This window comes from Maniola jurtina, chromosome 18 (genome assembly GCF_905333055.1).
Source record: "Maniola jurtina chromosome 18, ilManJurt1.1, whole genome shotgun sequence".
Lineage (NCBI taxonomy): Eukaryota > Metazoa > Arthropoda > Insecta > Lepidoptera > Nymphalidae > Maniola > Maniola jurtina.
The window spans coordinates 12181776-12312158 of NC_060046.1; the positions used below are offsets into that span (position 1 = coordinate 12181776).

Here is a 130383-nt window from a genome sequence, read left to right on the forward strand (position 1 = left end):
AAACTGTTACCAAAATTTAAAAAAGTCAACGCCATTTTGAAATTCTTTGTTAATGGACCGATTTCGTTCAAAATCGATATTTAGAGCTCCCTGGGATCACAAAATAAGAAACTGTTACCAAAATTTAAAAAAGTCGACGCCATTTTGAAATTCTTTGTTAATTGACCGATTTCGTTCAAAATCGATATTTAGAGCTCCCTGCGATCACAAAATAAGAAACTGTTACCAAAATTTAAAAAAGTCGACGCCATTTTGAAATTCTTTGTTAATTGACCGATTTCGTTCAAAATCGATATTTAGAGCTCCCTGCGATCACAAAATTAGAAACTGTTACCAAAATTTTAAAAAGTCGACGCCATTTTGAAATTCTTTGTTAATTGACCGATTTCGTTCAAAATTGATATTTAGAGCTCCCTGCGATCACAAAATAAGAAACTGTTACCAAAATTTAAAAAAGTCGACGCCATTTTGAAATTCTTTGTTAATTGACCGATTTCGTTCAAAATCGATATTTAGAGCTCCCTGGGATCACAAAATAAGAAACTGTTACCAAAATTTAAAAAAGTTGACGCCATTTTGAAATTCTTTATTAATTGACCGATTTTGTTCAAAATCGATATTTAGAGCTCCCTGGGATCACAAAATAGGAACCTGTAACCAAAATTTAAAAAAGTCAACGCCATTTTGAAATTCTTTGTTAATTGACCGATTTCGTTCAAAATCGATATTTAGAGCTCCCTGGGATCACAAAATAAGAAACTGTTACCAAAATTTAAAAAAGTTGACGCCATTTTGAAATTCTTTGTTAATTGACCGATTTTGTTCAAAATCGATATTTAGAGCTCCCTGGGATCACAAAATAGGAACCTGTAACCAAAATTTAAAAAAGTTGGCACCATTTATAATTCTTTCTAAATTGACTGATTTCGTTCAAAATCGATATTTAGATCTATCGATCGATATTTAAAGATCGATATTTAAACTAGGCAATCACAACAAAAACAAACTTTACCATCTTGTTGAACAAATAACTATTGTTAATTAAATTGTATCCTCCAGTGCCAGCCCTACCAAAATAGTTATAAATTTTGCTCGCTTCTTAGAAGCTTTGCCTCTGTTTGCTACTCTATGGTATAACACCATGTTAGTAAATCTTAGTATATTTTTAACCGACTTTAAAAAAAGGAAGAGGTTCTGAATTCGTTGGTATCTTTTTTTTTATGTATGTTCCCCGATTACTCAAAGACGCCTGGACCGATTTGGATTTTTTTTTGTTTGATAGGGTATACTTTGCAAGTGGTCCCATATAAATTTGGTAAAGATCTGATGAATATCTTTGAAGATGGAGAACAGAACTCCTCAATGGATAAGAGCAAATTCAATTTTTTTTTAATGTATGTTCACCGATTGCTCAAAGACGCCTGGACCGATTTGGAAATTATTTTTTTTTGAAAAGCTAGGTATACTTTGCAGGTGGTCCCATATAAATTTGATGAAGTTCTGATGAATATCTTCTGAGATGGAGAACAGAACTCCTCAATGGATAAGAGCAAATTGCTCGCGATCAGTGTAATTGCTTAGTAAACAGTAGGGTTTTAGCTGGGCATGGCATATTATTATAGTACAGTGGGGCCACTAAAAATTTTGAAATAAAAAATTTTCAAAATAAAAATAAAACCGACTTCAAAAACCACAATAACTTAAATTATTTTTTACTTTTTAGTGTTTGTGATTTTGAAGTCGGTTTTATTTTTCTTCTGAATTTTTTTAATATTTATTCTGGTATTCTTCTTTCTTGTATATGGATCCCTCTTGGGTATCCCCATTTCTCTCTGTCTTTGGTACTATCAAGCTAATTTTCTCTCGCGATTTGCACAATAGCATTAGACCAACGCGTCTTCGGTCTACCTACCTGTCCTTCTTTCATCTGTAAAAATCGATACAATATGACCATTTGCATTTCAGTTTTAGGGCATGTCTCAAGGTGTCTGTAGGCTTTGTCTTTTTTCTTATGTCTTCAATTCTCACTTTGAATATTTTTTGCTTAATTTATGCACCTTGCCATCGCCCTTTAGCAAGTCACTATTTCTTTTTATATTCTTTGTCTGGACCCATGTTTGGCTGGCATAGGTAAGGCATGGCAGGATGCATGTATCTATAACGGATCTTTTAAGATGTACTGGGTAAGCTCCTTTCATTCTTTCCTTTTGTGCCCAGTAAAACAAGCATACTCGGGCTACTTTGAGAACCCATTAGCAGCTAACAGCAAGGCCTGGACTCCAATTTTTATATGTGGAAGCTGTATTTCCTCGTTGCGTTTATGAGCAAATAAGAATAGTTAACTACTAAAAAAAATTTATAATTTGGCGCAAACCATCTAAACACCATGATGATTATTATTTCTGCGTTGTGAATATTACCAGAAGAAACAGCAAAAAAAATTGTTCCAAGCGGCTCTATTGTAACTTGCAGTCTGCAATTTGAACGATTCTGACTTCTGGTGATAAATCTGTACCTCAGCCCCAACCCAGTACCTCTAATCTACCATTCTACTCTTAACACATTCAGTAGCTGATGTTGCACTTCCAGCGACTTGGATGCAACAAGGGCGTTAAGTTTCATTTTCTCTGTAGTCATTTGGACTGTTTTCCAGAAAATTTAGGTGACTTTCAAACTAAGATAACTATACCAAAGGGGATAATATCATATGAAAGGGCTGTATTATACATTCTAAAACAGGTTTTATTTATTATTATTATGTAAAATAGTTTTTGATTTATCGCGCAAAATGTAGAAAAAAATATACAATAAGTCAAAAACTGAAAATCTGACATTTTTTTTAAAATTCCAAGCCGAAAATATACTTAAGAATTTATTAATAGGAATCGAGAGTTTATGCACTAGATAGAGTTCGTTCATTCACTGAAATTCCCAGTTCATTTACTGGCAATTTATCCTTTTGTTAAATAAAATAATTTATAATAATTAATACCACGCATTTTTTTGCGTTTTTGATATTTAAATAATTTAAGAGTGTATACCTACTGTGTATAGACACAGATAAAAAAAAATATAAAAATTATATATAGAACGATTCTCATAAATCTTAATTTTAGGTCAAAGTCAGGGTAGTCCTTATTCGTTCATTTACTGGATCTTTTACCCTCCTACGTCAAAATACTAAAAGTCCGCGTAAAGGAGATCATTCTAGCTCCATACATTTTTGGGCCTTTTCTGAAAGTGCCGGCCAACGAAAAAAAATGGTACGGATCGTTAGAACTAGCCATTTGGAGTAATAGTTAATATGGCAGAAAAGTTGTAGGATTGCTCTGAACCAAGTTATACAAGGTCGAAGATTCGTCATTTTCATACATTTTATTGATTTCTAAAAGTGCTGGGAAACATAAAATAATGTTAGATATTGCTAGAACTAATGATTTGAAGCAATTGTCATTATGATCCGGAGGCTGTGGGGCCATTATATGTCATGTTATACAAGTAATACAAAAAATTAATATACTTTGTATAATTAATTGCAACCGATTTTATGATTTTGTTACTGTTCTGATTGTTTTATACGAATTTGAATACACGTACAATTATTTTGACTCCCACGAAGTGCTGGATCAGCTGCAATGTGGACAAAATTCGTTTATACATACCTGGATTGTATGCGGCCTTGTAATAATACTAGGTAATCTCATCCAGCCACCTCCCAAACTTCTGCCACTGGGATATCTCCGGCGAGCTCTGTGATGAATGCACCATTTGGTTATAAGTACTGTTCACCATAGTAACTACGGGCTTGCTTCAGTCGATAGCTGCCCAAAGCAACCTACGTCGATTCTTCTGTGAATCTAGGAAAGTCATTGAACGGAGGATGTCGGCTTCCATAGCCTGGAAATGAGCTCTCCTTCTATTATAATTACATGTTGTTTGTGATAACAAGTTCTGCTGAACTGTTTTGCTCACTGGCCATCCATGGATTACGTCAAGAAAATCACGTGCATGCACGTTGTTGTCTATCAGAACATGATAGCCGTTCAGCAATGCTGACAAAATCCTAAAATAATCGATCATGTTACTTAATGTCCGGTTAAAAATCCTGAATAACCCTGAGTAAACAAAAATCTCTTCCAAAGCGGTCGTTAATCATTTACATTATCCAGTAGCAAATGGTAAAAAGGCTAGATTTATTGGCTTCGTCAGTAGTTAGCTGGGTTTTTACTGATGTTTGGTTACTGGCATTTGTGCCACATAACCGCACACCTCAAGAAAGAAAGATTACCTCAAGATTGTTTATGGTATCTCTAAAACCATGGACTAAGATAAAAATCTAGTAAAAATCTTCTATATCATTTAAGGTATCATTTAAAATCTAGGCATTGTAAGTTGCTGCAGCGTGTAGATTATTGTTCCATCGCAACAAATATAAAGGATTTTAGTGGTTTCGAAACTTGTGGTTAGGGTATGATTTTCACTGAAAAAAGTAATTAGTGCTTTTCTGAAGATATATGTACATGCTTGTGTCTGTCTGTATATGCCCTTTATAGATAGCCTTTCTTTCTTGAGGCATGCGGTTATGTGACACAAATGCTAGAAACAAAACATTTAAATGAAACCTAGCTAATTACTGACCAAACCAATAAATCTAAGCTTGTTACCATACCGCTGGATGGTGGAAGTGATGAACAATTGCTTTAAAAGAGATTTTCGTTTGCTCAGGATTGATCAGAGTGACCGGGCATTAAGTAACATGATCGATTATTTTAGGATTTTGTCAGCAATGCTGAACGGCTATCATGTTCTGGTAGACAACAACGTGCATGCACGTGATTTTCTTGACGTAATCCATGGACGGCAAGTGAGCAAAACAGTTCAGCAGAACTTGTTATCACAAACAATATGTAATTATAATAGAAGGAGAGCTCATTTCCAGGCTATGGAAGCCGACATCTTCCGTTCAATGACTTTCCTAGATTCACAGAAGAATCGACGCAGGTTGCTTTGGGCAGCTATCGACTGAAGCAAGCCCGTAGTTACTATGATAAACAGTTAAGTACTTATAACCAAATGGTGCATTCATCACAGAGCTCGCCGGAGATATCCCAGTGGCAGAAGTTTGGGAGGTGGCTGGATGAGATTACCTAGTATTATTACAAGGCCGCATACAATCCAGGTATGTATAAACGAATTTTGTCCACATTGCAGCTGATCCAGCACTTCGTGGGAGTCAAAATAATTGTACGTGTATTCAAATTCGTATAAAACAATCAGAACAGTAACAAAATCATAAAATCGGTTGCAATTAATTATACAAAGTATATTAATTTTTTGTATTACTTGTATAACATGACATATAATGGCCCCACAGCCTCCGGATCATAATGACAATTGCTTCAAATCATTAGTTCTAGCAATATCTAACATTATTTTATGTTTCCCAGCACTTTTAGAAATCAATAAAATGTATGAAAATGACGAATCTTCGACCTTGTATAACTTGGTTCAGAGCAATCCTACAACTTTTCTGCCATATTAACTATTACTCCAAATGGCTAGTTCTAACGATCCGTACCATTTTTTTTAGGCCCAAGGCCCAAAAATAATGATCTCCTTTCGCAGATTGAAATGTCTGCTTGATTAATTGTCAATAGAGGGTCATGACATGTCAAAATTGCTAGTTTGAAGGGGAAATCGTCAATGTCATTCGCATAGGTTTTCCTCTTAAAGGAACATCTTGCAAAAGAAAACGGATAGAACGATAGAACTATCCGTTTTCCTTTTAAAGCCTCATAGATGGCGCTCTTCATGTCCTTCTAAGGAAAGTTAGTTTCACTTGGTGTTTTTATTAGAACCTCACTCTGATTTTGATTATTTATTTTACAGCTATCCTTTTCCTACATCCTTGGAAAGGCACGAACAGCGCCATCTACGAACGTTTGGAACCTGGGAAAAATCCTCAACAAAAGTGTAGATTAAAACATAATAGTTAACCAATTTTGTATTTAATTATGATAGAAATTCACTTACCAAATCCCACCAAATTCCAATCCTACCTTACCTATCCTATTTGGCCTATCTACCAAAATTATAGGTGTACCCTCCTTGGAAGAATAATGTGTATGTATGTACCACTTATTCGATACGGGTATCACATCCCAGTGACACTGACAGTTAAAGTGTAGCCAGTGTTTAGACCTTCCCTTAATATTTGGGAAAAATAAAGTAAGTAGTTTGATTGTTTTCTTTTACAATAATTGAAGCAGCATTATTTACTTACTGCAGCTAAGATTGGAACAACATTATAACTCATGAGCTCAATCCTATTAATCCAATAATAATATTTTTTTTATTTAGTTAAGTATTCAGCAACAACTTTATCAAATAAGATTTAAATATGCAGGTTGGTTGCTAGAAGAAAGAAAAAGTAGTTATAGATATCATATTCTTATTATTAATATCGGATTACTAAATTATTACTTCACACTATTTTCAGAACTCAAACTTGGACTGAGGTAAAAAAAAAATCTACAATGGCAGCACTGCGAAGCACATGTCAGGTTTATGATGTCTAATGTCAATGTGGGACTTCGTCTGTGTTGGTGTTAGCTGGCGGGCGTGCTCTGGCTTTTTGGAGTATTTTTTTTGTTAAAACTGACTGGAAAGCGCTCCGAAAGGGGGTGCCGTGCGTATGTCGGCGAGCACCGGCACAGACGGGGTCCACACTTGTATAGTTTAACTAACTTGTTACAAATAACTACAAACTTGACATTGGCTAATCTTTGTAAAGCCAGACGAGAGAGAAAAAAAAAATGTCAATGTGACATTGACAATGCCATTAGTGTCAAAAAACGTCAACATTGGATGCTCTTTGGACGCATTTCACTGAATAATGAATATTTTGAGTTTTTAAAATCAATTTAATTAGAAAGTGAATAGGTACTTGCTCTCGAAATGTCGAGCACGACTTCCTACAACAATGATAAGGTGGTCCAGGGGGAAGTGGAGTACCCGGTCACTGATCCTGCATCAGGAGCGTTCTTCCAACCAGATTATAAGAAGTAAGTGCTCAAAAGTGGTCTTCCTTTTCCATCCTGGGTGGATGAGGAAGGCATAGGATCGTGTGTGGTGGCTAGCTCTCGGGTAGGCCTATATCTAGGTCCGTCGTGTCTGTCAAGAAAACCTATAGGGTACTTTCCATTGACCTAAAATCATGAAATTTGGTTGGTTGGTAGGTGGGTCTTAAAGCAGAAGTAAAGGAATAAATCTGAAAACCGTGAATTTCTGGTTACATCACAGAAAAAAAAATTAAAATGTTGTAATTTTCAAAGTAAGATTGCTATACCAGGTGGGGTATATATAATATGAAAGGGTTTTACCTGTACATTCTAAAACAGATTTTGATTTATTTTTATGCATAATAATTTTTGATTTATCGTGCAAAATGATGAAAAAATAACCGAGTACAGAACCCTGGGTGCGCGAGTACGACTCGCACTTGGCCGGTTTTTATTATTACAGTTACCTACAGATATTGTAAAACAATTAGTCCAAACTCAAGTATGATGTGGCCAACATATTGACTGTACAGAGTCCAAAAACATCTCAGGGGGCCTGTACCTGTGGACAACCGACATCTTGCAACTTCAGATTTGACTACTTATTTTGTAGGCACTATTATCTACTCACCTAACATACAGTGGATCACTCTAAAATAATATACTTTTTTAAGGAATGAAGATCTGAAGCTTATGCTGGATGGATCCAAGGACTCTTTGAAGCTGGAAGCTATGAAAAGAATTATTGGTGTGATTGCAAAAGGCAGAAACGCTTCTGATTTGTAAGTAAATATTTTTAACTAACTTCCAAATGGAGTGGTTTTCCTATGTATATTTATGTATACTATACATATTTCTGGACCGATTCATATTTTTTTATCAACAGAAAAAGTTTACAAGTTCCCATAATTTTTTTGGATCCAATTCATTAATCCTAATGCTGCAGACTTTGATACAAACTATTTAACTAATTTTCCAGAAATCTTTTCACACTAAGTTATAAAAGGAAGCTACTGTTAAAATTTCAAGTTTCTATCTCGACTGGTTTAGGCTGTGAGTGATCAGCCAGTCAGGGTATATTTTTATATGTATAGATGTTTATTATCTACAGATTTCCAGCGGTAGTCAAGAATGTGGTATCAAAAAACATAGAAGTCAAGAAGCTAGTCTATGTATATCTCGTCCGTTATGCTGAAGAGCAACAAGACCTTGCTCTGTTGTCTATTAGCACTTTCCAGAGAGCACTCAAGGTTTGACTTTTTTTTATAAATGTTATTTTTGGTCCCTTGAACCTACTCTTATCATTTGATAGCTTACTTTTTAACCAACTTCAAAAAGGGCTTCACACTTAGATTTATAGTTTCTTTTATTATGCTCGCTTGACTTCATACAAACATTACATGTGTAGAAACAAAAATTATCTTTTACTTTTTAGTGTTTGTGTATATTGAAGTTGGTTTTTTTTTGAAATTTTTTCCCCCAGAGAGCACTTATGGTCCTTCCACCCATCCGTCCATCTGTGTGTCTGTCAGTGGGCTGTATATCATGAACCGTAATAGGTAGAAAGCTGAAATTTTCACAGAATGTGTATTTCTATTGCTGCTATAGCAACAAGTAATTAGCATTTCAAAATAGACACCATGAAAATTAAAAAAAGTGTGATTTCTTGTATGATGGTACGGACTACGGACCCTTCATGTGCGAATCCGAACTTTTTGCGAGTATTTTGTGACAAAATTATTTGCAATGCAGGATCCAAACCAGCTGATTCGCGCGAGTGCATTGCGCGTGCTGTCGTCCATCCGCGTGCCAATGATCGTGCCCATAGTGATGCTGGCTATCCGCGACTCGGCCAGCGACATGAGCCCCTATGTGAGGAAGACCGCGGCGCATGCTATACCCAAGCTGTACAGGTAACTAACCGGGACTTCGTCTGTGATAGCGTTTGCTGGCGCGCGTGCTATGCTTGTTTGGAGTGTTTTTTTTTGTTAAGAGTGGCTGGTTTTTGTGTTAGTTGGTGTTTTTTGGTGGTTGAACTGTCTGGGAAGCGCTCTAAAGGGGCGCCGCGCGTATGTCGGCGGGCGCCGGCGCAGACGGAGTCCATACTTGTATAAATTCAATAACTTGAAAATATCACAAGCTTGACATTGGCTAATCAGAGTAAAGCCAGATTTAAAGAAAAAAAAAAAAAAAAAAAAAGGTAACTAACCATGTAGGAAATGGATGCATGCTCTTAAACTCATAGACAGAGAGCCAGCGCGTGCCAGACCGTCGTTAATTTATAAAAGCTGAAAGTGACTTTGCATATTATACTTGAAAAGAGCAACCGCCGAGTTTCTTGCCGGTTCTTCTCGGTAGGAACGGCATTCCGAACCAGTGGTAGATTATTTTGACGATTCAAAAGCACTTGTAAAAGTTTAATTGAATAAAAATATTTTGAATTTGAATTTATTGGTTCCAACACAGGGAGGAACGATCAGCGACTATGACGTTTTGATCATGGTGGCTTTGAGAGATAACAGATAATAAAGGTTAAAAAATTTCACATCAAAGTATTGTAATGTTGGAGGCCCAAACAAAGATTTGTAGGTGTATAGCGTGCTTTAATCATATTGATTACTTAATCTAAGGTGCGTAACATTACATAGGTGCTTCAAATGCCGTGGGTCACATACAGTATAAAGTGTATTTTTTTTTATATTTTCTTTGAAACGGGATTAGAAATCGCGGCATGCGTTTGCCAGACACTTAGTGTCGTGGCAACCCCCTGCCAGACGCACTTAAAGTTTAAAAGTTAAGGGTGTCTGGCAAGGGGTTGCCACAATAGGTACTAATTATCACAATTACATCATTTTATTACTGCATTCCAAGACCCTATTTACTAACATTAGTAAAGACATTTCAATTCAATAATAGAGATTCAGACTTCAATAATAGAATCGTTCAGACTCATCACACTAATATTATAAGGTGAAAGTTTGTATGTTTGTGTGTGTGTGTGTGTGTGTGTGTGTGTGTGTGTGTGTGTGTGTGTGTGTGTGTGTGTGTGTGTATGTGTGTATATGTTTGTTACTCCTTCACGCAAAAACTACTAGACGGATTTGGCTGAGGAATGGAGATAGATAATATCCTGGATTAGCACATAGACTACCTTTTATCCCGGAAAATCAAAGAGTTCCCACGGGATTTCAAAAAACCTAAATCCACGCGGGCGAAGTCGCGGGCATCGGCTAGTAAGCACATAAAATCAAAACTTTTTATCTATGTTACAGTCTAGATCCAGACCAGAAAGAAGAGCTAGTGGCAGTAATAGACAAGCTGCTCTCTGACAAGGCGCCGCTGGTGGTCGGCTCCGCCGCTATGGCCTTCAACGAAGTGTGTGGAGATCGTATGAGCCTCATTCACAGAAGTTACAGGTACGGCCGGCCTCAGAATTCGAGTAGCAATTCCGCGAAACTATTGCATCAAAACCTTCAAAAAACTTCAAATTATTCACAGAAAACTCGTTTTTTTGCCTCTTTTGAAAAGTGTCGAATATAATCCAAAATAAAATTTATATGAAAGAGTTCAATAAAAAATTTAGCTCTGATAAAATCTTTCCCAAATCAACTCCTGCAGGCTACAGCCTTGACTTGCACCATAAAAATGCAGAAAATTATGTTCATTCATACTTTTTTTGTGTGTATGTGTCTGTGTGTGTGTAAGTTTGTTACTCCTTCACGCAAAAACTACTGGACGGATTTGGCTGAAATTTGAAATGGAGATAGGTAATATCTTGGATTAGCACATAGGCTACTTTTTATCCCGGAAAATCAAGAAGTTCCACGGGATATTGAAAAACCTAAATCGCGGGCATCAGCTAGTGGAAAATGGTAAATTTCATACATTCTTTATAGGAAGCTGTGTGCTCTCTTGGCTGACGTGGACGAGTGGGGACAGTTGACTCTGCTCAACGTGCTCACGGTGTACGCCAAGACGTGCTTCCCCGATCCTAATACTGATGTAAGTGTGACAAAAAGCTGGAGGAGCTCCTTAGTGAATCCCTTTTTTTTTATTAGGCAACCAAAACAGATTACAATAATGATTCTAACCTAATTCTTAAATTACTACATTTATGACCTATGACCTTTGATACTTATGACCTTTGATACCTATGATACTTATGACCTTTGATAATAACACTAACAAATTCCTGAAAGACCGGCAACGCATCGGTGGTTCTCTGGTGCTGCGAATGTTCATGGGGTGCGTAATCACTTAACATTGGGTGACCACCTGCTCGTTTGCTCGCTATTTTTATTAAAAAAAAAAATTGTTTCTTACGTTAAAGAGCAATAGCTGAGTTTCTTTTCTAAGTAAAATCTCCTTTCTAAACTGCTGGTAGAGTCTCGCCATAATATTCATAAGTGACACAAGCTGCCCTATTACGAAAAAAATAAGTTCATTTAGTATGCTCTCTTCCTCTGGCTATGGCTTTATTTTCTTTTACCATCTTAACCTACTCCCATCTTCGTTGAGTTTAAAATTCCAGACGAAATTATCTTGCTTTCCAATCAAAAAGTAAATTTTACAGACAAAACCCTCAATGCAAGTCCACCAGCACCAAAATTCCCGATGCTAACTCTGGAATGAAATTTCTAAACAGCTTTCTTGTCCGGAGTACTATTTATTCCAATTGTATTGAGAGTTATTTGCTTCCAGAACTATTCAAGCGACAGTGACAAACCCTTCTACGATTCAGACAGTGATGGAAGTGATAAACGCGCGTCTAGCTCGCCCACTGTGGAACCCGACCTAAGGCTGCTACTGCGGGCCGCTAAGCCCTTACTGCAGAGCAGAAACGCGGGCGTCGTTATGGCTGTAGCACAATTATTCTTTCACTGTGGGCCCGGTAAGTGTGAACACAGCTTTAGTGATAGTAAACATGCATCTAATTGGACCTTAAGCTGTTTCTACGGGTTGCGAATCTCTTACTCCAGAAAGTTGCTCTGCGACGCTGGAACGCTTCGTCATTATGGCCGTAGCACTATTATAATTTCACTGTGGACCCTGTGAGTGTGATGCCAGTCCAACTCGCCTAGTTTGTAGCAGATCTTTAGTTGCTACTGCAGGCCGCTATAGCAGTACCTCGAGGAAGTAAGGCAGGCGTCATTATGGCCGTAGCACAATAATTATTCTTTCACTGTGGCGTTTTAATATATTTTCAACATTTAGTAAATTTAAAATAATCGAAAATGTATTAAAATATATTGAAACAAAATTATTTTGAACGTTATATGTTTTCCATCAAATCACAATAAATGACATTGTTGCAGCTCAAGAACTGCCGCCAGTGGCCAAAGCCCTGGTTCGCTTGTTGCGAGCCCCCGTCGAAGTGCAAAGCGTAGTACTGAACACCATTGCTTCAATCACTGTCAGCAGGCGGGTAAGAATCTAGAACTATCCCTAAATGTAAACAATAATAATATGCTTGAAAATCGCGAAATGCCACACGCCAATAGGGGTCAGAAAATATCTAGCAGTCCTACCGCTTAAGCTTAAGCTCTCTCCGTCACTTGTTTCATACAATCGTAGTTCCAATTTCATTTGAATATTAAGCAACCAAAGTCCATGAAATTTTGCAGAAATATTCTAGAAACTAATATTTATTATGTGTGTGGGTTTCCAGATTTCTGTTAAAATATTCGGTTTCAAAGTTACGCGGTCTTAAAAATTTTCATACAAATCTTTGAGCCCCTGTAATTTTAAAACTACATATTTTTAGAAAAATCTAAAACACCACAGACACAGATATTAGTTTCTAGAATATGTCTGCAAAATTTCATGGACTTTGGTTGCTTAATATTCAAATGAAATTGGAACTACGATTGTATGGAGCAACTGACGGAGAGAGCCCTGTTAACGGAAATTGTAACCTTAGTTAGCTTACAATTTCCGTTAACAGGGCTCTCTCCGGGCAGGTTAGAGTGATATTATACATTACTCGTTTTAAGGCAGCGAATTTTTTTTTATTAATTTCCATTTCATTTTACATTGATCTGCACAGCACGGCATTGCCAAGGTTTTTGTACCAAAAATTACTAAAACCGAAAAGAAAAAAGATAAAGCACCTCTATGAGAGATCTCCACCAGTATAACATAAGTTCAAGATCGACCTTATGACATGACATCAACTTTCATGAATAAAATACCAGGAGAGCATAGGGGCATAGGAGGTTAGCCTTACGCTCTATAGAAATTCCGATACAACACCTTTATGCATGAGAAAAGTGAAAATCAATTTTTCCTTTCAGTCGCTCTTCGAACCATTCCTAAAATCTTTCTTCGTGAGAAACTCAGACGCAACACATCTAAAACTCTTAAAACTGGAGATTCTAACTAACTTAGCGACTGAAGCAAGCGCGGCGGTCGTACTGAGAGAATACCAAACCTACGTGACATCGAGTGACAAGGCTTTCGTGGCAGCCACTATACAGGCGATAGGCCGACTGGCCGTGGCCATTCATACAGAAACTGAGACTTGCCTTAATGGGTTACTGCATCTGCTGTCCAGTAAAGATGGTGAGTTATCTTTAACTCTTTTACTTTCATAGTTAACTGCTATAGTCATCTCCTTATTCACTAAGGCAAACACGGCAGTCGTATTGAGAGAATACCTAACCTATGGGACATTTTGTGACAAGGTTTTCGTGGCATCTCTATCTCTTTTACTCTTATAGATATTTGTTATTTTTGTCTCTTTCATCCCAACATCGAGTAATAAGGCTTTGGTGGCAACCACTATACAGTCGATAGACAGAATGGCTGTGGCTGTTCATACTGAAACTGAGACCTGCCAATAGATTACTGCATAATCTGCTGTTTAGCAAAGATTGCTCTTTGTCTTTTTCTTTCATAGATGTTCGCTATTACTGTCTCTTTCGTTCTCAGAATACATAGACAATAGAATAGAATATGTTTTATTCATTGATCAGACACATAAACCTAATATACATTTACACAAGTTCGGTCTTAAAATCTAACTTAACTTAAATACCTAGTCTAAAATGTGTCGTGCCAATGAAAAGGTCCGAACTCAGCTTATTGTGGTTTCAAAATGTACATGAGAGTTTGTATTCTATCCATACTAATATTATAAATGTCTGTCTGTCTGTCTGTCTGCTACCTAATCACGGCCCAACAGTGTAACCAATTCTGATGAAATTTGGTACAGGGTTAGCTTATATCCCGGGGATGGACATAGGCTACCTTTGATCCCGGTAAAAGAGTTCCCGCGGGATTCCTAAAGATCCATCCACTTAACCGATTTGTGTGAAAGGTGCCGAAGTAGCTTGCGTCCCTGTAATCGAAACAGGCAACTTTTTATCCCGGAAAATCACACAGTTCCCACGGGATCTATAGAAATCTAAATCCACGCGGACGAAGTCGCGGGCATTGGGCAAAAACCCATTTTCCTTCATTCAGAATGGGTGGTATGTGAAGCGGTGGTGGTGGTGAAGAGAGTGGTAGGCGGCGGCGCCAGCTCCGCGCAGGCGGCCGTCTCCCGCGCCGCCAAGCTGCTGCGATCTGACAGGTAATTTAACATCACATCTTCTTAACCTATCTTACTTTGAAAATTGACAATACTAATTATTTGTTCACGAACACATTTCAATTTTTTCTGTGATGTAATCACATATTAACGGTTTTCAGATATTTTCTTTTACTTGTGATATTAGACCTACCTATCTGGCAAATTTCACGATTCTAAGTCAACGGGAAGTACTCTATAGGTTTTCTTGACAGACAGACAACAAAATGGTCCTATAAGGGTTCCGTTTTTCCTTTTGACGTACGGAACCCTAAAGATACTTGTCCTGTCACACAGGTTAGCGGGCAACGCGCGCGCGGCGGCTGTGTGGTTGGTGGCGGAGCACGGCGCCAAGCACCCGCGTGCGGCCGCCATATTGGCACACATGGCCGCCAACTTTGCTGAACAGGTGCGTCTTACTTAGTACCAAAGTTCATCATAAGTTGCTTAGGGAACTGGAAAATCATCCCTATGAACAAAGACTTGCAAAACTTGGACTCAGCACCCTTAAAAGCAGGCGCGAAAGAGGCGATCTAATTGAAACATACAAAATACTAAATAATTATATTATAATGTCCCAAACTTTGAGAGCATGTTTCCGAGAAAGAACAATACTAGACTAAAGGGACATGATATGAAGCTACAATATCAATTGTCATCGTCAAATCCATTAAAACACTTTCCAACCAAGATGTTCATATATGGGATAAATTGCCCAAGGATGTGGTTATGTCAAGTTCTGTTAACCAGTTCAAGAATAGATTGGACAAAAATTTGGAAAACTCGAACCACGTCTGATATAGACGCATCAGCGAAAGCTGCTCGGTCAATAAATAATCATCAGCCGATAGACGCTGGTCTCTGATAGGAATTCCACACGGGTTTGCGCCGCCTGAATCCAGCGGCCCCATGTGACTCACCTGATGTCGTCCGTCCACCTAATGGGGTGGGGGGGGTCTTACAACGCTGCGCTTTCCAGTGCGAGGTCGCCATTTCAGCACCTTGAGAGCCCTTGAAGTGAAGGAAATCCTTCACTACAGCTCCGCAACCGGCTAAGTTTTGGAATTATTTATGATAAATCACTTACGTAGTTAAAATTGCACAGCTTACAGTACCAACGCAATGTTTGTCGGCCTTTTATCGGTCGATCCATTGCTCAATTATTGGGCGATTGAAAGGCAACTCAACAAGCAAACACACTTTCGCGTTTATAATGTTAGATTGCATGCGTAAGAAGTTTCTCTTCTGTCAAGTGTTCCTCTCCTCAAGGCTTTTTTCTTTTAGGACGAGTTAGTGAAGCTCCAACTCCTATCCCTTGCTGTAAAGCTGTCCATAACCCAGCCGGACACAGTTCCTCTGTGCAAGTACGTGCTCTCGCTAGCACGGTACGACGCGAGCTACGACGTGCGCGACCGAGCACGCATGCTCCGCCGGTTCATTGACCCGCAGCAGAGCGGTTTGCTGAGCCAGTACGCGGCGCAGATATTCTGCCCCGACAAGCCGAAGCCGACGATACAGAGTAACTTCAAGGGTAAGTGACATTATCTAGTGTTGTTCAGTGTTCTATAATCGTGTCGTAGGGAATCTTATTTTGGGGCAGAGCTGCTAATATTCAGACTAATATTCAGAAAAAATCACTATGATTACAGAGTAATTTCAAGTAAAAGTAAAGTCAAAGTGAGTAATTTCAAAAAAAGTATGTATTATCTTCTAAATAAGGAAAAGGTGATTGATTGATTGATCTATCACATACAGCTCAAATTACTGGAAGTATTGGGCTGTTTGGCATGCAGATAGTTATTATGACATAGACATCCGCTTAGAAAAGATTTTTGAAGATTCAACCCCTAAGGGGGTGAATTAGGGATTTAAATTTTGTGTAGACCACGTGGACGAAGTCGCGGGCATGAGGTAGTACATGTATAATATGCCGAATTTCTTGCTGGTTCTTCTAGGTATTTCGAACCATTTGAAATGATAGATGCATTTGACGATTGAAAAATAATTGTTAAAGTTTATTTGAATAAAAAGTCTTTCAATTCTATTGCTCTTAGATCGCGACCAGTTCACAGTAGGGTCTCTATCGCAGTACATAGGGTCAGCCGCGGCGGGCTACCGGCCGCTGCCGCAGGCGCCGCGGGAGGCCGTGGGCGCGAGCTTGCGAGAGGCCACCGCTGCGCCCATCACCACACAAGTCTCTGATGACACGCAGGTGTGTTATCTATACTAATATTATAAAGAGGAAACCTTTGTATTTTTGTATGTTTGTATTGAATAGGCTCAAAAACTACTGGACCGATTTCAAAATTTCTTTTACCATTACTTAGAGGGATTCTTCTGAATCCGTATAGGCTATATTTTATCCCGGAAAATAGAAAAAATAAATGTCCACCCGTGCGAAGCCGGGGCGGGTCGCTAGTTGAATATAAAATACGTTTCATCCATTAACCAGCTCGGTGAAGGTCGTTGTATATGGGGATCTTAGACTATTATGTGTTATTTGCTGGCAGCCTTTGTTCACTACTACGCCCCCCGTCAATGTCATTCAAGTGCCAAAAGATCCTTGTCGTACTGTACAAAGACTCGGAGACCTCGCTTCTTTCGGCAAATGGCATATCTGTCTCTTTCTGCATCGTATCTCATTGCTGAGGGTCGTGACCCCTTTTCGTTAATCACAATGGTAGAAAATTCTCGCATAGCAAAAATGGCATACCAAAACAAAATATTTAATAACTAGTTACATTAGGGCGGCTGCAGGGGCTGCGAAAGGAAACACCAGTTCCTTATCCTACTTTTATTACTAAAAATATACATATTATAAACTAATTATTACATAAAATAATCCTAATTGCTCCGCCGATTTGTGGCGGAGGCTTCTAAAGCTAATTGTGATGTGTCCGTGCCCAGTCCTCGCGCATGGTGACCGTCAATTTCGCTGCGTCAGGCGTCAGGTTACGCGGCGACTGTGGGAACGGTTTTAGCAGGCACGTCTAGCGTTACGGCCTGACTATGCCTGCGTAACAAACTAACGTGTACTAAAATTGTTTGAACAGAAAAACAAGACCTTTTACTCGGAGCCGGATAGCGATGGATCAGCGTCCTCATCTTCAGGGTCGTCGGCGGCTTCCAGTAGCTCCGAGGAGTCGGACGAGTGAGTCCTTCAGCATCAGTTCTTGTAGAACTTACAAAAAAATTGAATGGAGATTTGACTAAAGTTGTTTAAAGTCTGTTCGGTTAGATACGGTAATATTTGTATAACCGCTGTTTATTTCTCATCAGGGAAGAAGAAACGAACAACGTTCAGGAACGCAAAAAAGAGGAGAAAACTAAAAAAAACAGCAATTATAAGTAAGTTTGTAAAGAAACAACGATTTAGTTATCTTGAACCATCAACAAATTGTAAATTATCTTCGAATAAAAAAAATCTATCATCAGGTCATCAAATTCTGGTTCCTCGGATTCAGAATCTGACAGTGAATCTTCTTCCGGCTCGGAGAGCGAGTCGGAGAATTCCGAGACCAGTGAAGAGAAGAAGGATACCAAGAAAGAGACTCCGAAGGTATGTATGCTCTAAAATGTCCCAATATCGTATACTAGAAAGTAGAAACAGGGATGATGTCTACTAGTCAAATCAGCGACTTTTTATCAAACGTCAAAACGCTCGCTTAGTATGGGAGCTTGTATGAAATACACAGATGTGACTGTGAGTGACACATTTGACGTAATTTGACGTACTTTTTTACTTAAATCTATAATTTAAAATGGTTGGCAAACTAAAAACTAGCAGCGAATGTCGATTTTACGAATTTTGGAAGAACCTCTATTTAACAATTATTGAGAAATAATTTATTTTTGACCTAGGTCATCCCCACTGTATGGATCTAGATCTTCTGAGGTGAACACATTTTATATATTATATCATAAATCTCCTTAGGAACCTCCACAAGCAGAAGTAAATGACAAGAAGAATGAAAAATCAAACTTGGAACTGCTTCTGGAGCTGGATGAAGTGGCCAGTTCTCTGCCCACCATGACGCCCACGTGTGGGGGCTTCCTGTCGCCGCCCACTGCCTTGCCGCCAGGAGTTGGGGATGGTGAGATTTCTCTCATAAGTAAACTGAAGAAGTGAAGTCCAGCTTGGAATTGCTTCTGGGGCTGGAAGAAGGAGCCAGCTTCCTGTCCACCATGACGGCGTGGGGACTCAGATTTTTACGTAACTACGGCAAAGCCAAAAGGAAGGGTTATGGTTTTAGCAGTCTATGTATGTAGGTTTGTATTTGTTGTGTCCACCGTAGCGCCTAAGCTACTGAGTTGATTTTGATGAATGAGGTAACAATCGATTAGTTATGATAGTCCAGGTGACATAGACCACATTTTATATGAAAAAATAGACCTGACGGATGTTATATCCAAGAAAGTGAGGGTCTCAAATTTTTTTTGTCGCTATCTATCGGCTGTTCGCGGGTAGTAGTCGGGTTTTAGTGCTGTTTAGCTTTATGATAGATGCTTTTAATGAAGTTGTTCCTTGGTCTCCCAGGTGACAGCATCACCCCCGTGGGCCCCTCGCTGGTGCCCTCGGCGCAGGTGGAGATGATCCCGCGCGTGATGTCCCGAGGGCTGGGCGCCACGCGGCAGTGGGGCCGCGCGCCCCACCTCTACTCGCACAAGATGTGCGCCATAGAGATCAGCTTCACCAACCACACGCCCGACGTGCTGGAGAACATACGCGTCAACAAGAAGGTGAGTCATAGAGACCCTCAGCTCAGCTGGACTTGCCTTCCTCCCCCCTCCTTTCCCTCCTCACAAGAACCGCAAGCGAGTATCTCGGAATCACTGGACGCAAGAGCCACGAGATAGGTCCTGACAAGAAACGGAATCTGTCGGTTAAGACGACGACGACGACCTAGTATGGCATTTGAGGTTTTAAAGGGAGCCGATTACAAAAACCAGTCGGTAAGCATTTTGTGCCATTATACAAAAAATAACAATTTTTTTTTGTCATGTAAGCACAAAGCCACGGTTTTCAGATTTTCCCCTTTACTTGTGCTATAAGATCTACCTACCTGCCAAATTTCATGATTCTAGGTCAACGGGAAGTACCCTATAGGTTTCTTGACAGACAGACAGACCACAAAGTGATCGTGTAAAATCGTTCCTTTTTTTACTTTTGAGGTACGGAACCCTTAAAATGAAGCCCCTTTTCAAAATAAACTGATTTTAAAATTACAATAAGGGTCTAATTTTTTAAGATGCTAAAATTGATATCAATTTTTGTTTCCAATTCGATTCGTTTCATTTAAAATTGGATGCACGTATCCATTTTTGCCCAATTTCCGTGATACATAATATAACTTTGACATATTTGTAGACTCTTACCGGCGCTCGGTCAATCCACGAGTTCGCGCCAATCCCACGGCTGGGCCCCGGCGCTACCGTGAGTGGGACTCTGGGCGTGGACTTCGCGGACTCTATACAACCCATCGAGTTTACTGTCATCAGCTCGTTAGGTAAGCTTCTTGTATTTATCTATTGTTTTTCAAAATAGCCATCGCATTAATTGTGGTTTCAGTTTCTACGTTAAAAACCGACCAAGTGCGAGTCAGACTCGCGCACCGAGGGTTCTGTACTTAGGTATTTTTTTCGACATTTTGACGATAAATGAAAAACTTAGAATACATAGAAATAAAAAATAAAAATAAAAATCTGTTTGAAAAGGTACAGGTAAAGCGCCCTTCATCAAATCACTATACAAACCATGCCCGTTAGGAATAGTGCCAAGAATACTGGTTGCATTTCTTGACAGCCAGACTGATTCTTTGCGCATAAAATGAGCCAGCCCTTTTGTAACCAGATGAGGCTAATTGCGGTAAAATGTCTCGTATTTTTTTAAAACTCAGCTATTTTTTTGATGTGAACAGGTGAGGTGTCAGTGTCCATCACCCCACCGGTGGGCGAGCTGATGCGATCTGTCACCATGTCTGAGAGCAAGTGGGATGCTGAGCAGAGGAAGCTGAGAGGCATGACAGAGGTAACGTTATATTGACTCCTAGCTATAAGTATATGTCTGGTGGCAGGCTTTGGCCGTAGCTACCACCCTACTCGCAAAGCCGTACCGCCAAGCGATTTAGCAATCCGGTACGATGCCGTGTGGAAACCAAAGTGGTATGGGTTTAATGAAAACTGCCATACCCCTTCTAGGTCAGCCCGCTTCCCTCTTAGATTGCATCATCACTTACCACCAGGTAAGATTGCAGTCAAGGGACAACTTATATTTGAATTAAAAAAAAAAGGTTACGGCTATACTCACGTATTTATTCGATATAAGCCCGACTAGTTTATTTATTTATTTATTTCACCAACAACTTCCATACAGATCAGACTATAAAATTTACAAAAATAACTTCAGTATGGTTGTCAATTATAGGTGCACTTTATAATAAAACTAATCTAACACTAACCTAAAGTAATACAATTTCTTAATATTTATATTTTTTGAAACAATAGAAAGTACATGTACAATTAGAATTAGTTTCGGGTATAAGCTAGTAATTACAATGGGAATTATTCAATTTTATAATTTTGCAATGGCAGTTTTGTAACAGAAGAATTCCACAATCAATTTTGGACTTGCCTATACACAAGTTTAAAAAAAACTATCAAAATATACTCCTGAAAAAAGCATATTATATAATCTATACTAATAAATAAAATTGGAGTGTCTGTCTGTAATTTCTAAATAACTACCACATATTAAGGTCATATGGTTATTTGAACGATACCATAACTGAATCACACGTTTTTAAAATTTTTGTCTGTCTGTCTGTCTGTTTGAAAAGGCTAATCTTCGGAACGGCTGAACCGATTTTAACGGGATTTTCACATACAATTACATACGTTCTTCTCGGTAGGAAAGGCATTCCGAACCAGTGGTAGATGCATTTAAAGATTCAGAAGTGCTTGTTATAGTCTAATTGAATAAAAAATATTTTTATTTATTTAATTACAGTGCAATAAACAAGCACCAAAACTAGAAGACGAATCGGCGATCTGCAAACGAGTGTTTGAAACCGCCAATGTAGCCTGCATCACTTCCACAGGGAACTTCCTTAGGTAGATACATTCTTTTTTTTATTTATAAAAAAGTTCCGAGTTTTTTCTGACTTGAGGCTTTTCCTTTTAATACCGTTAGTAAAAAAAGCAATTAAGTTATACTGCGATGTGTGCTTTAAGCGCAATACGTTAAGCAACACTTTCCAACAAAAAAATTCTGGCAGTCTGTCGCTATGATAATACTTCAATACAACTAATCTAAGTACCATGATACATGTATTAAAAATTAAACCTTTTTGGATTGTGTTAAGGAACTTTTTTTTTTAAAAGCTTATAATTTGCGGCAGTATATTTTCGTACCTCAAAAGGAAAAAAGAACCCTTATAGGATCTCTTTGTTGTCTGTCGTATCTGTGAACAAATCTTTAGGGTATTTTTCCGTTGACCTAGATTCATGTTTAGCGAGAACGTAGGTCATATAGCACAAATAAAGTAAAAAATCTGAAAACCGCGAATTTGTGCTTACATCACCAAAAAATATAAAAAAATTGTTATTTTTTGTACAATGTCACGGAACCTTTCGTGAGCGAGTGCGACTCGAAGTTGACCGGTTTTTTTTTTAAAATAAAACAACCACTTGTGGCTGGATATTTTTTTATTATCAAACGACCGTTTGTGGCCGTTTAGACACTTCCTTACTTTAATAAAAAAAATTGGTTGTCTGTAAAGTCGGTTTACTGACGATAGTTGAACGTGACAACAAAGGCCGATTGTGCTTCTTTGTCGCTCGTTCCGCGCTCTCGCTTGCACTTCAAGCCTTACATAGAACGCCTCAGAGCGAGGTAACGCCGCATGAGTCATGTTTTTTCGTGCGTGCAGCCGGCTCTATCGAATTATAAGACGTTGTCACGTCAAAAGGTTTGTAATGTTTGAATGATTCTCAGGTTCGCAGGGCGGATGCTGTCATCCCAAGATCTGGTGCTATTGTCTGTGAAGATTGAAGATGACTCGAGCACGGTTACTGCGAACTGTCCAAACATGGCCGTCGCGTCGTTACTAGCCAATCAGATCGCGCAGGCTTTCGCTAGAGAATAGATTTACTATGCATTCCAATTGAGAAAGATCATCGACAAAAGTATATTCATTCTTGTTTTATGTTAAATATGTATAATAAAGCAAAATAAAATTTTCGCTTGATATTGGCTGTTTTTATTCAAACAAAAATACATGAATTGTTTAAAAATTAGCTGAATAACGAAGAGAACCCGAATAATACAGGACATTACATTTCAAAAATGGCTGTGTTCTTTTTTAACCCTCGACCCAAAAAGAGGGGTGTTATAAGTTTGACGTGTGTATCTCTCTGTACCATCGTAGCTCCTGAACTAATGAACCGATTTTAATTTAGTTTTTTTTGTTTGAAAGGTGGCTTCATCGAGTGTTCTTAGCTATAATCCAAGAAAATCGGTTCAGCCGTTTGAAAGTTATCAGCTTTTTTCTAGTTACTGTAACCTTCACTTGTCGGGGGTGTTATAGATTTTTAATTTACACGTCTTGTAGTTGAAACGCATGACGTCATTATATAAATTGTTTAAAATTAGTAGAACAAAGAAATCTCGAATTTTAGCACATTTAGATTTGAACTGCTTTGAATTTAGATTTGCTGACTGACTGACTGATCTATCACCGCATGGCTCAAACTACTGTACGGATCGGGTTGAAAGGCATGCTAACAGCTATTATGACGTAGGCATCCGCTGAGAAAGGTTTTTCGAAAATTCAACCCCTGAAGGGGGTAAATAGGGGTCTGAAAGTGTATTCCACGCGGACGAAGACATCTTGTAGGGCGTCTTCGCTGGTGAAGTCGTAGTTCGAGCCCGTTGCAATTAGGTTATTACAATCCTTAAGCCTCAATAGCTCAACGGTTATAGGAGCGCACTGAGATCCGAAAGGTCGGTGGTTCAAACCCCACCCGTTGCACTTGTCGTACCCACTCCTGACACAAGCCTGACGCTTAGTTGGAGAGGAAAGGGGAATGTTAGTCATGATTAAAATGGCAAATATTCTTTAAAAAAAAAACTAAAAAAAGAAACTGAATTTTTTCTTTGACCCAGACTAAGGCGAAGCAAAGGGGTTGTGTGCAGTGACGTGCAGGTCATAGAGGCATACAAGCACTGCTTACCCAAATTGAATTGAAACAGCTATTGAGCTATTTCCAATTTGGGTAAGCAGTGCTTGTTTGTTTCTGGAAGTAATGTAATAGGTAAATAAAACTATATAATTAGTAAAAAGGAACTTTGTATAATAAAAAGTATAATAGTAGGTACATTCGATTTCGGATGACATAAGTATTTTCAACAAAAGACATTAAAATATGTGCACTGCACCTAATACATTTCATATAAAAATTATAATATTCATAAAATCACATAATTCTGTCAAAAAATTTGCATTTTGTTTATATTAACATCCCATTTTTTTATCAATATTACTTATATTGAAATTTTTAATCCTATGTACTAATAAAATATTATGTCTAACTTCATATCATATACTTTTGTCTCTTATAGATATTTACAGATCTCTTTAATACTGTCATTTTTAGGATTCCGTAACCGAAGGGTGCCAACAGCCTGTCCGTCTGTCAGCGGGCTGTAGCTCATGAAACGTAACAGGTAGAGCTTTATTCTATTGCCGCTACAACAAATAATAAAAATTTCAAAATGACTGCCATGAAATTAAAAAAGATGTGTCATTTCAAGTATGATGGTACGGAACCCTTCGTGTGTAAGCCCGACTCACACTTGGTCGTTTTTTTAAGTATTGTCCGCGGATGATAACTTTTCCAGCGCGATCGAACTTCGTAGAGCGACATCTAGTTTTGAATAAGTGAATGATGGTTGTCACTTGTAACACTTATGTTGGGGGTAATGCGGCTAAGTCAGCGGAACTGCGACCCTATCCCGTAGGGGTTGTTCACAAGTATGTGGGGTCGCTTGGGCTCCTTATACAGGTTTGCTGAGGCTCATCTCTTCTTAGGCATGCTGTCAAATAGAAATGGATTTAGGATCGATCAGTATAATCATATACACATCCGCAGCTATCTCCGCTACTGACGTCCAGAGGTATTTTTGCGTGACACTAACTGTACCAGATCTTGTGGAGTAAGTTGCTTCAAATCCAACTTTCTTTATATACGCCTGTGAATGAAACCTCTCCAGCGCGATCCAACTCCGTACAGCGCCATCTACATTGTAAGTTGTAACACTAATGTTGGGGGTAATGCGGCCAAGGCGGTGGCACCGCGACCCCTATACCGTAGGGGTTGTTCATGAGTATGCGGGGTCGCTTCGGCTCTTCGTGCAGGGTCTGATGCTGCGGAGGCATCGCGTGTAAATGCTGCTGAGGTGGAATAGGCTCCACTATCCGGTCCTTCTTCGACATCCTTTTTTTTGCGTTGGAACAGGATTCTGGCGCAACCCTGAAATAGATAAGAAATGCAGTGTGATTACTAGGTCAAAGGTAAGGTGTATGAAATATGAATCAGAATGAGAATCAGGATAGGTTAGGTCCCTAATTAGTACACAACTGATTTAAGAGTATGTAGGATAGGTTTAAGACTGGATAATGACACTCAAGATAGATGCCCGATTGATATAGGGCATTTGGGATAGATACTTGACTTACCAAGGTCATTCGGGATAGATACTTGTCTTACCAAGGTCATTCGGGATAGATACTTGTCTTACCAAGGTTATTATGGATAGATATTCAACTTACCAAGGTCATTCGGAATAGATACTTGATTGACCTAGGTCATTCAGGATAGATACTCCACTTACTAAGGTCATTTGGGATAAAACCTCAACTAATCTATGTCATTTTGGATAAGTGACCAACTGATCCAAGTCATAGGGGATAGGATTACATTTGTGCAAAGAAGACAACCAACCTGCGTTCATTCCACAAACGTTCGATCAGCGTACTTCTCGCCTGCAATCCACCAGCGTCTTCGTTATGCTTGCGCGGCACCGACGCATTTGCCACTCTTTGCTTCATAGCTTCTAGACGTTCTTCTGTTGGGTTCATTTGTACCACGGGCAAACCATGGGAGTTACATATGTTATGCAACACACAGCAAGCCACTATCATCATGGATACAGTTGATGGGTCAAATTGTTTGTTACACGTCGCTTGGAGGCATTTCCATCTTGATTTCAACTGTTTTATCGTCTCTATGACAGTGCTGTGTGCTTGTGCGTGCATGTTTGTGTAGTATTTCTCAGGGGAGAGGGGGGACTTCTTGGTGATTTTTGGTACTGGTGTCATTAGGTAGCTCTTTTGGAAGTAGTGGGGGCCACCTGCAATCAAAAATATTTGTAATTTAATCTTTGCTCTACTGTCCATTGCAGGCCATCCGCTCGTCCATCTGTCTGTCTGTCTGTGGGGTGTATCTCGTACTGTAATAGGTAAAAAGTTGAAATTTTTACAGAATATACATATCTATTGATGCTATAACAAAAAGTAATAAGAATTTCAAAATGGATGCTATGGAAATTTAAAAAAATTAAAAAGTGTTATTTCTTGTTTGATGGTACAGAACCCTTTGTGTACGAGTCCGACTCGCACTTGACCGGTTTTTTTTGAGTCACTGTGCAAAGTAAACAGTAGTAGTAAAAACTAGGAAAATAATAGTCTTACCAATAAGCCAGCACAGTTCCCGAGCATGGTTGAGGCTTTGGAGATCAATTTTAACAGCGTGCTGGTTGAGGATCGCGTCGTGTGAGAGGGAGCCACCGGGCTTTGCGTCCACGCTGAGTATGTTCATGAGACTGTCGCAAATCTGAGACCAAAACTTTAGTGATAAATACAGAGATAATAACTCTAGTAGCTATTAAAAGCGTGTGTGTCTGTTTATTTGTCTGTTACTTTTTCACGATCTATCCGGTTAACAGATTTTGACAAAATATGCTACATTTTATCCTAAATCAATCCCAAATCAAAGAAAAAACAAATTTATTCACTTTTCAGCGAAAAATCACTTGTGAAATCAATGTGAAGAAAAATTATATTTTATTTATTTATTAATCTTATAAGATAATCGCTTATGCTCGCGACTTTGTCCACGTGGACTACACAAATTTCAAACCCCTATTTTGCTCCCTTAGAGATTGAATTTTCAAAAATCCTTTCTTAGTAGATGACTAGGTCATAATAGCTATCTGCATGCCATTATTCAAAATTAGCAATCATGCCCATAGCTAGTAAGTAATTTGTACTCACAATCTGCACTTTCTTGGAGTGATATGACTTGTTGAAGTGTTTCTTCTGGTCGTCATCTGGCCGGGCGATTGGCACGTGCATGCAGTCCACACAACCCACCACGTTGGGGATGCCATACTTCATGTAGAACCTGCAAATTATAGTGTCTTCGTTTTTCTCCATGTCTTATTTCACATAGCTCTGGATTTCTTTCTCATCAATTGATCACATAATCTATACCAATAACAAAATACATGGTTTTTATTTTTTATAATGATCCAAACATAGAACCTTGCAGGAAAATATGGAGAATTCATTAATAAAAAAAATTTAACTTAAAAGGTTACTTCAAAAATGGCGTTTTGCTTTACATGGACAATAAAAGCCTCGATAGCTCAACGGTTGAGGAGCGGACTGAATTCCGAAAGGTCGGCGGTTCAAACCCCACCCGTTGGACTATTGTCGTACCCACTCCTGGCACAAGCTTTACGCTTAATTGGAGGGGAAAGGGGAGTATTAGTCATGATTAGCATGGCTGATATTCTTTTTTAAAAAAAAAAAAATATATATATAAAAAAACGGTCAAGTACGAGTTAGACTCGCACAAAGGGTTCCAAAATAATGTAAAATTGTACAACAATATTTTTTTTGTGATGTTATCACAAATTCACAACTTTTGAATTTTATCCTTTTCAAAATTCAAAACATTCAGACAGGTAGATAGATTTTCAATGAAGTAATCCTATTTAGGGTTCCATTTTCCTCTGGAGATACAGAACCCTAAAAATAAGGCTGAATAAATGAAATCCTGGTTGTTATACTGTTTAATTACCCATTCTTAATAACCTCCCGCTCACTCCTCAAATGAGGGAAATGTATGTACTTCTTCACAATGGTGGGATCGTTCATTGCCTCCGTGACCTGGCTCACCGCGGTGGACACAAAGTACTGTGTTATACTTGGATCTGTCTTCCCACCAATGGACTTCTGGTATTTACCTGTGGCGTAGAAAGAGAGAGCTGCTAACACCTGTGAATAAGAAAGCACCTGTCATCACATTGATGGCCCACTACTAAGTACAGGTCTCCACTCATAATGGGAAGGACTCAGGTTATAGTTCACAACCACGGCATGGATGGTAAGTAATCAATATATATTTTTTTGTATCTTATAATACTGCTTTTGTGACCTAGTTAGTTTGTGACCGAGATACTGCACCACATATCTAGTCAATTGCACCCAAGTTATGTTAGTAAGTTAGTAACTAGATGGGTGACCGACTTTGCAGTTTCATATTAGGTCATTTTGGTTACTCTATGCTTCAGAGTCTGAAGCATAGAGTAACCAAAATGACCTAATATGAAACTGCAAATTCAGAGAGCACATTGAGGTTCCTCAAAGCTTTTTAAATATATGCATAGTAGTACAGAGATATGAACTATGATGAATTTATGGCATAGTACAAAAAAATAATAGACAAACACAAGTAGACTTAAGAAAAATAAATAGGTTATCAACAATACAAAATAATTAACAAGTAAGTCAAAATCAACAATACAAAATAATAAACAAGTACTTTTTCAAATCTTTTAAAAGCAAGCCTGAATTTAACTTTATAACAGCCATTTTGAAGATGTTAACTTACTTTGCTCTCCACAGAAAATTCTATTGACTTGGTAGATTCAGGCATAACCGGCTTCAATTCTTCACAGAGGTTTCGCGCCAGATCTTTTGAAAGTCTATACGACTCTACAAACGCGGCATCACTCAAATCGAACGGATCGGATTCGTCTCTAGGTTTAGGCACGCTTTTCTCAGGACTTTTTGCTTTTTCCAAACTCCGGGGCTCCGGTTGTTTTTGCGATTGCGTCGAATCCCACTTGAGTAGCTCAAAGAACACCGGCTCATCGTCAACTACAGATATGTAACTGTCCTCTGGCGGCTTATCAGCCATTTCTATTTGGTTTTTCTATATTTATTTTAAGATTCTAAATTAATTCACAACAAAACTAAACGCAGCTTACGTTGACGAGTTTGACACTTGACGTTTGGTGTTGCCAGAAATGCATATTATACAATTTACGATATAAATACCTGTTTTTCATGAGAGGGCCAAAGGGTAACATTGTTAAACAGTAGCAGTTTTTAGGATGCCATCTATACTAATAAATAAAATTGGAGTGTCTGTCTGTAATTTCAAAATAACTACCGCATATTAAGGTCATATGGTTATTTGAACGATACTATAACTGAATCACACGTTTTTAAAATTTTTGTCTGTCCGTCTGTCTGTCTGTCTGTCTGTCTGTCTGTCTGTTTGAAAAGGCTAATCTTGGGAACGGCTGAACCGATTTTGACGGGATTTTCACAGACAAGTAGAGAATTGACCGGGGAGTAACATAGGCTACTTTTATAACCGACTTTCAAAAAGGGAGTTGTGTTTTTCTACCTATGTACACCGAAATCTCAGAGATTTCTGAACCGATTTGCGTCATTTCTTTTTTAATCGATAGAGGAACTTTGCGACACTGTTTCATAAAAAATTTGGAGTCCAACTCCTCAATCCTGATGCTGCAGGGGATCTGACCAATCCACGCGGGCGAAGCTGCGGGTATCAGCTAGTTAATTTATAAAGTTTCACTCAGTAGGTATATAGTTTTTCCTAATCCTGAATCCTGAATCCTGATCCATACCTACTTATTATAAATAACTACTTATATTATAAATCAGTCAACACGTAAATTCCCTGAATCAGTCCCTGACATTATCTTACGGAAATCTTTATCTTTTATCTCGCGACAGATAGTTGTTAATAAACTCTTCAAAAATCTAAATAGGTACAATAATAAAATACACAGGTGTTTTTTATTAACTTAGGTATACCTCTAGGTATTTATTTACCTTTTTTTACGCGTTTACGCATCCCTCCCATAAACGGGGAGAGTATTTGGGACTCATCGGCCGAGAGGCGGCAAAAAAACACCCACTAAAGGTTGCCTGGTGGAGATTGCTCTAAGCAATAAGGCTGCCTTTGCGCACAGTTGTTTTTTTTTGCTGTTTCTTCCTGTTCCTTTGTTGTGTTCCTTTTCATATTTTGTGTGCAATAAAGATTTAATCTATCTATCTATCTAAAGCCCAGTAGAACTCTGGCGTGTCGCCTCCCGACCCAGGCATGGTGAAGGAAAATGACACGAGGAAACCTGCATACCTGGGAGTTCTCCATAATGCTCTTAAAGGAAGTCTACCAACCCGCACTTGGTCAGCGTAGTAGAACAATGGCCAACCCCTTCTCATTCGGGCGAGGATACCCGTGCTCAGTAGTGTGCCGGCGATGAGTTGATCATGATGGTGATGATGACATAGTACGCGTCAGGTCGAGATGGCAACCGGAGTGGGGTCGCCCCGCACACCCACACGGAACCGGTACGGGGTAGCGTGCGTGTGGTGCGGGTGTGCGGCGCGTCCCCCGCCTCATACTCCGATTGTCATCTCGACCTGTCGTGAACTATATGTCTGTATAGGTACGTAAATAAAACAAGTGTAAATTAAAAATTTATAACACCCCCGACAAGTGAAGGTTACAGTAACTAGAAAAAAGCTGATAATTTTCAAACGGCTAAACCGATTTTCTTGGATGATAGCTAAGAACACTCTCGATCAAGCCACCTTTCACACAAAAAAAAAACTAAATTAAAATCAGTTCATTCGTTTAGGCGCTATGATGCCACAGACAGATATACAGATACAGACGTCAAATTTATAACACCCCTCTTTTTGGGTCGGGGGTTAATAAAAATAAGTAGGTAAAAGCTGTTAATAAATAAAGCTACACCCTGTGGTCATGCCTTAGTTAAAGTTATTTCCTGTCTCGAATCTAATCTCTGTTTTTTTATCGTACAAATCAGTCAAAAAACATCCACAGATTTTGATAATAAAGCTGTAAGTAGGGTACCTACGGTAGTGTCCCGGCGGATGATAGAGATTTTATCTTCGAGTGTGTTATTGACAAGATATAATCTCGTTTTATCGCTTAACTCAAAGTGAATCCATCAGAGAGGGCTCTCTCCGTCACTCGTTTCATACAATCGTAGTTCCAATTTCATTTGGATATTAAGCAACCAAAGTCCATGAAATTTTGCAGACATATTCTAGAAACTAATATCTATGTCTGTGGTTTTCCAGATTTCTGTTAAAATATTCGGTTTCAAAGTTACGCGGTCTTAAAAATTTTCATACAAATCTTTGAGCCCCTGTAATTTTAAAACTACATATTTTTAGAAAAATCTAAAACACTACAGACACAGATATTAGTTTTTAGAATATGTCTGCAAAATTTCATGGACTTTGGTTGCTTAATATTCAAATGAAATTGGAACTACGATTGTATGAAACGAGTGGAAACGAGTGACGGAGAGAGATGGACTTAAGAGCCAAAAGCCGGCGCGTGCCAGACCTTCGTTATTTTATAAAAGCTGAAAGCTTCTCTGCGTATTGTTCCCAGCACAGGGAGGAACGATCAGCGAGTATGAAGTTTGAATCATGGTGGCTTTGGGAGATAACAGGTAATAAAGGTGTAAAAAACTTACGTCAAAGTATGTAATTTTTTTAATATTTTCTTCGGAATACTGTTTGCCAGATACATGCATTGCCACTCTTAGTGACACTCTTATACTTTTAAACTTTGAGGGCGTGAAGTCTATACATATATTTTTCTAAATTACTTCAGGTTCAGGTGGTCGGGTTTTGATTTAAAAAAAAAAAACGGACCGAATTAAGAATCACCTACTTTTTGCAAGTGCATTGTTTGTTCATTAATTATTACCAGAGCAAAAAAACCTATACCTTATGAAGTTAAGGTCGGTATTAGAATGGCTGGATAAAACCTGTCAAAACGTCAATCCATCCGGTGCAATCTTCAATCTTATCTGTTATCCTGGATTATCGCAATGTATGCATCTGTGCATCTTATTGAAAAAATCGCCTTGAACATTACATATTACTAATCTATACTGCATGACATAAGATTGTTATTCTCAGAATTTGTATTTAATTTTTAGGGTTCCGTCGTTAACAAGGAACTCTTACAAATAAATAAAAGAAACAAATAAATAGACCACGGTACTCTTTTATAGTTTCGCTATGTTCATATGCAACAGATTTTATTTATTGTTATGCATAGTAGTTTTTGATTTATCGTGCAAAATGTCGAAAAAATTCGACTGTAATACGGAACCCTCTGTGCGCGAGTCTGACTCGCACTTGGTCCGTTTTCTTAGGGTTCCGTACCTCAAAAGGAAAAACAGAACCCTATAGGATCACTTTGTAGTTGTCTGTCTGTTTGTCTTGCATGTCTATCAAGAAAACATATAGTTAGGGTACTTCCAGTAGACCTAGAATCATGAAATTTGGTAGGTAGATAGGTAGGTCTTATAGCACAAGTAAAGGAAAAATCCGAAAACCGTGAATTTGTGGTTACATCAAAAAAAAAAAAAATTGAAATGTGTTCATGAAAAAATAATTAGTGTTTTCAATTTTCAAAGTAATATAACTATACCAAGTGGGGTATCATATGAAAGGGCTTTACCTATACATTCCAAAACAGATTTTAATTTATTTTTAAGCATAATAGTTTTTATTTATCGTGTAAAATGTAGGAAAAAATACTCGAGTACGGAACCCTCGGTGAACGAGTCTGACTCGCTATGCCGGTTTTAAAATATTTTATCAGTTTGAAGATTTATTCAGAAATTGCTGAATTGGGCGGGACTCTTTCGTGGGTGCGTCTGCATGCCGATTGGTCTATCAGTCAAGACAAGACGTGGTTCTCAGAAGAAAGCAGTTCAAATCCAGTTGGTTCAAGGTAATAATAATATTATACATTGGTATTTAGTTATTTTTAATCATTGAAGGCAGTGGTTAGTAAAAATTGGTTAAGATAAAAAATCAGGAGTTCGATAAATTAACTATTATAAGAAACAAACAAACAAATTAAAAAAAAAACCGACTTCAATAACCACAAACACTAAAAAGTAAAAAATATTTTTTGTTTCTACACGTGTATATGTATGTATGATGTCGTGCGAGTATAATAAAAGAAATTAGAAAACAAAGTAAAAAATCAAAGAAAAAATCACCCGACTTCATACATACATACCTACACGTGTAGAAGCAAAAAATATTTTTTACTTTTTAGTGTTTGTGGTTATTGAAGTCGGTTTTTTTTTCACATCTTTTAGTGACCCCACTGTACTAAAATATGCTATACCTGGTTAAAAATCTACTGTTTACCAAGCCAAGCTCCAAATATAGTTATCAGATCTTCAGCAAACTAAAATGGGACCACCTCGGATTTTTTTCCACCACCTAACCAAAAAAATTATCGAAATCGGTTCATATTTGGCGGAGTAATCGAGTAACAGACATACAAAAAAAAAAAGAATCTCCTCCTTTTTTTGAAGTCGGTTAAAAGTTACAATACAACTACACCATCTTGTGGGCATCTAAAAGCTCAGCTGGTTGGTTTTTTAAATTATTTTTTCATAATAAAATAGCGAGTAAACGAGCAGGCGGGTCACCTGATGTTAAGTGATTATCGCCCATGAATACTTTGCAGCACCAGAGGTACCGCCGATGCGTTGCCGGCCTTTCAGGAATTCGTTGGTCCGCCCCACGTTGTAATCTAGTGGGAACACCGCAGAAGGGAGTTGCTTCCACAGTTTGCATGTGCGTGGAAAAAAGGATCTGGCACAACGGTCGAAGTGCACCAGGCACCCAGGTGGTGAGGATGAAATTGCTTTAATGCTTCCTATATATGACCATTGGTGACTACGCCTGCCTCCGACCGTTACAGGAGAATGGGATGGGATGATAGCCCGCGTCATTCCCCCTCATCTCAATCCAATCAAACTTGGAAAAAAAACTTATATGAAAAAAAAATATTATGGCAGTAGGTATACATCAAAACTTCGTCTGCAAATGTACATAATAGCTAGATTCCTATTGTATTAAAATACTTATCTGCTGTATTAGACATCTTGCGATGTGCTATGAATAAATTAGGACTTATTGCCTTTATGGAATTTTTATCTTTGCCCATAAATTACTATGCCTAAGTTTATTACCATAATAGATATACCTACCTACATATTATTATCTTCCTACTAGAGTAGCGTGATAAGTCTTCGGTTGACCACCATCTCAATTCTTGATTCTAGAAGTCAAAAATTGGAAATTTCGGGAAAATTTCGGTAAGGGCGATTACGCACTGCATGCGATCCGAATTCGTGAAAATGCATTCCGAAGTAGTCGTAGAACTATTTGTATGATAGCTTACGCATTAGCTCCGATTCCATTCATCCGAATTCTCTCCGACATCCGTGAGAATATTTCGGATTTGCCCCGGATTCAAATCGGACGTAGAATATCAAAGATGTCCACTGATGTCCAGTCAAACGTAGATGTAGCCACGATCAACGTGCAACGACATTCACAATGCCGTTTGGCGTTAGACGATTTTAACCCCAAGTGTGACCACTCAGTTTAATGCGTTGATTTTCGCGATAATTATGGCGTTGTTGGACATTAACGTAGCCGCAACATTGTATAAAGAACTGGTAAGGTACTAGGCCATCAGGACGTCACAGCATCCTGCATGTGTTTATCTGTTTTCGATTACTTATTCCTCCTATCTCACCAACTGTTATCTTTTGTCTATTTTATTTCCGTTCGCTATATTTATTTGTCTTCGAAGTATTTTCAGTACTTATTCATCTGATTATGTGTACTACGGTAGCAACATTGCCTAGTGCTATTTCAGGACAGTAAATAAATTACCTAATTTAAATATTTTAAATTAAATAAATTTAATTTATTTTAGTTTCAAATTTAATATTTTTTAAAGTTTAATTTAAATTTAAGTTTATTTTGAACCCCCGACCCAAAAAGAGGGGTGTTATAAGTTTGACGTGTGTATCTGTGTATCTGTGTATCTGTGTATCTGTGTATCTGTCTGTGGCATCGTAGCGTCTAAACGAATGAACCGATTTTAATTTAGTTTTTTTTGTTTGAAAGGTGGCTTGATCGAGAGTGTTCTTAGCTATAATCTAAAAAAATTGGTTCAGCCGTTTAAGAGTTATCAGCTCTTTTCTAGTTTTCTTGTAGAAAAGAAGGTTAGATAACCGTTAGGTTCATAATATTATGTCAATAGACAAATGTCAGGCTGTCAAGATGGACGTTGCCTAAATACATAATTATTTATTTGAAAATGATGTTTTGGAAAACTCAAATACTTTGGATCGTCGGGGGTGTTATAAATTTTTAATTTACACTTGTATAAGAATAAGATTAAGAATAAGAAATGTTTATTTTGCTAGAATATGGTACATGTATATTATTTACATGGTCCTGAAAGATTAGAAAGGTCAATTATTATTATACCTAATTCTGTATCTTGAAACAACTAAATAAATTAAATTTTTGAAATGAAATAATAAAATATTTGAGGAGGCCAACAGCCTTTTTTTGCTATTGTATCCAGTGGGATGTCAAAAAATGAAAGAGGAGAAAATTCTGAGGTCATGAATAAAAAGTACTACAACATTAAAATATACCAAGTGATAGAAAAACAATTTTACTATAATATTTCAGCGTTTATTAAGTAATCGCAGTCAGCTTATAGTTTTCAACTTTATCTTGTTACTAGCCGATGCCCGCGACTTCGCCCACGTGGATTTAGGTTTTTCGAAATCCCGTGGGAACTCTTTGATTTTCCGGGATTAAAAGTAGCCTATGTGCTAATCCAGAATATTATCTATCTCCATTCCAATTTTCAGCCAAATCCGTCCAGTAGTTTTTGCGTGAAGGAGGAACAAACATACACACACACACACACACACATTCAAACTTTCGCCTTTATAATATTATAGTGTGATTAAAAAATCAGATAAGAGGATATTTTTACTTATGGAAACGGGATATTATGGTCAACCTACCGGCCAATGGTTTTATGAAGGCTGCTATTTAAACGAGATTTCAGTCCAGCATCCGAATCTGGTGCGACAGATCGTGTGATCTGTTATATGTAGGTACCGGCAGGGTACAATAATATCTAATCAATAACATAATAATATAGGGATCCGTACCAAGTGATATATCTAGTCTAGTTATACCTGTAAAAGTTGTGTTATGAATTTGTTGTAAATATTTATAGTAATTAGTGAGTATTTTTGGATTTTTTATTCATTTTAATAAGGGCAAACTTATGATTGCTGAAATATATTAATTATTATTATTATAAGCAATCAATAAAAATATACTTAATTAACTTTATCAAAAATAAATAAGTAACTTCCTTGTTATATATTTGTATAGCACAGGATTCTGTATGACTAAGTCTCCACTGTTTGACCCTCTGTCCGTCCGTCTGTCTGTCTGTCTGTATTTCATGAACATGCATGAAATACAGCCCGCATGCAGGCATGAAATCTTCACAGAGCAGTTTCACAGATAAATTTCGATATTTCCATCGCCGTTATAACAACAAAATACGTTATAATATTTTTTTTTTAATTAAAAAATTAAAAGCTCATTCACACAGGATTCCTTGTAAGCTTATGTCACCGATTATTGTTGGTCAAAAATATTCATTCATACCACCTTGTACCATGGTACGGAACCCTTCGTATGCGAGTCCAATTCGCACTTGACCAGTTTTTTTGTACTTTAGGTAGGCACCTACCTACTTACCTATATTCAGGTAAATGAATATTTTATTTTGTAAAAAAAAACCTATAGTTATTACCAAATATTTATGTTCAAGTTTATTTAAGGACTATCTTTATTTCCTATTTGAGTCATTCCATAAAGTTTCCATTAAACAATGATAAATACTTACTAAGTGCGTTATTGTTATAAATACATAACAATATGAGTAATAAAACAGACATCATTGAATTCTTGGGTTTATTTTTAGTATACAGGTATAAGATCTAATAAGTATCTAACGGAACATAAATTATATCATTTAACACTCTCGGACCAGAAATAGGTATACGTGTCTATTTTATCATTTAATTAAAGACTAAAAATATCATAATTATTAATATCATCATATCACACATCGCTCACTTTTTGAGCAATAATACGTGGACTATTCCAAAAATAGTTCTCATACAAATAGAAATAAAATCCATTTTCACCTATTTACTTAATTTTTTTTTTAATTTATTAATTTGCAGACACAAAAGAACCCTCATAAAATATGTCTCGCCAAACTGCATCACAGTTTGTTGGCCTATATACCTAATATATACCTACCTAACTTTGTAATAATTCGAATGGAAGTTTCCGAAAGAAAAACGGGGTGTTTTTTTGAAAATGACCCAGGTATTATGCTAGGAGTATAAGTAGGTATTTTGCACACGATTGAGCGCTGCAACAATCAATATAGGTACCTACCTAATCATAATTTTGTTACAGATATTTTATGAGATTCCATCAATAAAACAGACAAAACACAAAAATGGTTGGAAACGAACCTAAAAATGTTACTCATGCTGACACCGATCAAGACTTAAAAGACCTTAACAAAATTAACTCCCTTAAATTAGAAGATTATAGTAAAGCTGTAACACCACATTACACAAAGGACGAGTCTCCTCCGGGTGAAAGAGTAAAGTTCGAAGGGCTAGATGACAAAGACAGTATATTCTCAGAACAAGGAGACAAACTACCACCAATTCCTGATGGGGGATGGGGTTGGGTGGTTGTATTTGCAGCTTTTTTAACAGCTGCGTGCGCCGATGGCCTGACGTACTCTTTTGGTATACTACATGAAGAGTTCATCAACTATTTCCAAGAGTCACAGTCAAAAACTTCTTTAATAGGTAGTTTATTTATATCAATACCCCTAATTTCGGGACCAATAATGAGTGCTTTAGTAGACCGATACGGGTGTAGAACTATGAACATGATAGCTGGAATTCTATCAACTATTGGATTCTTACTGGCTGCTTTCAGTAACAGTGTTGTAATGTTATGCGTGACCTTAGGCGTCATAAGTGGATTTTCAATGGGCATCTTCTATGTTACTGCAGTAGTATCTGTTGCATTTTGGTTCGACAAAAGAAGGACTTTGGCCGTGTCTATAGCTCACACTGGCGTCGGATTTGGTACGTTGGTGTACTCGCCGTTGACGAATTATTTACTACAGATATACGACTGGAGGAATACTCTGGTGTTATTAGCTGGTACGGTTTTGAATATGTGTGTTTGTGGTGCACTAATGAGAGATCCGGATTGGATAATAATAAAGGAGCATAGAGAGAAAATGGAGGCGAAGACAAGATCTAGAAAATCTTCGAGCGCCGGATCGATCTCTTCGAAATCGATTGGCGGTGAATCAGTTTACCTGAGTGCAGATGAATTGAATGATTTATTGAAAAGCGGCAGAAATCCTGAGTATATTTTGGCAATGCTCACAACGTCATTAGCAGAAGCAGAGAAGCTGGAGGCAACTACGCAAATGAATGCTGAAATGACTTGTAAAAGAGTTAATTCTGATGTACACTTGCCTACATTTATTCAGCATCATGATCAAGTAAGTCCACATACAACTAGCTATCAAAGTTAAAACGGTGTACGTTGCAGTACTTAGTTATTTTTAAGATATTAACTGAGGAGTTTTGTGAGAACCATTCTAAACGCAAAGTCCTTTGAATTCGCAGTGACGCTCAGTTTCATCATCATCATCATCATCATCATCAGCCTGTGGACGTCCACTGTTGGACATAGGCCTTCCCTATAGAGCGCCACCACACAAAGCGCAGTTTACTAATGTGATGATATTGCTATGTTCAAACTTCAAATATTTTTGTATCTACTTGATTGATATGCTTTCGTTTTAGGTGCCAGCGGAAGTGATAGAAAAACTAATGACAAACAAACGTTTATACAACATTATTCTCCACAACTATCCAGATTTGCTGATGAGGAGACGTTCAGAAGAAAATATAAATATAGAGCCCCCATTAGGCGCAAAGGAACCAACAAAAATGAACTTAACACTAATGGCTAAGAAACCTAAAGCACAAAATGAAGAAGTAAAAAAAGATCAACAGAAAGAAGTTAAAAAAGATATAGCTGTTAACGACGCAGCAACAACTGCAGATACTTCTAATGTTAATGGAGAAGTCAAGCATACGAATCCAAATATTGTTAGCCTTAAAAATGATCAAAGTAAAGCATTACCAACTCAGCCTGCCCAACCAAATTGGCTGTCGAAACAGATCTACACTGATCATCACTATTTAAGGGATATGCCTTTATATAAAAACGCGATCATGTATCGTGGTGCAATGATGAATATCCCCAGATACAAACTCAGGGCATCCTCTCTGCCTGACATCTACAGGAACTCTACGTGGTCAATATGGTCCGGTTCTGATAATGAAAAGGTAAAATAAATGTGAACAAGTGTAAATTAAAAATTTATAACACCCCCGACAAGTGAAGGTTGCAGTAACTAGAAAAGAGCTGATAACTTTCAAACGGCTGAACTGATTTTCTTGAATTATAGCTAACAACACTCTCGATCAAGCCACCTTTCAAACAAAAAAAACTAAATTGAAATCGGTTCAATAGTTTAGGAGCTACGATGACACAGACAGATATACAGATACACACGTCAAACTTATAACACCCCTCTTTTTGGGTCGGGGGTTAATAAGTCAATCTTTTCAATAAATTAATCACAATAAGTATTGTATTTTTTTATATGCATCTAAGTGCAGCATTTAATGGTACTACAACCACAATCATACCACAGCAGTTAAACTGTCGTGGTTTTGATGTGGTCTATCTGAATAGACACGAAATGTGTAGGTTACCTATCTCAAGTTCTAAACATATGGGGCTATTATATGGAAGTGCGAGTCAGACTCGCGCACTGAGGGTTTCGTACTCGGGTATTTTTCCAACATTTATCCTTGCATTTTGCACGATAAATCAAAAACTATTATACATAAAAATAAATAAAATTCTGTTTTAGAATGTACAGGTAAAGCCCTTTCATATGATACCCCACTTGGTATTATTATATGGAATTACTTGGATGATAATATGGACAGTAGATAGCAGTTTTTCTATGAATATTTTTTAATTTTTCAATAAAATAATTGGAATAAATAAACCCCTAAGACAAGGTCAGGACTGGACTAGGTTCATCATCATAAACTTAACAAGTACATAATAATTTATTATGCCATTGTTACATTAATATGCAATAGCTGCTAATATTTTCCTTAAATAATAGTTTCCTTATCAACAAACGTAATTTTGTTTGTTTACGATCTCATTTAGTTACTTGTAGGTGATAAAAAAGTAATTTATATTATTTTCATTAAGGTAGGCATTTGGTGCGTGGTTTTTACTTTTCCTATACTCGTATCCCAAAACTATTTAATACTTGGTTTCTTAAAACCATTGCCTACATCAATCAAAAAGGCCTTAATAAGAGCGCCACCACACCCGGTCTTCAGCCTTCGTCATCCAGTCACTTCCCGCCAGCCTCTGTATAATATATCTTCGGTCCATCTTGCTGGAGGGCGTCCCACACTACGCTTAATTATACGTGGTCTCCACTCAAGGACTTTCCAGCTCCAACAGCCACACGGCCTCAAAATATGCCGGTACTAATTATATTTATTTTTTCTAGAAATGGTACAACCGCTTAATCGAAGGCCTCAAATCCACCTTCGACTTCAGAATGTTCACCGAGCTCCACTTCTTTCTTTTCAACATGGCGTCGTTGCTTCTCGCGGTGTGGGCGATCATCCCTTACTTCTTTCTCAAGTCCTATATGTCTGACGTGAACATGGAGGGTGGTGCCACTATGATCGCGATTGTTGGTATCGCCAGCGGAATTGGTATTGTAAGTTTCTTAACCTTTGTAATTTTGAAGTTAGTTTAAATCTAATGGATCGCTGCAAGAGTTTCCATGGTCCTTCCGGCGTCCGCGTTTAATGCCACGTATTTGACCTAAATACCTTCAAGGTAAAAGTGAATAGGAATCTTCCAGGCAAGCGTGCTCCAACCTAGACATCATCGATGTTTTTGACGTGACAACGTCTTATAATTCGATAGAGCCGGCTGCACGCACAAAAAAAAATGAATCATGCGGCGTTACCTCGCTCTGAGGCGTTCCATGTAAGGCTTGAAGTGCAAGTGAGAGCGCGGAACGAGCAACAAAGAAGCACAACCGGCCTTTGTTGTCACGTTCAACTATCGTCAGTAAACCGACTTTACAGACAACCAATTTTTTCAAGGATACTAGAAGAAAAGGAGGTGAAGTAACGAGTCCGTGATCTCATCAGTTTGTTCCATTGGTGGATCTTCGATACTACCTCTTAGATATACGAGTACGTTGCTCTTAAAAATGCATACATACTGTCGCAAAAGTTGCAATTTGATATGATGAAATATTTGTTTGAGTTATAGCTGCGGGCTAGATTCTAAATAAATAGGTACAATTGAAAGCTTCTTACTAGGCCAAATTTGACTTATTGAAAAGGATGTGGGAGTAATCTAAATGCTTCTTCGTCAACTGAATAAGACCGATAGGGATAGTAGGGCCACCAAAATACAATTATTAAGTGTGCCAATTGAAAGTAATTTACAATAACATTGATTTAGAAGACGGCCAGCCCTTTGCAACCTGGGCGGTCTTTTATAGACTACTGGAGCAGGCTTGCATAGCTGAAATGATGACTCAGAAGTGTAAAAACCTGGCAAGAAGAAGAATCAATTTAGATATGTATTTACAGGTGGTTCTAGGCTGGGCTGGTGACCAACCCTGGTTAAACGTCACTAAAGCCTTCACCATTTGCCTTTTCATCTGTGGCATATCCATCGCAGCCTACCCCCTCTGTATCCACAACTACTGGGCCCTCGCAGTCGTCTCTGTGGTGTTTGGCTGGTCATATGCCAGCTCCTATGCTTACACCCCTGCTATACTTATACAACTGGTGCCTATTGATTACTTTACTTTGGGATACGGGTTGATATTGCTGAGTCAAGGCATTGGACATTTATGCGGACCACCTCTTGGGGGTAAGGATATTTTTTAAACAAGTTTATTCATCTTTATTTTTAAGGTTTCCCAAAAGAGCAAAAGGAACCCTTATAGGATCACTTCGTTGTCTTCTCTGTCGTGTCTGTCAAGACTTAGGAATCAAAACCTATAAGGTACCTAACCTACTTCCCGTTGACCTAGAATCATGAAATTTGGCATGTACTTAGGTACTAGGTAAGTCTTATAACACAAAGGGAAAATTCCAAAAACCGTCTATTTATGGTTACATCGCACAAAAAAAATTAAAATGTGTTCACGAAAAATTTAATTTACTAAATCACATATAGATGGCGCAGTCCGTTATTAACTTGCAGTGTACTACATAAAAGCGTTAGGCATACCTTGTGTGATGTTACGGAACCCATCATGTGAGAGTTCGACTCGCGCTTGTCCGGTTTTTTTTCTCAGGTCTCCTCTTCGACATAACCCAAAACTGGGATCTAACCTTCTACGTGGGTGGCGTGTGGGTGATACTTGCGGGCGTGTGCGTCGGCGTCATCCCCTACACGAACAATGTGCGCATGTGTGGCTCGGCGCCGCTGCTGAAGGATCTGGACGACGGAACCAGCACTAAGAACTCCGTGCATATGCATGTGTGAATACCAAAGCTTAGGATTCAAGGATTTGGATTAAGGATTAGAATTAAGATTGTATTTAATAAATGCTGCATTTACGTTTTGTATGCAGTTTCATTTTCAGGATTCCGTACCTCAAAAGATACTTATAGGATCACTTCGTTGTCTGTCAAGAAACCTACAGGGTACTTCCCGTTGACCTAGAATCATTAAATTTGGCGGGTAGGTAGGTCTTGTAGCACAAGTAAAGGAAAACACCCGAAAACCGTGAATTTCTGGACACATCACAAAAAATTCATTAAAATGGCTTCACGAAAAAAAATAATTTACTAAATCCGTCATTAACTTGCAGTATTCTACATCAGTGTCAGGTATACTTTGTACGATGGTAAGGAACCCTTCTTGTGCGATTCCGACTCGCACTTGGCCGGTTTTTTAAATTTATTTCGGAAAATCGAAAATAGAATAGAATATATTTTTATTCAAGTAAACTTTTACAAGTGCTTTTGAATCGTCAAAATTATTTATCACTGGTTCGGAATGCCGCATCGGAAATAGTTCCCTTGGAATTTGGGGGAAAACCTAAGTCCATATGAACAAAGTCGCAGTATAACAGCAGGCATCTTGATTTTACTACTACATCAAGATGCCTGCATTTCTGTTATGTGTACGTTAAGGTGTATTTCTAATTCAGTTACCTATTATTTTATAGGCATCATAAAACAATAGGTACCTATTAAGTACACTTACAGGATCAAATTACAGTATCATTATAGTTACAATGATTACATCAAAATAAATACAGCCTACACGTCGCCGGCGACACAGTGCTAGTATTATTGTTTGTTGTGTGGCCTAGATTTAGTTATCTCTTATCATTACGATTTTGATTCAGATCTACTATAGGCAGGTACGTAGGTACTTCAGTTTTACTTAGTTTGCTTCAAAGATAAACAAATGGCAGAATGTAATTTGTATCGCTACGCGTCTATGTCACATCCTATCCGTCATTGTGCATTGACCCTAAAAGCGGTTACGCACTCATCCAATCCGAGTTATTATTAAACAAGTGTAAATTAAAAATTTATAACACCCCCGACGATCCAAAGTATTTGAGTTTTCCAAAACATCATTTTCAAATAAATAATTATGTATTTAGGCAACGTCTATCTTGACAGCTTGACATTTGTCAATTGACATAATATTATGAACCTAACGGTTATCTAACCTTCTTTTCTACAAGAAGACTAGAAAAGAGCTGATAACTCTTAAACGGCTGAACCAATTTTTTTAGATTATGGCTAAGAACACTCTCGATCAAGCCACCTTTCAAACAAAAAAAACTAAATTAAAATCGGTTCATTCGTTTAGGCGCTACGATGCCACAGACAGATACACAGATACACAGATACACAGATACACAGATACACAGATACACAGATACACAGACACACAGATACACAGATACACACGTCAAACTTATAACACCCCTCTTTTTGGGGTCGGGGGTTAAAAATCGGACCAAACTCGGATATAGCTTACGCACTAATCCACTCTCTGATCCAAATCCCAGTGAACATCATTGACATATCTAGTGTTGCAGAAGTATAGGGACAGGTTTGAATAATAGACACTTTCCAATTTCACTTCACTGTATTTTTGAGAATAGTTTTCGCTTACAATTATTATTTCTCAATACCCGTCTTTATTCGATTCCTTCGCTATTTCTATCAGTTTGACAGATATATTTTTAAGGTAGGTAGGTACTAGTTTTCGGGTAGCTATTTGACAAATTACCACAGAGGTAAACCAAGGTGATGTAATAGACAATTAACGTAACAATTATATCAGCTAAATGTAAAATACGACACAATATGTATTGATCTAAATAGTTAATAACCAAATGTGATTTATAATCCATTCCCGCCAATTATTTATAAATAATAATAATTAATCTGATATAGGTCTAGATGTCTATGACTTATGATATAAGGCAGCATCTTGAGGTAGTTGTTAACACTAGTCATACACCCGATTTGAATCCGAGGCACATCCGAGATATTGTCACGGATGACGGAGTAAACTCAGATGACGGAAGTCAGAACTAGTGCGTAAGCTACTATACAAATAGTTCGCTGTTCTACGACTACTTCGAAACGTATTTTCACGGACTCGGATCAGATGCAGTGCGTAATCGCCCTTGACAGTGGAGAAAGAAAACTACATAAGTGACATTTTTGCGAATGAATGAATGAATGGTTCGATCGCTTTTCAATGCTCGCACACGGTCACTATCGCAGAGTACGCATAGTGTAAAGTAAGAACTTTGTAAACGTATGAAAGTCACTACGATATGTCGATATGGTGCTCTTCAGTGCATGCTACATACAGTTTCAAGTTAACGTTAAGTTTGCGTAAATCTGCCATTTAGTATGGACAGAAGAGGGATGGAAAAACACCGTAATGTGACATCTCAATACTACATGACAGATTTACGCACAGTTAATGTTAACTTGAAAGCTACACTTGGGATTTTTTGTATCATAAATTGTTGACGTTAGTATATAACTAAAGTCCTGTCGTTTATATTATTTATATACCTTGTGGAAATTTCTAAGCTAGCAAATTAAATTCGATAACTTCGCTGTTCTATTTCCTATAAGTATTAAGTAGTAAAACATAGACAACTAGAATTATTGTAGTCACTAGTTTCTTTCCTCTTATTGATCCCCCCAATTTGTAGTTCAAGTATCAGTTAAGTTGTTTCAATACTCAATTGTTATGTAACCTTTCTAACTATTTTTTAAGCAGCATACTTTAGGAGCTCCCATTAGGTTTTGGATCACCTACCTACTTGAAATAAAGTAAGGGTAAAAAAAAACACACGAAAACTTTACACATTGACAACTTTAATAAGATCTTGTGAAACATAACAATTTGAGGTTTGAGTATAACAAGAACGGAATACCATATCACACTTAGCTGCCCAGTGCATATAGATAGGTTACTGTAGCTACCCCCATAGATTGTAACATAATAACTGCCCGATCATCAATCGTTATGTAGCACAATTGATCAGCTTGAGGCTTGTGAGCGGCAGTGTGGAAAATATCACACGATCAAGTCCATCCACAAATAAGTTTCTAAGTAAACGCGTCCCATCTTAGACCACATCATCACTTTTCATCAGGTGTGATTGTGGTCAAGCGCTTGTCTATAGTGAAAAAAAGTTTCTTGCAAAAAGGATGGTTTATCTTGATGTGCGTCAAGCTTTAATAAACAAAAGCATATTGCGCTTAGTCTAATAGAAATCGGTTGTTAAGAACTCCTAATTCGAGTTTTTTTTTGTGAACGAAACCTTTTTGTGCTCAATGTAAGAATGTAATGGAAATGCATTATTTTTAAGATATACCTATACTTCATTTTCACATATGAGTGCTAAGTGTGATATGATAATTAGGAACAAGATAAATAAAACATAATATAGATTGTTGGCGCTATCTCAGATCGCGCCAACAGATACCTACATTTTGTGATCTCAGGATTTTAATTTTATTATCATTAATAGTAGTAAAATAAAACATAACTTACTCATAATTAATGCTGTATTTCTTATACTTTACCACTTGTCTTTACAATTTGCCACTTTAACACTTAACACTCGACAATATTCCACTTCACACCTTCTCGATTGGAGTACAAAAATACACTGACTGCGCGGGCTGGCCCGACTCTCGTTATATATAGTAATTTGGTCAGTGTTGCTGATAATAAACAGTATTTTAGCCAGTGTTGCTAACACAATAGTAATTTGGTCAGTGTTGCTGATAATAAACAGTATTTTAGCCAGTGTTGCTAACAGTCGGCCATCCAAATTGGGTCGTCGACCTCGAGCGACAAGCAACAAAACATGGCAGATTTACGTTATTGTGTCACTAATAATTTCTAACTTTCTATAAATATAATTAATAATTTCAAATAAACAAATTCTATTTTAAGTATTTACGTAATCATGGACCATGGTTGTCCTCGAAATAAATATTGGACCAGGTTGTCCAATGTTAAATGCTAAGACCAACGTTGTTCGTATGCCACCAGGCCTCTAATTAATAATTTCAAATTAACAAATTCTATCTTAACTATAAACATAGTCACAGACCATGGTGGTCCTTAAAATAAATATTGGACCAGGGTTGTCCCAGCATATTTTATTCTAGGACCAGGGCTGTCCCATAAAGGGTGATTCAGAAATATTTTCGTTTCTGTTTTGTCTGTAGTCTGTCATACGCAGGTTACAGAGGGTGAGGAAAGGTCTACAGGTTTTTTTTTTTTTTTTTACAAGGATCAGGATTTTTTTTTTTTAAATACTGGGCGTCTCAATAAAATATTTTAATTTAATGTTGGTAAAAAAAATGTTCTAAGTGCAAATTCAATTGGGTCCACAAGAGGGGACTGGGGAAACAATGCCGGCCAAAAAAACCGGGTTGCATAAGAACTTCAAGAACGGGGAAAACCGTCTACTATATGTCCATCTGTCTCAGCTAATATAAGACTATAATGCGTTTGGTCCCAAAAACTCTAAATTTGAATAAATTACAGTTCTGCCGATTATTACAAGGCATTACACTTGCGTCCTAATAAAGCTGTTGCCGTACAGGAAATAAATCCCGATAACCCTGTCAACTGACTCGAATTCTACAGTAAGAGCGTAATTGAGACGACGTTAATTGGCCACCGAGGAGTCCAGGTTTAACCCTCACTGACTTTTTCTTATGAGGCTATCTGGAAAGGCAAATTTACGATCCGTTACTGCAAAGTTAATTTTGATGATTGAAATTTTAGCTCCAGATTAAGCGAATTTAAAGTTAGTGATTGCCATTTAAAAATGGTTGTTTTCCATTGATAAAAATCTAGTTCTTTCTCTTTTATTTGGTGTTACATTTATAAAATTTAACAAAACTTTAATCTTATTGTCATTTATTTCCAACACGAAAATATTTTTGAATGACCCTTTTATTTTCATTTAGGACCAGGGTTGTCCATTAACTTTGAACTATATCCATCAGTTACTTAGCATTTTATATGATTGTGAACTATCTTTTGTATGCAATTACTATCCGATTCGAATGAAATGATTACGTTTTAATGGTTAATTCATCAACTGTTGTGATATTTATTTCAATTAGATGTTTAGCCAATTACGGGTCCCCTTCTGAGGATTCACTGGAAGACATTAAGCAGTGTTCATGTGGTCTATTGAAAATAGCTTCACTACTGTCCTGCGACATATGCAATCTATCATATATCCTAAATAACAATATGAGACTGTTCCGTTGAGGACTGTCCTACCATGACTGGTATACGATTGTAATGTGCAACACTTTGAACAGTTCTACTTTTGTTTTGTCAACTTTAATACAAACGCAGTGCTTTTACAACACACCAGCGTATAACCTGGCGTATGGTACTATGCTAGAAGAAATGTGCCTAACGCATTGGTTTAGTAGTCTACGACAATCTTCGCATCATTAACTTTCTAATGACACTGATTTTAGGCTCATTGGTTGGATGGTTTCAAAGTCTGTAACGGGCATATATAGTAACACTTTTTTTCTTGTGTTTAATATTATTTGGATAAGGATGTACAAACAACAAAAGTTTGCAAGGCATACCAACACGCATCCACGTGTGATATTACCAACGATATAACTGTAAATTCCTTAACCCGCACATATAAGTGAAACTTATACGTAAAAGTATATAATACACATCTCACGCATTTAGCATAAGAACCAATAATATAAACTTATTATAAGCGTCACTCAGAAAAGCAGGTATTATTTAAATACTATCGAATTATCGAAATGTCCTCCCAAAACCTACGTAAACACAGGTTCAATGCGAAGAGTTTATTCAAGAGTTTTAATTTTTAAAAATTAATGGCAAAATTAATAATTTAATTAGAGCGTGATTGCTATCACAACATCTAATTATCCAGTTCACAATACAAATACCGAAAATATGCGATATCACTCCGAATCTCAGATGGAGACTAAACTAAAACCTTCAAAACACCCATGTTTATGAAAGTTCAATATTGTTGGCCTTCTAGTAATAGATTGTATGAGATCGAATAAGCCAAATATCGATTTTATCTAACTACCTTCATCAGATAAATTTATAATTTTATATTATTTTGACAATTCAAAATCATTACAAAAACTATTTAAATACCGTTATATCGCACCTACTTAAGACGGAATTCCGTGAAATTACGACTTAATTTTGTATGCCGTGATTTTGTGTCTCTTCTACGTAAACAAGTCTCACAACTATGAAAAATCTAACGATGTTGCAAATATATTTGTTTTGTTTGGACAAAACCTACCCATTAGTGAGGTCACACGACACTTAATGATATTGGTAAGTATCATACGAGCAGTATACCCAAATTTTTAAAATATAGATTGAAAATTAAAGAGATTCTATATATTATTCCATATAATTTATTACTATTAGAAACTACTTATTTATTTCAATTATAACAGAATATGTTATGGAAGAGCGGGGTCGCCCGCCACAAGTACTAGTTTAATACCAGTTACTTACTGGGACGGTCCCAATTTCTATGTTATATTTAAAATATATTTGTTTATATATTTTTTTTACTGAAATAAATATTTTTGTATTTTGTATTATATGTGTTTATTTAATTAACCTTAATTATATTATGAAGGAAGATTAGTTATGTTTTGCCATAAAGTAAATTTGTATATTTGTCTGCAAGGGTGAACTGTATAACGGTTATACAATGGTTCCACTTTAGTGATTGTCCAGCCAGAAATATTTCACAATTATTGTTAATGAGATTAGAGATCCTCATATCTCATACTAACAGAGAGGGGCTCTCCAGAAAAGTGATCTAGTTTGTATATATGTAGGTATGTGTATTAAAATGTACACAGTCTAACGTCACCTAATCTTGAATTAAATTATCTGTGTAATTTCTTTATTGTTCTAGTTCTAGTCTGTAAGGCGAGAGCACTGTTACCTATAACACGGGTTTATTTATTTATTTTATTTTTATTTATTTATTTAATTAAAGACTTAATAAAAAGAACATTTTACACTAATTGTTGTAGACCAAAGCACTAGATAAAAACTGAGATTGGTGTTTGAAGATTTGCAAATAGATCGTAGTCTGTGCTAGGGCTGACAAAAAAAAGATTAATTTATTTTAAGATTAAAAAAAAGATAAAAACTAGAGTTATAAAAAGGTTAAGCCTACATTTAAATTATTCAAAAATATTTTTTTTTTTTAAATTCTAGTTATAGATAGTGCATCAGTGTTAAATAAAGCTTAGTTTGGTCATCAGAAGCTCAAACTAATTTTTAGGTGCAACATTAGAAACAATAGAGATTTTATTTATTTAATTCTTTAATTCATTCATTTAATCATGTTAATTCATAACACCAATGGCTCATTTAGTTAATATTGTTAATAAAATGTAAAGCTCATCCATTTCAATAAAATTCATATGTATTGCAAAACTGCATAAGCAATTTATAAATATTATCGAAGAGTACGTACACCCCTTTTTTTATCTTCTTACTTTTAGTTTATAATATGTTGAATAAGTTTAATATGTATAAGAATTGATTTTGTTTTTAGGTCTTTAGACCTATGTAATTATTCAAATAATAAAAAGTACAAAAGAAAGAAATATGTCTATAACTGTAACTGTTCGATTAACTTGTAAATATGGCACTTTTATTAGCTTTAGTGAAAAGAACAGGGATCTCATTTCCAGTATGGAAGCTAACTCCCTTACTATTAATTTGTTAACAGCTGTTCTATTGGTTTTTTTTTTTTTTGAGACATTTTATCGATGCTGACATTAGCATTTTTGTTTTTTTTTTTTTAAACTACAAATAACAAAACATCAAAGACAATGTACAAGAGAGATTTGAACTCATAACCTCTAATCGTGGGCCTACCTGTTACACCACAAGTGCAAAGCGTGTTAGCCCGAATGACGATACCTTAAATCCGTAGAGTGATTAATATTATCCTCATTGCTCTATTTATTAAGAATTCTTTCCAACTTAACCAACGCAACGTGATGCGCATTGACTAAACTGGTTTTGTTTACATATGTGGGCGTCCTTAGTAGTTGTAACTTCAATATTTACGTGTGCTATATATATGCTTGTGTGTGTTACGCGACACTGGACGGGTGCAAATATAACTATTTTACTGTGTGTACCACAGTTTTCTCAAATCTTTGTCAGTATATTAGTTACTACGGATTTTAAAATTTCTAATTATGCAACATTCGCTGCCAAAATCAATGAAAGCCTTGAACGAAATTTGATTTATTCTGACAGTCTTATGATGTTAATATAAAAAAAACGATAAGTGATTATTAATTGAAACTATCATAACCGTTATTTTTTTTCTTTGACTGACCGGGTATAATACGATAGTGATTTTGTATGTATGCACTTTTCTTTATACTTAAGTTCTTTTAAGATTGATTAACGATATGACCGCTCCTATAACGTTTATTTATAAGTCATATTTTATTTTTATTTATTTACTTCTTGTTCCTTACTAATTGTCAGTCATACTTTATGATTATTTACTAATTGTTATTTATGCTTTATGATTTTCATAAATGTTAACACTTAATAGAATTGAAATAATACTTGTAACATATTATAATTACCAATGTTATACTGTGGAACGCCCTGACGGGGCTTCATGTTGTAACATTTTATGATTTACTCGTAAGACTTGAATGCAAGAGAAATAATAAAAAATAAGCTAGTAGCTTGAACTAGTACTGCTTGGTTCCATGGCAACGTCACACTTGCCACACACTCACACAAAGTTCGTGACACATTTGTTTTTTTTTTTTTTTTTTTTAATTGGACTAAGGCTCTGTCAAGACCCTCGACCCGTCTGTTTGTGACCCTCGAGCTTATAGTTACAACTACGAGAGCTCTCCAGGCCCTGTTTGGACTGCATATTTATAGTTTTAACTGAGGACTGCGTTTTTAATGGTTTACTTCAGTTTGTGTCATAATCCATATGACAAATATTTATTAAAGCAATTTTACCCTAGTAGAATGTCTCCAGCGAATCCCCAAATAGGGAAAGGTTAGCTATCATCGGTTATCATGGCATCCGATCGTAATTTTCGTCAGAAAGAAACGCAGTTAACAATTTAGCTTGCCATTCTCACCCACTAGATGAGTATCTGAGCGTATCCTAGGTTTCAAGGCATCTAAAAGTTTCGTAAAAATATTTGAAAATACTCATTTTTGCGATCGCCGGCTGCACGGGCACCGTCTGGCACGGCTGCCCAACTGCTGACTGCGTGAGTGCCGGCTGGCGCGGCCGCCCGAGCAATGGCTGCGTGAGCGCCAGCTAGCGCGGCCACCCGAGCGCTGGCTGTGCGGGCGCCGGCTGTCGCTGCTGCGCGAGCACCGGCTGCATGGGCGCCGGCTGGTACGGCTTGCCCGAGCGTCGACTGCGTGAGCGCCGGCCGGCGCGGCTGCGAGCGCCGGCTGTGTCGGCGCCGGCTGCAAGGGCGCCGGCTGGCGCGGCTGCCCGAGCGCCGGCTGGCGCGACTGCAAGCACCACGTGTGTGGGCGCCGGCTGCACGGGCGCCGGCTGGCGCGCCTGCCCGAGCGTCGACTGCGTGAGCACCGGCTGGCGCGGCTGCGACCGCCGGCTGTGTGGACGCCGGCTGCGAGCACCGGCTGCGTGGGCGCCGGCGGCGCGGCTGCCTGAGCGCTGGCTGCGTGAGCGCCGGCTGGCGCGGCTGCAAGCACCGCCTGTGTGGGCGCCGGCTGCACGGGCGCCGGCTGGCGCGCCTGCTTGAGCGGCGACTGCGTGAGCACCGGCTGGCGCGGCTGCGAGCGCCGGCTGTGTGGACGCCGGCTGCGAGCACCGGCTGTGTGGGCGCCGGCTGCCCGAGCGCCAGCTGCGTGAGCGCCGGCTGGCGCGGCTGCCCGAGCAACGGCTGCGTGAGCGCCGGCTGGCGCGGCCACCGAGATCCTGGAGCGTTTCGCCTCCTTCCGCGATGCCGCACCATCTCGGTGGATTGAGACGTAGACACCATCTTGTTCGGGAGGGTTCGCTGTAAGCCATACCAGATACGGGAGGCAATAAAAGTTCGAAAAAAATATGAGGTTCTATGCATGTGGAACATATTAGTTTTATTCAATTATGAATTATAAATACAGATATTGATATTTTTCTGATCATTACGCGACTATATTCTCCTTGACTATCACCGTGAGGACGTACGAGTAAGTCACTCAGAGAAACTAATGAGAATTAATTTTAATGTTTATGCAATACCCACAAGAAGTCGATTATATCAAGGATTTGCCTTGATGATTCATCAACCTCCTGTTAGCATCGCCTTATCACTGCAGAAGAAGAAAAACTTGAAACAAAAACGAATAGCATGCGGTATTTTATTTGTCACGTGACTAGCATCAATTTTAATTTAACAAAATATGGGTATTTTAAAAATAAATGACAAGTTTACGGTTCTTATTTGTTGGTAACTAGTATCACAAAATGAAATAATCACAAAATGTGTGTTTCATTTTATTTTATTTTGATAAAAAGAAATTTTAAAGTTTAAATGTTGTATATCTTAGTGGATTTTGCGTTAATTCATCCCACTTCTGAAATGTTGGCGCTATCTCAGATCGCGCCAACAGATACCTACATTTTGTGATCTCAGGATTTTAATTTTATTATCATTAATAGTAGTAAAATAAAACATAACTTACTCATAATTAATGCTGTATTTCTTATACTTTACCACTTGTCTTTACAATTTGCCACTTTAACACTTAACACTCGACAATATTCCACTTCACACCTTCTCGATTGGAGTACAAAAATACACTGACTGCGCGGGCTGGCCCGACTCTCGTTATATATAGTAATTTGGTCAGTGTTGCTGATAATAAACAGTATTTTAGCCAGTGTTGCTAACACAATAGTAATTTGGTCAGTGTTGCTGATAATAAACAGTATTTTAGCCAGTGTTGCTAACAAGATACTTAACAGATTTTCCAAGGTTATAAAATATCGTTTTATGCATGAAATACAACAGAAAATTATATGTAATGTACTTAATAGTTAATAATAATGTGTATTCACAATTGGAGAATATAACCATTTTAATGATAAAGTAAATTTAATAAAATTATGACACATATTTTTCTAATTTAATTAACATGAAACGATATGTAAGTTATTTATCTTTATAAATTAATTAACATGCATATGAAATTATTTTATTATAATAAGAAAAACACATACAAGTTTAGAGAATACCTATACAACATTAACTGTTTCTTCACATTTATTTTCATATTATAAACTATTTTAAAGAAAAAGATAATGATTTATAAAAGTATTCCTTTGAGATTTTTATATTACTTATGGTGAGGACAGTGTTTTTAATAACGAATAATTACAGATCATCAATTAAATTTTGAATACATATACATATATTATACATACAATTTTTAGTATAATAATCATAAATATCACCACAAAACTCAAAATCAAAAAATCATAATGTAACTTATAAGAAATAGAAACACGCTAAAAACAAATAAATAGGTACACAATCATTATTGTTCAAATTTAAATACTTACAGCTCTAAATTATATTTAATGTAACATTTAACCTAACATTGATCTATTTAGATAATTTAGTACACAAATATATATTATGTATATTAATTATCTTTAACAATCATTATTCAATAGAATGCCACGAATATGAAGTTGAATGATCGAAAAAATATATTAAGTATATTAACTTCTTTAGTGATTAAAAAATCTGTTTAGAATTTCAGCGAAGAGGTAGATGTTAACATAGATTACTTTACTTACGTATTAGAATTATTTTAATGCATACTCATAAGAATTGTTCGTAGGTACTTGTTATCAAATTCAAAGGGTTTTAAATATTTCATTAGTGACTGTACAGTTGATACTTAAATCGGGTGCAAAATGATTGACAGTGGAGAATATATTATAATTATTTATTTGATAAATTCTGTTAATTTAAAAAGAGAAGGTAAAAGGGAAGACGATTTTTAACGAATAAGAACATCAAATTCTTATTGCAAAATATATAATTATATTTACAATAAGTAAAGATAATAATAGAGTTATCATTTATAAACACTTACGACAGCCTTTCAGTGACCAAATACTTTTAAAATTGTGCAGTTATAAGGGGATTTTTTTTAAATTTTCCTTTATTACATATATGAAACAACCACTTTATCTTAAGACCTACAACAGTTTATCTACAGCATTTAATCAACATGTAAATACGCATAAGATCGTTTTAATTTTAATTTTAAAAGCGTAAGACACAACCAGACAGGTTAGGGGTACAACGAAGAATATATAATGAGCTTATAATTTGATTAGCATAAATAAAGGTATATTACTTTCACACTGTTACCATTAATAAAATTATTACCTATCTGATTAGAAGTAGAAGATTTAATAGTCATATATATAAAACTTGATATTCTCAAAGTCATAGACTATGAGTATGACTGCTGTTTAGTTAAATATATTAATTTGAATTGCACAATTGAATAGACATTGATATAACTTACACACTAATATTATAAAGGCGAAAGTTTGTATGTGTGTGTGTGTGTGTGTGTGTGTGTGTGTGTGTGTGTGTGTGTGTGTGTGTATGTTTGTTACTCCTTCACGCAAAAACTACTGGACGGATTTGGCTGAAATTCAGAATGGAGATAGATAATATCCTGGATTAGCACATAGGCTACTTTTTATCCCGGAAAATCAAAGAGTTCCCACGGGATTTCAAAAAACCTAAATACACGCGGGCGAAGTCGCGGGCATCGGCTAGTATTCTATAAAAGTCAATTAAGAGTTAATAATTGTATCTAAGTTTTATTACGATGTTAACATTTTTATAAATTTGATAATATTATAAATTAATATTATGTAAGTTAATCAGTTTGAATGACATACGACTCACAGCCTTCCTGGATTTAGTTAACATTAGATCTTACTTACGATTACTACGGATTACGGCTCAATGCTACGTTACTATGTATTTTTTAGTTTTTTTCCCAAATAATTGTTGTACCTATAGGTCTCGATATTATAAGTTGTTAAAGTATATGGGAATAACCTGTTAAATATATAATGTACGTAATTCGATCAACGATCACTAAGAAGAAATTTTATTAAATCTTAAAATATAGTTGTACCTAATGTAGACACACGTTAAAATTATACACTGTAAAACTCTGATATGAAACTCTACATTTATGCCACTTTGAATTCGGTACGCGTATAGGTACTGGGAACTTTACAATTAAAATTAAATTATAACTCGTAGAAAACAACAATATATTTATTTAGCCGGGTCCTAAATTGACATTTGAGCAATTTATGAAAAAATAATATACCTAGTTAATATTTCAAAATACTGCACATTACCCAATAAAGTGGCATATTTAAAATTTTAGGTAACTATTCAGTAACAATGTTCCAAACTATAAATTGATTGTGTATAGGCTCTAACAATAACACTAACATTAAATGACATAGAAAAGGACGTAGAAAAAGGCTTAAGACAATTCTCACTTGAAATCACTTTAGGTTAATTCAGACATTTTTAGCATAGTATGCTTTAATTATTTATTATCTATTTAAAAACAAGTTAGCGCATACTTGAGTCTCAACTTATGTTGAGTGATATAGCGAAAGATGGTAGCGCTAACGTGGGTATGACTTTTCATCAAACCCATATAACTTAATCGGTATCTACATGATATCAAAACTCACGGCCGAAATTAATAACATTAATCATTCTATCTGACATGTTAGTAAGTAACTTAGCAACGTTTTTATTTGTCTAAAGAAATTCTACAATTTTGGACAAATAACAACGTATTTAACTTACTATTCAATAAATTAAATAAGCCAGTTAACGTCGTAATAATATTGATAATCAATTTCGGCTGTAAATTGCTTGGTGGTACGGGCTAGTTAGTAGAGTCCTTTTGAAATGAAACTATATCCAGGGCCAGCTTCACAACCGCCAAACAAATATTATCTGATGAATAAATTTGACATTTTGACAGATTCCCAAAACAAAAACTGACAAAAGGTCTTTACTTGTCAGATAAAATTTATTTGGCAATTATGAAACAGGCCCTAAATCTTTTTTTAATATAAAATTAAATGACCTGGGGTCAAGAATTAAGTATAGTTTCATTTCAATAGAATGTAACAATCATATAGTATAATGGTTATTTATCAATTATTAAACATCAAAGCTATTTCTTATGCTCGGTTGACCATAGACACTTAATGAAAGTATTTTTTTTCACTAACATTAGATCTTACGTAATAATTATTAATTTATAATACAGGTAAATTAATAAAATACTGATTCTTCATTATCATTAATGAGTTTGAAAAGAGTTCAGTCAAGATTAAAAGACTTATAAAACAAATAATATCACAGCCAATAAAATAAATTTACATTAAAGTATTAAAAATAAACTTTAGTGTTGGTTTAATTAATAGTTTAATCAAATATCTAATGATATATAAATAATTATTAATTTTGGATTTTGTTTTTGAAAAGACTACTTTGTCTATTTTTTATAATAAAGGACAAATATTATGTAAATACCTATTTTATTATTTTATAATTTTAATTTATCTTTATAAATTAGTATTTATTCTGAGTTGATAAAATTATTATAAATAGAATTGCATAAATAATAATTGTCATCACTAGGTGTAGTTATTTTATTTTATATTTGATTTTAACATGAAATTGTTAAAATATGATTCATAATATTTTAAAGGCATTTTAATCTACACCTAAACAAAATTGAAAACTGTCACTATGAATATAATTTTATAATAGCATTATATTTATGGCTTAAGGTCATCATAACTCATAGCCCACATATCAATTTGAAAAGGGATCGTCGCCGTATCACCGTCAACCAGGCGTTAACATAACGTAAAATTGGATCAGCAGCTCCGGTTTATTGTTGTTGGCTACGGCTAGATGACGCCGTTCTTACAGCTCAATGACCATACCCACGCCAGCGTAGACGAAGGATATGCTCGGGTATGGAGAGGCGTAAGGACGACGAGCCATGGGCGTGGGAACTGGAAATTGATCATGATCAGTGATCACGCAATTCACCGCGGTTCGTGTGACAATTCCTTTCAGATTTGATATGTGTGCTTTGATCTTTAATAATAATACGATACCTTTATACTATAAAAAACATATTTTTCGCAATAAATGACGTGGTTTTATAATGTTTATAATGATATGCTAAACTGATATTGAGCAAAATTCAAAATTGATATTTGATATGATGTTAAAACTGAATTGAACTTATAAAAACAAAAAACATCTTGAATATTTAAGATTTTTTTTTCGAAATAAGCAAAGATAAAAATCATATACTCACCTAATTTTTCTTAAATCGCTGAAATCTCTGATAGTGTAACTTTAGTAATGTAAATTGATTAGTCTAACGTACTTCTGTTTTAAAAGTAAAAAAAAATTAGACCAACAATAAAAATTAACTTAGTACTTGTTACAAAAAAAAACAACATTCGTTAAAGGAAAATGTGAGCTGAAAATGAGGGGTTAAGATGTTTAACGGTCACCACGTAGAGGAGCAAGCGGCGCAAGCGCAGCCAGCGAGGCGCGGCGTCGTCGCTGCGCGGTTGGGGAGGCTGGTGACGCGGGGGTGCCTGGGAGACCCCCGGCGGAGCCCCGCGCCGCACGGGGCTCCAACTCAAGGGACAGCGTATATTGACGCTCTTCGTTTATTATCAGCGATCGGTCCAGAAGGAACTCACAGACCTGAAAACGGCCGTATTCACAATCGTTACTGTGAGGTCTCACAGTGCGCTCGAACGCGTAGTGTAGGTTCCACCAATCAGATCATTGTAAAGTGATGCAGTAATCTGATTGGTGGAACCTACACCGTGCGTTCGAGCGCACTATGTGACCTCATAGTAACGTTTGTAAATCCGTGTGTTAATTAATGTATCTACTCTGATTCAAATTAATGAGGATTTTCAGAAATAGCGGACACGAGATAGCATCACTGAGATGTCAGGTCCTGGCACCAAATAGGCATCAAAGCTATTTGACATATGAATATGTTTTGACGGCTGTGTCAAAATATAATAACTTTTTATGCCCGGTGAAGCTCACGCCTAAATGGTGTCAAATAGTAGTGCCATTTTTATTAGAAACCCTCATTGTTTTATTTCAAAATGTAAAATAACAGGGATAACTTTGATTAGGTAAACTTAATCCCATTCACTACCTGTGTCATACTAGTTAAATTCATTCTTACTATGTTCGCACCATAGACCGACCCTTTGACATTGACAATGAGTGACATTTAAGTGTATGACAGAAACGAAAGTAGTGATTATATTCTCTGTGGTAAAAAATTTTCATGAGTCAGTGCGTAGAAAAACTTAATTCAAGTTAGGTATCTAATTAAATGTTCAAATTAAAAGAAGTGTAAAAAACTACAAGTAAAGTTTATTGTCGAACAAAAATTGTGTGTGTGAATTTGTGAAGCTAACATTCCGAACACGGTCCTTCGATTCCCGATAATGGATGACATCAACCAGTTGTTGGCCGTCCAAGAAGATAGGGCGTCCAAAATCAACAAAGCTTGCTCGAATTTCAGGAAAACTCCCAAACAAAGATTGAACTTAGCTTACGTAAACACTCGCTTAGAGTCGTTGGAGAAAACGTGGGAACTATTTACGTCAAATCACGACCGCATAGTTGCAATCGCAAGCACGGAATTTAAGGCGGTCTCAAATTACTTTACAAAAGATATATATGAAGACATCGAGGAAGCATATATAACTTATAAAAGTGAGCTACAAAGTAAGATCTTGGAGTTAACACCACAGGAGCTAGCCAGCAAATCTTCCACAAGTTCGTACAACTCAGGACACACAGGCAATGAAGTAAAATTACCCACGATAAACTTACCTACTTTTTCGGGACAATATACAGAGTGGCCGTCATTCCACGACTTATTCACGTCATTAGTAGACAACAATAAAAATTTAGATAGTGTAAAGAAACTTCACTATTTGAAATCTAGTTTATCAGGAGAGGCGGAACAACTTTTGCGATCAGTTACTATAACTAGTGATAATTATAGTCAGGCATGGGCGACGCTTAAGCAAAGGTACAGCAACAAAAGGTACATCTCTAATTCTGTATTTAAGAAGCTTTTTTCTTTAAAACCCTTAACGTCAGAGTCGGCTCAGAATATTAAGTCACTTTTAGACACAACTGTTGAATGCTTGAATCTGCTTAATAACATAGGTATCAAAACAGAACACTGGGATCCTATCATGGTGTACCTCACAGTTTCTAAGTTAGATGTAGAGAGTCATAAGTTGTGGGAGCTAAATAGTTCTTCAGAGAGCGAAGTCCTACCTACTTTTGAAACATTAAAACATTTTATAGAAAATAGATTCAGATCCTTAGAGATGATAGAGCCATCTAAGCCGTTACGGCCAGAGCCTCCGAGAACAACCAAACCTAAAAGTTTTCATACAACAGCCACAGCTGATTCCCCCAAATGTGCACTCTGTAATCAAGCTCATCACTTATACAACTGTAAACAATTCTCAAAAAAGAGCATTAAGGACAGATATGACTTTGTTCGCAGTGCAAACCTCTGTTTCAATTGTTTTATTCCAAATCATACAGTAGCTCGGTGCGGAAAACCAACTTGCTGTCGCATATGCTTTAAGAAACACCATTCGCTCTTACATCCCGAAAAAGAAGATTCTAGCACTCAAGAACCTAGCACAGAAGCACATACTATGCAATCAACCAGTATTTCAACAATTTCAACTCACTTTATCAATCAACCTGGTCAAGTTCTATTGGCAACAGCTTTGGTGGACATTATAGGAAGGAACAAACAAACAAATGTCTACCGTGCTCTCATTGACCAGGGCTCACAGGCGTCGTTTGTGACTGAGAGTCTTGTACAAGCATGTGGCTTGAAACGAGAAAGAATCAGCGGCGTCATTTCTGGATTAAGTGAGGGCAAGCAACTCCGAACAAAATACATGGTTCAACTGGAAGTACAATCAAGATACAAACCACATTTAGTTTTTCCAATCAATGCATACGTTCTCAAGACACTCACAAGCTATTTACCTTCGCAAGAAACCACAGTCTGTGACTGGCCAGACTTGGAGAACATAACACTAGCAGACCCAGGTTACAACACCCCGAACAGAATCGACCTCCTGCTAGGTGCTGAAGTTTATAGCAAGATCATAGACAACGGCTTGAAGAAGAGTCCCAATGGAGTAATCGCTCAATACACTCATCTTGGCTGGATATTATCCGGAAACACCTTGGGTGATCAATCTGCAATAAATAAACAAGTGATCAGTATGCATATATGTACATGTGAGAATGATCTCTTAAGAAAATTTTGGGAAATAGAAAATGAAACACTCACCTCTAAGAGAAAACTTAGTGTTGAGGAACAACGGTGTGAAGACATTTATCAACAAACAGTAACGAGAACCAATGATGGTAGATACAAGGTTAACTTACCTTTTAAAGAAGATATTCAGGATCCTGTTGCTGCCTGTGGAGAAACTAAACAAATGGCGATAAATAGATTCATGTCTCTGGAAAGAAAGTTAAGCAAGGATGCCATTCTTAAAGAAGAATATACAAAAGTCATAAACGAGTATTTGGAGCTTGGACATATGGCAATAGCTGATGGAAATACAGAAAGGGCCATATACTTACCTCATCGTGCTGTAGTAAGACAAGACAAGGAGACTTCTAAGGTCCGGGTAGTATTTGATGCTTCGGCCAAGGGGTCAAAGGGTGTTGCCCTTAATGATACCTTGTTGATCGGACCTACAATACAAAAAGATCTGCTGACTTTGCTTATGAAATGGAGAAAATACAAGATTGCAATTGTTAGTGACATTGTTAAGATGTACAGACAAGTCCTGATAGCCAATGAAGATGCTGACCTGCAACGTATTATATGGAGAAATCACCCCGATGAATCACTTAAGTTTTACAAACTGTTAACAGTCACATTTGGCACAGCCTCGGCTCCATATTTAGCAATCCGCACATTGTTTCAAGTTGCAGAAGATGAAGGTCAAAAATACCCTCTGGCAGCTGAAATTGTTAAGAATTCATTCTACGTTGATGATCTCACAACTGGATGTTATACAATTGAAGAAGGACGAGAGATTTATGAGCAAACAACAAAGTTACTACGTTGTGGTGGATTTGAATTACAAAAGTGGTCTAGCAATTCAGCAGAATTTTTAGAAGCAATTAGTCAGAGCACCTGCAACAATCAACAGCCGTTAGCAATAAAACTAGATAACAACATGAAGATATTGGGTCTGAAATGGGACAAACAAAATGATGATTTCAAATTTACAGTGAACCTAGGAGAACCCACAACACCAGTAACAAAGCGTAATATTTTATCTGATGTTGCAAAACTTTTTGACCCGTTTGGATGGTTGTCACCAACAATTGTAATTGCAAAGATGCTAATGCAAAAATTATGGCTGTGTAGCTCCGACTGGGATGAAGAGGTTCCAGCTCAGATTCTTCAAGAGTGGATCAACTACAGACAACAGTTAAATCATTTACAGGATGTAAAAATAAACAGATGGATTCATATTCAAAAGGAAAACACACATCTTGAACTCCATGGCTTCGCAGACGCTTCAATTTCAGCATATGCTGCTGTGATATATGTCAAAGTTATACACAATGGACAAGTTCGAATTTCCATGCTTGAAAGTAAAACAAAGGTTGCTCCACTTAAACAAATCTCAATTGCCAGACTGGAACTTTGTGCAGCGGTGTTGCTAGCCAGACTTTTATCTCGAGCCACTGAAGTTTTAGATGTGCCCAAGGAACGAGTATATGCATACACAGATTCAATGATAGTCTTGGCCTGGATTCAATCTCTACCTATGAAATGGCAAACATTTGTAGGTAACAGAGTTGCAGAAATTCAAACGCTGTTAGCAAATGACCGATGGAGCCATGTTACGTCTGAACACAATCCAGCTGATTTGGCTTCTAGAGGAGTGTATCCAGCTGAATTGGTGGACAAAGAAATGTGGTGGAACGGACCCTCATGGTTAGCCACAGAAAAATCATCAGTGCAAAAGGCCCAAGTACCTGCAACAAAGGAAGAGGAACGGAAACAAAAAATGAAAACTTTTAATATTAGTATTGAGGAAGATCCAATCTACACAAGATTCTCTTCGTTTACTAAGATGATCCGGGTACTTACCTATTGCCGAAGGATGCTCCAACTGAAAGACAAAAAGAAAATTAGAAATCAAACCACAAAATATTTGAGTAGTGAAGAATTACAAGCAACATTGAATTGTATAATTAAAATAGATCAAGAAATAGATTTTAAAGAAGAAATTAAAGACTTAAAAGAGAAACAACAAATCAAATTGAGAAGTAAACTAATCACATTATCTCCTTACCTGGATGATACTGGATTACTACGGGTTGGAGGTCGATTGCAAGGTGCTAAAGTAGCTACAGAAATTAAGCATCCAATTATCTTATCTCAAACATCCCACATCAGTTGGTTATTAGTGAATGATACACATACCAAGTTATTACATGGAGGATATGCGATGTTAATGAACTATTTGAGATCTCGTTATTGGATTATTGGATTGAAACAGTTAGTAAAGAAATGCGCTCGCCAATGCGTAACTTGCATTCGACACAAATCATTGACACCACAACCCCCTATGGGAAATTTACCTGAGGTACGAGTCAACCCTGGATGACCCTTTAAATATGCTGGAGTTGATTATGCAGGTCCAATCCAGATTCGAGCAACAAAGGGTAGAGGACATAGATCTTACAAAGGCTATATATGTCTATTCATTTGTATGAAAACAAGAGCGATTCATCTGGAAGCAGTAACTGACCTCACCTCTGCAGGGTTCCTCGCTGCTTACAGAAGATTCACGTCCAGGCGAGGAATTTGCGCCGAAATCTGGAGCGATAATGGACTCAACTTTGTTGGAACGGCTAGAGAGCTCACTCTTATGTTGAATCAAGCTAAAAGCAGTTTCAGTCAGGAAGTTGCAGAGTTGCTTGCCAATGATGGCACCACTTGGCACTTCATCCCACCTAGAGCACCTAATTTTGGATCAATTTGGGAGGCTGGGGTAAAATCAGTTAAAACACATTTGGCCAGAGTAGTTGGAAACTCGACTCTAACATTTGAAGAAATCACAACGTTGCTGTACCAAATAGAAGCCTGCCTGAATTCTCGCCCTCTGTATCAAATGAGCGATCATCCCGAAGATTTGACGCCTCTTACGCCTGCACATTTCCTAGTAGGAGAGCCTTTGCTGTTGGTGCCAGAACAAAATTACAAAGAGACACACTTATCTATCCTCGATAGGTGGCGCCTAGTTCAGAGAATGACGCAACACTTCTGGAAACGCTGGTCGGCAGAGTTTTTACATACCCTTCAGCAGCGTTATAAGTGGCGTACCAAAATCGAACCACCACAAGTAGGAGATCTGGTTGTTATAAAAGATGAGGACACACCACCAGCTAAATGGCTGATGGCAAAGATTATCAAACTCAGCCCTGGTCCTGACAATGTTGTACGAGTTGCTACTGTGAAGACAAAGTCATCAACATTAACGAGGCCGCTGTCCAAGCTGGTCTTGTTACCCACGGAGAGGAGTTAATGAAGAACGGAGTTCTTGGGGGCCGGCATGTTCGCACCATAGACCGACCCTTTGACATTGACAATGAGTGACATTTAAGTGTATGACAGAAACGAAAGTAGTGATTATATTCTCTGTGGTAAAAAATTTTCATGAGTCAGTGCGTAGAAAAACTTAATTCAAGTTAGGTATCTAATTAAATGTTCAAATTAAAAGAAGTGTAAAAAACTACAAGTAAAGTTTATTGTCGAACAAAAATTGTGTGTGTGAATTTGTGAAGCTAACATTCCGAACATACTACTTTTCGAAACCCATTCACTCATACATTCGTTCATCAGTAATATTTTAGCACTTACTAGGTTTTGATTTTGGTGTAACCGTTGTTGGTGTGAAATAGTATAGCCGAAAACGTATCGATACTTTTTATATTTTATTGAACATTCAATACGTCCAAAGTTAAAAAATTACGAAAAAAATCTGTACTTATCGAAAATTGCTAACCTTACAAAATAGCCCTCGAATGCAATCTCACCTTTTTTCTAATTACAGCTAAGAGCTAATCTAGGTACAAATTAAAAAAAAAACTTACTTTTGGTATGTGATCGATTTTGTATGGAGTCTGTTGGAAGTTTCTAATTTCACGGATCACATGAGCTATCTGAAAACACATAATATCTAATATAACATGTTTGATACATCATAATATCTAATGTAACATGACAAAATATGAGATACCTACCTATTTTATAGGTCGGTATTGTCTCAATAGCTAAACGGTTACAGGAGCGGACTAAATTCTGAAAGATCGGCGGTTCAAACCCCACCCGCGGTTGCACTATTGTCATACCTAATCCTAGAGGATAGTAAGGCTTTACACTTATTTGGAGGGGAAAGGAGAGTATTGGTATATATAAATAAATAAATAAATAAATAAAAATATTTTATTTCAGACAGTATAAATTGTCCATAATTTTATACAAATTAAATTAAATTACGTAAATTAAAATTAAAATAAAATAAAATAATGTAAAATTAAAATAATTGAAGTAATTAAAATAATAATATTATAGTCAAAGTTTTGTATATTGTGTATTGTGCCAAAAAAATAAAATGAAATGAAACAAAATAAAATTAATAAAATAAAATAAAAACATCAGACGTGGAAAAATTTTGGTTCATTATGATGATAATACTTCAGAGTTCCTAATATTAGGTTTTGACTGTAATTCAGTCGGGATAAGAACCTCGCCCTGGCCTTACGCATTATAGCGTAGAAATCGTCAACCCTGTGCATCGCAAACATACCTGACGCGCTACACCTCCATGGCAGCCCCAGCAGAGCTCGGAATGCATTATTGTATTGCACTCGAAGTGCGTCAAAAGTTGCTTTGGAGTAAGTGTACCAGAGCTGGGAGGTGTAGAGCGCCTGGCAGTAGGCTTTGAACAGGGTGACTTTTACCTGTCGGGAACAGCGGGTGAAACGTCTAGCCAGCATATTGCTTTTTGCCGCCAGAGACCGTCTTTGTCTCTCTAGATCCTCATTGTCTTTCATCGTGTCACTTAATACATGTCCTAGATATTTAAATTTAGTAACATATCGCAGTTCGGAGCCGCATAGTTTTATTGGCAGTACATTTTCTGGGCCTTTCTTGTATTTAAATATCATCACTTCAGTTTTTGCCACATTATATAATAAACCGTGATTTTCTGCATATTTTTCACAGATGTTAATTAGGCTACGCAGGCCGCAGACCGAGGGACTGAGCAGGGCCATGTCGTCGGCGTAGCTAAGATTGTTTACGCTGACGCCTCCAATCTGGCAGCCTACCCTAGCACTGCTCAGTTCCTCGATCAGTTCGTTTACATAGAGGTTGAACAGAATTGGTGACGTCAGACCACCCTGCCTAACACCGCAGTTCAGCCGGTAGGTATCGGAAAAGTCATTTTGCCATTTTACTTGGTTAATTTGGTTTGTATACCAAAACTGTAGCAAATCCACTATCTTACTAGGTACTTTTGTAGCTCGTAGCTTATTCCACAAAATATTGTAATTAATGGTGTCGAATGCTTTGCTCAGATCCAGGAAACATCCATATACGGATGTTTCCCGGGCGAGATAATAGTTTACAGTACTTTTTAAGGCAAAAATAGCTAAGTCTGTTGATAAACCGCTACGAAAGCCAAATTGACCGCAGTGTAATTCGATATTGCAATTTAAGTGAGATATTAACAATCTCTCAAAAATTTTTGAGAATATTGTTGCAAGAGAAATAGGGCGGTAGTTTTTAGGGTCGGAGACGTCACCAGCTCTGTTTTTAACGATCGGTATTACATTTGTTTTCGTCATATTTACAGGAAGATAGCTATGATCGATACATGTATTGTATAATGTAGCCATTATTTGGAAGAGCCTAGGGCCCCCATATAGCACATGCTCCACGCTGAGGTGGTCGTGGCCCGGGGACTTGCCGCGCTGCATGTCGCGCACGCACCGCGCCAGCTCGTCGGCCGACACATGCAGCGCGCGCGAGTCTCCCGCGCTCGCGCCGCCACCGGAGAGTGACTCAGCGCTAGGGCACGCGCCGACTATCGGGCAGTCTACGCGGAATTTATTTACAAATAAGTTTGCTATATCTTTATGGTTGTGTAAACCACCCACCGACACAGGAGTACTGCATTTAGGCTGTAGTTTGTTCGTTTCCTTCCAAAATTTTCCAAAGTCATTATTTCGTCTATAGGTTGCGATTATGTCCATTTTAATTTTGTCCTGATTAGATTGGCACCATTTTAATTTTTGTTTAAAAGTTTTTCTTGAATTAGTCATTTCCTCGTAAATATCGCCATGAGAAGGACGCCCATGCCAATTCCACATCAGAAATGAATGTCTGGCCCTGGCATGGGAGTCCCTCACATGTCGATTCCAGCCCACCACTGTCTTTTTTCTGATCCTAGCTCCTCCTGTGTAGGTGTCAGTGGCAGCCCTAGACAAACATTCAATCATGCTGGCATATAATGAATCTATATACTGGTGATGACCATGCATGTTACAAGAAGTACCATAACACGGCAGGTTATCATATTTATACTTATCTAGGTATTGGCTACATAATTCGGTATATTCACACTGCTGGTCCGAGGTTCTATATCCCCACTGAATTTTATTCACATGTATTCTATTTATCAAATTACTTTTTGGCACAATTACATCAAAATCAAAGTCAACAGCTAAAGGAAAGTGATCCGACCAATAGACGTTGTTGAGTACACGCACACTCCTGAGCGCGCGCAGGGCAGCGCTCGTGACTACGACATGGTCGATCCAGCTGGTCGTGCCGTGCGCGTCGCTCAGGTACGTGTATGTACCTGATGTAACGCCTAGAGTACATACATCCGCACAAGTCCATTCTTCCTCCTCGCAATAGGCAACTAATTCGCGGCCAAATAGGCTATGTTTACGTGACACATCACCATTAAAATCACCTAGACAGATGACACTTTCTACATCGTCATGTGACGCGATCACTGCACTAATGACTCCTAGGCATTCCGTAAACACCGGTAGGTTATCCGCGGCCTCTGTGGGCATGTACACCGACACCACTATGATACTGCGACGCGCGAGCTCTAGGCGAACTGCAACCACACGTGGGTTACCACAGTCGATAGGGGTGACAGTCGGGAACATATCCTTTCTCCATAGTATCGCGACGCCGCCGTAGGGTCGACCCTTGAGTACACCAGTCGTCGTATCGACCGCAGACACACCGTACGCTCTAAACTTATCATCGATAGTATTCAGGAAGTCGAGGTCATCAGGTAGAAGCCAGTGCTCCTGGATCGCGATAACCTGATAGTCACTACATAGATCTCGAATATGCTGGCAGGAACGTTTGACCGATCGGCAATTAAATGAAATCATTTTTACACTAGTCATTTTTGCTTACGACTGTACTCTCGACGCCTATCAGTGTAGAGGGCTGATCAGCGGGAAATACGATCGAGCGATAATAGCGTTTAGGTCTAAATTGGAATAGCCTGAACTCTATACCTATTGGCCAAAGATCGGCTGACAGTAGGGTATTTTCTTCCGTCTTATTTACTGTTATCTTGAACGATGAAAAGTTAGACTTTTTGAATTGAATTAACTTTTCAACCTTTACAGGCTCGACGTTGTTTTCTAGTAGAAAATCTGTGATATTACTGTCGGTGGTTTGCGAATCGAATCTGGACGCGTAGATGTATGTCAATCGTGGTGCCACCTTAATATTACTCGATGCAACAGCTGTCCCAGTTCTTTTTACAGATCCTATCGATTGAGTAGGTTTGTTGTTCTTAGGTTTGTTTTTCCTGCGTCTTTTCTTGTTAGTAACGGTCTCGAAACCGCCTTCTGGGTCAAAAAAGCTCGAGAGGCTTTTGGAGTTCGGGCTACTAGTAATAAGGGTCACTTGCCTTTTGTCCTTTTGTTTACCTCCTTTTTGTACCTCCTGTTTGTCCTTTTTGTGTATATTAACGTGGCTTTAAAAAAAAGGTTCCTAGTACCAAGTAGGTAGGTTACTTTTTTATTTCAGATAAAAGTTAGCCCTTGACTGCAATGTCACCTGGTGGTAAGTGAGATGATGCAGTCTAAGATGAAAGCGGGCTAATCTGGAAGGGATATTGCAGTTTTTATTAAACCCACATCCCTTTTTTTTCTACACTGCATCGTACCGGAACTTTGTCGCTTGGCGGCACAGCTTTGCCGGTAGGGTGGTAACTAGCCAAGGCGGAAGCCTCCTACCAGACCAGACCAAATATTTAGAAATTATAAAACTGAAACCCCTGGTGGAAATCGAACCCGGGACCTCTCACTAATAAGACTACAGCACTTACCACTGTGCCAGGGAAGTCGTCAAAACGTTAGGTACTTACTTACCTAGTTAGTGTCTCAGAGTTTTCAATAACATGTTGTGTGAAGTCTACCAATTCGTACTCGGCTATCTGGTTGGCCTAACATATATAAGTCAATGGGCCTAAACCTGTTCTTTGTGAGGTTTAGATCTATAGAGCGCACTTAGCTTAGACTTCAGTTTCAGTTAAAACGAAACAGATTTATGCCAGTGGTATAACGCTGTCTCGTTTTAACATTGTCTTAAGTCTGGGCAAAGTCAAAGTGCGCAAAGATCACAATCTGAGAGGAGGCCCGTGCTCAGTAGTGAGCCGGCGATGGGTTGATGGCATACATACCATCCTCATCTTGGAGAAGTTGAGGAGTGCGTCGGGAGTGTAGTTGGAGGTTCCCTCCTCGATGAACGAGAGGTCCGACAGGTACATGCCCAGGTACGGGATGCAGGGGGGATCGCACCTAAAAAATTAAAAAAATATTATCATAGAACTACATTAACTCTTGTATATATACCTCATATATTCGATAACAAGTGTAAATTAATTTATTACACCCCCGACAAGTGAAGGTTACAGTAACTAGAAAAGAGCTGATAACTTTCAAACGGCTGAACCGATTTTCTTGGACTATATCTAAGAACTCTCGATCAAGCCACCTTTCAAACAAAAAAACTAAATTAAAATTGGTTCATTAGTTTAGGAGCTACGATGCCACAGACAGATATACAGATACACACGTCAAACTTATAACACCCCTTTTTTGAGTCGGGGGTTAATAAAAGAACGATAAACAGGCTAGTTCAATGCTTGTTTGTGATAAGGTCAAAAATAATTCAAGTAAGAACTTATCTACCCACCTGTGTAAAGCATCTCTTAAAATCCTGAACCGACACTCGGAAGATATCAACACTTGCAGTTTGTCCAGGGTCTGCTTACTCTGTAAAAACAAAAATATACTTACCTAAATATAAACATGAGATTCGAATTCTGGGTCAACGGGAAGTACCCTATAGGTTTTCTTAACAGACACGACAGACGGGCAGACAGACAAATAGACAGACAACAAAGTGATCCTATAAGGGTTCCGTTTTTCCTTTTGACGTACGGAACCCTAAAAACAAAAGGTTATAAGGAACCAAAAGCTTAAGTTTAGCAAAGATTGCTGGACTTTGCAATTAGGCATTGTAAGGTCTACATCTCCCGAGGATGCTTCGGTGTCGGGGCGAAACGTGCGTCGAGTGGTGTTGGGATTTGTGTGGTGCTGCGTGGTGGTGGTGCGTGTGGCTTGCTTGGTGGCTGGCTTTTCCTGCATGTTTATCAGTGGGAGGGCGAGCGGTGCAGGTCGCATGCTGCATGTTGCACCATACAGAGGTTTGGCGGATTATAGCAAATTAAGCTTTTGGTTCCTTGCAAAGTTGCATGTCATGGACTTCCGCAAAATAACGCCTGCTTCTATACAACAAAAGGTTTGACCTACAGTTTTGGACACTTTCTCCCAAGTCTTCTTGAGGCGGAATACGGAGGTGTTGGCGAGCGCGGCGCAGACTTGCAGCACGCCGTTGAAGTTGTGCAGGCAGCGCGCGATGTCGGCCACCGCTGCCCACTTCTCTATGGCTGCTACGCGACCTGCAATACACAGAATATGTCTCTTTTTTCTCTCCTTCTTTCTCTCTCTTTTTTTAACTCTCTTTCCTTCTTCTATCTCTCACTTGTTTTGTTTTGTTTTTGTTTATTAAGCACACAATACAGATAATGACAATAATAATACAATATTACAATAAAGCCATGAAAAAAAAGACTAGCCACTCTCCAAAAAAAAGTGTGTACATATGCAGTCAATAACATAATGGACGTGTCGCTTAGAACAGAAAGAAATCGAAAATAAAGTAATCGTATCGTAACATTTAAACTTAAGTAAATAACTTAACCTAAAAACTAAGACATTAGTAGAACTATTGAGATATTATATATTTTATTATGTACTTTGTCGTATTCTGTCTCTCTTTTTCTGTATCTGTGTCGTAATCATCAGTGATAAGTTTCGAGGCTTCTTCCATTAATCACATTTTAATGCGAATGGTTATAGATGCACTGACTAAAGGAAAGAGATAGATAAATCCCTCGCGATGATGGATGGCTGGATGATGTCGTCATATTCATTAATTAAAATGAATTAAACACAATCGAGCGTTACTATTTCGATAAAAACACTTCTCTTCAATTAATAGTTAATAAATACGTATTAATTATAGTAATTAATTTACCCAAAAGCGTATATTTTTTGAGTATCTCCGATATGACAAGGTTTGAGATGTGGTTGAAGTGAGCCGTCATCATCAGGATGTGTGGTGCGCGCTCCGCTTTGTCACCCTTCGTCCAGGCTTGGCCCAGGAACTCTCTGTTCAAGCACAATAATTATACGAAAGTGAAGCAAAAATGTGGGATTGGAAATTATGGACCCCTACAAATATGGATAAAATCTAGCAATGACAACCATTCTTGATCTAAAATTTTACTAAATGCTATTCTGTATTATGAAAATTGTTAGAACAGACCAACCACAACAGGACAATGTTTTTGGAAATTTATACAAATTATTTGATTGATTTGTATATCAAAACCAGAATGATTATAACAAATTATTTTATTTCCAAGTCACAAAAAAACGTGTAAGTCTACACCTCAATGATGCATACATTTTTCATCATACTATGACCGTGCCGTATTGACATTGCCTGATCAGTATACTTAAATAATTATTAAGTAGTTCATAACTCACTCGCTGTGAATAGAGCTGAATATCTGATAATCCAAATAAGTCATTTGCTCGGCGATCTCAAGAGCTGATAATGTTTCGGTGCTTTCTTTAGTGGGTACCTAAAATATCACAAAACAAAGCTTTTTATTCATCCAATTATAAAATTGAAGCTATATATGAGGTTGTAATGTTCGGGCCCCAAGGTGCTCAAATACACCAAGCAAACCGCATTAGATGGACAGAAAATATCATGTGTGTTGCTGGGAGTGGCTAAACGCAAGCAACACAAGACTTCATAACAGTATTGATTCAAACCCATGGCATGGATGACTTTTTAGGCTGCAACTCAATGCCTAAGGCCACATAGGACCCCCAGCCCCGGTTGACAAAATGGACAGTATTGTGAATTTAAAGAAAAATGCTGTTTTTGGTTGTCTTTTCTCGCTATTACGCTCTTCCCTGCTACAATATTATACTCCTATAATAAACTCCCTGTCATTTATTTTCGGGGTATTTTTTCACAAACGCACTCATTCACTTCTTCAACTTTTCGGCGTGTCGTGTACCTACTGTCATCATTATCGAAAAGGTTTTTGACAAAGGCTTCAAAGAAACGCCTACATTTACCAAGTAGTCATAACTTGAGGCTGCCATCCTTTTGCTAAGAAGCGGCTTACCCTTAAAAGTAGTTTTACAGTTATCTGGACTCACTCTTGGTGGCATAAACAAGGCTTTCAAATCCACGGCCCTGTCCGGTGGTCGCTCCAACAGTCGTAGCAGCTGTGACGCCGACTTATTCTCAGCTGGAAGCAAGCCTGGGCTGCTCTCGATCTCTTTGAGGAAGTCCATGGTGAGGCCACGGAGACGCTCGTCCGACCAGAAATCTGATGAGTGCTTGGAGATCCAGTGCCTGAATTGGGTAAAATTGTTAGGAAAACTTGACAAACGTTCTAACAGTCCTCTCACTCGAGTTCATAGAAGTTTTTACGAATTCCTTTCCGCGACCAGCTGTTTGCAAGAACTGTGATATTGATATTGGAATGGATAATTGATAATGGAGTTTTGAACAAATTATTTAATCCCTCATATCTCCCACGAGCTACGAGGATCATCCTTTCTTTGGTATATCTTATACACATAGGTCCTAACTTCAGCTTACCGGGATTTTACGGACATTATCCAGCACCTTGTATAGAGAATGGATTTTGTCATGATTCACTAACTCAGTGTTTAATACTGAAATAATGGCCACCGAGCCGAACCTATTTGATATTTATAATCTATTGAAGGTTATCTATGAAAATTTATTTTAATGTTATTCAGTAAAGCAGCAATGTAGAACTAATCAATGTCAAATGAGCTCAGTGGCAACCATTTAGTGTTGAACACTGAGTTGGCACAGCCTACTGATGGGTACTAAAAATTACCTTAGAACATTCAAAACTCTCATAGTAGCAGCAGTTGATATGACCGAGTCTCGCCGTGCATGCGGTGGTGAGGTTGGTGGTGGAGACCTTGGATTAGACGATGCTGAAGTGGCAACAGCGAAGGCAACCGCAGCCGTGGATGTACTGCTCCTACATAAAAACAACTCGATATTGAGGATGCGACTTGCAAGATGTAAGGTTTTTAAAAGGACCTTTATTAGCATGGTCCTTTTATTAGGACTAAAGGAAAAAATAGACGGCAAACTTGGCGCTACAATTTGTAGCAGGTTTCAAAGACCATTGTCATGAGCCACACACCATCCGACATTTTGAATATTTTAGTGTATCTCTTAACTCATTACACCAAATGAACGCAATATATTATTTTCCCAGTATAATCTTACAGTCATCTTATACCTAACTTTGATAACAGTTATGCTTCACTTTGTTGAACACGTTTCGCGCCGTCTATCTTTTTCTTTGTTCTGTGTTCTTTTAGTTTTTGTTATTAATTTGTTGCTTTATTTTTGATTGCCTAATTTTTGCTTTATTTATCTATTAATTATTTGAAAACAAACATACATTTTAAATATTACATTACGATGAACATTCCGGTGCATCAAAACCTGATTAGGGTTATCCGTGCACCGGCATTTCTTTTGTTCGCTCGTTATACAGGGTGTGACTAGAACGCCAGCAAAAACTTAGCGATATTATTATATGTTATATGTTATACTACCTTAACACAATTCAATGCTATGTTATATTATGTTGTGTATGTTATGTTATTAGCATTGGGTAAACCATTTGCCTTGCCCACTAAACAAACATCTTTGCGTTATAGGTGTTACCGACAGTCCTCTGTGCAGGGCCTGCATGGAGGTCGATGAAACACCGACGCAAGTGCTCCTGGAGTGTACGAGCGTGGCAGAACATCGAGAACGCCATCTGGGATCCCCAACCTCACTTCATGAAGCCCTCGGCAACCTGAGTGGTCCACTTGGCTTCTGGAGCGAGCTTGGATGGCTGGAGTGAAGACTTCGGCGGGGAGGGCAACGCACGCACAACAGACGGAAACGTTTAAGTGCGGAAACCAGCTCAGATAGAAAAATAAGAAGACCATTTGCCTTATCTTGTAGTTTAGGTTTACTATTTTTCAAACCCTCATTGTATAGCGTGCAAAACTCAGATCAATGCCCCACCTACAATGTGATATTGACTCCGAGTGGCCTACTTACGTAACGTTCGTTGACCTCTAGCGTCAGTCAGGTGTTTTATTTGCTAATATGTGGCGAACTTTTAAAAAATACAGGATCTTTCATTTATTTTTTCGCGTTTTTTTTTTGTGGTAGGTATCTTATCAGTAATAATTAATACTATCACCTGTTTTCGTTTTTGCTAAGCCTTCTGGTTTCACCCAGTATACATACACTACATTTAATTTAATAATAATATAAGTACAAGTTAATGTGAAAATTGGAAACATGACAAGAATAATAATAGGCAAGCATGCATAGAAATGGGGGTAAGTACCTAAAGAAGAAAGTGAGATAGAAAGAAATTTAAATCGCAGAAGAATTAATGATCAAGTGATTCTGATGGTTGTTATTTAATGAGTTGTTATAATAATTTGAGTAGTGATAAATAATTACGCTATTAATTTTAATATTGCGACTTTCTTTCTGTTGTACTTTCAAGGGTAGGTATTCAAAAAAGGGTAGGTAAATTAAGGGTAGGTAAATTAAGGGTAGGTAAATTGTAATACTTAAAGTTTTCTAACACCTAGTGAATAGCTACTTATAAAATATACTGCAGATGTCCGTACATTATATTTATAAAGTAACTGATATGATGCCCGTGACCTCGTCCGAGTGGATTTGGGGTTTTTAAAAATCCAGTGGGAACTCTTTGATTTTTCAGAATAAAAATATCCCTGATACAGCCACACTTTCGCATATTTTATTATCTTAGTAAGTAAGTATATGGATTTTTTAATATAACACTGGGACAATTGCATAATAGGTACGGTCTACTCTACGAAAGTTGAAAAAAACTCTAACAATGATTAATATTGTGCCTAGTAATATTAAAGCGGTACATAATAAAAATATCTAATTAGCAATACCTATGATTTTTAACCCCCGACCCAAAAAGAGGGGTGTTATAAGTTTGACGTGTGTGTCTGTGTATCTGTCTGCAGCATCGTAGCTCCTAAACTAATGAACCGATTTTAATTTAGTTTTTTTTTTGTTTGAAAGGTGGCTTGATCGAGAGTGTTCTTAGCTATAATCCAAGAAAATCGGTTTGAAAGTTATCAGCTCTTTTCTAGTTACTGTAACCTTCACTTGTCGGGGGTGTTATAATTTTTTTATTTAAGTACACTTGTTAAACAGGTAAATTACTCGTGGTCCGAAAGAGTAAAGAACAAAATTTTGTAAAATAAAAACAATCCAATTAGCTAAGATGCGTACCTAATTAATAATTAATTTGTAAAAAAAGCTAAGTAGGCCAGATTGAATTTATAAGCCCCTTCGGCCAAAACTTCGGCCTATTTTAACCGAAGCCGAAGGTTTGGCCGAAAGTTTTTTAGTTTTTATTTTATTTCTTACTGAAGCTGGCTGAATTGGAGAACTCACTATTTGGGGGTTTTAATTTATCTTTTGGGAGGTTCTTGGATTCTTATCTAGCGGAGAACACTGGCAGCTTAACTGGCAGGTTTTCAGGAAATGCTATGTACGTATAACATTAATATTTCTAGAATAATACTGACTTTCTACCAGGGATACCTTTATCTACGCGGGATACGTAGCGAAAAATGTGTGAAAAATCTACAAATTATTATATCACTTCAATTTCTAAGAGCCAGCGCGTGTCAGACCTTCGTTATTTTATAAAAGCTGAAAGTTTCTCTGCGTATTGTCCTCAGCACAGGGAGGAACGATCAGCGAGTGTGAAGTTTGGATCATGTTGGCTTTGGAAGATAACAGGTAATAAAGATGGAAAAAGTCTTACGTCAAAGTATAAAAAGTCTAATTTTTTATATTTTCTTCGGTATTTTAAATATAATAAAAAACAAGATATTAAAATCAAGTCATGCATTGCTAGGTACTTGGTATTGTGGCAACCCCCTGCCAGACACCTTTAAGCTTTCACAATTTATTCAACTTTAAGAGCGTCTAGACTCTAGTAGATTCTTATAATTAGTAGGTTTCTCACACATTATGTCGCTTTACGTCCTTGTACTCTCCCCGTGAAAAGGCAACCTAAAAGTTAAAACACTAACAGTCGTACATTAGGTATTCACGGGGTACAAAAGTGGTAAAAAGAGAAAAATTGCAGAATACTCTAGAAGCAAAAATGTTTTTCAAGATCCTCTACTCAGTTCTACAGAGTTTCCTCTAGTTTTTACCTCGGACGTGGACTCACCACAACAGGTCATTTCCAAAGCTGTTAAATTTTCAAAAATTATGAATAACATTGATGGCGGCCATTTACAATGATGGGATCAAGGTTGAACCTCATCTAGTTTCACAGGGATCCATTAGACGATGGGTTCTGCGTCAGTCATTTGCTTTGGGCAGTTGTCTGACCTCCAACATTAGCGAGTAACGAGTTGAGCTAAAAACTAGAAACGAGTTGACGACGGGCTAGTAATCGCCCGTCATACATTAAAGTAATCCCTGCACAAACTGAACCCATTATTAAGTAAACCTAGGTCTACATTGGCAAGCGCCAAAGCCAAACTAAATATTTTAGTTATTATTCTAATTTAACGTGCCTCTGCTACTAACGCACTGTTCTCTGATATTACGAGTATTATCATAGAACAGTTTGGACTTTTATATTCTAAGACTTGGTAAATTAGGGGCAAACATTAAATTTAAAATTTTGACGTAAAGTGTATAGTAAAATTCTACATCAATGTTTTACACATACTGCCCTACATACATCAGACATCTCATTAGGCTCGGTATCTTAAGCGGAAAGAGGCGGAGATGTGTTCAGCCAACCAATCAGATAATTGAGAGATGACATGATAATTTCTTTACGTCATATAATTGGTCTGTTAAACACATTTCCGACCATCTCCGCTTTGGTGGATACTGGGCCTTTGACGGTAGGCTACCCATCACTCGTCAGTCACGCCAGTGCCTGTGGCAATACTAACAGCTTCACTCACCATCTAATGGACCAAAAGATTAAACCAAGATCAAATTGAAACTAGAACAGTAAAAACAGAATGATTCAATAATGATCCAAGTATGTAAAAGTTTAAAAATAATGTTTGAGAAATGGATCATCGTGCAAAAGCTGACAATCTTAAAATTGATAAAGATATTCGAGATCACAGATTGAAAGTATTTGTAAGTTCATGCGACAACACCGATAAGTTTAATGATCCCGTTTTGTGCTATAGCAGTTAACGTAATGATAACGTCATTGAGTTGAGAAATGGTAGTTAAATGTATGTAATTATTTCAATCATGAATCATAATAAAATAGATCATAGTACCTGCGATGGGATTGACGGAACGAAGTTATCACGACCCCAGCTCTTGGTTGGTTAGTCTCACGACGATAGTTCTACAAGAATTAATATAGCGTGTGCATATGAAGATTTTGTAGCCAAAATGAGCGTTATAGCTTTTAATACTTCTAATTGATCCAATAACTAGCCAAAATAAGTGTTTAAATGTAGCTAATTTAGTCATACACAATCTTTAAACTAAACTAATCTGACAGGGTCACAATCTTTAACAGGGCTCTCTCCGTCACCCACTCTATACAATCGTAGTCCCAATTTCATTTGAATATTAAGCAACCAAAGTCCATGAAATTTTGCAGACATATTCTAGAAACTGATATCTGTGCCTATGGTGTTTTACATTTTTCTAAAAATATGTAGTTTTCAAATTACAGGGGTTTCAAGATTTGTATGTGAATTTTTAACTTTGAAACCGAATATTTTAACGGAAATCTGGAAAACCACAGGCATTGATATTAGTTCCCGGAACGTTTCTACAAAATTCCATTGAGTATGATTGGTTAGTATTCCAATGAGAGACGAACGACGGTTGTATGGAGCGAGTGACGGAGAGACCCCTCTTAAACTAAACGAATCTAACTTTTTCACCCAGAAGCATCATTTACTTTTTATATATTTTCTCTTTGGAATTAAATAACTATAACTATAAAATTGTAACTAGTGAGAAATTGCGCGCCATTTCACGGCACATTGTATTTGGACTTTTGTAAGAACAATTTTGCTATTAATAAATAATTCTAAAAAACGTTTTTAGACCTAATAGAATGAACCACAGTGTCCATTACTTAAAATAGCTCTTCACCCAATTTATTATTGTACTGAAAAACAAGATACGGTTATAATACCCATCAGACCGTTTAAATCAATTCTCACGAAGCTTTTACGTTCTAGCGTTGGATCTAATATGTCCCCACATATGCTTTTGGAATTGACTTTATCTCTTGAGTTTAGAAATTTAATAATTAAAGGAAAAGCTATTGATGTTAATGATGTTACCTGCATTTGTGAAACTTGTGACGTCACTGAAGTCCGGGGCTCGGAGCCACCCCAGTAGCGGCGACGCTCGCTGTTGATTGATGCGTTGGTGTAACGCCTTTCACTATAAATGTTTAAAAAATACATAGTTAAAAATATATTCAATAGATAAGTGTAGTACCAGCAGCTGCAAGTGGAAGAGACGAAGCAATTCCATCAAAATATATAAAAGACGAGTAGGTTCATAACATCAGAGAATGATATTAATGTTCTTATCCATTTGAATAGACAAACCTGATAATTTGCTTATAAATAAACTTAGAAGTTATCAAAGAAATCAAAGACGTAAATTTTGAAATCCTCAATAAACACGAATTGTCAGTTTCATTTCTTTTCAATTCCTCAATCCAAACGCCGCAAGGTACCACAGTTTTACGATAGTAGATGGTAAACTGTGATGGTACTGAGAATGTGTTGATTGTGAATTGATATTGCAGGAACCAAGTTATAGAAGATTGTCATTAAATTTTGCGTTCCAACTCCTCAAATCTATTTAAGATTACCGTCCACATAAATTGTGAAGACACCTCGGATCTAATGATTTTTGAATTAACACAATGAGTAAAATGAAATTGTTTAACTTTAAAGCAGATACCTCACAGAACGTCTAGGGAGAGATCTAGCAGCAGTATCAGAAGCACGCCGAGGTTCAGTTCCCTCTTTAGCGGAGGCTGCTTCCCTCGCACCCTCGGAGCATCTTCGGGCCTCAGCCGCGGCGCCCGCTGAGGGTTGTAGGCGACGAGGACTCTCAGACATTGTGCGGACACGCTGGATATATGAAATTAATGTGATCAAAATCAAACTTCATAGCAGAAAAGTTGTGATAATCACATAGCTGCAATCTCAATTGCTGTGATTGGCTGAACTTATTATATCGAGTGACTTTAGACAATAGTGAAAGCGGTGAGATTATCAACAAAACAGAGGTGATAGCGATCGTAACACAGCTAGACTACGACTGAAAGCCATCATAGTATCATGTGAATACAGAAGTAAGCAAAGGTAAATTAAATTATCCAGAAAAAGCTTTTAAAAAATATGTAGTTCTTGTGTTACGACAACAATTATAGACGCAAGATTTTAAATAAGACATTATAAATAAACTTAATGTTGAAAATAACTATGTTAAAATCTTATAGAAGGTAAGTATAAAAATGTTACAAGAAGAAAATAAGAAAGTAAAAGCTATAAAATTACTAAAACCAAACCTAACTAAACTCGCATGCAAGGTTAAATTTAAGAAATCAAGCAATGGAATGATAAGTTTGGTTTGAGAGGATATCTAAAATGTTCACTAACATTACATACCTCCGAAAACCGTTGTGAAATTTTAAATTTATCGTCGATTTTATACTTATTCTTTTCTTGCTCTTCCTCCTTGTACTTGATATCTTCGTCGCTTTGATCCACCATTTCAATGCTTTCGTCCTTCATGATGGTGGCGGCCGCCCTATTGTTGTCCTTGGTTGGAGATCCTGCATCTTTCGGGGTTGGTGGCTTTGATGTACTGTCGACTGGACTTGTTTTTTTTGGAGAGCCGACTAGGGTCACTGAACTCACTGCACTAGGTGACGATGGTTGAGTACCTGGTAATTTTGTTATTGGTACAATAAATTTATTTGAGTGATGTGTGACCTAGTTGTGAGTTGTGACAATGCATACCAATTGATTGCGATTGTTAAGCAACATTGACCTAAGTCTGTAACTGGACGGATGACAGACTTTCGAGATCTGGATTTGGTTTTCACGCCTTGGAGAGTTTATTTTCACTAACATGACGATAATAACTGTAAAAACACAAGAGCCTCTTTCTTTTAATCGAATTGTATATGGAAGGAGCTGGGAGCCCACCGCATTATTATACAAAGAAAACTCTTACTATTATAAATAAAAGAAAAGGTCAAAACTCACGACCCTCAGAAATGAAGTATACGAAGCAGAGAGAAGTTTATTTAATAAATGATTCAGGTTCAAACCATTTTTTCCCATTATGTCATATAATATAATGTATATATGCAAGTGTTATTAAATAATTTATTACCTTTCAATGTCTCGTTGCTTGATGATGTCGCCATTATTGTTGGTATTTGTAGATGACTGTTATCCTCTTCAGCCTAAAAATTAAGAAGTATAATATCACTATTCATTTCACTTTCGTCATCATCATCGCGTATCCCCTTTGAAATCAAGTTTGGTGGTCATCATACGAAAAGCTCCACTATCTCTAGCCACCTCTACACCTGCTTGGATAACTAAACCCTGTCCAGTGTCTTAGGTATATCGTCCAACCAATTGCGTTTTTGGTGATCTGGAGCCATTTTACCTTCAATTCTTCTTTCCAATACTAATCGTGGGAATAAGAATTCTACTTTGTTTTTATCATTTGAAACAATATTATTTAATACTAGCTGTGCCCGCGACTTCGTTCGCGTGGAATAGTGACCGCGCTTTATATAGCCACGGACGCTCAGGCGCGAGGCGTGTAGTACGTACTCTGTACGTTAAAAATGTTCGCCGTGATTCTTTAAATTGACATAACTTTTTTATTTATGAACCGATTGACATGAAATAAACACTAAATGCTAAGTGAAGCTTACTACAATATATTAGTGAAACCCGTATCTAAATCGAATAAGCCGTTTCTGAGATTAGCGTGCACAAACACACAGACAAACAGACAAACAGACAAAAAAAAATTAATTACAATTTCGGGTTCGGCATCGATATAATAACAACCCCTGCTACTTTTTTTTTATATATTTCCATTGTACAGACACCACTTTTCCACAATTTTATTATATGTGTAGATGTGCATCTAATTTGTAAACCTAACTGTGTATTATAACTATTTAGTTTCGGCCTACGCTGACTATGATAACTAAGACTATATGTCTAACTAATTACATTACTTTTTTTATGTTCTTGAATTTGGCTTTTATCTCAGTTGTTACGAGAATCCCAAAAATAATATCGTTTCTTACCTTGCTAACCGCCGAAGTACGACGTGAAGGTGCCATCAAATAGGGAGATAGCTTATCTTCTTCTTCGCCTAAAAGCGATTTTATTATCTTTATTTTGTCTTTTTATTAATGAAGGTTAATGTTTTTTTAGAAAACATTATTGCTATGAATACTTACTCTTCCTGGAATTCTTCCAAAATCGAGACTGCCAGTCGCGTTCGCTTAGTTCTGAACCATAACCTGAAACAAAACCTAAAATTCCAATGTCATGGTATCTCTATTATGGGTTATGAAAATCAAATTCAGACAACGATCTATATTACTTTGGCTTTTTTTACTGTTCGGAATTCGGATTTAACCTCACACCGCATACTATTTATATTTTAAAAACATTTCGGTGTGATACTGTTAGTAAAAAAGTCAAAAGCTTCGGACTGGTGTTTTCTTCTATCAGTCAAGCCTAATCTATTTTGAAAAGTATATAAAATTCTAAATAGGTATGCCTGGGTATACCAAATCTATAATTTATTTAATTTTTTATAGTGGAAATCCGAAATGCCGGTACGTCGTGATTGACTTATCTAGACAATTCTCTTCCCCACGAATGCCCAGACCGCTTACTTCAAAACCAAAACTTTACACCATGGATTTCCATAGATGCCTGAAGACTTGCTAGGTAGAAGTTAACATTTCTAAGCCGATAAAATAATAAGAAAAAAATACCTTTTTATTAATTTATTAGAAATCTCCTACCAGAAACAGTGCTAGCGGCGCTGGTCTTCCTCGTAGCATCAGCTGGCGGTGCCAACTCCATGTCCTGCTGCGACTGCTCGTAGTACACCTGCTTCAGAGCCTCCAGTACTGTGACGCCGTCAGTGAACACGCGGTACGTCAGCAGAAACGTATTCAGGAAATCCACTGATAGAAAGCGAAGATCTGGTGGAGAGAATAAAAGTTATTGAAGCAATCTTTAAATTATGGATTGAATACTGACAGACCAAGAAGATCAAATATAATGGTATTATATTTTATCTTTTCTGGGGTATTATAATATGTAAGGGAGTCTGAAAACCTGATTGATGTTGTTATGAAGTTAGTTATAATGAAGAACAATGAAATTATAATGAAGAAGGATATCGTATGTGGTGGTGAGGGTCTAAAAACAGTTGAAGAGTAAATAGACGCAGTTTGACGATGAATAGGAAACTTACCTGTCAATCTCTGCAAAAGCCTTTGTGGGGTAGCTGACCGAATTTGCGGAACTTTGCAAGAGTTCAAGGTCCTACTGAAGCGTATATCCACATCATCAGTGAAGAGGGCTCTGTCTGAGCGGCAAGCTGGCAAACTAGCTGATGCAGCACCGCAGGAGCCACAGGCGCGAAGGAGTTCTGTTAAGGCAGCACTTTCCATGCACTGTGCTAGCTCGCTCGTCCATGCTGCCTTTTCTTCGAGCGTTGCAGCCACTTGATTAAGGCAAATCGTGAAATTTTATTAGGTAGTACGCATAATATGTTTACGTTGGCTACATAAAATAAGCTAGTGGTATCTTGGTGAGTATCGCAATAGTAATTATTAACAACTGAATTTTTGGGTAGCAAAAAATCCAATGCATGATTTTTTTAAGGGGGTCTGTAGTAAAAACGGTTTTCTGATTGATTCCACAAAAGGGAAGTTAAGTACTATTATTTTGGTATTAAGCTTTTCTACTATAGATAAATATTTTTATGAGTAGGTACCTAAATGTGCACAGATTTGTTCGCCTTTGACTTCAACGAGTATCTTGAAATCTTTTCCTTGATAGATATCACCTCCAGGCGAAGAACAAACTGATGTGGTATCTGCAAAAGTTACCGTCAAATCATTGACTAAATAAATCGCGGGGTCCGCCAAGGAAGTATTACTTTTCCAGCCCTATTCAATAACTATGTGAATGACTTTATGAAAAAAATCTGATCTAGTTTGCTAAAAACCATTGAAGCTGTGTGTACTAACTGAATTAACTAGGATTACGAGTATGTGTAAAATAACTACGACCTATAATGTACTTCTTTATGCTGCATTAGACTTAAAACAGAAGAAGTTGCAATGTTTAGACAAGCTGTCAAGTGCTTACGAGTGCTTATTGAACCAATTACTTTAAACTTTGGTTTTGGAATCAATAAAACAAAGTAATCTAGAATTAGACAATACTTAATATTCTTCCTACCATCGTCATCATGATTAGACGGATCTTCAATGAGCAGGGCGTCATGTAAGGGCAGTCTTCCATGCGGTGGTAGATGCAAGCGTCCTCCGGTTGCCCGAGTGGTCAGCAGCAGGTGGTTGCTGAATATGAACGCCTGGCGAGCTTGCAATGATGCACGACGCCCTTTACCAACTACTTGAGATAGTGTGCCTGAGAAGAAATTACTATCCTTAATGACACTGAAAAAAATTGGTTGTCTGTAAAGTCGGTTTACTGACGATAGTTGAACGTGACAACAAAAGCCGATTGTGCTTCTTTGTCGCTCGTTCCGCGATCTCGCTTGCACTTCAAGCCTTACATGGAACGCCTCAGAGCGAGGTAACGCCGCATGAGACATGTTTTTTCGTACGTGCAGCCGGCTCCATCGAATTATAAGACATTGTCACGTCAAAAAGAGCTAAGTGATTCTCTCCATCTCCCTTATTTTAAATGCAAATGGGTTCCTCAGTTAATTGCATTTTATTTCTATTATTAATCATACCTAACAAGTGTAAATTAAAAATTTATACCGACGACAAGTGAAGGTTACAGTAACTAGAAAAGAGCTGATAACTTTCAAACGACTGAACCAATTTTCTTGGATTATAGCTAAGAACACTTTCGATCAAGCCACTTTTCAAACAAAAAAAAACTAAATTAAAATCGGTTCACTAGTTTAGGAGCTACGATGCCACAGACAGATACACACGTCAAACTTATAACACCCCTCTTTTTGGGTCGGGGGTTAAAAAGAGCAAACTTTGTAGTTTAGATTTTTTTTATTGAAAATACCTTGACTTAATAACACTGACGGTAGGTACTACATGGTTCACGCAAGTGTCAACAAAAAAGTTTCAACATAATCGATGAATGATATGAGAATCTGGTCATTATTGCTTTATTGATTAAAGTATGGTTAAAATTCTTTCGGAAAATCAGATCAGTATTAGATGTTGACAGAAAAACTTATAAATACTAATTTTACCTTGCCTTATGAAGACTTGGTTGACATCAAGCAGGATGTCGCATCCTTCGATGATCATTCGCTCCACTGCCAAGTTCTTCCTCAGATTTTCTGTCTCGCTCACCTAGAAAAAACTATTATTTCTCAAATTGTTTTGTTTTGATGATAATTTTGATACCTAGTTTTAAACCGTGATTTTGAAGTTTATTTTTAAATTAGCCTCAATAGCTCAACGGTTATAGGAGCGGACTGAGATCCGAAAGGTCGGCGGTTCAAACCCCACCCGTTGCACTATAGTGCACTTATATAACGCAGTTAATCAGCTAGTTGCTGTATAATTTGTGCCCAAATCAGAGAATTATATCTTCTGAGGATGCTTTTATTCAGCTATTATTCAGCTTTTATATAGCATGTTTTGGAGCTAAAGTTTCCAACGTGGACAGTGATTCAGTTGATATGCAGCACTTTTGTGTTACTTGGGTATTGTCGTACCTACTCCTAGCACAAGCTTTACGCTTAGTTGGAGGGGTGAGGGGAATGTTAGTCATGATTAAATTCAAAAATTCCGTTAACTCATCCATCACCTCATCATGCATCTGTCGAGAGAGTTCTTCGAGTTGTGCTCTTGCGTGCTGCAGGCTGCGGCGCTCGACGTGGTCGTGTGGTGTGTGGGCTAACAACTCATGCAGAGTGATGATGTAGCGAGGTATCTAACAGACAGTTAATACAATTACAAGTGTAAATTAAAAATTTATAACACCCCCGACAAGTGAAGGTTACAGTAACTAGAAAAGACCGAAAAGACCTGATAACTTTCAAACGGCTGAACCGATTTTCTTGGACTATTCCGCGCCTACGATCCAAAGTATCTGAGGTTTCCAAAACATCATTTTCAAATAAATAATTATGTATGCAGGCAACGTCCATCTTGACAGCTTGACATTTGTCAATTGACATAATATTATGAACCTAACGGTTATCTAACCTTCTTTTCTACAAGAAAACTAGAAAAGAGCTGATAACTCTTAAACGGCTGAACCAATTTTTTTGGATTATAGCTAAGAACACTCTCGATCAAGCCACCTTTCAAACAAAAAAAGTAAATTAAAATCGGTTCATTCGTTTAGGCGCTACGATGCCACAGACAGATACACATATACACAGAAACACAGATACACACGTCAAACTTATAACACCCCTCTTTTTGGGTCGGGGGTTAAAAACACAGGCAGGTACGTGTGAGAGAGTATAAACTCAACGTGTTATTTCTTTTTAGTTTTACGCTACAAAATGGACCAATAATAATAATTATTAGAGTTTTTGGATCAATGATTAATTGTCAGCGTTATTGTGAACCAAGAAGTTGACTGTGGCCAAGAAAAATAATAATGATAACAGATACAATTTTATATTAACTTACTAAGTTATTTTCGGAAGGAAAAAGTATAATTCATCATTGTTTCAATTTGATTTTGATTTTAATTTACAGAAATCTGTACAATAATTGCTAGTTTAACTTTCCTTGTAATTTCACTATTCTTGATCTATGAAACAATAAAAAAATATACCTTACTAGCTTCTTCCCACGACTATGTCCGCGTGGACTACCTACACAAATTTTGAAAACTATTTTAGGGGTATAATTTTCAAAAAGCCTTAGCGATTCATGTCTACGTCACAATAACTATATCAGCTCAATCTGTCGAGTACTTTGAGCTGTGCGTTGATAGATCAGTCAGTCAGTCAGCCAGCTTTTCTAATAATATAAATATTATAAAGGCGAAAGTTTGTGTGTATGTGTGTATGTGGGTGTGTGTATTACTTATTACTAATATTATAAAGGCGAAAGTGTGTGTATATGTGTATGTGTGTGTGTGTGTATATTTGTTACTCCTTCACGCAAAAACTGCAGGAAGGATTTGGCTGAAATTTGGAATGGAGATAGATAATATCCGATAGGTCGATGAAACGCCGACGCACGTGCTCCTGGAGTGCATGGTCGTGGCAGAACAACGAGAACGCCATTTGGGTTCCCCAACCTCACTCCATGAAGTCCTCGGGAACCTGGGCGGTCTACTTGGCTTCTGGAGCGAGCTTGGATGGCTGGAGTGAAGACTTCGGCGGGGAGGGGCAACACACGCACAACAGACGGAAACGTTTAAGTGCGGATACCAGCCCAGAGAGAAGAAGAAGATAATATCCTGGATGAGCACATAGGCTACTTTTTATCTCGGAAAATCAAAGAGTTCCCACGGGATTTCGAAAAACCTAAATCCACGCGGTCGAAGTCGCGAGCATCGGCTAGTTTTATATATTTAGAAGAAGAATATGGAAGATGGGTGGAAATAAGTCCTACCTGATGCATAGGATAAGTGAGGAAGGTCTCCAGCGAGCGGCCCTGGCAAGCGGACTTGCTCTCCAGGCGCGCCAGCAGCTGCGTGAAGGGCTGGCTCTGCTTGCACTCGGTGAGCACCTGCAGCGAGTAGTGGTGGTTGCGCACGTACTCCTGGTAGATCGTCAGCATCGGCAGCAACATGTCGAATAGGTCTCCTGTATGAACCAGCTATTAAGTATGGGTTTTCACTATCAAATGTTTCCTCGATAACAGTTTAGGAGATGGAATTTCCTAGATTAGCTTAATTCCTATTGTTGGATAGAAACCCTGAAAATTTTGACTGGTACAGCTGTATAACCAAGCGATATTCAGATCCAATAAATCCTGAAAGGCCTTAATCCTTCTCACTTTGAGAAGAGACTCGTGACCAGTATTGGTCGGGTGATGGGTTGATCATGATGATTGCTATCTCAGTTTACAGTTTGACTATTAGTAGAATTGCCAGATGCCCCATATTTTACGGGTAAGGTACCCCATATTCCAGGGTATGATAATACAGAAATCCGTAATTGCGAAAATAAAATACGGGGTATATAAAGCTTCCGTATTTTTTACGAATTCAACCTAAATGAAGAGCTTTTAAAAACTGTTTCTTCAAACAATAAGTGTATTAAAAAATATCTATCCAAAACACCGTCTCCCGTAAAAAAATCTAAACCTCGTCTTTTTGATGCTGCTAACCCGTGAATCAAGCAGTGGCAGGTGGCAACCCTAGCAGTTAGGCACTTGAAAGACCTGATGAGGGACTTCGTCTGTGGTGGCGTTTGCTGGCGCGCGTGCTGTGCTTGTTTGGAGTGTTTTTTTTTGTTAAGAGTGGCTGGTTTTTGTGTTAGTTGGTGTTTTTTGGTGGTAGAACTGACTGGGAAGCGCTCTAAAAGGGCGCCGCGCGTATGTCGGCGGGCGCCGGCACAGACGGAGTTCATACTTGTAAATTCAATAACTTGAAAATATCACAAACTTGACATGGGCTAATCAGAGTAAAGCCAGATTTAAAGAAAAAAAAAAAGACCTGATGAGTTTACCTAAGACAAGTGTAGGCCAGGACTCCATCCGCGAGGTTAGCCCCTTGAAGAATATCTGATGCAGGAACAGCACCGTCTCGCTGTTCAGGAAGATGGAGTTGACGTCCTCGTGCGTGCACGGCGGCTTCTTCGAGCTGGCTGCCATTTTGAATGGCCGGAGGAAACATGTCACCTACAGAGTAAGGGTTTTAGGGTACCTCAAAAGGAAAAACAGAACCCTTATAGGATCACTTTGTTGTTTGTCAAAAAAACCTAGAGGGTACTTCCCGTTGATCTAGAATTGTGTAAGGCAGGTAGGTAGCTCTTATAGCACAAGTAAAGGAATAAATCCGAAAGCCGAGGAAGTACGGAACCCTCGGTGCGCGAGCCTGACTCGCACTTAGCCGGTTTTTTTGCCGTTTTTTAAAGTTCCTTGTTATTAATTTCATGACAATAGAAACAAGTGATTGATTTTACAATTTGCATGACGTAAAAGCACACCCCAGAGATTAAAGGCGTTTTATTTAACTCTAACAATGATGCATCTTCAGAGAATTGTCGGAAATAAAATCGCTGCTTTTTTCTAAAGTCTTGCTTTTCAATCTATAATAATCATTATCCTTATTATAAAATAATCTATCAGTAGGTAGTTTCTAGAAACTTACCAAAATTTCCATTTGCTCTAAATATTCCTCTTCAGCTTCCACCATCTTGAAAACAAGGCTGAAAAGACATTTCCATGTTTTAAAAGGTACAAAGCTACGAGTAAGAAGGTAATGTCTAGTGGAAGATTTGGCCGAAGTCGTCCTGTCAAGCGATAGACTGCATCAAGTGAGATTGCAGTCAAGGACTATACTGTATCTGAATTTTAAAAAAAAGAAAAAAATGCTGAGGTCTATGTTACCTATTTCTCTTTCTCATGCTCTCAGCGTGTGGGCTCTTGATATACTGCTCCACGATCTGCTTCCAGCGGCGTCGGCACAACCAGCCTCGGAAGAAGCTCTGTATTGAAACATAACTGTGTGAATTTATAAAGCTTGGCAGGGCATACATGTCATCGGAGCTGTGGCCGTTGAAACCAAAAAGTTCTAGACTTAGGACCGTAGAGGCGACCTCCTGGCGCAGTGGTAAGCGCTGTGGTCTTATTAGTGGGAGACCCTGGGTTCCCGGCAGGGTCTGGAATTATATGATTTTTAAATTTCAGGTCTGGTGTGGTGGGAGGCGTCGACCGTAGCTAGTTATCACCCAACTGGCAAAGCTGTGACGCTAAGCGATTAAGTGTTATGGTACGATGCCGTATAGAAACCAAAGGAGTATGAAAAACTGCCATACCCCTTCCAGGTTAGCCCGCATCCATCATAGACCGCATCATCACTTACCACCAGGTGATATTGCAGTCAAGGGCTAACTTTTTTTTTAAGAAGGTGACGCTCACTAGGGAGATCCTATTCAACAGTGGACGCATAGCCTGATATGAATTACTTACTATGAAAATGTTGATGGATTTTATGAAGATTTATAAAAACTGTATAAATACTTACTCCATCACTTAATATCTAGATAGATAAATTTAAATTATTTAACCTTTGCTATCCAACTACACCGTCTATTTTACGAATATTTATCTACAAAATTGGATTTATTTTACGCCTGTTCATCTTTACCATGCTCGCTATTCGCTAATGCATGCTCAACTAACTCGCTAAACTCTACTAACTTTATAGCAATGATGTCAAGAATTACAAAGCAGGAAATATATGGGTACCTGTACTTTCTTTATCTTGCGCAGCTCTGCAGGATCGATATCATCGGAGTCGGTTGGGGACAGACTAGTGCTTGACGCTGTGCGAGTGGCTGACGGCTCATGTTCCTTCTTGTAAGCGCACAGCTGCGACAGAAATGTACCAGATTGTTTGTTTGTTTGTTTGTTTGAAAAATGTCTTTATTATCAAATATTAAATATATACACAGTTTATGTCCCGGTAACACACACAGGATAAACACAAAATAATAAATCTAACACAGTTTTGCAGGCTATACACGCCCCTTTCAAACTTACCAATATCATAGTTAACACTCCATTCACATCATAAATACATCACAATAGGTTAGTTTACAGTTTAGTTTAGTTACCAGATTGGATAGAAGCAAACGCAGAGTTTATAAAACCCCAATCAGTAACTACCAGACCAGCCCATTGATTCTCGAACTCAGTGTGTAGCCTGAAAGATAGCTGCCGAGCTCACTTGACATTGATTATTAATCCATTGAAGGTGTTCTACGAAAAAATATTTTATTTTCACTCAGTGAAGCAGCAATGTAGAAACAACCAAGCAGCAGCAGCTTGTTGAAGCAGGTTAGAAGCCACTTACTTCTGTCCTCAGCTTCTTGACCTCGTTGGCGAGCTCGTCACACTGCTGCGCGTACTGCCAGCGCGAAGTGCGCTCGCTCTCCACCACTTGCAGCAGATGCAGCTGCTTCTGTTCCAGCTCCTCCTTCTGTAGCAGCAGCTTGTTGAAACTGATGGAAAATCAATACTAATTAGTATCAGAAAAGAAAGAATAGGAGCCTGGCTGTTCAGCGCTTCAGAATGTCTGAATGAATGTTGGTCTCTCTCACCGTGTAATTAGTTTAAACTAGCTTTAGTGTCAAGTCACCCAGTGTGCTATGGAGCGATGTCGGGTGTCCCTCTGACACCCGACATAGCCAGGGACAAAATCCGTCATGAGGAAATCGGCAGGAGAACGGAAGCAACCAGCATAGCCCCACCAATTAGCAAGCTGAAGGGATGGGGCAGGCCATGTGTGTTACCGAACCCGCATTACAATTAGTTTTGAATTAAGTACCTATAAGTAAAATAGGCTTACTTATCAATTAAAAAAAAAAACATTTTATCAATTTAAAGTAGGTAGGTAACTAACAAAAACATTTTCTTTAATTAATTATTATTCTTCAACAAAACTTGGGTTAGTCGCTGCAGTAGGTAATACATGCATTCCTAGAAACACGTGATGAGGTAAAAGCTTTAAATGCCTAGGTTTATAAAAAGTGAAAATAATTTTCCACGTTTGCCATAAATAATAATTAATGCAGGCTTAGGTTAATTCGAAAAGTTATATGTCCCGAATTGAAGCCTGCATGTCCAGATTTGTAACACAAGATCATGGTAACCCTACATCGATTCCTGTGATCGGTATACCTGGATGCTGTACGCAGATAAACGCTTATATACCTACGTCATCGCAGCCCGTTGCCATGGCGACAGGGTCGAGGACGCATTGACATTTCACCCGGGAATTCTCGCATTTCCAGATACCTATCTATCTGTAGCTACTTGTCTTCAAATATAAAACAGGTTTAAGATTTCACAGATTTCATTCTTCAAATATTTTTAGCTGACTTAAGTTGGTTTCACTCAGGTGGCATTTCTGAAAACCTTTTCTTTTTTTATAAAATAGCTAGGTAGCAAAAGCAGCCGGGTCACCTGATGTTAAGTGATTACCGCCGCCTATGAACATTTGCAGCACTAGAGGAACGGGTCAATGCCTTCGGCCTTTCAGGAAGGGGTTCTTCCACCCCTTAAATAACCTCATATTAAAATGTAATAGAAACACGTTGAAGGAAGTTGGTTCCACAGATTGCAATATTATGTTCGTGAAAAAAACTTTTCCTAGTACCTATTTGGTCCAGAGTACAGACTACAAAGATAAGTGTAGGGGAACCACACAAAGGGACTGTTTATCTACTAAAACTAGCTCGAACAAACCAAAAGTGCGAGTCAGACTCGCGCACAGAGGGTTCCGTACTCAGGTATTTTTTCCAACATTTTGCACGATAAATCAAAAACTATTATACATAAAAATAAATAAAAATCTGTTTTAGGATGTACAGGTAAAGCCCTTTCATATGATACCCCACTTGATAAAGTTATCTTATTTTGAAAATTGAAACACATTTTAATTTATTTTAAATGATGTAACCACAAATTCGCGGTTTTCAGATTTATTCCTGTACTTGTGCTATAAGACCTACCTACATACCAAACATGATTCTAGGTCAACGGGAAGTACCCTATAGGTTTCTTGACAGACACGACGGATGGATAGACAGACAGACATACAGACAGACAGACAACAAAGTGATCCTAAAAGGGTTCCGTTTTCCTTTTGAGATACGGAACCCTAAAAACCTATTATTAAAAAAAACCAACCGAAAATAAAGTCGTGCAGGGCCGGGGAAGAGGGGTTGGGTATCGCTAATGTGTAATGCAGATGATTTTCTTTACACAAGAAGCAACAGAAGTTGCTTCCCAGTACTGCCTAGTAAAATGCAATAATGATAACACCCAGTGCAGTAAGCGTGTCAAGGTCGCTCGGGGTGACCTTAATCCCTGCTCGTCGGGAGAGCCGCCTTACCCGACTATTGTTACACGCTGCATAGATTTACTTCCTTAAAGCTATGATCTATAGCGTAATTTCTCGAGCTCCAACATGTATTTTAATTGTCAGAAGAGCGTATGCATGCTTTTCTATCATAGATTCCTCAGCAAATAGGGAACTCTGTCAATAGGACGGACTTTGGGACGGACACTAATATTATAAAGAGGAAACCTTTGTATTTTTGTATGTTTGTATTGAATAGGCTCAAAAACTACTGAACCGATTTCAAAATTTCTTTTACCATTACTTAGAGGGATTCTTCCGAATCCGTATAGGCTACATTTTATCCCGGAAAATAGAAAAAATAAATGCTCCGTACTCAGGTATTTTTGCACGATAAATCTTAAACTTATTATTCAAAGAAATAAATAAAAATCTGTTTTCGCATGTACAGGTTCCCTTTCATATGATACCCTACTTGGTATAGTTATCTTACTTTGAAATTGAAAATACTAATTATTTGCTCATATATTCATTTTAATTATTTTTTGTTCCAAAAATTCACAGGATTTTTTCCATTACTTGTTTGCTATAAGAGCTACCTACCTGCCAAATTTCATGACAGACGCAAAATATTATCCAATAAGGGTTCCGTTTCGAGTACGGAACCCTAAATATCTAATACCCTATTGGCCCGACCCGGAAATCGAACCCAGGACCACGTCAACATGCTAACCACTGGACCAACGAGGCAGAGGCAGAATAAAAGTCCATCAAAATCACACAAATGTATTATTCAGTTGGCTCCATGCCCATTACTGAATTACAGAGGCCGCACTTCTCTCGCGTAAGTAACTCTTGCAATCAGGTCAAGGTCGCGTCTAATGCCTGCCATGGACGGGATGTTACTGTACCTAACTAGGTAACGATGGGAGATTTTACATCTCACTAACCCCCGACCCAAAAAGAGGGGTGATATAAGTTTGACGTGTGTATCTGTGTATCTGTCTGTGGCATCGTAGCTCCTAAAATAATGAACCGATTTTAATTTAGTTTTTTTTTCTTGAAAGGTGGCTCGGCTCGACCGAGAGTGTTCTTAGCTATAATCCAAGAAAATCGGTTCAGCCGTTTGAAAGTTATCAGCTCTTTTCTAGTTACTGTAACCTTCACTTGTCGGCGGTGTTATAAATTTTTAATTTAGGTACACTTGTTATAAGGAAGGTATCATAGAAAGTAAACTTATTGAAGAATTCTTTAACAAATTTAACATATTTTAAAAATTTTGATGGGAGAAAACATTATTAGGTATCGATATAGACCCCAAAACAATTTTTTCAAAGAATATTAGCCATGCTAATCATGAGTAATACTCCCCTTTCCCCTCCAATTAAGTGTAAAGCTTGTGCCAGGAGTGGGTACGACAATAGTGCAACGGGTGAGGTTTGAATCACCGACCTTTCGGAATTCAGTCCGCTCCTCAACCGTTGAGCTATCGAGGCTTATCGAGGCTTATTTGGGATTTTTGTCTGTCTGTCTGTAATCTGTATGTGCGCGCATCACGCGAATATTACTGAACGGATTGCCCACCCATGCTATGCCCAGCAGTGGACGCTTCCGATCCCTGGTAATCACACTAATATTATAAAGGAGAAAGTTTGTATGTGTGTGTGTGTGTGTGTGTATGTTTGTTACTCCTTCACGCAAAAACTACTGGACGGATTAGGCTGAAATTTAGAATGGAGATAGATTATACCCTGGATTAGCACATAGGCTACTTTTTATCCCGGAAAATCAAACAGTTTCCACGGGATTTTTAAAAAACTACATCCACGCGAACGAAGTCGCGGGCATCAGCTAGTAATTTAATAATTACTTACCTGGCCTCCCGGATAGCGTCGACCCAGTGCACGCAGTCAACCTCAGAAGCAGCTCTCAACTCGTACTGGCGTTGGCTTTCTCGCCGATACGTGATGGTGAAGCAGAACTGAACAGAAAAGTATTGTATACAAGCAGGCATTACTTTGCTGAAGTCAATCATATACAAAGGTTCAAAAGCTTAATTTGCTTAAACCAGTATGGCAGAGCAGTCGTGTTTATATTTTTTTTTAATTTGATAAGTACAAGATGTAATTAGAAAGCTGGCAAAAACTTAGCGCTATTGTCATTCTACCGTAACACAATCCGATACCAATTCAAAATTCAAAATATTTTTATTCAATTAGACTTTTACAAGTACTTTTGAATCATCAAGAGCATATACTACAATGTGCTACAATGCCCATCCTTATACTCTCTATACCTTATGCTTTAGTAATTTTAGTGATTTAGTATTTTTCAAACTCGCAACGTAGGTATATAGCACGCAAACTCAATAGGGGTCAATGCCTTGCCTACGACGCGGCATTGACCCCGGGGAATCTATCTACGCAACGTCCATTGGGCATTATCTTTTCGTGAGATATTTTATTAGCAATACATAGCGAACTCTTGAAAAATACCTAAAGGAATTTTTTTCGGGGTTTTTCATGGTAGGGGACGATGGGGGAATTGCGGACACGGGGTAAATACAGACTAGCAGATATCTACTCAATCCCTTTCCCCCGTGCCCGTCTGCCACGATCACTAGTTACTTTCCGACATCTTCAGTGCCAACTGCCAGGGAAACATTCGCGACGGAAGGCTGTGCACCATTTTTAAGAGGGCTCTCTCCGTCACTCGTTTCATACCATTTCATACAATCGTAGTTCCAATTTCATTTGAATATTAAGCAACCATAGTCCATGAAATTTTGCAGACATATTCTAGAAACTAATATCTATGTCTGTGGTTTTCCAGATTTCTGTTAAAATATTCGGTTTCAAAGTTACGCGGTCTTAAAATTTTCATACAAATCTTTCAGCCCCTGTAATTTTAAAACTACATATTTTTAGAAAAATCTAAAACACCACAGACACAGATATTAGTTTCTAGAATATGTCTGCAAAATTTCATGGACTTTGGTTGCTTAATATTCAAATGAAATTGGAACTACGATTGTATGAAATGGTATGAAACGAGTGACGGAGAGAGCCCTGTTAAGGTAAATAAACTCAAACGTTTTTGTGAGTTTTGATCTAATTTGTAGTGTTTACTATTTTGAGTGTTATGTCTGTAAAGTAAGTGACAATAAAAAGCTATATTTTCTATCGATTGCCTCGTTCATATAGAATAGATTACACAAATAACTTTCTATGAGAAATTTTGTTACCTACAAATTATTGCCAACTTTTTTTTTTGGATCTGGTTGGGTTAATTGCGGACAAGCTCGTTGGGGTGAATACGGACGTCCGTAATTGCCCCTGACTAGATAATTTGTCAAAAACTAAACCAATTTACTGCTCATTTTCAGATGCCTCGAAAGTATATCAGAAAAAAAGAACGAACGTACAACACCATCGCAACCTTGCAAAAAGCCGTACAAGAAATAAAGGATGAACATATAACTTTTCGTCAGGCGGAAGAGAATACAGAATTCCGAAGTCTACATTTCTTGACAAAGTGAAAAAGGGCTGTTCCAAAAAAGGCATAAAATCAACTTTTAATAAAATTCAAGAATTCAAGAATAAAAAATTCAAGAAACACACGTCCGTATTTGCCCCAAGGGCTACGGGTTATTACGGACAGACAAGGTTTTGTTTTTCAATCAAAATTTGTAGTCGTTGATTGATCTCCTAGAATAGTTAATGTTAATTTTGTACTTGAATAACTAAAGTTTTATAATTAATAAAGACTGATTGATTATTTCTAATAGTATGGGTTTTATACGTAATTTCCCTTCAGCGTCCGCAATTCCCCCATCGTCCCCTATCTTGTCAGTACTATCACCTGTTGCGTTGTGCGTTGTAATTAGTACACCCTGTATATTACTTACCGAAGCATTCCTCTCCATGGGTGACTTGCTCAGTCGCTCGCAGTACGAGCCTTCCAGCAGAAGCACTCCCGTGGGGCGCGTGTTGTTCTCCGACTCGTAATAAAACAGCAGGTTCTGTACATTCAACATACAGTTACCATCTACCACCATCGCTGCCCGGCAGAACCTATCAAGACTAGTACTAACACAAAATCAAAAAGTATTTATTTTATGTAGGACAGCATAGTATCTCTTATGTATCTGTAACTCTACCACCGCTTCGGAATGAAGTTCTACTGAGAAGAGCCAGCAAGAAACTCAGCACTTGCTCTTATATTATGTAACAAAACAATATGTAAATCTTAATTATGTATAACTGCTTACCCGTAATAAAAAAAAGAATACAATAGAAGGTACACACCTGATATAGAACAAACCACCGCAGCTGCCATTTTGTATTGTCAGCACTCCGTTTGTGCAAGTACCCGGCCTGCACCAAAACAAATACAAGTATTTAAACAAACATTCAAACAACATGAATGGAGTTTAAATGAAAGACTATTTATAGCTTTATTAGCTTTAAACTTGTTCAATGAAATATATACAGTTCAATCTCACTAATCCGGCACTTTTAAAAACCATAGGGTGGACTATTGGAATGTTCGGATTACTGGATTGTATAGGAAAATTCACAGTAAATTAAATCAAACATTTCATAATGGCAATACAATCTATTTGGGTTCATGTTTTTATAGCTGTAACATATCTCACAGTTAAGTAATTACATAGTTTTAAAATGATTCTTAATTGAGGTCTGTTTTTGTGCAACTTGGCGCGGGCGGAAGGTGCCGGATTATTGGACGTGTCGGTCTATTGAAGTGCCGGATTACTGAGACTCTACTGTATATGTATACTAACTGACTGAACGTCGAATTTTTGAACTCAACATCTTCACTCACGCAAAACGCATCGTAAAATTCCCCGCGTCTCCCTGAATGAGGCCTTACCTGAGAGTGGTCGTACTGAGCTCGGTCAGACAGCGTCACAAGTTGTCCGTCGTTGACGCGGACTGAACGTTGAATCTTTGGACTCAACATCTTCACTTCTGGAACAAAACTTTATACTTACTAGCTCATATTGTATCGTATTCGTATGGTAAATCATTTATGTATACCAAGAACATAAAGGGATCTAAAATAGTGCCTTGAGGGACACCCATTAGTGAGGCTGATCCAAATGACTTCAGATCTTTTAAACATGCTGTTTGAACACCGATCACTTTAGCAATAGGGCTAAAGTGAAAGTAAGCATTGAGTAGGTAAGAATTTTTTTTTTTTTTATTTTATCTTAAAAAAATAAGGAAATGGGGGGCCATCAAAGTTGCCAGTTTTAGACCAATTTTGTGACGGGGGCTGCCCATTTCAAAAAATAAACTAGTTAGGAACATGAAATTTCGGTATATTATATACACAAACATAAATATTGAAAACAACGATTTATAAAATAGTTTGTTAGCTGTAACCATAACAAACAATTTTTGGATTTTCCTTTTGGTGTGATTGCATTGTTCTAGCTAGGAAAAGAAATATTTTATACATCAAAAATATGATATTTATAATTATGTAAGGAACCCTACAAGAGCGAGGCCCGACTCGAACTTGACCGATTTTTTACTAAACCCGCACCCCTTATCGGTTTCTTATCTATATGATGGCCTCCCTGGCTTAGCGGTAAGCGTTGTGGTCTTATTAGTAGGACGTCCCGGGTTCGATTCCCGGCAGGGTTTGGAATTTTATAATTTCTGGTCTGGTCTGGTGGGCGGTTTTGGCCGTGGCTAGTCACGACCCTACTGGCAAAGCCGTACCGCCAAGCGGTTTAGTGTTCCAGTACGATGCCGTGTAGAAACCAAAGGTACTGTAGCAGCCATGCAGCGTATGATAACTGATAAATAAAAATGCCGCTAACAAATATTATCACTTGTATTACATGGGCGGTATTTACAACATGTGCTGTGGTTATAGGTAATTAGAACTGTGGTAGAAAACGAGGGCCAGAGCTTGCCAGGCTTGACCGAGGTGTTTCGGTCTTGATGATCTGAAGTGAATGTGATGCCCGGGGTTCGCCAACGCGAAAATCACCATATCCCTTCCAGGTTAGCCCGCTTCCATCTTAAACTGCATCATCTCTTACTACCAGCTGAGATTGCTTGCTTGATTGACTTGCCCGCGACTTCGTTCGCGTGGATGTAGTTTTTAAAAATCCCGTGGGAACTCTTTGATTTTAAAAAGTAGCCTATGTGCTAATCCAGAGTATAATCTATCTCCATTCAAAATGTCAGCCCAATCCGTCCAGTAGTTTTAGCGTGAAGGAGAAACACACACACACACACACACACACACACACACACACACACACACACACACACACACACACACACACACACACACACACACACACACACACACACACACACACACACACACACACACACACACACACACACACACACACACACACACACACACACACACACACACACACACACACACACACACACACACACACACACACACACACACACACACACACACACACACACACACACACACACACACACACACACACACACACACACACACACACACACACACACACACACACACACAAATTTTCGCCTTTATAATATTAGTGTGAAGTGTGACTAGCTGAATACTCGTGACATCGTCCGCGTGATTTTTTTTTAAAACCCCTTGGGAACTGAATTTCCGGGATGAACGTAGCCTACATCTATCCGTCTCCAAGATGCAAGCTATCTACCAAATTAATGATAACCGCGACTTCATCCACGTGGATTTGTTTTTTAAAAATCCCGGGAGAACTCTTTGGGTTTCTGGGATATAAAGTAAGTACCTAGTCTATGCCCGTACCTGGCATATAAGGTATCTCTGTACCTACTGAATTTCATCAAAATCGGTTAAACGGATGGGATGACAGACAGATAGACACTTTCGCATTTATAATATCAGTAGGCACTGGTCTTACGTAATAACATAGTCATCCATTATCATCACCGATCCACTACTGAGCACAGGTCTCCTCTAAAAATAAGAAGAACTTAGGATATAGCTTAGGATATACTGTCAAGTGTCAAGGCTACTGATATTCACTTGCTTACAAGTGTAAATTAAAAATTTATAACACCCCCGACAAGTGAAGTTTACAGTAACTAGAAAAGAGCTGATAACTTTCAAACGGCCGAACCGATTTTCTTGGATTATAGCTAAGAACACTCTCGATCAAGCTTTCAAAGAAAAAAAAACCTAGCAAACCTAACAAAAAAAATCGGTTCATTAGTTTAGGAGCTACGATGCCACAGACAGATACACAGATACACACGTCAAACTTATAACACCCCTCTTTTTGGGTCGGGGGTTAAAAACGCACATAACTCTGAAAGCTAAAGGCGCATACCCACGATTGAACCCCCGACTTCTCTTTTATGAAGTCTTACTTAACCACTAAGCTAGTCTATCACAGCTTATTAGATACCAAAATGATTATAAATATTTAAATTGATTTGATACTTACATTAAAATTTACACTACAGCACTTTCAAAACTCAGGACACCGTATTTACGTTTCATGTTCACAATTCACTCGAACCGTTCATAATTAATATTTATATGATCGATACAATATCCAATCGACTTTCTCAACGACACTTTTGTATAATTCTACCAAGAGTTTATTAAATCAATAACTTGAAACGTTAACAATAGTATAGAAAAAGGGGTAACTTTAAAATATAAAAGGATATACGTTTCTAATCGCGAGCGTGGAACCTGAACGCCTGTTGAATTTTTTATCGCAATTATTTTGCCGACACGTTGCTATTAAATAATCACAGGCGTTTTTACAAGTATGAATTTAAATAGAATTGTATGGGGTTTTTATGGGTTTAAAAGGTTTCAGTCTGTTATAAAAGTCAGAGACATGGTTTTTTGGAACGCCTTGTGTGGGTTGATGGAGGGTTGTCCCGTCGAAGGCGACAGTCCGACTGCCGGGCCAGCACCTGTAGCTGGATCGACCATCGCGCGCGTGCGTGCCCCAATGACGTAGAAAATCAGCCATAGAACTGCTTGGTGATAGAAGTGTTGTTACATCGTGCGTATTTGATTTTTAACCGACATCAAAATATGTGGATTTTTGCCAATAGTGATTGAAGAAATCAATAAATATAATAATAACAGGCCAAGCATAAATGTGCTCGATACTGTATAGGTATAGACTTGAGGACAGTGGGCCTTCATTCTGGCACTCAAAGAAAACACTTTTAACAAACCTGCTTATTAGGTTGTTGACTGATTCTTTTGTAGCGGCTGCAATCAATGATTGATCGTTATGCTACTACAACAGAATTTTTTTTTCGATCTAGCATAACCTACGTCATGTTCATAGTTTTACGGGCAAGTAGTTTAAAAAGCCGATACATCGTCACGACGGGACCAGTGTCCGGTATGAACCCATTATTTCAAGTTAGCCCGCCTCTATCTTAGACTCATTAATCACTTACCACCAGGTGAGATCGCATTCTAGGGTTAATTTGTATGGGAATAAAAAATGTAGTTGAACCACGAAATAAGCCCAAAGTCATCAAAGATATAGAATGAGCATTGTTTATTATATTTACTCTTTGATTTTCCGGGATAAAAAGTAGCCTATGCCTTTCCCCAGGGTGTAACCTAACGATGCACTTTTCATCAAAATCGGTTAAACTGTTGGGCCGTGAAAAGCTAGCAGACAGACAGACACACTTACGCATTTTAATTATTAGGTAGTATAAAGAATGGAAGTAGGTATAAATTTATTGCCAATTCTACACATTCCTATTTCTGCGCACCTACTTAACTACTCAGAAGGCGGTAAAGAGGCAATAAAGCAGCTGCCATCCCGTGCCGTCTTTGTACGTGAGGGGCAAGAGATGACTGCACGATTTTACTATTTATTTACTTAGGCGCCTTTTATAAGAGAAATATCTTAAAGATACCCAACTTCCTGTGTTTGTTTATTGGTTTGTTGGTTTTCCCTTCAAAGCTATTACTTTCTATACCTACTTAGATAAATAGATGGATAGAAAACTTTGTTGCACACAAAACAAGAAAAACCAAGATAAAATAGAGAAACTATAAGCTAAAAACGATTGTATGCAAAGGCGGCCTTATTGCTCAAAGCAATCTCCACCAGGCAAACTTTGGTGAAAGGCAAAGCAGCGACTAGAAACCTGCTATCTCCATCAAATAAAACATCTAGCTGAAAAAAAATCGCAGGTATCCGCACGAATTTTTGTCCTTAGTAAAATTATTATTTGAATATTTTTTTAACGTCGAAAGAAAACATTTATTATATGCCTCAGAGTCTGCCAATCCACACTTGGCCAGTGTGGTACACTATGCCAAATCCTTCTCATTCTGAGACTAGACCCGTGCTCAGTAGTGAGCCGACGATGAGTTGATCATGATGATGATGATGAATGATGAATGGGTTCCCACGTCCGTCCTTCCTTCCGCATCTGACTATTATTGTATGAATAAATGTTATTTAATACGGTCTACCTAATATTTCAACTCTTTGTAATTATTATTATATTTTACTAGAGGATGCCCGCGACTACGTCCGCGTAGATTTAGGTTTTTAAAGACCTCTGAACTGTTTGATTTTCCGGGATAAAAAGTAGCCTATGGCCGTCCCCGGGACATAAGCTGACCTGTACCAAATTTCGTCAGAACCGGTTAAACTGTTGGGCCGTGAAAAGGTAGCAGACAGACAGACAGACACACTCTCGCATTTATAATATTTGTATTTTTAGTATGGATTAACAGCTGTTATTAATAATCACCGAGGTCGATGGTTTGAAGTCTCTTCCAAAGCACGGAGGAAACGAAAAAGCCAAAAATCTAAATTCGGTCTTCCATTCAGATAGGTACCAGTCAATATTGCCTAACAATCGCTATGCTCTGCCACAACAGCTAGGCCACCCGTTAGCCCTCATTCGCACGAGAGCTTTTTTAACGTCCGTTAAAAAAGCGTTCAAATAGAACAAAAATGAATTACCAAGTATCGGTTCACACGTAAACGCTTTTTTAACGCGCACTTTGTATTTTCAGCGCAACGCCGGGTTTTAACGCAACGCTTTTTTAATTGTTCGTGCGAGTAAGGGCTTAGGTCATATTCTCGGCTAAATTCCAAAAGCAAAAGTCATGGCCCAGCGTTCTTGATTTCTCCGCAGTCCGCTTGCAATCATCAAGAACTTAACAACAGGTACCCAGAGCCGCAGATTTTTTTATTAAAAATCTACCTGTCAATGTCAACTGTCAATGTCTTTAAGCAAACGTCAATTTGAAAAAATTGGACGTCAAAAATGAGAAAATTTTATCGAAGTTGAAAACCGTTTAAATAAATAATATATCTACACAAACATTCAAGAAACTAAATCAAATTAACCAAATTGATTTCTCGTAACTCGATATTTCCACATTGAATGTACCAGAATCGAGTCTTAGTTCAATCTGGAAGGAAAATTTTAATCGACCGGCTTTCATGTAATGTGTGATAAAAGTTAATAAACCGTAGCTATGGCTTCTGGTTTCCAGAATGATATTGTGAATAGACTGTTAAATGCTCGGCTGGAGGAGGGGGCGAGTGGCGAGGAGCACCCCCCACAGAATATGCTGCCGTCGAACAGGCAGGCGCGAGGGAGTCATAACGACGAAGAAGGTCACGCCAACGAACCTACGTCTTCTTCGTCAGCCATAGAGAACCTACAACCATCGAACAACTCAGGCGGACGCCTCCACAACTGGCAAGCGACTAAAACTACAGTTAAGGAACGTTTATCATTTTTATTTAACAACGAAATTCTATCAGATGTTCATTTCATAGTAGGCAAAGATGCAAATCAGCAAGTTATTCCCGCACACAAATTCGTTTTGTCAGTAGGCAGTGCAGTGTTCGACGCAATGTTCAACGGCGTATTAGCAACGAAAGCAGAAGAGGTTGAGCTACCTGACGTTGAACCTGCAGCATTTCTACACTTGCTGAAGTTTTTGTATTCCGATGAAGTTAGAATTGGGCCAGAAAGTGTGATGACAACGCTCTATACTGCTAAGAAATATGCTGTAGCAGCATTAGAAGAGCATTGTGTGGAGTTTTTAAAGGTTAATTTGGGTACAGACAATGCGTTTTTGCTTTTGACTCAAGCAAGATTGTTTGATGAGCCCCAGCTGGCTGCTCTGTGTTTGGAAATGATTGATAAGAATACTACAGATGCATTGAATGCAGAGGGATTTACTGATATAGATCAGGATACTTTGAATGCTGTTTTGGAAAGGTATGATTTTTATACTTATGTGTTTATCCCCTACAGACACTACAGACATATTATGTATATCCATGCGGATAGTCACAGGCATGTAGTGAAAAACTAGTAAAATTGTTAACATGTCTCTCAGGTAAAACCAACAGATTTACGAAGCAAATGTTTGTAAAACCACTATCATTAATTTTAGGGTTTATTGGAAATATAAGGTTAAATCACCCTAGTTCACAGTAGTACAGTAATATTCATTCAATCATTTCTCTTTCAGAGACACCCTCCGCATTCGAGAAGCAAAAATCTTCGCTGCAGTCCTACGATGGTCAGAGGCCGAATGCATACGACGTCAACTACCAGTCACTCCCAACAACCAAAGAATGGTCCTCGGCAGAGCCTTCCACGCCATACGCTTCCCCCTTATGTCTGTTGAAGAATTTGCCATGGGGCCTGCTCAAAGCGGGCTATTAGATGACCGAGAGATAGTCCAGTTATTTCTATACTTTACGGTTAATCCAAAACCGAACGTAGGCTTCCTAGATACACCAAGATGTTGCATGACAGGAAAAGAGCTGACAGTAAATCGGTTTTCACAAACAGAATCTCGTTGGGGGTATAGTGGCACTACTGATAGGATTAGGTTTACTGTGGACCAGAGGATCTTTGTTGTTGGATTCGGATTGTACGGATCCTACTTTGGCCCAACAGAATATGAAGTTCATTTACAGGTAAGTTCTTTTTATAAAGTGAATGAACATAACAAAATATGTCTAATTTAGAGCTGGCCCTTAAATGATTTAGCAGTAAATACTTTTGTACTTTTGGAGCTCTTATGACTTTTAAAAGACACTCAAATGCCGGCTGAGTTTGTTGTGGGCTGTGCTCAGACTTGGGCGCGTTTGGAACTCTCGTAGTTTTAAGTTACGTGATTAATTATCTCCACTATGTTGTACAAATTTAACAATTTCGACCATCAAAAGGAGTACAATTGTACCTACTTTGAATAAATGATTTTGATTTGATTTGATTTGAATGACAAGTGAATAGACTTTGCCTCTTCTATGAGAGATTAGGTTGCTTTTGAAAGCTCTATGCTTCTCAATAATTATTGTGCTAAATACTACCAGTGTTTTGGGTCACCAATGCCATTATCCAAAGTAATTTATTCAAATTGGGTACTATTTTCTGATTGCCAAACAATGATATAGTGGTGATAGTAAATTATTATGTTAACTTAAAATTAAAACTAAAGCTACGAGGTATTGACAGGTCACTAGTTGCATATGGTCTCATATGCCACTCAAATGGTAGGTGAATACAAAAAGCATTTATAATTCCAGATAATCCACCTAGCAACAAAGAAAGTGTGTGGTTCCAACACGACCACGTTCTGTTGTGACGGCACGGACGACACCTTCCGCGCGATGTTCAAGGAGCCCGTGGAGATCCTGCCCAACACTTCCTACATAGCCAGCGCCAAACTTAAGGTAGGCACCTTAGACAAAGTGTGTGTTCCAACATGACCATGTTCTGTTGTGATGGCACGGATGATAAAGGTATCGTGTTCAAGGAGCCTAAGGACTCAATACAAACTTCTTCTTCTGCGTCGTATCACTCTTGGCAGAGCGGTCGTGGTCATCACGAAGCAACGTCTTTGAGGGCAGATGTTATACACCTCACGAGCATTCGGCACTTCTCCCTGCTGGCCGACAGCCTGGTACACTACTTAGTACTTAATTAGGTCGGTCCATCACATAGGCGACCTTCCGCGCCCTCTGGTGCCCTCCACCTTGCCCTGCACGACTTTCTTCTACTTAGACTTAGTGTTTTCTCACCTAGGTGGGGTCCCAATAACAACTTTGCAGCCCTTATAGAAGCAGACGTTATTTTGCGGGAGTCCATGATATACAAGGAACCAAAAGCTTAATTTGCTATAATCCGCCATCCAAAGAAATCTGTATAGTGCAACATGCAGCATGCGACATGCACCGCCCGCCCTCCCACTGATAAACATGCAGGAAAAGCCAGCCACCAAGCAAGCCACACGCACCACCACCACGCAGCACCACACAAATCCCAACACCACTCGACGCGCGTTTCGCCCCGACACAGGAGCATTCTCACGAGATGTAGACCTTACAATGCCTAATTGCAATTATATGTTGCACTATACAGATTTCGTTGGGTGGCGGATTATAGCAAATTAAGTTTTTGGTTCCTTGTAAAATTATTTCGTTGCAGGGCACGGACTCATACTACGGCACGCGCGGGCTGCGGCGCGTCACCGTGGACTGCAACAACGGCGAGAAGGTGGTGTTCCAGTTCTCGTACGCCGCCGGCAACAACAACGGCACCTCCGTCGAGGACGGCCAGATCCCCGCCATCATATTCCACATCTAATGTGATCATGCATCCATATAGCCTTCAGAGTTCAGCCTCAAAACGTTCAATTCCTAAAATGTTGAATAGGGATGATGACTCTTAGTCAAATCAGTGACTTTTTATCAAACGTCAAAACGCTCGCTTAGTAAGGGAGCTTGTATGAAATTCACTGAAGTAACGTCATAGACATTTGACATAATTTGACGTACTTTTTTTAGCTAAATGGATAATTTAAAATGGTTGGCAAACTTAAAACTAACAGCGGACGTGGATTTTATGAATTTAGGAAGACCCTAAAGGCTCCTACACACTATGCCGCCAACAAGCCCGGCGGCATGCCGCCAACAAGCCCGGCGGCATGCCGCCAACAAGCCCGGCGGGTATTTGAGCCGCCGGGATTGCCGCACAAACGAGCCGCCGGTATGGCCGCCGGGGTATGCCGGCGGGTTGCGCGGCAAGCCGGCGTAGTTCGCTCGCTAGTGTACATCTCTAGCGCTTTGGCCGGCTGCCACAACTGAAATGATGCTCTGCGGCCACCAGAGGCAAGTGCCGGCGACCTGACTATGCCGGCGGCAAATCGCTTGCAGCAAAAGCCGCCGGCTGTGCCGCCGGAATACTGTGTAGGAGCCTTTAGAAACAATTTATTTTAGACATAGGCATCATCCCAATTCTCATAATGTTGAATTTGCAAAATGTTGAATCCCAAAATATTGCATCATAAAAGCAAGTTTTTAATTTACATATGCTTAAACGTAATTAACAGAAAAAAAACGGCCAAGTGCGAGTTGGATTCGCGCACCAAGAGAGGAGGATTCCGTACAAAGTTGTAGGCATGTAAAAAAAGTTGTCTAACGAAAAGATAAACTGGATTCAGAAAACTTAACTTTTGAGATTTCCCCCGTCACAAAAATGGTCTAAAACTGACAACTTTGACGATAAGTCGGTGATTCCTTTTTTGTTTTAAGATTCAACATTTTAGAAATTCAACATTTTGGGCCTGAAGGCATTATAGGTATAGAATGTAACGTTTATACTGTATATATGTTTGTGACGGGGCCAGTGATACAATCAGCAGGAACTGTCGGGAGATAATCTGCAGCCATCCCCTCAAATTCCCTACTTTCCGCTCAAAAAACCATCACAAGTTATAATTACTACATTAAAATATATGACGCTTGTTTGAACGAAACATATCATATCCAGTTTTGGATGGTGAAAGATTTTCTTATGGGCTGAAAGCCAACTGCATGCATATTGATTACTATTTTTTTAGCAACTATAGTAAGAGGTTTTTGAAATTCCACTTCCTCACCGGTTTTCAAAAATTTCACTAAATCAAAGCTGGGACAGGTCAGCGACTTATTTATCACACTAATATTATAAAAGCGAAAGTTTGTATTTGTATGTGTGTGTGTCTTTGTTACTCTTTTATGCAAAAACTACTGGACGGATTTGGCTGAAAATTTGAATGGAGATCGATTATACCTTGGACTAACACACACAGTAACAACACAGTACTTAAAAAAAATCCATGGTTCTCGCGGGATGTTAAACAAATATCCGCGCGGACGAAGTCGCGGGCATCATTTTTATTTATTTATTTATAGATTAGCGCTTGGCTGCAATCAGACCTGCTGGCAAGTGGTGATGCAGCCCAAGATGGAGCGCGTTTGCCTAGAATGCCTATTCACTCTTGACTTGAAAGTACTTATTACTATATAGGGCGTTTCATATCCTGGAAAAATTAATTATGAATGTGACTACACAAATAAATAACAAGGATTTTTTTTTCTATGACGTCATTTCACCGTAATCGCCCAGCTGGTAATAAGTTTTTTCAAAATCTCTCAGTTTTGAATTATTGTAGGTTGGAACGTTTTTCACAAAATACGCGTAACTTTATTTTCGCAAAACTACGCCTGGTTCTATCAGTATTAATACGATCTAATATATTTAAATGTATGTATAAAATCTAATTGTGAATTTTCCTTCTTGAAAATGTATTATGTACTAGGTAGATATTCGCGGATATAATATACCATGTATAAATAGACGAAATAATACCAATCTGTGACTTAATAAATATAGTGCATACATTTTGAGAACTCACACGCCGTATTTGCTCTGTCTCAACTTCTGTAACTTAGGCGGGCAGTAACCCTGGGCCTGCAGCATCAGGATTAAGGAGTAGTATGTACTTCTACTATTGATAAAAAAAATTGCAAATCGGTCCTTGAAAGAAAATATCGGTGTACATATTTACATAAAAAAGGGCTGAATTGAGAACCAATTCCTTTTTGGAAGTCGGTTAAAAATGACTTCTCATGCGCCATATTAACTTTATGTGTCAAATATCATGTCAAAAGTACGATTTTGGTCCCTATTTTAAACGTGAACCGTAATTTTGACATGACAGTTGGCACAGAGCAAATATGGTGGGTTAGCTCTCAGAATGTATGCATTATACATCAATATTTTTGTAACGAAACTAAACAGTGCCAAAATAAAATTTCGTGATTTAATTTTTGACAAAACAATTAAAAGGTAACTCCCTTCATCCAGGGAAAAAATTACTTTGCATTAAATATTCCCAAATTTTGAAAAATTACTTTGGCAATAATAAGTAATCTGCATGTCAACCCATCGTTACAGACAAAATTAAAATCAAACAATGATTGATTTATTTAGGGTCTGATTCACAACTTCCAGATAAACTTCATCCAACGAATAAAGACGGTTTGACAGTTTTTGTATTGGGATTGGGACAAAATTTAACCCCACGATTGTGAAACAGCCCAAAGAAATAAAGTTTCTTTTAAGTTTTCCACAAAATGGCAGATCTATGAAGCGTTCTTTGTCTTTGCTCAGACTAGAGTTAAAACAAGATAGATGTATATTCCTCACATAAATCTGTCTCGTTTTAACCCTGACTTATGTGTGAGCAAAGTCAAAGTGCTCTCTATAAAAGCGCTGTAAAGCCGGGTCCAGACGAGTGTAACGTGTAATGTAAGATTACTTGTAATTATTTAGCGTCAACAGTGTGGGACGGCACACGAATTCAAAGCGTGTACGCGAATCTATTATTAGGGCCGGCGCACATATGGCGGAGCGCGGCGCAGAGCATTTTTCATAGTCAAAGTATTATCGACATTGTCCTCATTGAAATAATATCTAAAATCAATTGTGCATCCGTGCGGATACTCGCGCATCCGCGCGCAGTCCCGCGCGTGCTCGCGCATTCTCTGGTAGAAATTCGCGTACTGTGTCACGCGATTAGAAAACTTCGCGGGCATGCAGAATTTCGCTGCGAACCGCCTTATTATGAAATGTTCGGAGTGCCGTCCACACTTAGAATTCGTGCTACATTACACGGTGGATTACATTACTCGTTACACTCGTCTGGACCCGGCTTAAGATTTCTCAAAAAAAAACTTAGTAGTTCAACTGAGCAGATTGTAGACCATAGTAGATTAGAAATATACTGTCGACGATACTGATTGGAGATTTATATTGTAGATATGTTTCTAGCATTATTCTGCATAGATCTTTGTTTTTTTTTCTACTTAAATAATATTAAAACTAATAAACTACACTGGACAGCAAATAAACCGGGCCACCCGCTACCTTGGAAGTCTGATTCGATTTTCTCAAAAAGTATAAAACTTACAACTATCAAAATTGTACCTGCAGAAAGTGCATTTCATGATGATTAAAATGAATGGAAATTCATTGCAATTAATCAATTAATTAAGTGTTTATTAAGGATTTTACAAGGAAGAGTCGTTTTCCAGCCATATTAATCGTAAGTAATCATGAAATGAAAACAAAAATTAAAGCCAGAAACAAAGATAAAATTAAAAAAAGTTTTTGGTCAGTATTCAGTATTCCCTCCCCTTGCTCGGATAACTGCCAGCATCCTCGTATTCATCCACCTCACGAGCCTGACGATGAAATCTCGAGGAATTGCCTTCCAATACTCTTCAATTGCAATTCCCAGCTATGGAAGCCTTGTTGGAGCAGGTATCCGGGCTCGAACCCGACGTTTCAGCTCATCCCATAAGTGTTCTATCGGATTCAAGTCCGGGCTTCGAGCTGACCAGCCCATTGTACGAATGCCGACGTCCGATATCCAACTTCTGTTCTGCGAAATCGCCGCCTCAACGCAGTTCAAGTCCAATAAAGTCTGCGTGACGAACGCCAAGTGGTCATAAGCCCAGACGCCATCAGAAGGATACTTGTTGAATGGAACCTGACTCCAAAGAGAGCTGCAACAGGCCCAGCATTGACGGTAGCCCACCATGAAGCACGACTTGAATTTACTCGAGAGCATAGGGACTGGACGTTAGGACAGTGGGGTAATGTACTCTTCACTGATGAGACCAGGGTGAGTCTACATTGAAATGATCGACGTCTGAGACAATATCGTTGCCCTGGAGAACGTTATTCTCAGTGTTGCATCGAGGAAACTGTTGCTAATGGAGAAGGATCTGTAATGATCTGGGGCGGCATCTCGTTAACCGCATGTACAGCGTTAGTTTTCATCGAACCAGGGGGTCGTACACGTGGATTGATCTCATTGGTACATTACTGAAATCCTCGCACACCATGTGGTACCTTACGCAGGATATATCGCGCAGAATATGCCAGTTAATGCATCATAATGCACGACGTCACGTTATTCATGTGGTGACCCAGTATGTATGCGACGTGGGCATTCGTACAATGGACTGGCCAACTCGAAGCTCGGACTTGAATCCGATAGAACCCTTATGGGATGAGCTGAAACGTCGGGTTCGAGCCCGAATATCGGCTCCAACAAGGCTTCCAGAGCTGCGAATAGCAATTGAAGAGGAGCGGAATGCAATTCCTTGAGATTTCATCGTCAGGCTCGTGAGGTGGATGAATACGAGGATGCTGGCAGTTACCCGAGCAAGGGGAGGGAATACTGAATACTGACCAAAAACTTTTTTTAATTTTATCTTTGTTTCTGGATTTAATTTTTGTTTTCATTTCATGATTACTTACGATTAACCTGGCTGGAAAACGACTCTTCCTTGTAAAATCCTTAATAAACACTTAATTAATTGATTAATCGCAATGAATTTCCATTCATTTTAATCATCATGAAATGCACTTTCTGCAGGTATAATTTTGATAGTTGTAAGTTTTATACTTTTTGAGAAAATCGAATCAGACTTCCAAGGTAGTGGGTGGCCCGGTTTATTTGCTGTCCAGTGTAGATTGGAATTGAGCTGTGTATGTATAATAGTTAATGATTTACTATTATCTATTTATTAAGAAATAATAATAAATAATAATATGTATTTTTCAAAGTTTTGTAATTGTATAGAGGAATTCAATTAGATGTCTAATAAATGATAATTCTTGTATATAGATTGAGTTTTATTTTACAATTTCTACATATTCAATGTCAAAAAACTATTATTAAAACCTTAGGGCCTGCGCAGACGAGAGACTTGTCCGCGGAAGACAAAAGTCCGTCGTCTGCGCAGGTCTATTCTAAATCTCGATTTTTCGATAGGTGACCACCTTCATGCTTGTTTTGTCTGATGTTAAGATGAGCCCATTTCGTTCTGCCATTCCTCGTGTCTTTTTGACAGGTTTTTGGAAACTGGTTTGGTCTTCTCGATCGCCGTAAGGATGTCAGAGAGCGATATCTTATCTTTGCGGTTGGTATAATCTGTGGATAAAACAAAAAGGTAGGTAACTAAATTAGGTATAATTTTTTTTTTTTTTTTTATTCACTATAGGTAAGCGCTTGACCACAATCACACCTGATGGAAAGTGATGATGTGGTCTAAGATGGGACGCGTTTACCTAGAAGGTGCCTATTCACTCTTGTTTTAAAGATACCCGGATTGTAATTGGTAGGAAACACAGATCGCGGAAGAGTATTCCAAACCTTAGCCATGCGTATGAGGAATGAAGACGCAAAACGTTTTGTGCGTGTAGATGGAATGTCGACGACATAAGGATGGAAACTCGCCCGACGTGTTGCGGTTCGGTGGTAAATTTTTTTTGTATTTAGGTAATTTAGGTAAGTTTTTACTAAGTACTATACCTACCTATCTTCGGCTCCTAACTTCTCTATCACGCTAACAGAGTTTTCTTACCAAATATACAAGTTTCAAGATACAACAATCAGGCCAGCTGGATCCTCGGGTATAACACCAGCCTGGAGGAAGATCTTTCATACATCAAGCCAACTTACTCTTGCCTCCCATACTAGGCAGCATCTTCCTCACACTGCTCATCAAGGCTTCCTTGCAGACCAGCTTCACGTCACTGCCGGAGTAACCCTCGGTCTTCGCAGCCAACTCCTGGAAGTTGACCTTCGGCACCAGCTCTATGCTCTTGCTGTTTAGAAACGTCTCAAACAACTCCTCACGCGTCTTGAAATCTGGTAGCGGTATGTAGATTCTTTTCTCCAATCTTCTTAGCATGGCTGGGTCTATTTCCCTGATAGAGAAACCAAATAGAAATATAATTTAGACATTTGAAAATTATAACTTGCTAACTTTGATATTTTAAGTTACATAACACTCCCGTAGGGTAGGTACCTACAGGTGACAAGCACGCTGTCTGCTAAACAGCCAGGCCAATAATAATTTACTTAAATCATAGCCTTCCGCTTATGTGCACGCATCCGAAGCTTGGACGCGTCTCCAGAATCCCGACTTCATGATTCAGTCATGAAGACTGCAAGAGTCCCAGAATCTATTGCGGTCCTAAATAATTTGGATTGACACTGCAGTAAGAGATTCTTATTTCGATTTCAAGTTTTCGAAATGTTTTTCTACATTGGTTCAGCTCTAACATGGGTGATGATGATGATGGGACTTTATTTAACGAAGTTTTTTATTTAAATCTTCTTTGCAACTCCTGCTACTTATATTAAAATTCCGAAAGCAAATGGCACCAACAGGTGACAGTCAGGGGGCAGGTGGCAGGTGGAAGCACAGACAATTTCAAAGTATCTTTAGTCCTTACCATGGCATATTTGAGTTAACCAGCAGGAACACAATTCCATCCCTCTGAGTGATTCCATCCAGCTCCGTCAGTAGCTGAGACTTCAATCTCCTAGAGGCCTCATGCTCTCCAGCGCCCCTCTCCGATGCCAGGGTTTCCACCTCGTCTATGAAGATTATTGAGGGGGCATAGTAGGATGCCATTTCGAAGAGCACCTGGAACGAGAAAAAATTTGGTGACTAGGATATAAGTAGGATCCTCTATTGTATTTATTTTAGGGCCTTAAGGGTAGTTACGTGGCCTTGAATTGTGACCTGTCAGTCAGTTGCGTTTGTTGCAATTTTGAGCTACCGGCTTAACTGAATGTGTGTTTGAACTTTGGATTTTGATGGTCTGAATTTTCTTCAGATACCTTCCCTTAGTGCCCCAAAAAGCTCAAAAGGTAACTAAGTAAATTGTACCTATCATAGTTAAGAATGTTATGTTACTACCTGCTTATAGACAGATAGACCAACAGACGCCGAAGTTATTCTATAAGTGTAAAACTCTCCTGACCTTGACAATCTTCTCTGACTCTCCTCGCCACTTGTTGACGACCGTACTGCAGGTGATGTTGAAGAAAGTGCACCCGCTCTCACTGGCGACGGCTCGTGCTAGCATCGTCTTGCCTGTACCTGGTGGACCGTGGAGTAGTACTCCTCTCCAAGGCTCTAGGAGACCAGTGAACACTTCAGGATATCTAGAAAGAAATAACAATAGATTGAGAATCTCCTTCTTTTTTGGAGTCTGGAAAAAAGAAAAAAATATCTTACCTAACAGGATAAACTACAGATTCCATTAATATGCTCTTGGCAGTTGCCAGACCCTTGATATCGTCCCAACTCGCTCCTGAAGGTCTTATGATATCCTGGTAGAGCAGTTCTACGAGTTGTTTCTTTTCTGATGAGATGTTTGACAAGAATCCTGCTAGGGGCTTCCTTTCTATGGCTGGGATTGTAGAGTTAGCCAGCTGATTTTCCTGTAAAAAGTAAAGTATTTTAGAGGACAGTCAGGTTCAGGTAGAATTGAGCTTAAAGCACCTGATAGCACAGAACAAGGGGGTGTTGTGTGCCTGATAGTGACGATGTAGGCAGGAAGAGGGGAACTGTTTAATTTACCCAAAACCTTCTGATACACTACATTCAATAATTTGGTGACAAAGAAGGTGGAAGGCAGATTAGGGTCCGTATGGTCCTTCACCACCACAGGCTCTGGTCTAGCTCGCCTCGTCTTACGTCACTTCACTGACGCCTCCCCCACCTTACTGATACACTACCTTTAATAACTTGGTGACAGTGAAGGTGGAAGGCAGATCGGGTTCCGGCTCGTCCTTCACCACCACAGGCTCTGGTCTGGCTCGCCTCGTCTGAGGCCGCTTCACTGGCGCCTCCTCCACTTTCCGGCAGAACTGAGGCTGCTTGTTGAAGCGCATCATGTAGTAGCTGCAGTAATCCTGGAAAAGAAGATATAGAGAACTACATGATGCCTGCAGTGACTTCATCCGCGTGGGTTTAGGTTTTTAAAAATCGCGTGGGATGGAATGGATCTTTGTTTTTCCGGGATAAAAAGTTGTCTATGTCAGTTTCTGGGATGCAAGCTACCTGTGTGCATAATTCTTTCTAAGTATATAAATCGGCTTAACGGACGAGCCTTTAAAAATCCCGTGGGAACTCTTTGATTTTCCGGGATAAAAAGTAGCCTATGTCCTTCCCCGGTAATGTAAGCTAACTCTGTACCAAATTTCATGAAAATTGGTTGACTGTTGGGCCGTGAAAAGCTAGCAAACGGACAAACAGACACACATTCGCATTTATCATATTAGTATGGTTAGCATAAAACCCCATAATTTGTAAATGGAAATCTTTTGATTGCAAAAGGCGGAAACATGTTTTCTCTTTTGCGGCAGATATTTGGATATTTTTCCTGCATCACCGTTTCAGTTGCAAACGCGGGACTTGACGTACATACATAAGGCTGTATTCATCAATTAGTAAAGTTAGTCTGTTGAGACATTTTTATCGCAACACGCCGAAATCGAAAGCTTTCAGGGCTAGCACTATGCAACATGGTCATGTTTGTCGGATTATTTATTAACGGATACCTTACGGACTTGGGATGAAGTTATGAGGTCCCCGAGTAGAGACCGTCTCTTGGCTGTCTCTAGGGAGCCTTCGGCCATGGCTAGTAACTACTCTGCCATCTGACGTCACACACATGCCACTAAGAGATTACTTTACCCTTCTGATTTAATAGCCTTTCCAAGTTAAGCCGCTTCCATTTTCGACAGGAATAAAAAATAAAAAATGCAGCTTTCTGACATCGACCAGCATGTCCTACTAGCTAAATTGTCGTCGATAGAATAAAGTTCAATTCGTAAGATAATTATCACAGCTGTGTCCGCGGCCTAACCGCTACGTCACCGTGGCGTCCGCGAGTCTCAAACATTTCCCGTGGCAGCCATCCAATTCTACGATGCACAATGGAGGTTAGGTATTTCACAATAGGTGAGTACTTATGTACCTAGGCTATTAGTACTCCCATAACTAACCCTAAACCACTTGGATTTTCTCATAGACCAGGTACCTCAGTCAAACTGTACCTAAATAAAAGCGGTCAAACACAAAGGATTCATCGTACAAGAATTAATAACAATTTTTAGTTTTATTTATAGAACACTAGCTGTACCCGCATGCGTTCCAATGCCGTAAACAAACATGATTTTTTTAAATTCATATAATAAATATATACTTAGTTTTTTTGATGCAGGAACCATCTCGGGCGCCCCCAGAACACCCTACCAAAGTCTCATAAAAATCTGATCAGCGGTTTAGCCGCCTATAGAACACAAACATACAAACATTGATTTTTATATATAAGAAGATAGATAGATAGAACACTTTATTGCACATTTAAAAACACATGTAAAGGAACATAACACAGAAAGAAGAAAACAGAAAAAATAATTGTGTGCAGAGGCGGCCTTATTGCTTGGAGCAATCTCTACCAGGCAACCCTTTTATTTAATTTTCATGGTGACCATTTTGAATTTTTTATTATTTATTCACCGCGTCATATATTTTAAGCTCGATTCTAAATAGGCCGCCAACCAAAGACGCAAACGGGTGGACGATAAGGTGGTGGGCACTGAACAAGACTTAGGTTGAAATCTATAGAGAACACTTAGTCTCTGCTTAGACTTAAGTTTCAGTTAAAACGAGACAGATTTATGCCAGCAGTATAACGCTGTCTCGTTTTAACAGTGTCTTAAGTCTGAGCAAAGTCAAAGTGCGCTCTATAGATCTCAGCCTTAGTGATCAAAAGTTATTAAGAGGCGGCTTCAAATGTAGAAGCTTTTAGGATTATGATGATCTCCAAACTTCGTTTCGAAGAAGACGATGATAATGATGATTAGGTTATCCTTTTGTAAAAGAGGTTATTTCAAAAGAGCTTTTAAAAGAAAGCTTGAAAAAAAAATTAAGATCGTGAACGAGAAAAACTGGACGATGATGATAATGACCAGTTTATCCTTTTGTAAAGATATTTCAAAACAGCTTTTAAAAGAAAACATTAAAGAAGAAAGTTTTGAGATCGTGAACGAGAAAAACTAGACAAACGATGGCGTCATTTGAAAAAACCTCAAACATATCATTTTAACCTTCTGCTCGTTCAGTAAAACAACCACTTGTGTAACTCAAAGCTAGCCCGTGTATCTACGTATGCTGTACATCTATCTATGAAGGTATTTTGATGTAGTCTTTTCACAGAGCCAGTCCTACCATAGCAGAACTCTCAGGAATGCAGGTTTCCTCACGACGTTTTCCCGAAGGAAAACGTTTTAAAAAATTAAATATAACTTGTCCGAAAAATTATAGCTGCATATCCGGGATTGAACCCTGAGCTCCAGAATAAGTGACGTCCTAACCACTTGGCTATCACGGCTCTAGTGCGCTAATCTAAATACCTGTATATACAAGTGTAAATTAAAAATTTATAACACCCCCGACGATTCAAAGTATTTGAGTTTTCCAAAACATCATTTTCAAATAAATAATTATGTATTTAGGCAACGTCCATCTTGACAGCTTGACATTTGTCTATTGACATAATATTATGAACCTAACGGTTATCTTACCTTCTTTTCTACAAGAAAACTAGAAAAGAGTTGATAACTCTTAAACGGCTGAACCAATTTTTTTAGATTATAGCTAAGAACACTCTCGATCAAGCCACCTTTCAAACAAAAAAAACTAAATTAAAATCGGTTCATTCGTTTAGGCGCTACGATGCCACAGACAGATACACAGATACACAGATACACAGACACACAGATACACACGTCAAACTTATAACACCCCTCTTTTTGGGGTCGGGGGTTAAAAAAAAAACCGACTGACTGATCTAGATATCAACGCACATCTCAAAATATGGACGTATCGGGCTGCATGCAGATAGCTATTATGACGTAGTCATCCGCTAGGAAAGGATTTTTGAAAATTCTACCCCTAACAGAGGTCTGAAATTCGCGTAGTCCACGCAGAAGAAGTCACGGACATAAGCTACTAGTCTATATATTATTAAAAATCGGCTTTGGACTCATAGATTTGACAGATAGCGCATTGCTAAACGTTAAGAGGGCTCTCTCCGTCACTCGTTTCATACAATCGTAGTTCCAATTTCATTTGAATATTAAGCAACCAAAGTCCATGAAATTTTGCAGATATATTCTAGAAACTAATATCTATGTCTGTGGTTTTCCAGATTTCTGTTAAAATATTCGGTTTCAAAGTTACGCGGTCTTAAAAATTTACATACAAATCTTTGAGCCCCTGTGATTTTAAAACTACATATTTTTAGAAAAATCTAAAACACCACAGACACAGATATTAGTTTCTAGAATATGTCTGCAAAATTTCATGGACTTTGGTTGCTTAATATTCAAATGAAATTGGAACTACGATTGTATGAAACGAGTGACGGAGAGAGCCCTGTTAAAGATACAGAGTAAATGCGCTGGTGAAAAGGTAGCTTTATGTGGCAGTTTGTAGTAAATTGTGCTCCATTGAGCGCGAGCTTAGGGCGCTTTCTAATTTTCCCTTTATTTAGGTCACTGGGCTCGAAATGTATTAAGATAGATGTCATGGTATCTTTACACCTTATATAGGGCTCAAGTTGTACCTAAGTCTTGCCAGTTTGCCAATTTTTTTTTTTTTTTTAAGAATATTAGCCATGTTAAATGACTAATATTCCCCTTTCCTCTCCAACTAAGCGTCAGGCTTGTGCTAGGAGTAGGTACGACAATTTAGTGCAACAGGCGGGGTTTGAACCGTCGACCTTTCGGTTTTCAGTCCACTCCTTTACCGGTTGAGCTATTGTGAGTGGAAGCGAGTTTTATTGAACTGGTTTATTTATCAGCGCAAGCATTTTTAGGGTTCCGTACCCGAAGTGTGCCAACGGAACCCAATTAAACCTCCGCTGTCCATCCGTCCGTCTGTTTGTCAGTCTGCTCTATCTCGTGAACTATAGCAGAGAGTTGAAATTTTCTTTCGACGTTGAAACTCGTTCGACGTTTTGAGGTACGGTGGTTAAAAGGAGCAAAGGAAGAATTAAAGGACTCAATCATCTTCATCAGATAAACAGCTGGGCTGACCTGCAGTATGATATCCAGGTCGATGTTGTCACACAGGGTGTACTCGTCCGTCATAGCGGCTTCCGAGACCAGGGTTTCGGAGCTGCGAATAAGCCCTCCTGCTTCTGGAAACCCAGCACTTGGTTGAAATATTGAGGCTATAGAAACAGCTGGGCTGACCTGCAGTATGATATCCAGGTCGATGTTGTCACACAGGGTGTACTCGTCCGTCATAGCGGCTTCCGAGACCAGGGTTTCGGAGCTGCGAATAAGCCCTCCTGCTTCTGGAAACCCAGCACTTGGTTGAAATATTGAGGCTATAGAAACAGCTGGGCTGACCTGCAGTATGATATCCAGGTCGATGTTGTCACACAGGGTGTATTCGTCCGTCATAGAGGCTTCCGAGACCAGGGTTTCGGCGCTGCGAATCAAGCCCTCCTGCTTCTGGAAACCCAGCACTTGGTTGAAATATTGAGGCTATAGAAACAGCTAGGCTGACCTGCAATATGATATCCAGGTCGATGTTGTCACACAGGGTGTACTCGTCCGTCATAGCGGCTTCCGAGACCAGGGTTTCGGCGCTGCGAATCAAGCCCTCCTGCTTCAGGAAGCCCAGGACTAGGTACTTAAGGATGCGTTTCCTTGCACGGAACAGAGCTTCTTTCTGGAAAAAGATCACTCATGACACTAAAAAAGTTTTAATTCAGCTCTTTTCCTTTATTTTTAGGGCTTCGTGGGTGCTAACGAAACCATATTAGGTACTAAGCGTGCGCTGGCTGTCCATCTGCCTGTCTATCCGTCTATCTGTCTATCTGTCTGAACCCTTACTGTGCGAGTCTGACTCCGGTTTTTTACTTTACATATACCTACTTATAATACCATCAATCAGGTGCCTGGTATTAGAGTCGCATGGAGGAAAGGTAAAGACCTGCAAAGTCATCACATGGTCATCACCCATCCAGTTAAAGACAAAATCAACGTTGCTTAATCTACTAGAAATAACTGAGTAGGTAATACGTACAGTTTCTAGTTTCCTCATATGGCTCATAGGACGACTGACCCCGGCCATTTCTAAAAGTTGTTTAGAAAAACCAAAATTATTTAACTGATCTATGACCACTGGTTGTTCACTCTGCCACTGGTAAAACTTTCCCAATAAAATTAGGTATATTTTAAATTCAGTTCGGATCTCAGATGTAATTAAGTAGTTTGTTTGAAACTTTCTTTACAATAATTTATTTAATTGTCGGGTAATTCGAGTGATTTTGATAGTTTATTCCTTGGTTTATTTATATTTTGTTGTATAGTTCCTTTATAGTTCACTCTGATTCTGTTGGTAACAATGACATATTGACAATATGACACTATGGTGACAGGGTGTCAAGGGTTGTTTTGCGTTGCCAAGAGGCAGGGGGTGGTACGGATAAGGTACGGATTGGTACCATGCATTGTTACTACTACTATTACATGGTCCATACTAGAGGACTAAGGCTGAGGTCTTATAGAGCGCACTTTGTTTTTGCTCAGACTTAAGATTGAGTTAAAACGAGACAGATTTATGTGAGAGATATACTCTATCTCGTTTTAACTATAAGTGTCTTAAGTCTAAGCAAAGTTAAAGTGCGCTCTATGGATTTCAACCTAAGCGCCAGCGAGAGCCAGACCTTCGTTATTTTATAAAAGCTGAAAGTTTCTCTGCGTATTGTCCCCAGCATAGGCAGGAACGATCCGCGACTATGAAGTTTGGATCATGGTGGCTTTGGCAGATAACAGGTAACAAACTGTGGTAACAAACGAGTAAAAATGCCAGATATGCCAGTTTAACAATTTATTAAAGTTTAAGGGTGTCTGGCAATGCATGCCGTCATTTCTAATGCTATTCCGTATAAATGTAAAAAAAACCGGCCAAGTGCGAGTCTGACTCGCGGGTTCCGTACTCGGGTATTTTTTCCAACATTTTGCACGATAAATCAAAAACTATTTTGCATAAAAATAAATAAAAATCTGTTTTAGAATGTACAGGTATAAAGCCCTTTCATAGTTATCTTACTTTAAAAATTGAAACACATTTTAATTTTTTTAAATGATGTAACCACAAATTCGCGGTTTTCCAGATTTATTTCTGTACTTGTGCTATAAGACCTACCTACCTGCCAAATTTCATGATTCTAGGACAACGGGAAGTACCCTATAGGTTTCTTGATGGACAGACAGACAGACAGACAACAAAATGATCCTATAAGGGTTCCGTTTTTGCTTTTGAATACCCAATCTGTGCTAATGCAGTCGCCACGAGACTTCTAATGGGCCGCCATATTGCTACTTGAAGGCATTTGAAGGTAATACCTATAACAATGTAGGTACGTAGCTTCAGCAATGTACGTAGGCAGGTAATTGTTGGTACTTAGTTAAGTATTCAGACGTAATACGTTTAGTCCCTGCCCTTGAATATCGTGTAGGTATAGCACGCAATTTGCATGTTCGTACATACCAAACAGTTAGGTGAATCATATCTTTCTTATTAATAGGACTGTCTTATGCTGAAACTATACTATGATATAATGCTGCATAGATTTCCGTTTTCAAAAATCCCGCGGGAACTCTTTGATTTTGCCAGACATGTTATGCTATGCATTGTGCTAGAAAGCACAGCGTGAACACGCCAAATACTACAGCGTGAAACCTGTCAAATACCCCGGCGTGAACATGCTCCATACATTAGCGTGAATACGCCAAACACATTTAAGCGAAGTTTAGGAATTTACATTACGAAATTGGTGAAAGTGGCACGGAAGTTTAGTTTAGTTAGTTTGAGGGCATTAATTTCATTATCAATTGCACTTTTAAACGTCTAATTTCGTAAAATTAGATGCATGTTTTGCGAAATTAGACGTTTACACGTGCAATTGATACTGAAATTCATGTCGTGAAACTAATTTCGTGCCACTAATTTCGTAATGTAAATAACCTGTCAAATTTCACAGCGTGAACAAGCCAGACACATTTAAAGTGAACACGACAAGCACATTTAGCGTGAAGCGCGCCAAACACAGCACAACAAAGCATGACAAATACAGCGTAAAACCTGTGAGCGTAAAGCTGTATGCACATTGTGAGCAATCATTTTTAGGGTTCCGTAGCCAAATGGCAAAAAACGGAACCCTTTTTAAAGATCGTATCCTAACCTTAACCTTACCTAAATGATGATGATGATGGAGATTGGAGACCCACTCTGGCTTCGCTTGGGAGGAATTTCTGAAAATCCTTTCTTATGAGTGGTCTAGGTACACAGAAGGGTTACTAAAATAACTCGTCACAATCTCTTAAAGGGATTGTAGGAGACGTCATTAGCTAATGAGCATTAGACGACCCACGACCTTCCCGCGACCTTGAATTAACTCTTTTCCTACGGGGACAAATGTTTCGAGATTATAAAGTTTTTGGGGCTCAACCACCGGGAACTCTGAGTTGTTTGGCAACAAGGCTGGTTTATTGCTCCGTGAAAATGTGACTGTCACCGCCGCTACCGGGGTGAGAGGTCTATTACTCTATTATCTGTTACTCGCATACTTCGCTTTAGCTATGCTGGTCATTGCCTACCTATGACTTGGTCGCCTCTATTGACATAGACTGCGAGAAGTTAACTTCAAAGTTTTTTTTTTCAGATATAAGTTCACCCTTGACTGCAATATCACCTGGTGGTAAGTGTTGATATAGTCTAAGATGGAAGCGGGCTAACCTGGAAAGGGTATAGTAGTACCCATATCCCTTTGGTTTCTACACGGCATCATACCGGAATGCTTAGTCGCTTAGCGGCACAGCTTTGCCGGTAGAGAAATTATAAAATTCCGAACCCTCCCGGGAATTGAACCCGGGACCTCCCACTTATAACACCACAGTGATTACCACTGCGCGAGGTAGGTTGTCAAGTTGTTGAACAACTTAGCCCCAAAACTTATTTTTGTTACGGTTTTGTATACGTGTAAAAATTAGCATGTCGCTGACTCGACCTTGAAGTTCATGACCTATCTCAAATCTAAGGCTTCAAAAATATCAACCTACTAAACAGTAACTGCTTTATGCGGGCACATTAGCACTGCAGATCTTTTGCGGAAATGCGCAGAGGACACAAATAAAGCCGGCCATATCTCTCCTTTGTTCACGTCTGATTTGCACTGTCTATCTGTCTATATTATAACACTCAAACTACAAAACAGAGTTGAGTACCCAGAGGATGTAGACGCGACTTAGGTATATCCTCATTGTATAGCTCACTGGCTCGCTCATCGATGATAATAATATAGCCTCAATAGCTCATCGTTAAAAGGAGAAGACTGATATCCGAAAACCGAAGTAAGTTTGCATTTTAGTTTTCTACTCTTGAAAAAAATTAAAGTTAGATAGGAACATAAACATTGTAATGATGTACTTAGTTTAGGAGCCACAAGTAGGTAGGAGAATAATGAACTTACAAACTGCATGTTAGTATGTTTGTATATATGTTCATTTCAACTGCTGAAATGATTTTTGTTTTCAAGTAAAAAATTTACTCTTTCGGTCACTAACATAGGCCAAACTATTAGCAAGCTGAAGTGGCAGTGGGCAGGCGATGCCTGTCGTAGAGGCGATGGTCGTTGGAGCCGGAAAGTCCTTGAATGGAGACCACGTATAAGTACCTAAGCGTAGTGTGAGACGCCCTCCAGCACGATGAACCGACGATATAAAGCGACTGGCGGGAAGTGGCTGGATGAGGAAGGCTGAGGACTGGATGTGGTGAAGGCCTATGTTCAACAGTTATAGACGTCCACAGGCTGATGATGATGATGATGAAAACAATTTAATCAAAACGAAGTACCCAGAAGCAGCTTTTACTATAAACTACTGGTTGTAATAAATATTAAATTTCAAGAGCCATGAAATGAAGTTATATTGAGTTCTTTTCATTCGTGCAGCGAGCTAACTTTACCAGCTCCGCTGAACTACACAAGTACCTACTTTTACTGGACTCAAAATCTGAATTACCTTCATTTTCTTTAATTACCTTCTTCAGCGAAAAACGTTTTAAACTTGGAATAAATTCTTAGGAATTTAAAAAAGAATTAACCCATACTAATAATATTATAAATGCGAAAGTGTGTCTGTCTATCAGTTTTTCATGAAATTAGAGAGGTAGTTTGCATGATCACCCCGGAAGCGGAAATTGGTTTCTTTTATCCCGGAAAATCAAATGCTTTATTGTAAGTGTCATAACTATAGCGAACTGTTCATTATGACGTAGACATACGCTAAGGCAGAATTTTCGAAAATCCATCCCCTAAGGGGGTAAAATAGGGGTTCGAAATTTGTGTAGTCCACGCGGACGAAGTCGCTAGCATAATCTAGTTTGATAATAATTATAAAGATTTATTGTACGCCGTCATTAAGCGCGCACAGCTGCGTCAATTAAGGTCTACAAGGAACTCAAAGCTTAATTTAGTATAATCCATTGAAACAGATAAATCTGTATGGTGCAACATGCAGCATGTGATATGCACCGCCCTCCCTCCCATGTACATGCAAATAAAGCCAGCCACCAAGCAAGTAATACGGACCACCAAATTGTTTTTCTGTCGCTTGGTTAATTGGTATTAATGTTGTAGTATATATTTTATATTCATGAACTCAGAATTTTCTCCTCTTCATTTGACATCCCACTCGATACAGTAGCAAAACAAAAATGTTGGAAATCAATTTTTACGTATGAAATATGCCTATATCGCCCGGACCTTTACAACGAATCAATTGTCACCTCATTCATCAAAATCGTCCCAGTAGTTGAGGCGCTACGCTGGAACATACATAAGTACATAGAGTGCTAAAATCATAATCCTTCCTTTTGGCTTTGCCGTAGTCGGGTAACAATACAATTAAGATTGTATACGAAATCAATTAAGGTCGTCTAATTAAGTAAATATTGCTCCCGGGTTCAGAAACTAACCGACGCACGTGTGAAATGTAAACAAGGGTACAAATTGAAGCGATAACCCGCGCCCGACGGTTAAGAGGGCTCTCTCCGTCACTCGTTTCATACAATCGTAGTTCCAATTTCATTTGAATATTAAGCAACCAAAGTCCATGAAATTTTGCAGATATATTCTAGAAACTAATATCTATATCTGTGGTTTTCCAGATTTCTGTTAAAATATTCGGTTTCAAAGTTACGCGGTCTTAAAAATTTTCATACAAATCTTTGAGCCCCTGTAATTTTAAAACTACATATTTTTAGAAAAATCTAAAACACCACAGACACAGATATTAGTTTCTAGAATATGTCTGCAAAATTTCATGGACTTTGGTTGCTTAATATTCAAATGAAATTGGAACTACGATTGTATGAAACGAGTGGAAACGAGTGACGGAGAGAGCCCTGTTAACTCGATGCGGCTTTCCAACTCCCAGTCTTTTCATTTCATAATGAACTTAACGGGTTAATTTTGTGGGGCAATTGCATAACACGGTCGCAATCAATTATTTAACTTACTAATCTTTAGTGAACACTAATAACAGGCAAATACAAAATAAGACAAGGTCTTATTTTCCTTCAAAATCAAGGTCAATTTAAGCCTGTCACAAACAGACGCGGCCTGCGGTGGCGGCCTACCGCAGCTCTAGCCGCCACAAACACACACCACCGCGGTCGCGGTCGCGGCTTGGAGCGCCATTCGCTGCCCACTCTTCATAATGTCATCACGTCAAATGAGTTGGAAGACCAAGCTTTGCTTTCGTTGGCACTTTGTGAAGATGAGCAAGAAAATGAAAATGCATCATGCATCTCTATGCATCTATCCCTCTACCAATTTCGTCCAAGGGCGTTAAACACAGACAGACACACTTTCGCATTTACAACATTAGTAGATATGGATTTAAGTCTTTTTTATATTCCCAAGAATTTATTGAAGAGCCGGTCAGGTTTCCTTACAATGTTTTCTTTCACCGTTAAAGAAAGTGGGATTTAATTGTTTAAAACGCACCTAACTCCGAAAAACTTAGAGCCTGGGATTGAACCCCAGACCTCGTCAACAGGAAACCGACATCTTAACATTTGAACTACATCGCTACTTTTCTCAATATATAACTTTAATACGTAGTACAAAGATCTCTTACAATTTCAATGACAAAGTAAATATTATTATGCACAGATTATACATAGTATTATGTCAGTAGTATAGAAGTAACACAACAGACAAGCAATGTATGATTAATCTTGTACACCAAAATATACAAGGCTTGTCTGGAAAAGAATATGAAATTGAACTTTTTATAAAAAAATTAGATATCGATATTCTATGCCTTACTGAGCATTGGCTCAATAGTTATCAATTAATTGTCAATCTTGGAAATTATTCATTGTCAAGTGCGTTCACAAGAAAGAAGGCTATTCGCGGAGGATCTATGATAATAACCCGCAACAACATTAATTACAAGGAACGAAAAGACATTCTTAATCTTTCGGTTGAACGCACTATTGAGCTGTCCTGTGTTGAGCTGGAGCGATATATTATAGTTTGCGCATACCGACCTCCTTCGGGTGACTTTTCTCTGTTTGAGGACGTCATGGAGGAGGCACTGAGGCGGATATGTAGGTCATCAAAAAAAATATTGATTTGTGGAGACTTTAATATTGATATTTTACTTCACACCTCCTTCACAGACAGATTACTTAACTTATTTAAAAGTTTTAATTTAGAAAACATTTTTGTTGAGCCCACACGTGTAACGGCAACTTCAGCTACTTGTATTGATAACATTTTTGGTGATTGTAAAATTGTTAAAAAATCCATTATCACCACTCTTAGATCCGACCACTGTGGACAAATGATATCTGTTCCCAGCTCTCAACAAAATATAACAAAAGTTATAAAGTATAGGCCAGTCACCACCAAAAAAGTAAGGCAATTCAAACTCAATATTTTATCTACTTTACCTACAATTGACCTTACACAGGGTGGTCCGGATGAACTCTATAAAGCTTTTTTTAACTGTATAAACTCCCAATTTAATTGTATTTTTAAAGTCATAGAAAAAAGATTGTTTAAAAATCTTAAATTTAGTGAGTGGGCTACTGCTGGCATTTATAAAAGTAGGAACAAGCTGTTTGACTTGTATGCAGAAAAGCAATATAATTATACTCCAACATTTGTTCAGTATGTAAGAAATTATTCAAAATTATTTAGAAATGTTTGCATACAAGCTAAGTCAATTTACATAAAACAGAAAATTATTAATTCTGATAATAAAATCAAAGCAGCTTGGGATATCATCACAGATGAAACTGGGAAACGTAAAGTGGAAAATAATAAATTGGAACTTAAAATTAACAACCATATTACTGACTCCGACTTAGAAATAGCAAACGTATTTGAGGACTTTTTTCGAAACATTCCAGTTACCACTACCAGTTCCCTTAACTCGTCGCCAGCGGAAGCCTACACTCTTCTAAGGAGCAATGTTTCTGAGTGCAGTGTATTATTTAAATTTGAACACGTTACCCCATATGATATTGTTAAAGTATTCAAATCGCTACAGTACAAAAAAACAGGAGACCTATGGGGAATTTCAGTAAAAGTAATCAGCAATATTATTGATATTGTTGCTCCATATCTTGCTCTAATCTTTAATGAGTCCGTAGATTCAGGATCCTTTCCAGATCTTATGAAATACAGTAAATTAATTCCTCTTTTTAAATCGGGTAGTAAAACTGACCCAAATAATTACAGGCCAATCTCAATTTTACCGACTTTTAGCAAGATATTTGAAAAAATTATGCTCAACCAACTGATCCAGCACTTTAATCTGAATAAATTACTTCATTCGGAGCAGTATGGTTTTACTAAAGGTCGATCAACAATCGATGCGGGCGCAATGCTTTTAAAGCATATATTCGATGCATGGGAGAACTCACAGAATGCTATTGGAATTTTCTGTGATTTGTCTAAAGCATTCGATTGCGTTGCGCATGAGACTCTCTTGGCTAAATTGAACCACTATGGAATCAAAGACTCTGCGCTTAGTCTCATTGCGTCCTACCTCAGTGATCGTATACAAACTGTATGTGTAAATGATGTGAAGTCATCCGGATCAGCCTCACTAATGGGTGTTCCACAAGGCTCTATCTTAGGTCCCTTCATGTTTTTGGTATATATAAACGATTTACCATATTTCGTCCAAAATACTTGCGATATTGTACTATTTGCTGATGATACGTCATTGATTTTTAAAGTCGATAGAAATTATAATAATTTTGACGATGTAAATAGAACCATATCGCAGGTTACTCATTGGTTTACTGTTAATAATTTGCTTTTAAATGCAAAGAAAACTAAGTGTGTCGAATTCGCATTGCCCAATACTAAGACGGCAAATGATTTTAATTTAATGGTAAATAATGATATGTTGAAAGTAGAAGAAACTACCGTGTTCCTGGGGATAACTTTAGATGCAAAGCTTCAATGGAACGCCCATATAACAACACTTGCTGGTAAACTCAGCTCTGCTGCTTACGCTGTTAGAAAGATTCGACAGATAACTGATGTGGAAACTGCAAAAATTGTATATTTTGCCTATTTTCACAGTATTATGTCTTACGGAATCTTGCTATGGGGTAAAGCGGCAGATATTGGAAAAATTTTCGTTTTACAAAAAAGGGCAATACGCGCAATCTATAATTTAAAACCGCGCGATTCCCTACGAGAGAAATTTAAGGAAATAGGTATTCTTACAGTAGCTTCTCAATATATTTACGCTAACATAATTTTTGTACGACAAAACATTCATAGTTACAAAAAAATCGGTGATTTCCACGACCGGCAAACTAGAAACCGTGATAGGCTCGCATATCCTACGCTCCGCCTCAGGAAAGTTGGAAAATCGTTTGTGGGAATGAGTGTAATATTTTATAATAAAATTCCACAATCAATTTTAGACTTGCCTTTACACAAGTTTAAAAAATCTATTAAAAGTATGCTCCTGAAAAAAGCTTATTATACAATCGAAGATTATGTAAATGACAAAAAAGCTTGGATTTGATGCGCTCCAGCAATACACGGCGCTGCAATTGCTTGTATACAGTATGGCATATTATTGTAAATTGTACATTTGAAAAGAGCAACCGCCGAGTTTCTTGCTGGTTCTTCTCGGTAGGAACAGCATTCCGAACCAGTGGTAGATTATTTTGACGATTCAAAAGCACTTGTAAAAGTTTAATTGAATAAAAATAATTTGAGTTTGAGTTTGAGTTTGTCTACGCTTCCGGCTACGTGGCTCTACGACATATTCCGTTAATGCGTTACGCAAAGGCTACGCAGTAGGGGCTCTACGAAAACTCTACGCTACGAGAAAATGTAGCGAAGATTATGCGCATAGTGCTATTTGTTTCATACGGCTCCCTCAAAGCGAATATAAAGCAAAAAATTGTTAATCATATTAAGTGGGAATTGTTAAGTGGGAGGTCGCGGGTTTGATTCCCGGCAAGGGCGATTTCAGAATTTATTGTTTGATGTTTCTAATTTGTCTCTGGTTTCGTCTAGTGGGAGGTTTCGGCCGAGGCTAGTTTCCACTTTACCCCACGTACCGCCAAGCTATTTAACGCTCCGATACTATGCCGCGTAGAAACCGATCGGGTTCAATGAAACTGCCATACCCTTTCCAAGTTACCCCACGTCCAACTTAGACTGCATCGTCATTTACATGGTGTGCTTGTATCAGAATAAAATAAAAGAAAATTAATTGAAAAACCTGTTACAATCCGAAGGCCAAACAAAGAAAATTTCGTATGCAATTAACTCTATAACGATGTAACTTCAACAAACAAGTATAATTCAAATATGAATTTCAAAAAACAAATCGGGTGAGAAGGTCATAATTTCTGTGATTTTGAGTTTTGAGGTGTAAACGACTTACAATTGAGGAACCAATCGAGTACAAATTGAAGCGATAAGAGCGCGGTTTACCACTTGCCCTGTCGTTATGAGCAATATAGA

The 130383-nt window shown here is 38.2% G+C and overlaps 7 protein-coding genes across 9 annotated transcripts; 4 read left to right on the plus strand and 3 right to left on the minus strand.

The window, feature by feature from the left end:
- Positions 1-6836: 6836 nt before the first annotated feature.
- LOC123874283 (AP-3 complex subunit beta-2) lies at positions 6837-35658 on the plus strand. Of its 3 annotated transcripts, XM_045919525.1 has the most exons (23): positions 6837-7064; positions 7736-7843; positions 8173-8311; positions 8814-8974; positions 10334-10477; positions 10958-11063; positions 11763-11952; positions 12377-12486; positions 13355-13622; positions 14526-14634; positions 14929-15040; positions 15916-16162; positions 16686-16843; positions 17676-17782; positions 17911-17979; positions 18067-18190; positions 18566-18725; positions 19169-19371; positions 20000-20138; positions 20550-20659; positions 21638-21741; positions 22625-22784; positions 35641-35658. In XM_045919525.1, the coding sequence occupies exons 1-22, from the start codon at positions 6958-6960 to the stop codon at positions 22773-22775; spliced, it is 3126 nt and encodes a 1041-aa protein (XP_045775481.1). In that variant the 5' UTR covers positions 6837-6957; the 3' UTR covers positions 22776-22784; positions 35641-35658. The 3 variants fall into 3 exon arrangements, with proteins under 3 accessions (XP_045775481.1, XP_045775480.1, XP_045775482.1); XM_045919524.1 differs by lacking the exon at positions 35641-35658 and having other exon boundaries at positions 22625-22879; XM_045919526.1 differs by lacking the exon at positions 35641-35658 and having other exon boundaries at positions 17685-17782; positions 22625-22879.
- On the minus strand, positions 23975-28907 carry LOC123874304 (putative nuclease HARBI1). Its single transcript, XM_045919561.1, has 6 exons — positions 28588-28907; positions 27775-27971; positions 26964-27093; positions 26382-26523; positions 25633-26041; positions 23975-25161 (listed from the first exon to the last, which is right to left on the minus strand). The coding sequence occupies exons 1-6, from the start codon at positions 28894-28896 to the stop codon at positions 24948-24950; spliced, it is 1401 nt and encodes a 466-aa protein (XP_045775517.1). The 5' UTR covers positions 28897-28907; the 3' UTR covers positions 23975-24947.
- A 332-nt stretch (positions 35659-35990) lies between the features above and the next one.
- Positions 35991-42747, plus strand: LOC123874286 (monocarboxylate transporter 14-like). Its single transcript, XM_045919532.1, has 6 exons — positions 35991-36156; positions 37419-38538; positions 38846-39394; positions 40654-40869; positions 41762-42047; positions 42478-42747. Exons 2-6 carry the CDS (start codon positions 37462-37464, stop codon positions 42666-42668), a joined length of 2319 nt encoding a protein of 772 aa, XP_045775488.1. The 5' UTR covers positions 35991-36156; positions 37419-37461; the 3' UTR covers positions 42669-42747.
- A 1690-nt stretch (positions 42748-44437) lies between these two features.
- On the plus strand, positions 44438-64791 carry LOC123874282. Its single transcript, XM_045919522.1, has 2 exons — positions 44438-44448; positions 59166-64791. Exon 2 carries the CDS (start codon positions 59359-59361, stop codon positions 63598-63600), a length of 4242 nt encoding a protein of 1413 aa, XP_045775478.1. The 5' UTR covers positions 44438-44448; positions 59166-59358; the 3' UTR covers positions 63601-64791.
- On the minus strand, positions 58360-100994 carry LOC123874308 (ras-specific guanine nucleotide-releasing factor 1-like). Its single transcript, XM_045919567.1, has 34 exons — positions 100548-100994; positions 97967-98064; positions 97381-97449; positions 96981-97094; positions 94948-95054; positions 91064-91211; positions 90457-90579; positions 89596-89693; positions 89357-89414; positions 88713-88884; positions 87652-87845; positions 85880-86005; positions 85317-85419; positions 84314-84502; positions 83844-83945; positions 83319-83570; positions 82861-83043; positions 82285-82347; positions 82129-82196; positions 81189-81261; positions 80456-80733; positions 79743-79915; positions 79109-79211; positions 78080-78150; positions 76993-77013; positions 73567-73716; positions 72851-73049; positions 72161-72258; positions 71646-71779; positions 70859-71007; positions 70239-70318; positions 69724-69841; positions 65090-65158; positions 58360-58588 (listed from the first exon to the last, which is right to left on the minus strand). The coding sequence occupies exons 2-34, from the start codon at positions 98054-98056 to the stop codon at positions 58379-58381; spliced, it is 4185 nt and encodes a 1394-aa protein (XP_045775523.1). The 5' UTR covers positions 98057-98064; positions 100548-100994; the 3' UTR covers positions 58360-58378.
- Positions 100995-103354: 2360 nt separating this feature from the next.
- LOC123874292 (BTB/POZ domain-containing protein 2-like) lies at positions 103355-106874 on the plus strand. Its single transcript, XM_045919540.1, has 4 exons — positions 103355-104346; positions 104603-105056; positions 105669-105815; positions 106570-106874. Exons 1-4 carry the CDS (start codon positions 103592-103594, stop codon positions 106726-106728), a joined length of 1515 nt encoding a protein of 504 aa, XP_045775496.1. The 5' UTR covers positions 103355-103591; the 3' UTR covers positions 106729-106874.
- A 5079-nt stretch (positions 106875-111953) lies between these two features.
- LOC123874294 (katanin p60 ATPase-containing subunit A-like 2) lies at positions 111954-120692 on the minus strand. Its single transcript, XM_045919542.1, has 8 exons — positions 120387-120692; positions 119865-120029; positions 115016-115192; positions 114513-114718; positions 114256-114439; positions 113722-113915; positions 112943-113190; positions 111954-112411 (listed from the first exon to the last, which is right to left on the minus strand). The coding sequence occupies exons 1-8, from the start codon at positions 120432-120434 to the stop codon at positions 112284-112286; spliced, it is 1350 nt and encodes a 449-aa protein (XP_045775498.1). The 5' UTR covers positions 120435-120692; the 3' UTR covers positions 111954-112283.
- Between the last annotated feature and the right edge of the window lie 9691 nt (positions 120693-130383).

Coding starts and splice junctions, on each gene's coding strand:
- LOC123874286 (XM_045919532.1), top strand. CDS start 37,462: ATGGTTGGAAACGAACCTAAAAATGTTACTCATGCTGACACCGATCAA. Junction 38,539..38,845: donor TTATTCAGCATCATGATCAA/GTAAGTCCACAT, acceptor CTTTCGTTTTAG/GTGCCAGCGGAAGTGATAGA. Junction 42,048..42,477: donor ATGCGGACCACCTCTTGGGG/GTAAGGATATTT, acceptor TTTTTTTCTCAG/GTCTCCTCTTCGACATAACC.
- LOC123874294 (XM_045919542.1), bottom strand. CDS start 120,434: ATGGCCGGGGTCAGTCGTCCTATGAGCCATATGAGGAAACTAGAAACT. Junction 115,193..119,864: donor ACCTGGATATCATATTGCAG/GTCAGCCTAGCT, acceptor CTTCTTTTCCAG/GATTACTGCAGCTACTACAT. Junction 112,412..112,942: donor GCCTAGTATGGGAGGCAAGA/GTAAGTTGGCTT, acceptor TTTTATCCACAG/ATTATACCAACCGCAAAGAT.
- LOC123874308 (XM_045919567.1), bottom strand. CDS start 98,056: ATGTTGAGTCCAAAGATTCAACGTTCAGTCCGCGTCAACGACGGACAA. Junction 84,503..85,316: donor CCAAGTCTTCATAAGGCAAG/GTAAAATTAGTA, acceptor ATTTCTTCTCAG/GCACACTATCTCAAGTAGTT. Junction 80,734..81,188: donor AAGCAACGAGACATTGAAAG/GTAATAAATTAT, acceptor CAAAATTACCAG/GTACTCAACCATCGTCACCT.
- LOC123874282 (XM_045919522.1), top strand. CDS start 59,359: ATGGATGACATCAACCAGTTGTTGGCCGTCCAAGAAGATAGGGCGTCC.
- LOC123874283 (XM_045919525.1), top strand. CDS start 6,958: ATGTCGAGCACGACTTCCTACAACAATGATAAGGTGGTCCAGGGGGAA. Junction 17,980..18,066: donor AAAAAAAACAGCAATTATAA/GTAAGTTTGTAA, acceptor ATCTATCATCAG/GTCATCAAATTCTGGTTCCT. Junction 20,660..21,637: donor AGCTGAGAGGCATGACAGAG/GTAACGTTATAT, acceptor ATTTAATTACAG/TGCAATAAACAAGCACCAAA.
- LOC123874292 (XM_045919540.1), top strand. CDS start 103,592: ATGGCTTCTGGTTTCCAGAATGATATTGTGAATAGACTGTTAAATGCT. Junction 105,057..105,668: donor AATATGAAGTTCATTTACAG/GTAAGTTCTTTT, acceptor TTATAATTCCAG/ATAATCCACCTAGCAACAAA. Junction 105,816..106,569: donor TAGCCAGCGCCAAACTTAAG/GTAGGCACCTTA, acceptor ATTTCGTTGCAG/GGCACGGACTCATACTACGG.
- LOC123874304 (XM_045919561.1), bottom strand. CDS start 28,896: ATGGCTGATAAGCCGCCAGAGGACAGTTACATATCTGTAGTTGACGAT. Junction 26,524..26,963: donor ACTCCAAGAAAGTGCAGATT/GTGAGTACAAAT, acceptor TTTTGGTCTCAG/ATTTGCGACAGTCTCATGAA. Junction 26,042..26,381: donor GGAACTGTGCTGGCTTATTG/GTAAGACTATTA, acceptor TTTTGATTGCAG/GTGGCCCCCACTACTTCCAA.